Raw genomic sequence first — 144,179 nt, 5'->3', positions numbered from 1 at the left:
GGGCCGGACCAGGGTATGCAAAAGGTCGTGGGTCATCTTCTGAGACTTGGTTCAGTCACCAAAGGTAGAGCTACACCTGGAACAGTAATGGCTGCCCTAAGTTGTCCCACATCACTTGTGCAAATCAGAAGAGGAACTCAGATCACCCACAGAAGGAACCAGACCTACATGTTGGTGCCACTGTGGATGTAGCCTGTGTCCCTAGCCTGTGTCCCTGTGATACAGAGAGATGCAAAGATATATCACCGGAGGGATAAAGAGACAGAAAGAAGAATGGGGAGGCAGGAGGAAGGTTGAGAGGACACCAGCACTGGAATCAAGGCACAGACTAGCCTGCATTTGCCTCTGTCTGGATGAGACTTGTGCCCTAAGGGCTTCTAAGATACAGCTTTCTAGTCTGAGTGCACCCTTCCTCCAAGCCTCAACAGAATCCCTTCATGCCTTGAGACCCATCCAGAATGTCATGAGATGACCACCAGTCAGTCCCAAAGTCATGGGAAAAAGGTGCTCCAAGCCTTTCAAGGCATCCCTGGGGTGGGGAAAAGAATCAGAACAAAATGCAGGAAAGGAACCCAGAACGGGCAAGTCCTTACTCATCCTTTTTTCCTATAAGCTTCCTGTCACCCATTCATTCCTCTCTAAACTGAGACCACATTCAAGGCAAGAGGAGAGTAGAAGACAGGGACCCACTGCTCTCTGTATGCTTGTGTTTGTGTGGAAGGGGCAGGTGAGCCATAGCGATTTACGAGATCCCTTACCTCCAACAAAGTAACAGAGTTCTAAAGGTGCACACCTGCTCCAGGAGTTATGTGTACGGCTTCGTGAATGTGCCTGTGCACTGAGACCCTACTTCTCAGTGCCAGGATATCCAAGGTTTTGCAAAGGTGCCCTTGCAGTATCATGTTTATCCATACATCAACAGTTATGAGGGAGATACATACAGCCTGGCCCATAAAAAGCCCTCACTAAATGGAAAAAATTATGCTCACTCCTCTCAATTCTGCACCAAGTCCAAAATCCCTTGGACTCATAAAACAAAAAGGGGCCAATGATTAATTAGTTAATCAATATCCTCTGATCCTGTATTTGGAGTACAAGTGAGAAGTAGTTACATCTCCTTGAAAATCCAAATCTCAGCATGTTTCTCTCCTGCCTGCTGACTCAGACTAGCATACTTAAGTTGGGTAGCTCACATCCTAATGGATAAGTTATTCTTTAACAGGAGTACATCATAACACTGGGACAAAGAATGAAATTCCAGCTGTAAAAACAGTATAGAAGACCTTCTTCAACCTCCACATACTGAGGAACCCTTCAGGCAGAAGTCACATGTTGCAGCTTTGGGGATCCCTAGAGGCTGATCACAAGATGTGAGTTGCTGACACACGCAGCCTATATGATTTTTATGAAAAATCCCGGGAGACCCGAGCCCACCAGCCAGTGGGCACATCTTCAATCAGGACAGACTGTGACAGACTTTATTTCTTTTCCCCAGGAGGATGATGTCAATGAGCACAAGGTTTTAATGACTGCCCTCCACCCTCCCTGCCTCAGGCCGTCTGTGCGCCCAACCTGCACCACTTCGCTACAAGGCCATGTGAGCCTTGCACATGCACGAGCCTGCCAAGTCTGGTGGCCATGTGGAACAGGGCATGCCTGTGGATGTGCATATGGAAGGAAAGGTCCACGGATTTGCCCAAGGAGGAGTATGGGCAGCCACCAACCCCATGTTGGACCAGGTCAACACGTCTCTGGACCATGTGGAAGAGAGAAACGAGCACCTCCCCGACCGCCTCCAGAGTGCTTGAATCTAACTTGTAGACACACTTTGAGTTCTAGCAGCTGCTCAGGGAGGCCCGAAGCAATTGGCAGTCCCTAGTGGAGCCCTCCAAGGGCCCTGAGCCAGGCCTCAACCCTGGCTCCCTGAGCCAGCTCTAGCCTGAACCCTCACCACCTGACAGATGTTCTGGGTTTGTACCTGCCTAGGCCCTCATTCTGGTACTTCATTTCATGTACCTGGCATATGCCCACCTCCTGGCATCTTCACCTCGTGTCATGTGTGGGTCTGTGACCCACCCAACTTGTCTGCCTGCAAAAGTCCTACATTCATTAGGCAGAGTAAAAAGTTATCTTAAAATTCTCTGAATTACTATTCCTGCACCATGCTGCCACTTGAATAGCTATTTCAGAAAATTTTGTCAGCATGCTCAGCTCTACAAAAGGTTTATAAATTTACTATTAAAAATTTTATGCAATGTATTTAAAGTTTTTATTTTTAAAATTAACTTTTTTATTGAAGAATAAACGCTTTTCAGAATTTTGCTCTTTTCCATCAAACCTCAACATGAATCAGCCATAGGTATAGATATATCCCCTCCCTTTTGAAACTCCTCCCTATCTCCCTCTCCATCCCACCCCTCTAGGTTGATCTAGAGCCCCTGTTTGAGTTTCCAGAGCTATACAGCAAATTCCCCTTGACTATCTATTTTACATATGGTGATGTAAGTTTCCATGTTATTCTTTCCATACATCTAACCCTCTCTTCCCCCTCCCCATATCCATAAGTCTATTCTCTATGTCTGTTTCTCCACTGTTGCCCTGTAAATAGTATCTTCAGTACCATGTTTCAAAATTCCATATGTATGTGTTAGAATATGGCATTTATCTTTCTCTTTCTGACTCAGTTCACTCTGTATAATAAGTTCTAGCTTCATCCACCTCATTAGAACTGACTCAAATGCGTTTCTTTTTATTTCTGAGTAATATTCCATTGTGTATATATACCACAACTTCTTTATCCATTCATCTGTGGATAGACATCTAGGTTCCTTCTATGTTCTAGCTACTGTAAATAGTGCTGCAAATAACAGTGGGATATTTGCAACTCTTTCAATTTTGGTTTCCTCAGTTTTATATGATTAGGAGGCAGATTGCTGGGTCATATGGTGGTTTTATACCTAGTTTATTTAAGGAATCTCCATACCATCTTCCATAATGGCTGTATCAATTTACACTCTGTCCAGCATTTATTGTTTCTTGACTTTTAATGAGTGCCCTTCTGACTGGTGTGGGGTGATAACTCATTGTAGTTTTGATTTGCATTTCTCTAATAATGAGTGATGTTGAGCATCTTTTCATGTGTTTGTTACCCATCTGTATGTCTTCTTAGGAGATATGTCTATTTATGTCTTTGTCCCACTTTTTGATTGGATTGTTTGTTTTCTGGTATTGAGTTGTATGAGTTGCTGGTATATTTTGGAAATTAATCCTTTGTCAGTTGTTTCATTTGCTATTATTTTTCCCACTCTGAGGGTTGTCTTTTCACCTTCCTTATAGTTTCCTTTGCTATGCAAAAGCTTTTAAGTTTAATCAGGTCCCACTTGTTTACTTTTGTTTTTATTTCCATGACTCTATGAGGTGGGTCATGGAGGACCTTGCTTTGATTTATGTCATTTAGTGTTCTGCCTATGTTTTCCTCTAAAAGTTTTATAATTTCTGGTCTTACATTTAGGTCTTTAATCCATTTTGAGTTTATCTTTGTGTATGGTGCTAGGAAGTGTTCTAATTTCATTCTTTTACATGTAGCTGTCCATTTTTCTGAGCACCATTTATTGAAGAAGCTGTCTTCTGGGCTTTCTATCTTGTTCCATTAGTCTATATTTCTGTTTTTGTGCCAGTACCATACTGTCTTGATGACTGTAGCTTTGTAGTATAACCTGAAGTCAGGAAGCTTGATTCCTCCAGCTCCATTCTTCTTTCTCAAGACTGCTTTGGCCATTCGGGGACTTTTGTGTTTCCACATGAACTGTGCAATTTTTCGTTCTAGTTCACTGAAAAATAATTTGGTAATTTGATAGGAGTTGCATTAATCTGCAGCTTGCATTTGGTAGTATAGTTATTTTCACAATATTGATTCTTCCTACCCAGGAACATATAATACTTCTCCATCTGTTTATGTCATCTTTGATTTCTTTTATTAGTGTCCTATAATTTTCTGTGTACAATTCTTTTTTCTCCTTAGGTAAGTTTATTGCTAGATATTTAACTATTTTTGTTGCAGTGGTGAATGGGATTCTTTAATTGCCCTTTCTAATTTTTCATTGTTAGTATAAAGAAATGTATTGATTTTGTATCCTGCAACTTTGCTAAATTCACTGATTAGCTCTAGTAATTTTCTCATACTATCTTTAGGGTTTTCTATGTACAGTATCTTATCATCTGCCAACAATGAAAGCTTTACTTCTTCTTTACTGATCTGGATTCCTTTTCTTTGTTTCTCATCTCTGATTGCTGTATCTAGGACTTCCAGAATGATGTTGAATAATAGTGGTGAAAGTGGACACCCTTGTCTTCTTCATTATCTTAGGGGGAATGCTTTCCATTTTTCACCACTGAAAATAATATTTGCTCCAGGCTTATCATATATGGCCTTTCCTATGTTGCGGTAGGTTACTTCTATGCCCATTTCTTGAAGAGTTTTAATCATAAATAAGTGCTAACTTTTGTCAAAGGCTTTTTCTGCATCTATTGAGATAATCATATTGTTTTTATCTTTCAATTTGTTAATATGGTGGATCACACTGATTGATTTCCATATATTGAAGAATCCTTGCATCCATAGAAGAAACCCAATTTGATCATGGTGTATTAGCTTTTCGATGTGTTGCTGAATTTTGTATCTTAAAATTTTGTTGAGGATTTTTGCATCTATGTTCATCAGTGATATTGAGAATAATTTTCTTTTTTTGTGTGGTCTTTGTCTGGGGTGCTGGATGGCATCACTGACTCGATGGTTGTGAGTATGAGTAAACTCCGGGAGTTGGTGATGGACAGGGAGGCCTGGCATGCTGCAATTCATGCGGTTGTAAAGAGTCGGACACGACTGAGCGACTGAACTGAACTGAACTGAACTGTCTGGTTTCAGTATCAGGGTGATGGTGGCCTCACAGAATGAATTTGGAAGTGTTCCTTCCTCTGCAGTTTTTTTTAGAACTATTGGCATTAGCTCTTCTTTAAATGTTTGATAGAATTCTCCTCTGAAGTCATCTGGTCCTGGGCTTTTGTCTTTGGGGAGATTTTTGATCACAGCTTCAATTTCAGTGCTTGTAATTGGGTTATTCATAATTTTTATTTATTCTTGGTTCAGTCTTGGCAGATTGTACTCTTCTAAAAATCTGTCCATTTCTTCCAGGATATCTATTTTATTGCCATATAGTTGCTCATAATACTCTCTTGTAATCCTTCGTATCTCTGCTTTGTCTGTTGTAATGTCTCCTTTTTCATTTCGAATTTTGTTGCTTTGATTCTTCTCTCTCTTTTTCTTGATGAGACTGGCTAAGTGTTTGTCAGTTTTGTTTATTTTCTCAAAGAGCAAGCTTTTAGTTTTATTAATCTTTACTGCTGTTTCTTTCATTTCTTTTTCATTTATTTCTGCTCAGGTCTTTATAATTTCTTTCCTTCTACTAATTTTTTTTTCTTCTTTTTCCAGTTGCATTAGGTGTAAATTTAGGTTGTCTGTTTGATATTTTTCTTGTTTCTTGAGGTAGGATTTTATTGCTAAAAACTTCCCTCTTAGTACTGTTTTTGCTGTATCCCATTGGCTTTGAGTTATTGTCATTTGTTTCTAGAATTTTTTTTTATTTTTCTTTTGACTTCTTCAGTAACCTGTTATTTAGAAATATGTTGTTTATTCTCCATGTGTTTTGTTTCTTACAGTTTTTTTTTTCTTGTAAATGATATCAGGTCTCATAGCATTGTGGTCAGAGAAGATGATTGATAGTTTCAATTTTCTTAAATTTACTGAGGTTTGATTTGTGACCCAAGGCGTGGTCTATTGTGGAAAGTGTTCCATGTGCACTCAAGAAGAAAATGTATTCTTCTGAATTTGGATGGAATGTGCTGAGGGTATCAATGAGATCCATCTCACATAATATATCATTTATGACTTGTGTTTCCTTATTAATTTTCTGTTTTGATGATCTGTCCATTGGTGTGAGTGGGGTGTTCAAGGCTCCTACTATTATTGTATTATTGTCATTTTCTCCTTTTATCTCCATTATTGTTTGTCTCATGTATTGAGGTGCTCCTATGTTGGGTGCACAAAGATTTACGATTGTTTTGTCTTCCTCTGGATTGATCTCTTGATCATTACATAGTGTCCTTCCTTATCTCTTGCAATCTTCTTTAATGTAAGGACTATTTTGTCTGTTATGAGGATTGATACTCCAGCTTTCTTTTGCTTCCCATTTGCATAGAATATATTATTTTTCCATCCTCTGACTTTCAGTCTATATGTGTCTTTAGATCTGAAGTGGGTTTCTTGTAGACAGCATATATGTGAGTCTTCTCATTGTATCCATTCAGCCAGTCTGTGTCTTTTGGTTGGAGAATAATAATTTTTCAAAATTTATTCCTTCATTTACTTTCCTACTGTTCTTTTTTCCTTTTTCCTTGCAGTTAATCTTTAAAGTATATAAATCTTCTTCATCTACCACTGTCTAACTTTGCATATCTATTCTTTCTTTCTTTTCTTTCCCCTCAACATATTTGTTTTTTTTTTTCATTGCTTTATTACCCACTTGGCATTTTGCTTTTGTTTTGTTTTCCACTGTGTGCTTAAGTTAATTTCGTTCTTAACAGATAAATATAATTTTTTATTTCCTTTGCTCGCTGGATCAATCTACTGTACTTTATTTTTGTTTGACTGTTTTCACTGTGGTCATGGGTGTATATGTATATGTGTATATTCCATTATCTTAATTATTCTTTGCCTGATTTTGTAACTGGCATTTAGCTGGAGTTCATCTTGGATTTCTCATATTTGAATATTTGTTTTACTCTCCTTTAATGCCATAAAAAACCATTTGTGGAATCTTCATGCCTGACCAGAGTTCCAACTCCAACTTTGGGGTGTGAGCACTGACTCCAAGACACTAGGCTACAAGAGAACCAACCATAGGGTGTATCAAATAGTGAGAACTCACACAAGGGAAACCACTTAAATACAAGACCTGACATCAAATAACCACCAGTAGCACCCTGTGCAGGACACCTCATCTAAACAACAAAGAGAACAGAAATACAAACCAAATCATCATCAGATATAAGTACCACCTCACTCAGCCTTGGCCATCAGAGGAAAAGCAAACAAACAAACAAAAACACACAAAAATTCAGCACAAATCTCACACTATACAAAGTTCACATAAACCACTGGACCAACCTTAGGAGGGCAGATACCAAAAGGCAGAAATAATTCATCTTTTGTTAAATAAAGAATTCAACTTTCCTTGAACCCTACAAAAAGAAGACATCAAACACAATAACTTTAAAAAAAGGTGAAAAGGCTGAAAAAAACTGCACAAGTGAAGGAACAAACTAGAAAAACAGAAGTCCAAATAATTAAAGAGGAAACAGGAAAATTACCTGAAAAATAATTCAGAATAATGTTTGTAAAGATGATCAAAAACCTTGAATACAAAATGGAGAAAATGCAAGAATCAGTTAACAAGACCTAGAAGAATTAAAGAATAAGCATTCAGAGACAAACAACACAAATACAGAAATTAAAAATACTCTAGAAGGAATCAATAGCAGATTATCAAAAGGAGAATGGATCAGTAAGCTGCAAGATCAAATTGTAGAAACAACTTGTGAAGAGAAGAATAAAGTAAAAAGCACAAAAAGAGCTGAGGACAGTCTCAGAGATCCCTAGGACCATATCAAATGCACCAACATTCAAATTATAGGGGTCCTAGAAGAAGAGGAGGAGAAGAAAAGATATGAGAAATTTTTTGAAGAGAATATAGTTGAAATGTCCCCAACATGGAAAAGTTAATAGCCAATCAAGTCCAGGAGGCACAAAGAGTCTGGTAGAGGATAAACCAAAGGAGAAACATGCCAAAACACTTATTAATCCAACTAACAAAGGCTAAACACAAAGAAAACATATTGAAAGCAGCAAGGGAGAAGCAATAAGTAACATACAAGGGAAACACCTACTCTTCACAGCTGACCTTTAAGTGGAAACTGCAGGCCAGAAGGGAATGACAGGATATATTTAAAGTACTGAAAGGGAAAAATGTACAACCAAGATTACTGTACCCAGCAAGGATCTAATTCAAAATTGATGGAGAAATAAAAGATTTTCAGACAAGCGAAAGTTAAGAGAATTCAGTACCACCAAACCAGCTTTACAACAAACATTAAAGGAACTTAAATAGTCAATAAATACAACAGAAGAAAAAAGATCTACAAAATCAACCCCAAACAATTAAAATAATGGCAATAGGAACATATATATCAATAATTACCTTAAACGTAAAAGGATTAAAAGCTCCAAAAACATTCTGGAGGGAACCGACAGTAGAATAACAGGGGCAGAAAATAGGATAAGTGAGGTAGAAAATAGAATGGTAGAAATAAATGAAACAGAAAGAAAAAAAAACGAATTAAAAGAAATGAGGAAAACCTCAGAGACCTCTCGGACAATGGTAAACGCCCAAACATTTGAATCATAGGAGTCCCAGAAGAAGAAGACAAAAAAGAAAGACCATGAGAAAATACTTGAGGAGATAATAGTTGAAAACTCCCCTAAAATGGGGAAGGAAATAGTCACCCAAGTCTAAGAAACCTAGAGAGTCCTAAACAGGATAAACCCAAGGTGAAACACCCCAAGACACATATTAGTCAAATGAACAAAGATCAAACACAAAGAACACATATTAAAAGCAGCAAAGGAAAAACAACAAATAACACACAAGGGGATTCCCATAAGGATACCAGCTGATCTTTCAATAGAAACTCTTCAGGCCAGGAGGGAATGGCAGGATATACTTAAAGTGATGAAAGAAAATAACCTACAGTCCAGATTACTGTACCCAGCAAGGATCTCATTCAAATATGAAGGAGAAATCAACAGCTTTACAGACAAGCAAAAGCTGAGAGAATTCAGCACCACCAAACCAGCTCTCTAACAAATGCTAAAGGATTTCTCTAGACAGGAAACACATTCTTACTTTTTGACTTGGTCTATAAAAGCAACAGTTAGAACTGGACGTGGAACAACAGACTAGTTCCAAATAGGAAAAGTAGTACGTCAAGGCTGTATATTGTCACCCTGCTTATTTAACTTATATGCAGAGCACATCATGAGAAATGCTGGGCTGGAAGAAGCACAAGCTGGAATCAAGATTGCTGGGAGAAATATCAATAACCTCAGATATGCAGATGACACCACCCTTACGGCAGAAAGTGAACAGGAACTAAAAAGCCTCTTGTTGAAAGTGAAAGAGGAGAGTGAAAATGTTGGCTTAAAGCTCAACATTCAGAAAACGAAGATCATGGCATCTGGTCCCATCACTTCATGGGAAATAGATGGGGAAACAGTAGAAACAGTATCAGACTTTATTTTTTTGGGCTCCCAAATCACTGCAGATGGTGATTGCAGCCATGAAATTAAAAGACGCTTACTCCTTGGAAAAACAGTTATGACCACCCTAGATAGTATACTCAAAAGCAGAGACATTACTTTGCCAACAAAGGTCCGTCTAGTGAAGGCTATGGTTTTTCTAGTGGTCATGTATGGATGTGAGAGTTGGACTGTGAAGAAAGCTGAGCACCGAGGAATTGGTGCTTTTGAATTGTGGTGTTGGAGAAGACTCTTGAGAGTCCCTTGGACTGCAAGGAGATCCAACCAGTCCATTCTAAAGGAGATCAGTCCTGGGTGTTCACTGGAAGGACTGATGTTGAAGCTGAAACTCCAGTACTTTGGCCACCTCATGCAAAGAGTTGACTCATTGGAAAAGACCCTGATGCTGGGAGGGACTGGGGGCAGGAGGAGAAGGGGACAACCGAGGATGAGATGGCTGGATGGCATCACGGACTCGATGGACGTTAGTCTGAGTGAACTCCGGAAGTTGGTGATGGACAGGGAGGCCTGGCGTGCTGCGATTCATGGGCTGGCAAAGAGTCGGACACGACTGAGCGACTGAACTGAACTGAACTGAACTGATAGATTCTTTTGGATTTTTTATCGTTTTATTTTCTGTTTTCCCCTCTTCTGTTGTAGTTGTCGATTTTATTGGTACTAAGAAATCCTACTAAGCTTCTGAGCTTTTTTTTGTTTTCCTTTTTCCTCAGTCACATTATTTATTGTTGTCATAAATCTCTGCCCTTACTTTGGGTTTTAACTGTTCTGTGGACTTTTCCTCTTTTTTTAAATTTTAATTTACTTAAATATGGTCATATTACCCTGGATGGATTGAAGGTAAGACATACCAAAAACCCTTGGTAAGGTTGAAGGGTAAGAGAAACCAGAGTGTACCACTGAATACGGTGGTTCTGGGGAAATGTTTGGAGGAGACACTCTCTCCCTGCCATGTAATCCACCAGACTTGACATGGGGAGATGAGGAGGATGATAGGTCAGTTCCAAGGGCCATTTGAGAGTGTTAAAAATGACCCCTTTCTCCCACCAGAGCAATTTGGCCTTACCCCCCTCCTCCATGAATGTGTCAGGATGGTGCATTGTGATGTCTAAGCCCTCCAGGGCTACCATTGGCTGGAAGAGAGCCTTGCTGACCAAACAAAGCCTAAGGGTGTGGGCCTTCCTTGTTCCGGGAGGGGCATATATGGACAGATCAGGAAGACTGGTGGAGCACTGGGAGCACCAATATGGAGAGGGAGACCTGGAAATCACAAACACCTACCACTTCTGTAGAACAGCAGACCCCAAACAACAAAGCAGGGAAGAAGAGGATGCCCTCTGAGTACAGGCCTGGAGGTAGTGTGAAGGTGAGATGACCCCACACAGAATCCTCATCCTCTTCCCCATTAGCACGCCCACCAGAGTCCTATCCTGGCCTTACCTGGCACTCCCCTCCTGAGTCTGCAGTCCTTTTCTCAAAGCCCCTGTTCTCGTCTATCCCCCACCCTCTCCCCACAAACCATGGCCCCTCTGTGCTGACTGTATTGTCTTTCCAGAAGGCCAAGAGAATTATGCAAGTGAAAAGATGCCGTCAAGGGAATGTGAGCAGGAGACGCTTTCTGAAAGGTCTCATTCCTTCAATTATGGCTAAGAAAGCGAGAGAGCCAGCACTAACCACCTGTCATCTGAATGAGGCACAGACTGAAAACCAAACCGAACCAAAGAAAAATCAAGAGACTGTGAAGAAACCCAGCATTTCCGGTGATGACGAGGGCGGGCAGAATTTGGGAGTGGTGGCGGAGACCACAGAAATCCCTGCAGAATCTTTAAAGTCTAGCTCATGAGAGATGGCTAGTTACTTAGAGACCAAACTAGGCATCAATGTGGTACACTCATGGTTATGAGAAAAATAAAAACCTATTGTTGAAGATTTGTGTCTGTCTTGGTAAGCTCTCTGATGGTCGGGAGGGAAGAAGGGGAGAGGCAGGGGTGTGAGACAGACAAAGGTGGGGTTCTGTGAGGTTGAGGATTGGACCAGAAGGTCTACAGTTAGCCAGGAATTGAGGTGAGGTCTGAGCACTAAAGACAAATTTCTTCACACGATCTCCCAGGCAAGGGGATATGTCCTGGGGTGTCTGCATGGGCTTGCAGGGGGTTGGACAGTAGTCCTATCACATCATGGTATAGATTACAGTAACCTATATTAGGTGAAATGTGTCACTGGCCCCTATCCGCAAAGGCAGAAAAATACATCAAATAATCACCTCTAGGCCACGATACGGTGGTGTTTGGTGCATCCTACCCTGTGTGGCTTCCCTGGTAGCGCAGACAGTAAAGAATCCGCCTGCAATGTGGGAGACTTGGGTTCAATCGCTGGGTTGGGAAGATCCCCTGGAGAAGGGAATGGCTACCCACTCCAGTATTCTTGCCTGGGAAATAACACGGACAGAGGAGCCTGGCAGGCTGCAGTCCGTGGGATCACAAAGAGTCGGACACAACTGAGCGACTAAGCATAACACCCTGTGCTATAAGCAGCTAAAGGCCTCCAAATGGACAGAAAGACTCACCCCACTAAAAGTCATGGACAACACCTCCAAGAAAAGAATAGTGTTTGGAGGCTACGACCCCACACTGATTAGGTCACTTGTTAAGAATATTTGGGATGGAACAGTTGGCTACCGAGGGTGGGGCAGGGAATAGGAATTGCCTCCTTGGTGCAGGCAGTAAAGGGGAGCCTAGTCTCCAAACACATTTGTAATTAAACGTTTTATTTTTAGATAACTGTAGATTCACGTGTAGTTGCAGGAAATAATATAGCTAGATCTCATGAACCCTTTAGCCAGTTTTCCACAATGGTAACATCTTCCTTCTTGAACTATAGTACAGTGTCACAACCATGATTTTGTCATTGATACAGTTAAGATACAGAACATTTCCATCATCAAGTGAAGCCTCATATTGCCATTTTAGAGACATTCACTTCCTTCCTGTTATGAATTGAATGTTTGTGTCCCCCTAAAATTCACATATTGAAACCTTAAATCCCCAGGGTGATGGTATTTGGAGGAAGGGCCTTTGGGAGGTAATTGAGTTTGGATCAGGTCATGGGGTAAAGACATCATAATGGAACTGTGCCTTTATAAGAAGATGAGGGTAACAAGCTTGTTCAGTCTGCTATGTAAGAATACAGTAAGAAGGCATTTGTCTTCTAACCGAAAAGGGGGCCCTCACCATGAACCAAATCTGCTGATACCATGAGTTTGAACTTTCCAGCTTTCAGAACTATGAGAAATAAATTTCTGTTAAACCATCCATAAATCAGGGCTTCCTTGGTGGTCCAATGGCTAAGACTCCATGCTCCCAACGCAGAGGACTTTGATTCAATCCCTGGTCAGGGAACTAGAACCCACATGCTGCAATTAAGTGTTCACATGCCACAGTTAAAGAACCCTCATGCTACAACGAAGTTTGGAGGTCCCACATGCTGCAACTAAGACCTGGCTCAGCTGAATAGATAAATAAATATTCACAACAACAAAAAGAGATAAAGGTAGAAATCAAAAATTGAAAATAGAAACTCAATGAAAACAAAACCTTGTTGCTTATAAAAATCAAGAAAATTGCTAAAGCTTTAGCCAGATGGACTGAGCAAAAGAGAGAAAACATTAAATTACCAAAATTTGTAATGAAAGAGAGGATATCATTATGGGTACTATGGACATTAAAAGGATGATTAAGTAATAATATGGATAAGTCTATGCCCATAAATTTGACAGCTTAGATAAAGTGGACAAATTCCCTGAAAGACACAAACTAACAAGAAGTCACAAGAAACAGGTAGCCTGAAAAATCATATTCCTTTTTTTTTTAAAGATGACAAAATGACCTTTAGTTTCTTTTTGGGATTCTATGATTTCTGATTCTGGGTATATTGGACACGATATCAGGAAAATAGCTGCAACCTTTGTATTCACAATGCCTCCTTTCAAATCAGCCCTTGTCAGTAGCCCTGAGATGTATTGTCCCAATGAGGCTTCACAATCCCATCTACAGGTTCCTGTGGAGAGGATCCTTTTATATGTTCCACGTAAGTTGCTGCAGAATATTGAGTCGAGTTCCCTGCACTATATAGTAGGTCCTTGTTGTTTACCTATCTTATATACAGTAGTGTGTACATTAATCCCCAAATCCTAATTTATCTCCCTGCTACCCTGCTATCCCCTTTGGTAACATAAGTCTGTTTTCTATGTCTGTCAGTCTATTTTCATTTTGTAAATAAGTTCACAGACTCACAGGCATAGGAAACAAACTTAAGGTTGTTTGATTTTTTTTCTATTGAGTTGTATGAACCATTTGTATATTTTGGAAATTAATCCCTTGTCATTTGCATCACTTATAAATGTTTTCTCCCATTCTATAGGTTTTCTTTTCATTTTGTTTATGGTTTCCTTTACTGTGCAAAAGCTTTTAAGTTTGATTATGTTCCATTCATTTATTTTTGCTTGTATTTATTTTGCCTTGGGAGACTGATCTAAGAAAAGATTGTTATAATTTATGTCTGAGAATGTTTTGCCTACATTTTCTTCTATGAGGTTTATGGTGTCATGACATATTTAGATCTTTAAGCCGTTTTGAGTTTATTTTGATATATGCTGTGAGTGTATGTTCTAACTTAATTGATTTACATGAGACTGCCCACCTTTCCCAGCTCCACTTATTGAAGAGACTATCTTTTCTCCATGGTATATTCTTACCTCCTTTGTTATAGATTAATTGACTGTAGGTGTGTGGGTTTATTCTTGGACTCCTTATTCTGTTCCACTGGTCTACATGTCTCATTTTGCTTGCATATGTCTAACATGTACCATTTGATGAATTTGGGCATATGTATACACACATGTAGGGCCAGGTGGCTTAGTGATAAAGAATCTGCATGCTAATGCAGGAGACGCAGAAGACATAGGTTTGATCCTTGGGTCAGGAAGATCCCTTGGGGGAGGGCATGGCACCCCACTCCAGTATTCTTGCCTACAGAAACCCATGGAGAGAGGAGCCTGGCAGGCTACTGTCCATGGGGTCACAAAAAGTCAGAGACAACTGAGGGACTGAGCATGCACACACAGTCACACCCATGACACCATCACCATAATCAAAATAATAGATACATCCAAAACCTCCCAAAGTTTCCTTGTGTTCCTTCATTATTGTTTTTTTTTTTTATGTGTGTGGTAAGAACACTTAACATGATATCTACCCTCTTACAATTTTTTGAGTGTAACACACAGTATTATTAACTCTAGACACAAGACTGTATAACAAAACTATAAGATATTTATCTTGAGTAATTGCAGCTTTATACTCATCAAATAAAATTCCCCATCTCCTATTCTCCTAGCTCCTGACAGCCACCATTCTACTCACTGCTTATTTGAGCTTGACTGTTGTAAATACTTCACATAAATGGAATCATGCAGTATTTTACTTCTGTGACTGGCTTATATCACTTAGCATAACATAAGAAAGAGCCATCATTTGCAGTAGCCCCAGATAAAGGGACGTTTAGACATAAATCTAAAAAATTATGTGCTGGACATGTAAGCTAAAAACTACAAAACACTTGTGAAAAAATTAAATAAGATTTAAATAAATAGAAAGTTTTCCAATTCATGAATTGGAAAACTCAATACTGTTAAAATGTTAGCTCTTTACAAATTGATATATGGATGCTGTCCCCATAAAAATCACAGGATTTTTGCAGATATCCACAAACGTATTCTAAAATTTATATGGAAAGCTTTTTGGAATAGAATAGAAAAAAATTTGTGAAAAGAGCAAAGTTGGAGGATTCACAATACCTGATATTAAGACAATACACATTTATAGTAAACAAACCAGTGTGATATTGTTCAGCAGATAGATACATAGAGCAATGACAAAAGATTGTAAAAGGTAAAAACTGACCTGCATGAATATAGCCAATTGATTTTTGACAAAACAGCAATGGAAGTTCAGTGGAGAAAGAATAGCTTTTTCAACAAATGGTGCTTGTACAATTGCACCCCTATGTGCAAAAATGTTGATTTACCTCAAATCTATACATAACAGCTCAAAGGACTTTCCTAGTGGTCCGGCGGTTGCCTTCCAGTGAAGGGAGTGCATGTTTGATCCCTGGTAGCTCAAATGGATCATAGTCCTAAATGAAAACTTTTAAGCTATAGAAGTTCTAGATAAAAACATGAGAAAAAAATCTGCGTCACATTAGGCTAAACAAAAGTTTTTCATATCTAGTATCAAAAGCATAATCCATAAAAGAAAAAATAATCAATTGGACTTTATATACATTAAAATCATTTCCTCCTCAAAAGACAATATAAAAAAGAATGAAAATGTAAGCCACAGACTGGGAGAAAATATTTGTTAATCACATGTCTGACAAAGGACTTGTACCCAGAATTTAGCAAGAACTCTCATAGCTCAAAAATAATAGCAAACTATCCAATAAAAATATGGAAAAAAGATTTACACAGACACACCATCAAAGAAGATATATGGATGTATCAAATAAGATATGTGGAAGATATATATACACAAATATGTACATGAAATGATGTTCAGCATCATTAGTTTGGAAATGCGAATTAAAGCAACAGTGAGAACCACTACACATCTATTAGAATGAATGTCATTCAAAAACATAAAACTCCTAGAGGAGAACATAGGCAAAACACTCTCAGACATAAATCACAGCAGGATCCTCTATGATCCACCTCCCAGAATTCTGGAAATAAAAGCAAAAATAAACAAATGGGATCTAATTAAAATTAAAAGCTTCTGCACAAAAAAGGGAAATATAAGCAAGGTGAAAAGACAGCCTTCTGAATGGGAGAAAATAATAGCAAATAAAGCAACTGACAAACAACTAATCTCAAAAATATACAAGCAACTTATGCAGCTCAATCCCAGAAAAATAAACGACCCAATCAAAAAATGGGCCAAAGAACTAAATAGACATTTCTCCAAAGAAGACATACGGATGGCTAACAAACACATGAAAAGATGCTCAACATCACTCATTATCAGAGAAATGCAAATCAAAACCACAATGAGGTACCATTTCACACCAGTCAGAATGGCTGCGATCCAAAAATCTGCAAGCAATAAATGCTGGAGAGGGTGTGGAGAAAAGGGAACCCTCCTACACTGTTGGTGGGAATGCAAACTAGTACAGCCACTATGGAGAACAGTGTGGAGATTCCTTAAAAAATTGCAAATAGAACTACCTTATGACCCAGCAATCCCACTGCTGGGCATACACACCAAGGAAACCAGAATTGAAAGAGACACATGTACCCCAATGTTCATCGCAGCACTGTTTATAATAGCCAGGACATGGAAACAACCTAGATGTCCATCAGCAGATGAATGGATCAGAAAGCTGTGGTACATATACACAATGGAGTATTACTCAGCCGTTAAAAAGAATTCATTTGAATCAGTTCTGATGAGATGGATGAAACTGGAGCCGATTATACAGAGTGAAGTAAGCCAGAAAGAAAAACACCAATACAGTATACTAACACATATATATGGAATTTAGAAAGATGGCAATGACGACCCTGTATGCAAGACAGGAAAAAAGACACAGCTGTGTATAACGGACTTTTGGACTCAGAGGGAGAGGGAGAGGGTGGGATGATTTGGGAGAATGGCATTCTATCATGTATACTATCATGTAAGAATTGAATTGCCAGTCTATGTCTGACGCAGGATACAGCATGCTTGGGGCTGGTGCATGGGGATAACCCACAGAGATGTTATGGGAAGGGAGGTGGGAGGGGGGTTCATGTTTGGGAGCACATGTAAGAATTAAAGATTTTAAAATTAAAAAAATAAAAAAATAAAAAATAAAAAAAAAACATAGAAAAAGGAAAAAAAATTATATGTATATATATAATATATATAAGCAAGTATTGGTGAGGCTGTAAAACTACTAGAACCTGATACAGTGCTAATTTGCAGAATGGTACTGCCACTTTGTAAGACACTTCAGCAGTTTTTAAAGTTAAACATACACTTCTTCTTTTTTTTTTTTTTTTACTTTACAATACTGTATTGGTTTTGCCATACATTGACATGAATCCGCCACAGGTGTACATGAGTTCCCAACCTTGAACCCCCCTCCCACCACCTTCCCCATATCATCTCTCTGGGTCATCCCAGTGCACCAGCCCCAAGCATCCTGTATCCTGTATTGAATCTAGACTAGCGATTTGTTTCTTACATGATAGTATACATGTTTCAAGGCCATTCTTCCAAATCATCCCACCCTCTCCCTCTCCCACAGAGTCCAAAAGTCTGTTCTTTACATCTGTGTCTCTTTTGCTGTCTCGCATACAGGGTTATCATTACCACCTTTCTAAATTCCATATATATGTGTTAGTATACTGTAGCAAATGAAGCAACTGACAAACAACTAATCTCAAAAATATATAAGCAACTTATGCAGCTCAATTCCAGAAAAATAAATGACCCAATCAAAAAATGGGCCAAAGAAATAAAGAGACATTTCTCCAAAGAAGACATACAGATGGCTAACAAACACATGAAAAGATGCTCAACATCACTCATTATCAGAGAAATGCAAATCAAGACCACAATGAGGTACCATTACGCACCAGTCAGAATGGCTGCAATCCAAAAGTCTACAAGCAATGAATGCTGGAGAGGGTGTGGAGAAAAGGGAACCCTCCTACACTGTTGGTGGGAACGCAAACTAGTACAGCCACTATGGAGAACAGTGTGGAGATTCCTTAAAAAACTGGAAATAGAACTGCCTTATGACCCAGCAATCCCACTGCTGGGCATACACAGCGAGGAAACCAGAACTGAAAGAGACACATGTACCCCAATGTTCATCACAGCACTGTTTATAATAGCCAGGACATGGAAGCAATCTAGATGTCCATCAGCAGACGAATGGATAAGAAAGCTGTGGTACATATACACGATGGAGTATTACTCAGTCATTAAAAAGAATACATTTGAATCAGTTCTAATGAGGTGGATGAAACTGGAGCCAATCATACAGACTGAAGTAAGCCAGAAAGAAAAACATACACTTCTCATATGGCCCAGCAGTCCTACCCCTAGGTATTTACCCAAGTGAAATGAAACCACACGTTCATACAAAAACCTGTACATCAATGTTTACAGTAGCTTTATTCATAATTGTCACACAAAACCTGGAAACACTCAGATACTTCTCATCTAGGGAATGGGCAAATAAACTGTGACACATCCATTAAATGGAATACTCAGTTCAGTTTAGTTCAGTCGCTCAGTCGTGTTTGACTCTTTGCGACCCCATGGACTGCAGCACACCAGGCCTCCCTGTCCATCACCAACTCCCGGAGTTTACCCAAATTCATGTCCATTGAGCTGGTGATGCCATCCAACCATCTCATCCTCTGTCGTCCCCTTCTCCTCCTGCCCTCAATCTTTCCCAGCATCAGGGTCTTTTCAAATGAGTCAGCTCTTTGCATGAGGTGGCCAAAGTACTGGAGTTTCAGCTTCAACATCAGTCCTTCCAAAGAACGCCCAGGACTGATCATCTTTAGGATGGACTGGTTGGATCTCCTTGCAGTCCAAGGACTCTCAAGAGCCTCCTCCCATCAATTCTTCAGTGCTCAGCTTCCTTTACAGTCCAACTCTTACATCCATACATGACTACTGGAAAAACCATAGCCTTGACTGGATGAATCTTTGTTGGCAAAGTAATGTCTCTGCTTTTTAATGTGCTGTCTAGGTTGGTCATAACTTTCCTTCCAAGGAGTAAGTGTCTCTTAATTTCATGGCTGCAGTCACCATCTGCAGTGATTTTGAGGCCATAATGCCTTGTTTTTAGTTAACAGGTGATCATTTGAATCAAATATACATTTCTATTTCAAACAAATCAGTGATAAGTATTTGAAAAGACATTTTCCTTTGAGTTAATATTAAGTCTATAGTAACAGGGAAGCTTTCTTGTTTTTTTAAATAAATCTTATTTATGCCAAGAAAAAAAAAAAGTCAGCCACTGTTTCCACAGTTTCCCCATCGATTTGCCATGAAGTGATGGGACCAGATGCCATGATCTTCGTCTTCTGAATGTTGAGCTTTAAGCCAAATTTTTCACTCTCCTCTTTCACTTTCATCAAGAGGCTTTTGAGTTCCTCTTCACTTTCTGCCATAAGGGTAGTGTCATCTGCATATCTGAGGTTATTGATATTTCTCCCAGCTATCTTGATTCCAGCTTGTGCTTCATCCAGCCCAGCACTTCTCATGATGTACTCTGCATATAAGTTAAATAAGCAGGATGACAATATACAGCCTTGACGTACCCCTTTCCTTGTTTGGAACCAGTCTATTGTTCCATGTCCAGTTCTAAATGGAATATGACTTAGTCATAAAAAGAACAAATGATTGATATGTGCAAAAACATGAGTGAACTTCAAACACATTATGCTGGGTTAAAGAAGCCTCTTTGAAAAGGCTACATACTCTGTGACTTCATTCCTGACATCGTGGAAATGGCAAAATTATGGGGTGGAGAACTGGTCAGTGGTTGCCAGGGGTTATGTGTGTGAGACAGGAACTTTGATTACAAAGCGGTAGCATAGAGAGCTTTGGGGGGGGTAGTTATGGAACTCTTCTCTGGCTTGGTTATGGTAGTGTGGCATGACTCTGTGTAAACTAGAAAACGTTTAATAATAAACATTATAAACTGAAAAAAATATCCCTCCAGGTGGTTTCTGGGTAAAAGCTTGTGAAGGAGCAAGGGCAGTTGTGAATAGGCCAGTTTCTCTAAGAAGTTCTTCCAATTCTTCAGTGAGAGGCACAGGTAGACTGGGCCAGGTTAGGGACAGAGGAATTGAATCAAGATTTGAGAGCTCTAAGAGACAGAGTAAACACCATTGTATAGTGATTGATTAATCATGTCTCAGTGGGAGTACACCAAGTCTCGAATGGCTCCTAGGTTTCTAGTTTGGTAACCAGTCAGTATTGCCATTTATAAAATAGAGAGCAGAGGAGGAAGGCCAAGGATTGGAAGGAGGATACTATACTTATCTGGAGACATAGCACACGGCAGAACAAGTTCCATCTGTGGATGGATGTCAAGGTAGAGATGATCAGCAGTGAACTAGAGATCATGATTTGGGAGCCCAGCAGCCTGGAAGTCGTTGTCACATGCAACATGTTCCTGTTTTCATCTGACCTTCTGTTGCATTTGACAGTTTGCCTCTGCCTCCTTCTTGCAGCCCTCTGCTCTCTTAACTACTGAGATACTGCATCATCCTGATTCTCTTCACATTTCTGTGCCTTTTTTTCTAGTCTTCTTTGTGGATTCCTCTTTGTCCATCAATAACTCTTGAGAACCTACTGTGTGTAAGGTGTCATACTATGTGTTAAAGATGCAATAGTAAGAGTAAGCCGGTTTGTGCCCTGAAGGACGGTAGGGTCTAGGGAACTCTTCCTTGGCCTGCTCTTTAAATTATAGCATGCCCAGGCTCCTGCCCACCACTCTTCCTGGTGTTCAGATACTGTCCTGTTTGAGTCCAGCTAAATAATTTGCCATGTGTACCCCCGGACCTCTTGGTAGTCTTTGGCTAAGTGAGCCCTATTTATCCTGAGCATACATGAACCTATCCTCAAGTGGTGGCCCTGGCTCTGCCATTGAGTGCTTGTGAGACTTCAGTATGCTCCTTGCCCCTCCCTCGGCTTCCAGGCTCTGAAAGTAAAAGCCCCTCAGTCATGTTGGACTCTTTGTGACCCCATGGACTTCTCAGGGCAGAATTCTGATTCCACGGCATTCTCAGGGCAGAATACTGGAGTCGGTAGCCTTTCCCTTCTCCAGGGGATCATCCCAACCCAGGGATAGAACCCAGGCCTCCCACATTGCAGGTGGATTCTTTACCAGCTGAGCCACAAGGGAAGCCCAAGAGTACTGGAGTGGGTAGCCCATCCCTTCTCCAGGGGATCTTCCCAACCCAGGGATCGAACCCAGGTTTCCTGCATTGCAGGCGGATTCTTTACCGTCTGAGCCACAAGGGAAGCCCAGGCCCTATCTGTCCAAAAAGAGGGCAGGATATTTTTAGGACAGGCTGTAATTCTGTTTGCTCAGACTCTTCTCCAGACCTTTATTTGGCTTCCTTTCATTCTCAAATTCTTTAAACCTTATACCATCTATTATATCTCAGAGCCTGAAGGCGCTTACAATTCCAAGATGCTAGATTCTCTCCCAGATCCTGGGTCTCTGGCCCAGTATGCAGTCATCTCTTGGCCAAAGGCAGCTCATTCTTTGAGGAAGATATTGGAGTTCCTTCCTTATTATTGTATCAGTAAGCACCCCTTGAGCCTCTGATGACTTGAGCCAACCTGAAACATGTCCGCCTTGCTCTGCCCACCTCCTGCCTGCTTTCTACCTGTCTCCACCTTTCCAGGAATACAGGTATGCCATTGGGAAGGAGCCCTAGTCACCACTGAGCCTGATATGTGTGCTCTCAGCCCCCAGTCCTTGCCAGAAACACACATCCTGCCTAAGCTGGAACTCTCAGCCACTTAGGCATGGCACCTTGGGCCACTTGCTGCTCTGTCCATATGACACTCAGCATATAGGGATGAAAATATTGAACTTATCTATTCACCAAGTGGTTTGGGCTCTCAACAATGGACTGCATTATCAGCAGTTCTCAGGGGCCTCTATTAGAAAGTACCCGCAATATAGAAGCAGCCCTCGTCTATATGTTTTTACATCATCCAGTGGAAAGAAGCAAGCTAATGGAAACATGAATTCCCCCATCATCAAATTGTGCTTATTTATTTTCCTCCATTAAGCACGGACCTCAGAGAAGAGGATTTCTGAACCTGCAATCCTCCCAGCTTGCAGAAATGTCTCCATCCCCCTGTTCCTGCAGGGTGCAGCCCCTTGTTTGCAGGCTTGATAGAGCCACAGGCACGAGCAGAGTTGCTAGTCATTTGGGCAACTTGCTGAAGACATAGTATACTCTTATTCCAGTCCCAAGTGAAGACCTCTCTGTGTAACTGCGGTTTAAGCCTCACTGGCCTAGGAAACTGCTCAGCTGTCTTTCACTTTGATTTTCTGGTGCCAGAGAACACACACCATAAAACCCAACAAGTTTCCTTTTCTATCTTCACTGCCAGGCAGCTTCCAGTGAACACTGGTGTTCCCTGCAAACTCTGACCTTCTCTCTTCATAGTAGGCAACACTCTCTGCCTTTCTTATTCTTTTTTTTTCCCTAATTTTATTTTATTTTATTTTTTTTACTTTACAATACTGTATTGGTTTTGCCATACATCAACATGAATCCACCACGGGTGTACATAAGTTCCCACTCCTGAACCCCCCTCCCACCCATACCATCCCTCTGGGTTATCCCAGTGCACCAGCCCCAAGCATCCTGTATCCTGCATCGAACCTAGACTGGCGACTCGTTTTTTATATGATATTATACATGTTTCAATGCCATTCTCCCAAATCATCCCGCCCTCGCCCTCTCCCACAGAGTCAAAAAGTCTGTTCCGTACATCTGTGTCTCTTTGCTGTCTCGCATACAGGGTTATTGCTACCATCTTTCTAAATTCCATATATATGTGTTAGTATACTGTATTGGTGTTTTTCTTTCTGGCTTACTTCACTCTGTATAATTGGCTCCAGTTTCATCCAGCTCATTAGAACTGATTCAAATGTATTCTTTTTGATGGCTGAGTAACACTCCATTGTGTATATGTACCACATCTTTCTTATTCATTCATCTGCTGATGGACATATAGGTTGCTTCCATGTCCTGGCTATTATAAACAGTGCTGCGATGAACATTGGGGTACACGTGTCTCTTTCAATTTTAGTTTCCTTGGTGTGTATGCCCAGCAGTGGGATTGCTGGGTCATATGCCTTTCTTATTCTTAATGGCCCCACTGGGCACTGTTTTGCCTCTAGGTGGCCCCAGAGGATGTAAGATGAATGGGACAAGGCCTGAATAATGAATCTTGAAGCATTCACAGAGCCCTCAGGAATCTAAGTCTCAGTCAAGTACATTCAAAGCTGGCTCAAAAGGAGGTTGTCCCTAGCCTTCATGATCTGGCCACCATTCACCTTCCAGGCTCATCTTTCTCCAACTGCTCTTCACTCATTTCATGTTGGCCACATTTGTCTTTTCTTACTTCCTCTATTGCACCAAGCTCAGTCCTGTCTTAGGGCCTTCATTCCTGTTGTTCCATTTGCTCAGTTCACCTCTCACCCTTACTACCTGGCCATTCGGAACCAAATCTTGAGATGACTCCTACTCCACTCTTTAGATTTTAACTTGTTAAATATGCTTTCATCAGGGAGGCCTTCTCTGACCTTCCTAAACTAGATCAGGTTCCCTCTTTATTACAAAACAGCCTAAACTCTTCCTTCATAGTGCATATCACAATTTGTCATTATTTTGATAATTTTCTGTTCAGTGGATCTCTCTTCTACTAGGCTATAAGCTCTAGGACATCAGCAACTGTGTTTGCTTTTTATTTTCTGCTGTATTTACAATTCATGAAAAATATCAGTCCTAGAGGTGGATACCCAAGAGCAACTCTTTGGGGTTACCCGCCATTATCTAGGCATTTGCGGTATTCAGGGCTCTTGCAGTTTCACCTCAGCCAAGACAGATCACTATGTAGCTCTTTGTAGGAAATGGCCCTCAGCAGGAAATCCCTTTTCTTGTTAAGCAAAGCTATACTGTAACTAACTTTTAAACCAGGCGCCCTCATGCTCTATTCATCTTTGGCCCTAGCACACCTTTCAAACCTTTTGATCACACAATACCTTGCATAACCTGTTGGTTCTTTCTTTAAAGAAGTAGAAAGGAAGAATGAGTGATTAACAGATGAGCAGATCTCTTTCCCAGCTTTCCCTTCAGTAACCTCAAGAACAAGCTCTGTGAACAAATTGTGTGAACATGACAACATCTAAAGAAAGATCATGAGGAATTGACAAGTCTTCATGCTGTGGAGTGTGGCACTGACTCTGACCCCCTATCCCAGTGATTAGCTGAGATTACTTCCCCTTTTCCCTTTAAAAAAATGTCATGGCTGAGCAGAATCTTTGGAGTTGGTTTTGGAGGGACACGGGTCTGCCTTCTCCCCAGACTGCTGGACATCCTGAGTAAAAGCAACTTTCCTCTCTACAAATGGCTGCCTATGGGGTATTGATTTTCGAGTTGTGAACAGCTGGACCTGAGATCCATAACACCAGGAAGTCTTTCTCCCTCTGAGCTCTGGCGTGGAGGTCAAACATCTTAGATTCTTCTTCCAGCTCTTCTACTTACTATTTTGGGGATCTTAAATAAGGCTTTTGCCTCCCTGGACCTCAGTTTCCTCCTATGATAAATGGGAAGAGTAATTCCTGTCCTGCTTACCTCACAGTACTGGGATGACTATTAAGTGATATGAGATATCCTATGGCTCTTTATAAATAATGAAACAGTTGTACATAAAGTTGGCTATTGCTATTAAGTTTTCACCCCAATTGTTACTGTTATTGCCATCAAAGATTTCCTCAGAGCTCAACATCAAGCCTTGTGCAATGCTTTTGGACCCTGGAGAGAGTTGGTTGCTTCCTGTGCAGCCAAAGGAGGTGCTTATTAGAGAAAGCACATGGACCAATCTGACTCAGCCTTCTGGAGTAGGTCATGCTGTTTTTCTTTCCTGAAATACTAGATTATAGCAGTTTAACAGAAGGGACATTTTGAAGCCACAGCTCACTGTTTCTATGGCAGTGTGTTTATGATGAACCCAGAGATGGCCCAGATGGACTAACAGCTCATCCTTGATGGCTGAAAGTGGGCAGTGGTCAAATTCCAAGGATGTGTCATGCCACGAGGGTGTTCATTTGTTACACATGACACAGACTCCAGGAAACATCCAATCCTAGAAGAGCTAGACTCGACCATCCCACCCGGTAAAGGGGGATTGGCAGCCCAGGTTTAAGGAGACAAAGGTCAGAGAATAACTAGTAGTTCCCAAGGATCAAAGCCCCTTTGCCCAGATGCAATCCATCCCTTAGGTCTGAGGAATTTTTACATGGAATAACAAACATGCAATTTGTAACAGCAGCACCTGTTTAGCTTATGATGGTCATTTAAATATTTGTTGAACAGAAAACAAATTTCTTTGCAGAGTCATAAAGAAGGAGACTTGAAAGAAACAAAAGTTACTCTGATTTTTCCATAAACAAAACAAGGCAAATTCCAGAAACTAAAGACCAGGTAATTTTGAAGGCTGGTTGGCATCTGTTCCCAAACGGAGCTGATCAAAAACTTACTTTCTGTCATTGTTCTAAATCACGACTTGTGTTAACACCATAGGTGAACGAACCAGTTCATGGCATTGGAAGGTTCTCTGCCTGCCCTTGTGGAAATAGGCCTGCTCTGTTCTGAGGAGACATCCACTTCTGTGAAAAGGTCTTGGCAGGCTCAAGAGTGGTCATCAGTAGAGGAGGAAGACCATCCAAGAAGCAGAGCTGTGGGCAAGATGAGATGATGTAGGATATTTCTGAAGATGAGAGAACAGACTGGTTGGGCTGGAATGGAGTCCACGTTGGGAAGGAGAGTTTACAGTGATAAGATCAGTAGGACATGGTGCAGCGGCCAAATCAGGATGGCCCTGATACCAGCCAAGAAGTTGATTTTATGATTCTGACAACGGGCAATAATTCATTCACTTATCCTTCACTTATCCATTCACTCATTCACCAAACATTTGTGGAGACTCTACTTTCTGCCAGTCCCAGCACCTGCTCCTGGTTGGGCACACAGAGATGAGGAAGATGGGATCCTTGCTTTTAAGATGGTCACTGTCTTGAAAGGCAGTCCAACTCATCATCAATAAATGTCTAATTATAAGAATGTGCCAGAGAGCACAGGGGAGGGGGCGTTAGGAGAGTTGTGGTGCAGTTATTGCAGCAAGATGGGGGGGAAGGTGGAGTTTGAGGGTTCAGCCAGATGTGTTCTTTAGCTAAGTACTTCCAGAATGACCTCACATGGTCCAGTGCTTGCTGTGTGACCATCCATGAACCACAGGACAATGTGAAGTGTTTTATTAGTAAAATGTTTTCAAAATGTTTTAATGTAATATTTTGAATTTCCCTACTCTCCTGAGAAGAAATCCCTATGCTTTCTGAGACAGTGGTGACTACATAGATGTTAAGTGAACTGCTTTTATATGTTCTTAGTTGGCAAGAAGTTGGACCTTACATCACTCCCTCCTCAACTGGCTTATCATGCCCAGGGGGTTGCCTCCTGAAGCATGGAAGATTCCACTTTAGAAACTACATGGGCAGCAGCAAGAAGAATGGAAGGGAAAGGGCTTAGTAAAGACTCAAGTAAAGAGAGCCAAATTGTCACCAAATTCACACTGACAGGAACAAACCAGGGACTCTGCTGGCTCATGCCTCCACAACACACTGAGGTAAAGAGAATACAGAGAGCTGGACAAGTTCAGGGAGGACTCAGCACAAGAAAGGGGGCTCATTTAAAATGGAAGAGATTCATTTGGGTATCAAAAAGAATGCCAGGTTGGGACAGAAATGTATAAAATGGCGACATGAAGAGCTCTGTTCCTTCTTCCCAGTGAAACAACCATAAAGGTGAATGTTTCTGAAGGACACAACCATTTCAAGTCTCTGAAACTTCAGAGAGTATTTGGCAAATAGGGAAACCTTTATTTAAAAAAAAATCTACTAAATCTCAGTAAGAACAGCTCCCTTATCCAACTCCCACTTCGGCATGTTGGAAGCTCAAATCCTCTGGGCTGCAGTTCAGGACCAAGGGCTAAGATTTCTCCCCAGGGGAATCAGGCTGTCACCAATTCTTACCTGGCTCCATGTTTAGAGATTTAGAGCTCAGAGAAGTGAGGGGAGGGGAAAAACAAAAGACACTAGTTCTCTGAAAAGATCAATAAAATCAACAAACCTTTAGATAAGTAGACCATGGAAAATCTGAGAAGACTCATATTACTATAATCAAGAATGAAAGACGGAACATCACTACTGATATGATAGGAATAAAAAGCATTATACAGTGGGTGTTTAGAAAAGGCAGAGGAACCAGAGATCAAATTGCCAACATTCGTTGAATCACAGAGAAAGCAAAGGAATTCCAGAAAAACATCTACTTCTGCTTCATTGACTATGCTGAAGCCTTTGACTGTGTGGATCACAACAAACTGTGGAAAATTCTTAGAGATGGGAATACCAGACCACATTACCTGTCTCCTGAGAAACCTGTATGTGGGTCAAGAAGCAACAGTTAGAACTGGACATGGAACAATGGACTGGTTCAAAATTGGGAAAGGAGAACATCAAGGCTGTATATTGTCATCCTGCTTATTTAACTGATATGCAGAGTACATCATGTGAAATGCCAGGCTGGGTAAAGCACAAGCTGGAATCATGATTGCTGGGAGAAATATCAATCACCTCAGATATACAGATGACGCCACCCTTATGGCAGCAAGTGAAGAGGAGCTAAAGAGCTTCTTGATGAAAGTGAAAGAGGAGAGCGAAAAAGCTGGCTTGAAACTCAACATTCAAAAAAACAAAGATCATCGCACCAAGTCCCATCACTTCATGGCAAATAGAAGGGGGAAAAGTGGAAACCGTGGCAGATTTTATTTCCTTGGGCTCTGCAGATGGTGACTGCAGCCATGAAATTAAAAGATGCTTGCTCCTTGGAAGAAAAGCTATGACAAACCTAGACAGTGTATTACAAAGCAGAGGCATGACTTTGCCGACTAAGGTCTGTATAGTCAAAACTATGGTTTTTCCAGTAGTCATGTATGGATATCAGAGGTAGACCATAAAGAAGGCTGAGTGCTGAAGAATTGATGCTTTTGAACTGTGGTGTTGGAGAAGACTCAAGAGTCCCTTGCACTGCAAGGAGATTAAAAAAGTCAATCCTAAAGGAAATCAGTCCTGAATATTCGTTGAAAAGACTGATGCTGAAGCTGAAGCTCCAATATTTTGGCCACCTTATGTGAACAGCCTATTCACTGGAAAAGACCCTGATGCTAGGAAAGACTGAAGGCAGGAGAAGGGGACGACAGTGGATGAGATGGTTGGATGGCATCACTGACTCAATGGACATGAGTTTGAGCAAGCTCTGGGAGATGGTGAAGGACAGAGAAGCCTGGCGTGCTGCAGTCCATGATGTCACAAAGAATCAGACAGTACTTAGGGACTGAGCAGCAACAACACTAAAGTGGATGACTTCCCTGGTGGTCCAGTGCTTAAGACTCTGCACTCCCAATGCAGGGGCTTGGGTTCAATCCCTGGTCAGAGAACTAAGATCTCACATGGCATGCAGTCAAAAAGAAAATTATAAAGGAGTACTAAGAACTTGTTCTATGCCAACAAATTAGATAACCAAGATGAGATGGAAATATTCCTAGAAAGACACAAAATATCAAAACTGATTCAAAAAGAAGAAATCTAACTAGACTTTAAAAAGTTAATAGATTGAATTTCATAACTCAAATAATTTACCACAGTGAATAAACCAGGCTCATATGGCTTCACGGGGCTTAATTGTACCAAACATTTAAAGAAGAATTAACACCAATCCTTCTTAAACTTCCAGAAAATAGAAGATGAGGGAACATTTTCCAACACATTTTATGAGGCCAGTATTACCCTGATATCAAAACCAGATGAATGCATAATAAGAAAACTACAGACCAATATTCTTTATGAATATTAATGCTATAAATATCAACTAAATGATAGCAAGCTGAATCCAGTAACATACATAGAAGATTATATTCCATGACTAAATGGGATTTAGAGTGGGAATACACTGATATGTTTATATATGTATATATATAGGATATATACACATATGGCTCAGCAGTAAAGAATCTGCCTGCAATGCAGGAGACATAGGTTTGATCCCTGGGTCAGGAAGATCCCCTGGGAGAAGGAAATGGCAACCCACTCCAGTATTCTTGTCTGGAAATTCCCATGGACAAAGGAGCCTGGCAGGCTACAGTTCATGGGGGTCACAAGAGTCGGTCATGACTTAGCAACTAAACCACCACCACCATATATACATATACACTTGGGCTTCCCAGGTGGCTCAGTGGTAAAGGATCTGCCTGCCAGTGCAGGAGATACAGGGGATGCAGGAGATTTGAGTTTGATCCATGAACCGGGAAGAACCCCTGGAGGAGAAAATGGCAACCCATTTCAGTATTCTTGCCTGGAATATCCCATGGACAGAGGAGCCTAGCAAAGAAAGCTACAGTGCATGGGGTCACAAAGAGCTGGACACGACTTAGTGACTGAGCACACATGCACACACACACATATATATATACACATACACACACACGTAAAATATATATACATATGAACATATATATCTGTGAAATATATATGTGAAGTGAAGTGAGAGTTGCTCAGTTGTGTCCGACTCTTTGCGACCCCATGGACTACACAGTCCATGGAATTCTCCAGGCCAGAATATTGGAGTGGGTAGCCTTTCCCTTCGCCAGGGAATCTTCCCAACCTAGGGAATGAACCCAGGTCTCCCACAATGCAGGTGGATTCTTTACCAGCTGAGCCACAAGGGAACCCAAGAATACTGGTGTGGGTAGCCTATCCCTTCTCCAGTGGATCTTCCTGACCTAGGAATTAAACAGGGATCTCCTGCATTGCAGGCGGATTCTTTACCAACTGAGCTATCAGGGAAGACCTATAAGCATGTATATCTGTGTATTTTCTACACTACCCTTATTTTCTCAGTAGAGTACTTCACATATTTTATTATATATTTAATTAAATTATCATCAAAACACTGTGATTTGGAGGTCATGAAATCATGGTCCACAAGGGACAAAATCTGGCCTCTAGTTGCCTGTTTTTGTAAGGAACGTTTTTTTTTAAATAAATTTATTTATTTTAATTGGAGGTTAATTACTTTACAATATTGTATTGGTTTTGCCATACATCAACATGAATCCGCCACAGATATACATGTGTTTTAATGAAACGTGGGCAACACGGCTACACTCATTAATACATACCCTGCTTTTTGTGCAACAATGGCAGAGTGGAGTGTTTGAGACTCAGACTGTATGTAGGCCACAAAGCCTAAAATATTTACTGTCTTGTCCTTTACAGAAAATATTCACTAATCTGGTATTTTTTTCAGAGCAGAATATTAAATTTCTGAGACCTGAAACAGCCTGCTCAACTCCTAGTGCTGTGAATGTGATAGCACTGAGATTTGGATGCAGCCACCTGATTCTACGGCCCAGGTTTACAACATATATCATACTGCCTCATTTTCTTTCTTATTTAGTTAGTTTTTCAGTTTTTTAGCTGTGGCCCTCAGTATCTTAGTGCTCTGACCAGGGACCAAACACACCCCCACTGCACTGGAAGCACAGAGTCTTAATCACTCAGGGAAGTTGCTTAATTTTATTTTTTAAAATTTTATTTCATTTTTCTATTTGACTGCACCACGTAGCTTAAGGGATCTCAGTTCCCTAACCAGGGACTGAACCCAGGTCATAGCAATGAAAGCCCAAAATCCTAGCAATTAGGCCACCAGGGAAAGCCCCTATTTTTTTTTTTTAATTTAAAATCAATTTTTGTTTCCTTTTCACTTTTTAAATGATAACAGAGTCACTTTGCTGTACAGGAGAAATTAAACACAATTTTGTAAATCAACTATACTTCAATAAAATTTTAAAAATTATTAAAAAGCATCCATTTACCTCGGAAAACTTCTTTGGATATATTTCATAGATTTAGTATTAAGTGTATTGGTTTCCATTCTTGTGAAATCTATAATTTTTAATTTACTACCTCTAATTGTGAGTTCTTCAATTGCTCAGTTGTGTCCGACTCTTTGTGATCCCATGGACTGCAGCACGCCAGGCCTCCCTGTACATCACTAACTCCCAGAGTTTACTCAAACTCATGCCCATTGAGTTGCTGATGCCATCCAACCATCTCATCTTCTGTCGTCCCCTTCTCCTCCCGCCTTCACTCTTTCCCAGCATCAGGGTCTTTCAAATGAGTCAGTTCTTTGCATCAGGTGGCCAAGGCATTCGAGTTTCAGCTTCAGCATCAGTCCTTTCAATGAATATTCAGGACTGATTTCCTTTAGGATGGACTGGTTGGATCTCCTTGCAGTGCAAGGGACTCTCTCCTCCAATACCACAGTTCAAAAGCATCAATTCTTCAGTGCTGAGCTTTCTTTATAGTCCAACTCTCACATCTATATGTGACTACTGGAAAAACCATAGCTTTGACAAGATGGACCTTTGTTGGCAAAGTAATGTCTCTGCTTTTGAATATGCTGTCTGGGTTGGTCATAACTTTTCTTCAGAGGAGTAAGCGTCTTTTAATTTCATGGCTGCAGTCACCATCTGCAGTGATTTTGGAGCCCCCAAAGTAAAGTCAGCCACAGTTTCCAGTTTCCCTGTCTATTGACCATGAAGTGATGGTATCAGATGCTATGATCTTAGCTTTCTGAATGTTGAGTTTGAAGCCAACTTTTTCACTCTCCTCTTTCACTTTCATCAAGAGGCTCTTGTTCACTTTCTGCCATAAGAGTGGTGTCATCTGCATATCTGAGGTTGTTGATATTTCTCCCAGCAATCTTGATTTCAGATTGTGCTTTATTCAGCTTGGCGTTTTGCATGGTGTACTTTGCATATAAGTTAAATAAGTAAGGTGACAATTTACAGCCTTGACATACTCTTTTCCCTATTTGGAACCAGTCTGTTGTTCCATGTCCAGTTCTAACTGTTGCTACCTGACCTGCATACAGATTTCTCAAAAGACAGGTCAGTTGGTCTGGGATTCCCATCTTTTTCAGAATTTTCCACAGTTTATTGTGATCCACACAGTCAAAGGCTTTGGCATAATCAACAAAGCATAAATAGATGTTTTCTTGGAACTCTCTTGCTTTTTCGATGATCCAGCGGATGTTGGCAATTTGATCTCTGGTTCCTCTGCCTTTTCTAAAACCAGCTTGAACATCCGGAAGTTCACAGTTCACATCTGCTGAAGCCTGGCTTGGAGAATTTTGAGCATTACTTTACTAGTGTGTGAGATGAGTGCAATTGTGCAGTAGTTTGAGCATTCTTTGACATTGCCTTTCTTTGGGATTGGAATGAAAACTGACATTTTCTAGTCCTGTGGCCACTGCTGAGTTTTCCAAATTTGCTGGTATACTGAGTGCAGCACTTTAACAACATCATCTTTCAGTATTTGAAATAGCTCAACTGGAATTCCATCACCTCCACTAGCTTTATTTGTAGTGATGCTTCCTAAGGCCCACTTGACTGCACATTCCAGGATGTCTGGCTCTAGGTGAGTGATCATATCATTGTGATTATCTGGATCATGAAGATCTTTTTTGTACAGTTCTTCTGTGTATTCTTTCCACCTCTTCTTAATATCCTCTATTTCTGTTAGGTGCATACCATTTCTGTCCTTTATTGAGCCCATCTTTGCGTGAAATGCTCCCTTGGTATCCCTAATTTTCTTGAAGAGATATCTAGTCTTTCTCATTCTATTGTTTTCCTCTATTTCTTTTCATTGGTCACTGAGAAAGCCTTTCTTATCTCTCCTTGCTATAAGGAGAAGGAATTCTTCTTCCTCCTTCAATTTTCAGGTGACTGCAATTATTTCTTAATTAAAATATAAAACTTGTAATATTTTATCTTCCAGTGAATGTATAGACAGTTTTCTTGCTTGCATATGAGAGAATACTTTTGGTCCCATACCTGACTTATTGAGTTGGAGATTTCTTGCCTCTATATAATATATGATTTTTAAATGTGTTCAGTGTAACATACTTAGAGAAAAGTGTACAGTATGGTTCAACAAAGAGTTATAGAAAGTGATCACTCATGCTACATATATCCCATTCCAGAGCCCCTGCTCTGTTAAATCTTTGATTAATTGTGATAAAAAAAAATCTCTAGCTTTTGTTATTGAAATAGAGAGATGCTAATAGACTGGTTGGTCAATGTTTAAAATTGTAGAGATTTTTAATATTAAAATAAAACCCTGGTTTACAGTACAGTACAATGAAAAGGACACTGGACTGGGATTAGGGAGACTTGCAGTTTAGTCTCAGCTGTGTCAAGATTCCCTGTGTACTTGGGGCATGTCCCATGCTCTCTTTGCTCATCAAATCCCCTATTTTAAAAGGGATTGAAATGAGATGCTCACCAAGATGCCTCCAAGGTCTGACTATCCAGAAATCTAGCAATACTCTCATTGACTTTTTGATAGCAGAAAGTTCAGGACTAAACAAGAAAAACAAAGCTTAACTGTAAGTAAATATACTTCCTTTTAAAGTTATTCAAGTTCTATTCTACTGAAGAACTGGCCAGAGAAAAATCTAAGTGAAGAATTTAATCATGAAAAATAGTTTTTAGTCATTTTCAGTTCAGTTCATTGTTTAGTTCATTGTTAATTTGACAATGTGTGTCGAGAGCCATAAGTCTTTTCTTGACCTTACAATTAATTTCATTTCTTTGATTCTATTTTAAGGAAGTAGTTTCATGCAAATCACTTCTTTGACATTATTCTAAAGCAATCATCTCACGCACAAAGGAAAGCATCACATTATAATAAAAAAAAAAGGAGAAACAACGTAAATGTCCAATAATAGGTGTATTTTTAAATAAACGATGATATCTTCATATAATATGTTATTATGCAGCTATTAAAATTAGGTTTGGGAATGTTATTCAATTGCATGAAGAAGAAATGTATTGTAATATTAATATCTAAAAGCAGAATGTAAAATTGTTATGCACAATGTGGTTTCAATTATGTAAAGGAAATATAAATGAAAGAAAATGTACCAAGATAGGATCATGATTGCTTCTGCCTGATGAGATTGGTTTTCTAAACATGTTCTTCAAACTTTTCATTTTTCTACAAAGATATGCAATGCTTTTATAATCATAAAAAGAGACAAAGATGATGTATGTTCAATTGTTTCAAAATGATTGGAATAAGGTACTTGACAATGATAGTGAAAAGGGCCATGTTTTCTTTCTGATGTATTATTTATAGGGAAAGCAATTCCTATTAGTCCCTGTTTTCAAAAAGCACAATGTAAACTCTCCACACAGTTGCCAATACAATGTTGGCATAATATTGGTAAAAACCACATATGATAAACCCAGAGATCTCTCTGCTGATTAAGTGACCCTTTGAAATTACTATGTGAAGAGTTCACTTGCTAACAAAAATAACATTTTGTTCATGCCCGCTAATTTCACACAATAAGAGTGTAATTTTAATATATGTATTTTTGAAATTTCCAATTTCGTTTGAAGAGGTATTATGTAAATATTTTCAATATTCAATTTAAAGTTCAACACAATGGAATGGCACCTATTTAACAATCAGGCTATTCCACAGGGGGACAAAGACAACTTTCACAAGTTTTAATTGGCAGGGACCCTTTGCGGCAGAAAGGTTACCTTCATTTGAATACTCTTTGTATTTCTGTGGTCCTAGCTGCCTTAATAGCTCATGAATTAGCTGGTGAATCATCTGGCCCCATTTGATAGATGCATCTCTCAGATGCAGATCAATCTATTTTAAAGCAAACAAACGGGCAAGGGTCCTTTCTGAGCTGATGCAGAGGAGATGAGTCTGGAAATGAATGCTCTAAGGGCCCTTCATCACTTCATGGCAAATAGATGGGAAAACAGTGGAAACAGTCACAGACTTTATTTTTGTGGGCTCCAAAATCACTGCAGATGGTGACTGCAGCCATGAAATTAAAAGACGCTTACTCCTTGGAAGAAGTTATGACCAACCTAGACAGCATATTAAAAAGCAGAGACATTACTTTGCCAACAAAGGTCCGTCTATTCAAGGCTATGGTTTTTCCAGTAGTCATGTATGGATGTGAGAGTTGGACTATAAAGAAAGCTGAGCACCGAAGAATTGATGCTTTTGAACTGTGGTGTTGGAGAAGACTCTTGAGAGTCCCTTGGACTGCAAGGAGATCCAACCAGTCCATCCTAAAGGAGATCAGTCCTGAATGTTCATTGGAAGGACTGATGTTGAGGCTGAAACTCCAATACTTTGGCCACCTGATGTGAAGAGCTGACTCATTTGAAAAGACCATGATGCTGGGAAAAAAGGATTCTACAAATAAAAAATTTCTCTTGTGGCCAAATGGGCCATTTTTGCTGGCAATGTACTGCTAAACGGAGACAATAAGCCATCCCAATCAACCTCAGGTAGCTCAGGACTGGACCTCAGTTCCACCATCACAACAATATTAACCCCTGACATGCCGGTTACTCCAATTCCAACAGGAGTGGCTGGCCCCCTGCCTGAGGGCATTGTAAGACTTGTGCTAGGGCGTAGCTCACTTTCTTTTCAAGGAATTTCGGTGGTGCCTGGTGTAGTAGATTCTGATTATACTGGGGAAATTAAAGCTTTGATCTCGCCACCTTCTAAAACTGCAAATTAATAAAGGTCAAAATATAGCACAGCTTTTGCTTTTACCTTATTATCAGACAGGAAAAACCTTGACTTCTCAAGCTAGGGGCCCCAGAAGATTTGGATCTAGTGATCTAGCTTTTTGGGTGCAGGAAATTACCACTTCTAGGCCTTTAAAAGATCTTTTAATTCACGGAAATAAAATATCATGGCTGTTAGACACTAGAACAGATGTCTCTTGCATTGCTGGGAAAGACTGGCCCAGCTCCTGGCCAACACATACTACTGAAAATGAGTTGGTGGGATTAGAGAAAGTGGTATGCAGGGTGGGGGTGCTGCAGAGGAAAAGGTGAGGGAGAGTTTAGAACCTTGGGGAGTAGTGAGTTCCCAATTGCTGGAGGTATTCAAGCAAAGATTAGATGGCTCCTTGTCATCTAAAAAGCTATAGACCAGATTTAGGTTATGGAAAGATAACTGGAGAAGCTTATAAAGATGTTGTGCAACACCTCTTTACTTGCTTCTCATATTTAGGTCTGCCAAAAGTTTTGAAAACTGATAATGCCCCTCTGAAGCTGCAGAGAGATTGTTTACTAATTTTAAATGATTTCCAGAAATTATTAGGACATATTAATTGGATACGCCCACATTTAAAACTGACTACTGCAGATTTAAAGCCTTTGTTTGATTGCTTAAAAAGCAATCCTAATCCCAGTTCTAAGAGAAAGTTGACTAGTGAGACAGAGTTGGCTCTCGTTAAAGTGGATGAGGCTTTAAATGATCAGTTAATTAGGATTAATATTACCAAAAGATGAGATTAAATTATTCTTGCCACAAAACATACACCTACAGGATGCTTGTGACAAGAAGGCCCATTGGTTCCATCTACCAGTGACCCCAAGAAAAATAGTTTTATCTTATCCCAGCTTGGTGGCTCAATTAATTATTAAAAAAGTGTGAAACTTTTTGGAAAAGAAGTAACAAATATAGTAATTCCATTCAATAAGGATCAACTGCAAGTCTTTTACAAATGGTGATGATTGGCAAGTTGCCCTGATAGATTTCAGGGGTCAAATTTTGTTTCATTTGCCCTCAAGCCCCCTATTGCATTTTTTGAAAACACATCCAGTAATTTTTCTGAAAAATTTTTCTATTCAGCCTTTGAAAGGGGCTATGACTCGGCCTCTGGTTAAGTGAAAAGATCTTGCAGGAGAGTGGAAAGGGCCAGCTATACTGCTAACTTGTGGGAGAGGGTGTGCTTGTATTTTTCCCCAGGATGCTGCGTCGCCAATTTGGATCCCGGACAGACTGATTCGCCATGTCGCAGTCCCCCAGGCACCTGGTTCCTCAACTGGCACGACCACAAAAAAAAAACAAAGGGCACTACTCTGCCCCTGCCTCCACCGCCCACCTGAAAAGTCCAGCAGACTCTAAGACAACCAGCAGCGGAGATCCCAGAAGAACCACCCACTGAACAGATGTCACGACTTTACATAAAAGACTGTGATCCTCCCTAATCTTAGGGAATTCAGCTTGAATAACAACAATTACTACTGTTTCTGTTACTACTACTGTTCCTGTTACTACTACTGTTACCGTTACTGTGGCAACAATATAATTGACTCAACAAGTACATACTGCCCAATATGTTGATACTATGTCTAAAAATGTTTCTTTAATGCCAACAGCACAGGAAGTTATAGACAGGAAACTAAAAATGAGGGTAGACGCCCTAGAAGAAGCAATAATACATATTGGGACTGAATTGCAGGCTTTAAAGGTAAAGATGGCATTGTCCTGTCATGCCAACTACTGGTGGATATGTGTAACACCCCCTGAAAGTAAACGAGACATATTATAATTGGGAGAAAATTAAAAATCATATTTCGGGTGTTTGGAACAGTTCCGACATCGGCTTAGATTTAGGGAAACTTCATAATCAGATAACGACCACAGAACACTCCCAATTAGATTTTACTGCCACAGGAGTAGCGAATGACTTTTTTCATAAATTCTCTAACTTTATTTCAGGAAAAAACATTCTGTCTACTGTCTTTAGCTATGCTGCTGTGGGAGCTCTAATTTTACTTCTCATAATTATACTTCCTTGCATTGTCAGAATTCTTCGGCAGAGCACTCAGAAGCTCGCAACTGAACTATATCTGGCTGTCTTAAATAAAAAAGCGGGAGATGCCAGGAGCCAGCACAAGAGATCCCACCCATGACAAGGTCATGCGGAGAGACCTGGCGGGCAAGGCGGATCAGGTCTCAAGGGATCCTCTGCCCAAGCATCTACCCCGAAACCAGAATCTGTCTGTTTTATTATTTCATGTCTCTCACCAACACCTCTGACATTAACGGGGGGGCTATCCCCAACCACCTATCTCTGAAGAAAATTAACTTAGAGCTCTAGTCAATAAGTCTCCTGGGCATAATTGGAGTGTTTCATTTCAAACCCCTCTGACAGCTTTCTAACTTCCCTGACAGCTTTATCCGGACTTTAACAACTATGCATATGATTGTTTTCAGCCTCCCAACCATGAGAGGCACAGGAAGCTTAAAACATTCTAGGACTGTAGAGCCTTTTGAGGAGTTAAAAATCATTAGAATAGAACTGGTTAAGGGTTTCATTGTTGAGCCAATACTTGCTGCCAAGTTTTCATATCCTTTATTTTGTACCTAGGAGTGCATTAATTAATATAGTTGGTATATAGAAAAAACAAGTAGCAACATAGATCTTTGAGTTAAGTACTTTCTTTGTTGTAACCCACTGCACCTTTGTTCTATAAGGACGTAACTTTATTTAGTACTTTGAGGGTGATGCAGATTAAAGAAAAACACTTCAAGGGAAAATGGGTTTTTTGGTTGATTACATTCATCAAGGAAAAGAGCCATAAAATGTTAACAGGCCTCTTGGCCAGAAGATAATGTAAATCACCTGAGACCTTTTGCATACGGAAAAGTATGCAGAAAGAAAGCCTGATATCGATAAAGGTCAGGACTGCTGCCCCTGCATGACTCTGCATCTTCCATTATGTAAAACTTAGGGTATATAAGCACCTTTTGAAAATAAAGTTATGGGGTTTTTTGCACAAGCTTGGCCTCTCTCATGCCAATTCTTTCTCTCTCTCTTTCTCCCTCTCCCTCCCTCTCTTTTTCAGGCTGATCCCTTGGAACACAGAGGCTCTCTGCGTTCACTTTTCTGCCCGGGCTTCTAAGACCCACGCGACAGGGAGCCCAAGGCGGGGCACCCTCCGCTATTCAAGCGGGCACCTGTGGCCTACATGAACAGAGCAAATCTCTTGTCTTGAGACTTTATTGGCTTTCTGTGTAAACCAAGGAATATCAGCCTCTTTCTCTCCTCTATTTTTTTAACTGTTTTCTTATCTCTATATATATCTCTAAGTCTATAAATCTATATCTGTATACCTCTCTCACCTCACCGTCCATGCTTCAGATACCCTGAATCCAACCGGGGCTGGACCCCAGTAGAAGGTGGGAAGAGAAGGGGACAACAGGGGATGAGATGGTTGGATGGCATCAGCAACTCAATGGGCATGAGTTTGAGTAAACTTTGGGAGTTGGTGATGGACAGGGAGGCCTGGCGTGCTGCAGTCCATGGGCTTGTAAAGAGTCAGACACAACTTAGCGACTGAACTGGACTGAACTGAACTGAAGGGCCCTTCATGTGCAAGGTGCTGCTGACTCATATGCAGTATGTTCTGTTTGTCCAGCAATAGACAAACAGATAGACGTGTGGGTAGACGGAGGCACATGCAACCTGTCCATTCTCTAATCGACTTGTTTTTGGTTCAAGGAAGTGCATTTCCAAAATGGTAGGTTGACAGTATCTGTGTAGTGATCACTCCCAGGGAAACTGCACACATCCTTGTTAGGGACCAAACGACGGTCTCTAGGACCTGAGTCATGTTTACCAGAAAGAGACAGGATATGCGCTCATCCTGCCTGGCCAATCATGTAACGCCAGCTACTCCTGTAACTGAGACAAAGAACTGCTTGTATATAAGCCGCCATACTCCTTTGTTCGGGGCTCTTGTCAGATTCCCTTGTGTGGGATGAGACTTGGGCCCTAGCGCGCTAGGAATAAACAAACTCCCTTCTTGCATTTGCAATACTGTGGTGGACTTGCTCTCTCGGTTGGTTCGGAGATACGGGCTCAGAGCATAACATCTGGGGGCTCGTCTGGGATCTCCGTCCCGCCGGGGAGGACAACTCTCCTGGTAGAAGGGAGTAACCTCGTTAGGAGATAAGAGCTCTGAGCACCAGTGCTAACGTTGCAGAAGCCCAGATTAAGTCCGAGGCCCGGTATTGTACTGGGGAGGCATCTGGCTGTAAAGTGCAGAGGCAAGTCAGCGTAAGGCTGGGGCCTGGTTTCGTGCTGGGGAGGCAGCTGGCTCTGGTTACTGGATTAAGTCAGCGTAAGGTCGGGGCCTGGTTTCGTGCTGGGGAGGCAGCTGGCTCTGGTTACTGGATTAAGTCAGCGTAAGGCCGGGGCCTGGTTTCGTGCTGGGGAGGCAGCTGGCTCTGGTTACTGGATTAAGTCAGCGTAAGGCCGGGGCCCAGTTTCATGCTGGGGAGGCGGCTGGCTCTGTGAACATCCTGCAGGTAAGATTGAGTGCATTGTCGGTGGCCACCTTGCGTTTGTTATCTGTTTGTCTGTTTGTGGTGTCTGCGTTGCTCTTTGTGTGCTCTGTTGGCTCCCAGTGTACTTTTCTGTGATCATGGGACAAACAACTTCTACTCCTTTATCTCTTATGACTAACCACTTCTCTGATTTCAAGTCTAGAGCACAGAATCTATCATTGCTGGTAAAAAAAAAAAGCAAGTTAGTAACTTTTTGTTCTGCCGAGTGGCCTGCTTTTGATGTCAGCTGGCCACAAGAAGGCACCTTCAGCCTGCCTACTATTCAAGCGGTCAGAGAGAAGGTGCTCACCCCCTACCCTTCAGGACACCCAGCCAGACCAAACTCCATACATTTTGGTCTGACAGGACCTGGTGGAAAACCCCCTGGCCTGGCTAAAACCTTTTGTTTTTCAGCCCCTCACTTCCCTTCCCTCTTCCCCACCCTTGCTTCCATAGGTTCCACAGGTTTCATCGGGAGAAGCCAAAAAGAGAACCAAGCCTTCAGCTCCTCCCAGAAAAAGGGGCCCTGCCTAGGGAACTCGGAGAAAGGCAAAAAAAAAAAAAAAAAAGGCCGGCGTAGCAGAAGAAGACCCAGAGGTTCCCTCCTCCACCATTCATGTGTTTCTGGTCCGGGCGGGGCTAGCCAGAGAGGGTGGAGAATGGACATAACCCTTCTCCACTAGTGATCTGTACAATTAAAAAACCCAGACTCCCTCCTTCTCTGAAAAACCGCAGGGTCTTATTGATCTTTTAGAGTCTATCCTGTTTACTCACAATCCCACTTGGGATGATTGTCAGCAACTGTTACAGGTACTTTTTACTGCAGAAGAGCACGAACGGATCCTGTCAGAAGTCCGGAAAAATGTGCTGGGGTAGATGGGAGGCCCACAATACAGCCTAACCTCATTGAGGAGGGGTTCCCCTTGGTGCGACCCAACTGGGACTTCAAACGCGCTGAAGGTAAGGAGCATCTCCGAGTGTACAGTCAGACTCTCATGGCTGGCCTTAGAGGGGCCGCCAAAAAGCCAACTAATTTGGCCAAAATAAATCCAGTGAGACAACAGCCAAATGAGAGCCCAGCAGCCTTCCTGGAAAGGATAATGAAAGCTTTTAGACAGTATACCCCTATGGACCCACAGGCAGATGAGTCACAAGCGGCAGTTATGTTAGCATTTGTAAATCAAGCAGCCCCTGATATTAGAAAAAAGTTACAAAAGATAGAGAGGTTAAATGAACAATCCTTGCAAGATCTAGTGAGGGCAGCCGAGAGAGTTTTTAATCATAGAGAGACCCCAGAAGAGAGAGAGGACCACATTAGAAAAAAAGAAAGAGAATTTAGAGCTGAAGAAAACCGTAAAAATCAAAAAGAGCTGGCCCAGATATTTTTTGCTGGGGTTGAAAACAAAAACAGGTTCCAGAAAGGGAAAAAAATTGGACTCAAAAACTGAAGAAAAAATGACAAGGCGTAAGCTTGAAAAAAACCAATGTGCGTTTTGTAAAGAGTTTGGACATTGAAAAGATAAATGCCCCAAAAAAATCTAAAAAAGGAGCCCAAGAACCCCACGAACGAGACTCCTTCTCCAGACAGTCATATCCTCTACGCGGGTGAGGATAGCGACTAGGGGGGTCAGGGCTCGAAGCCCCTCCCCGAGTCCTGGGTAACTATAAATGTGGAGGGGAAACCGGTTAGCTTCATGGTGGACACGGGAGCCCAATACTCAGTCTTACATCAAAAAGATGGACCCATGTCTAAAAAAAGTAGCTGGGTGCAGGGAGCAACCAGGACTAAACGATATAGATGGACTACAAAACGGCATGTGAACTTGGGGGCCCACCAGGTGACCCATTCTTTTCTGGTGATACCTGAGTGTCCAGCGCCCTTGTTGAGAAGAGATTTACTGTCTAAAGTAAATGCCCAAATTCATCTCGACCACGGACAAGTGTTGGTTTTAGATGGGACCGGGCATCCTCTTCAGGTCCTGTGTCTGGCATTAAAAGATGAATACAGACTCTACTTGCCAGAGGCCCCAGCGACAATAAGCCCCGAAGTACAACCATGGGTTCAAAGATACCCTCAGACCTGGGCTAAAACAGCAGAAATGGGACTGGCCAAACAGAGGCCCCCTATCATTGTGAAACTGAAAGCCAGTGCTTCCCCGGTGAGGGTACGACAGTATCCCATGAGTCAAGAGGCTCGACAAGGAATTACTCCTCATATACAACGCCTCATAGACGCTGGGGTCCTGAAAAGGTGCCGGTCCCCATGGAACACTCCCCTGTTGCCTGTGAAAAAGCCTGGGGGAACTGATTTTAGACCGGTTCAAGATCTACGAAAAGTCAACAAACGGGTGAATGATATTCATCCTATGGTTCCTAACCCTTATACATTGCTAAGCAACTTGCCTCCAAACTACATTTGGTACACTGTTTTAGATTTAAAAGATGCCTTTTTCAGTTTGCCTCTTGCCCCCACAAGCCAAGAGATCTTTGCCTTCGAATGGCAGGAAGATGGTAGTCAGACCCCTGTGCAGCTGACATGGACTCGCTTACCACAGGGTTTCAAAAACTCGCCCACGTTATTTAATGAGGCCCTGGACAAAGACCTCCATGAGTATCAGGTTGAACACCCTACCATTGTTTTATTACAATATGTTGATGACCTTATGCTGGCAGCGGCTACAGAAAAAGAGTGCCAAGAGGCAACAGGTGACCTTCTCCAAACCTTGGGGACTTTAGGTTACAGGGCCAGTGCCAAAAAGGCCCAGATTGCCAAGCAAGAGGTTACATACCTCGGTTATAAGATAAAACAGGGCCAGAGGTGGCTAACACAGGCTATAAAAAAAACCATCCTCCAGATCCCTGAGCCGGCTAACCCTAGACAAGTGAGAGAATTTCTGGGAACTGTGGGATATTGCCGGTTATGGATCTTGGGGTTTGCAGAAAAGGCCAGGCCCCTATATGAAGGGACCAAAAAAAACAAAGACTGGAAATGGACTGAGCCAATAAAAGAGGCCTTCCAAGAGCTCAGGCGAGCCTTGCTAGAAGCTCCTGCCCTTGCCCTCCCTGATCCATCTAAGCCTTTCCAATTATTTGTAGATAAAAAGCGGGAGATAAAAAAAGGGGTACTAACACAGAGATGGGGACCATGGAAGCGACCTGTAGCTTACCTTTCCAAGAGACTGGACCCAGTGGCAGCCGGATGGCCACCTTGCCTCCGTATCATCGCGGCCACCGTGCTCTTAGCCCACAATGCTGATAAACTGACTTATGGACAGAGACTCTTGGTCTACACTCCTCATGCCATAGAGAGAGTTTTAAAGCAACCCCCAGGTAAATGGATTTCTAATGCCCGCTTGACGCACTACCAGGCCTTGCTACTTGACACCCCACGAATTCATTTCCAAATGCCCTGCACTCTAAATCTGGCCACTCTTTTGCCCAATCTGGAGAAAAATAGCCCCCTCCATGATTGTGATGAGATACTGGCCGGGGTAACAGCAATGCGAAAAGACTTAACCGATACTCCACTGGATAACAGTGAGCTAAAATGGTTCACAGATGGCAGCAGTTATATAAAAGATGGACAGAGACGGGCGGGAGCCACAGTAGTAGATGACTCTGGACAGAAGATATGGGCAGAGGCCCTTCCCCCGGATAGCTCAGCACAAAAGGCAGAGTTAATTGCCCTGATTCAAGCATTAGAGAGAGCCAAAGGAAAAAAAATAACTATTTTCACTGACAGTCGCTATGCTTTTGGCATGGTACACATCCAGGGCCCAATATATCGGGAACGGGGGTTTTTGACAGCTAAAAAAAAAAAAAAAATTAAAAACTTGTCTAAAATCCGTAGACTTTTAGAGGCTGTACAGATGCCTCAGGCTGTGTCAATAGTACACGTACCTGGACATCAGAAGGGTGACAGCCCCACGGCACGAGGGAATCATGCCGCAGACCTGGCAGCTCAAAAAATAGCTGATGAAGATTTCATCACCCCTGTGTTGGCGATCGGACTTCCACCTCCAGGTATGGGAACTCTGCCCCCAACCCCTGAGTATTCATCCACAGACTTTGCTTAGATCCAAAAACACACCAACCTTCAGAAAGATAAAGATAGATGGTACTGAGACTCAGACGGCTACTTGATACTCCCTGCTCAGTTGGGACAGCAACTATGTGAGCATTTGCACTTGTCTACTCATCTGAAAAAAAAAAAGACTCTGATGCTCTTTCAAACTGCGCGCCTGTGATTTCCCCAGCACCAGACAACTGTAAAGAACATAGTGCATGCTTGTAAGGCGTGTCAACAGATGAGGCCAGGAAAAGGACAACATGCAGGACTGAGGTATCGGGGAGAAGGACCAGGGCAACACTGGGAAACAGATTTCACCGAGGTAAGGCCAGGCAAGTATGGTTACCGGTACTTGTTAGTGTTGGTGGATACCTTCTCAGGATGGGTAGAAGCTTTTCCTACAAAGAGAAAAACCGCGATGATAGTGGCAAAAAAGATTAAAAAAAAAAATAGTTCCCAGGTTTGGCCTGCCAGTGACCATCGGCTCTGATAATAGACCTGCTTTTGTGAGTCAAATAGTTCAGAGCCTTGCCCTAGTCCTGGGGACTAAATAGAAGTTACATTGTAAATACAGTCCACAGAGCTCAGGGCAAGTAAAAAAATAAATCGGACTCTAAAAAACTTTAACTAAATTGGCTATAGAGACTGGCGGGGACTGGGTGACCCTCCTTCCCTTCGCCCTCTTCCATGCGCGTAATACTCCTTATCAACTTAATCTGACCCCATTTAAAATTCTGAATGGGAGACCTCCCCCTGTATGTCCAATATTTAAAGAAAAGAAACTACCGCCTCCCACCTTGGGGCAATTCCAAGAGGCCTTGATGGCCTCAAGCAAGGTGCACTCTCGTGTCTGGAAACTGCTCCGGAAAATACATGTGGGTCAAAATAAGGGAACTATTCCCTCACATGACATTGGCCCAGGAGACTGGGTATGGGTCAAAAGGCACCAAACCAAGGCACTAAAACCCAAATAGAAGGGTCCTTATGTTGTTCTTCTTACCACCCCAACTGCCCTAAAGGTCGACGATATCGGGCCTTGGGTGCATTGCAACCACGTACACCCAGCTGCTTCAGCAGAGCAGAAAGACGCTAAAAAAAAATGAAAAGCATCTGTGCACCCGTCCAACCCCCTGAGGCTAAAGCTTCGAAGGCGCCAACAGGACCAGGACAACTCGGCTGGGCCATCTTGTGGATGACCCAGTTACTCTGCTCCAGAGTTGCCAGCGTGAACCCGCATCAACCCATCAAAATCACCTGAAAGCTGCAAAATGGACTAACACGAGAGGTGCTAAACTCCACTACCACAATACATCCACCAAACACATGGTGGCCAGACTTGTACTTTGACCTTAAGCCAATGGTAAATGTGCCTTGGGCTAGGGGTTATCTCCGAAAACAAGGGTTCTGGGCATGCCCAGGCGCACCCAGACATGACTGGAAGACCTGTGGGGGGGCACAAGACTCATTGTAAAACTTGGGATTGTCTTACTTCTAATGATGGACCTTGGCGCTGGAAGTAAGAAATCGAGATTTACTTAATTTTTCATTTGCCAAGCCCCTCCCTAGGGTCCTCGGAGATCCAACTTTTAGCTGTAAAAGTTGCAAATTATGCACAAGTCAAAATAAGGTTCAATCCAAAAAAAAGCAAACAGGAGGAGATTAGATCTGCTCTTTCTGCAACAAGGGGGACTCTGTGCTACCCTAGGAGAAGAGTGCTGTTTCTATGCAGATCATACAAAAATAGTTAGAGAATCTATGGCCAAAATGAGAGAAGAACTAGCCCAACGTAAACGAGAACATGAGGCTCAACAGGGATGGTTTAAATCTTGGTTTCAACAATCCCCTTGGCTGACTACCTTAATCTCCACCTTGCTAGGACCCCTGCTAGTACTTTTACTAATGCTTACCTTCGGCCCATGTATTATTAATAGACTTGTAGCCTTTGTAAAGGAACGCATAAATACAGTACAGCTGTTTGTGCTTCGACAACAATATCAAACTGTGTCTCAAGACCGAGAGAAAGATTCCTCTAAATGATCTAAGGACAGGGGGGAATGTTAGGGACCAAACGACAGTCTCTAGGACCTGAGTCATGTTTACCAGAAAGAGACAGGATATGCGTTCATCCTGCCTGGCCAATCATGTAACGCCAGCTACTCCTGTAACTGAGACAAAAAACTGCCTGTATATAAGCCGCCATACTCCTTTGTTCGGGGCTCTTGTCAGATTCCCTTGTGTGGGATGAGACTTGGGCCCTAGCGCGCTAGGAATAAACAAACTCCCTTCTTGCGTTTGCAATACTGTGGTGGACTTGCTCTCTCTGTCGGTTCGGAGATACGGGCTCAGAGCATAACAATCCTATATCCCGTACCTCATTGTCATATACCATATCAACCCACTAACAGTCCAGCTTGATCTGGGCCTGTTCTCAGCCAATCTGTACACTTAGTTGTTGTTTCAATGTCTTTTTGCTCTCACCTCCTTCATCACTTCCTCCGTCTGTGTTCTATTCCAACATTCTAACTCTCTGGGTGACACCTTTCTCAATCCAGGACCAGACCCTGGCTTGATTCTGCTTTCACTCTTTTGGAAGCTGGTGCCCATTTACCTATGACCCTGACCCCCAACTCCTTCCCCCTCTTCCTCCACAGGGGTCTGTCTAGAGACTCCATGCAGAGCTCTCAGCCTCGATGCCCTCAGACATCTGCTGAAACTAGCTCTTTGCTTTTCACCAACAACCATAGCTAAGACTAGTTCAAATAAACAAAGAATTAGAATTGAAAAGAGATACATGAATGTTCAACAACAAACCAACAGGCAACATTATCCAGAAGCGCCATCTAAATTAGAGCTTATTTGACCATAGAAGTAAGGAAGTACACAATTTGAAAACAGTCAAAAGGAATCATTTTCCAGTCTTTGGCCTGACACAGAACATTATCCAGTCACCTGGTCCAATGCTGCACACGAAGCCATTTTCAAGTAACAAGTGTGAATGAAGAGGGGATTCATGTAACAAAAGGATAAAGCTGAGAGTCTTGTAAGGGGAAGTTGATTGGATCCTAAGGAATGTAAAGTCGTGAAGTGTAAGGGGATCCTGCCCCAAGGGAGACTTGACATTTTGTTTCAGGCCCTGTTTTGAAGGGCCCTATTGTTTGGATGCACTGGACAACTTCTGGCTTTTGAGATGCTTGTTGGTATTGAATGTTCTTCCCTGACAGACCATGAAGTGTTTTGTTTTTTTTTTTTTTTAATAGTGGGATCCAGGGTGCTGAAACAATCTGAGGGCAGCTTCCACTGCTCCTGGGGCATCTGCAGGTCCCAGGGATCAGCTCGTTCATCAACAGGCCATGAATATGAGCAAGTTCATTAACTAGCTGCATAAATCCAAGAAGAAGCTAACTGCTTGTTTGCCACGCAGGGTGGGGTCTTGTTCTCTGGTTCTTAGTGATGGAGATAATGGAAACTTTGTATTTCTCCAGCCAGAGGCTATTCTGCTTAATGCTTTCAATAAGGAAACACTCCAGTTAATGCATTGAGCAGAATTTAAAGGCATTGTAGAATGTTCAAAATTAAAGTATAAACAGAGGGCAATTTTAAGAATTTTTAAAATTCTTCCTGGTTCTGAAGTCTTTCCCTGGGGCTGATATTAGGCAGGACTTGGTCATTTTCCTTTAGGGGAAAGACACTGAAGTTAAGCTCCCTGTAGACATTTTTGACTGGGCGTGAGTTTTTTCTACACTCAAATGTTACAAATTCTTAATTTAGACATTCTGAATTTGTGATGGGGGACAGTAGGGAAGGGACATAGGTGAACACAACTATGGAGTACCTAGTCTTAAAGTAAATTTAAAGCATCTAGTTCTAAGGGAGTAGCATCTTGTTGGCAAGGCATTCCTGTCTCTACTTGGTGCAGACTCCTGGTAATTGCTTTGTCATCTCCATTTGTGTTGCTGGTGAACATAGAAATAAGGAAAGTATCTATCTTTTAAAATATACTTTGAATTATTTATATAAATGTATATAATTTTATATATATAAATGGCTTCCCTGGTGGCTCAATGGTAAAGAATCCATCTGCCAACGCAGGACATGGGTTCGATCCCTGGCCTGGGTCAGGAGGATCCCCTGGAGAAGGGAAAGGCAACATATTCCAGTATTTTTGCCTGGAGAATTCCATGAACAGAGGAGCCTGGCCAGCTACAGTTCATGGGGTCACAGAGTCAGACACAACCTATCAACCAACACTTTGACTTTTTTCATATATTATTTAAGCTCAACTTTTGAATGTTTTAGGGCAACTCCCAGCCTCTGCTAGGATTTCTGAGACTTGACTGCAGGTTTAAATGACTTTTTATAGCTTTTCCAGATTTTTAAAGAGTTAACAGGTATATCACTTGCTTGAAGTACTTTATTTGCAGATTATACTGCAGGGTTATCAAGCAATCAATACCCATTTACTTTTTGTGTTACATCCCAAACAGTAAAAAAAAAAAAAAAAGTTGAATTAACAGGCCTGGTCCCCATTTCTTGCAAAATTACCATCTAGCTGGAAAAGTAAGTCTAAGAGGATGTTTATGATCACAAATCAACATATGTATGACAGAAGACTGATATTAAAAGTCAGAGAAGAAGAAACCTATATTAAATATCCTGTGATAAACCATAATGAAAAAGACTATAATGAAGAATTTATGTGCATGCTCAGTCGCTTTTGGCATGTCTGACTCTTTGCAACCCTATGGACTGTAGCCCACCAGGCTCCTCTGTCCATGTGATTCTCCAGGCAAGAATACTGGAGTGGGTTGCCCTGCCCTCCTCCAGGGGATCTTCTTGACCAAGGGATCAAATGCATTGCAGGCAGATGCTGAGCCCCAAGGAAGCCCAATAAAAAATGTATATATAGTGAAAGTGAAAGTGTTAGTCATTCAGTCATGTCTGACTGTTTGCAACTCTAAGGACTGTAGCCCACCAGGCTTCTCTGTCTATGGGATTTTCCAGGCAAGAATACTAGAGTGGGTTACCATTCCCTTCTCCATGGATCTTCCCAATCCAGGAATTGACCTGGGTCTCCTGCACTGCAGGCAGATTCTTTACCGAATGAGCTATCAGGGAAGTCCTATATATAGCTCAATCACTTTGCTGCACATAAGGAATTAACACAAAATTGTAAATCAACTATGCTCATGCTCAGTCGCTTCAGCTGTGTCTGACTGTTTGTGACCCCATGGACCATAGCTTGCCAGGCTCCTCTGGCAATGGAATTTCTCAGGCAAGAATACTGGAGTGGGTTCCCATTTCCTCCTCCAGGGGATCTTCATGACCAAGGGATGGAACCTATGTCTCCTCCATCTCCTGCATTGCAGGCAGATTCTTTACCACTGAGCCATAGTGGAAGCACATAAATCAACTACACTTCAATTTTTAAAGGTAGATAAAATTGATCAGGGTTTTAATTAAGGATGTGAAAAAAATGGATTTAAAGGAAGTTGAGAATGTGGACCCAAAATAAATAGTTATATCAAATATCTAGAAAAAAATGATGTTCCTTCCAATTTTAAAATAGATTCTTTTCACTAGAAATTGGAAAGTGGGATGGGGAATCACAGAGAGGTTGAAGAATGGAGAGTTTCATTTGACTGATAGGTCAATAACTCCAGCAATCTAAAGATCATTGTATGCCACTTTATATGGCAATTGTGATCTTGGCAAGCTATGTATTTCCCTGAGGAAATAACTCTGAAATACTGTTGCTGAAGTATTTCTGATGAAATGTTCCTAATAAAATATGCAGCTTTGTGTATATTAGAGAGACAATATGTGTTTGCAGAATTTAACTGAATTGAGAATTAAACCCACTAGCTCAATTTGTACAGTTATGAACAAATTAGTGAAGAAAGGAACTCAGTTTCACAAATATTCAGTAAATAATACTAGGCATTAATTTATGAATTGGGGTATAGTTTTTGCTTTTCAGTTAGTAAAAGATATATATAAAGATTATATATAATTTTAATTCATATATTTGGGGGGGAAGGTAAACTGTGCCTCAAATATATGGTTTGTCTAAAACACACCAGGATTTAAAACAATAATATGCATGCTAATCCTAAAAATCAAACATTTTCAAATATATTTGGTTTGATTTCATTCAAAACATTTAAAACTGTATAGCTGAATTAAGAAATAATGCTGATTAGTATGTCTGAACAAAAAAATTGCCAAAAATTTGCCTTGCCTCTAACCAAGATGTACATAAACTCTTGTTCCTCTTATGTCAAAGTAGAAGATTCAGTATGGGAAATGACATGAACTTTTAAATTGGCTTTAGCTGCTTTCTGAAAATACCTCAAACATGATACTAAGACAGGCTTTTAATTTTTCTTATTTATTAAAATCTTCACTCCAGAGCAAGACATACCACGCAAATTCTCCAACAACACAGGAACATAACCCTGAGCCTCAATATACAGGCTGACCAAAGACACACCAAACCCACTGACATCTCAAAACTTATTACTGGACACTTCACTGAACTCCAGAAAGAAGAAATCCAGCTCCACTCACCAGAACACCGACACAAGCTTCCCTAACCAGAAAACCTTGACAAGCCACCCGTCCAACCCCAATAAAGAGGAACCACCACTGCCAGAATACAGAAAGGCCACCCCTAACACAGCAATATAAACAAGACGAAAAGGTAGAGAAATACCCAGGAGGCAATGGAACAGGATAAATGCCCACCAAACCAAACAAAAGAGGAAGAGATAGGGAATCTACCTGATAAAGAATTCCAAATAATAATAGTGAAAATGATCCAAAATCTTGAAAACAAAATGGAGTTACAGATAAATAACCTGGAGACAAGGATCGAGAAGATGCAAGAAAAGTTTAAAAAGGACCTAGAAGAAATAAAAGAGTCAATATATAATGAATAATGCAATAAATGAGATCTTAACCTTATAGCCATGTTGTTAAGTAAAACACAAAACACCAAGGAAGCCAAGGGCTGTCAGCTGACATAACACGGCACACTCTCCCTCAGAGACTTACTTTCTCGTTTCACATGGAAAATAACAAAAACACCCTCAATGGTTAAGAAAGGTCACAAAAATGGCCAAGATTAACATTTGAACCAACCCGGCAACGATACATCCACCCCAAACGTGCAAGGCAAAATACAAGGCAGAATCAGTTCCCTGGCGACCAAAGGTCATCCGACTGTCTGGTATCCCCACACCACCCAGCCGACCGCATTCATCCTTTCCTCACAGTAAGGGACAAACACTACAAAACATTAAGACCATGAATGGGAAGGGGGTCTCCGAGACCCACAATTAAACAAACAAAATCGTCTCCAAGTTTCAGCAGGCTGTTACAACAACGCCAAACACCAAACCCTGAAGTGCCTGAGAGACGTTCTCTGCCATCAACCTGGAGCTGATGGACACATCTGATAAAATGTCCATTAGGACACACCATCTACCCGACTCTCCAAGTAACACCCCAGACAGCAAAATATGAAGAAAGTAAGTAAAACTTACGCTTTTGAGATCTCGGGAAAGGAACCCGCCACGTCAAATCCTAACCGAGGAGAATGGTGGACGGAAGACCCACAGGACAATCCAGACAGTCGGGAGCTTAATCATCGGGCTTACTCACGCGCTATGGCATCTTCCGCAACGTTTCCACGGCCCCGCCTCCGAACGTCGTCATTGGTGGGCCTGCGATGATTGATGGGGAGATTGGCCATTCGTCTCAGGTAGGTCTACTGGTGGGAAATAGTCCCTTTTCCAAGGCCCAGCTAAAATAATGAAATCTCTGGTCGTATTTCTATCACTTTCTATATCTGTGTCTATCCTTCAATGCCTAGCTCTACTTCTTGGGTCTTTGCCCAGATCTTTTGCTTTGTTTCTTGTCATCTTAGATTTTGGAAAGCATGCACATTCAGTAAACCCAGGCATGGTTCAATTACCTCCCCATCCAGGAAGCCATCCAAGCTTTACTCCTTCCAGGCGTATTGTGAGTTCTTCATGTTAGATATGGACATGGAGATATACCAGAACAGAATTGCAGGGGAACTGTTTATGAGCTCTGGGATCAGATAGTACTGGGCTGGGCACAGTGTGAAGGAACCAAGGTTTGCACTTGGAAATTTGGCAAGTCAGTTCAGGTTGCACACATTTTTGGAAGACCAGGAACACTGACAACAAGCTAACTCATAGATGCCTCCTAGGATTGGTACCACACTTCTCACGATTTTCATATCCTTCCCTGCTTTTTATCTTACCCACCCTACAAGGCCCAGGCATAAATCCCTTCCCTACCTCTGTTCCTGAATTCATGTTCCCACCTCAACCACAAGAAGCGTTATTTATCCTGTTACTATAGGAAGAAACATATGAGGACTTCATATCTCTGCTGCAAAGGTTGTGGAACTTCACAGATATTCAGAGTGAGTCTAGAAGCCCACTTTGTTCCCTGGATGCCTCCTGCTGAGAGATTTCAGCACCTGTCCTCCATTTGTGAGTTGTACAAACAAGGTGCAACTCCCCTAGGCTTGACTACCTTGAGTGTTTATGTCATCTGCACACTACAGGGTGTGTGGACCACATAACCCCTGGGTCCCTTAGCTGGATTGCATGGTCTTAAGTTTCACAGTGCTTCTAGGAAAGATGATCTAATGGTAGCACTGTCCTTCCCATGGGAAAGATCATTATGGAGAGTGTTTCAGACTTCATGGTGTGAACAGTGTTATGCAGAAGTCCATGACGTTGCCCTACCCACTGGGATGGCTAATTTTATGTGCCAACTTGACTGGGCATGGAACATCCATATTAAACATTATTTCTGATTTTATCTATGAGGGTGTTTCTGGATGAGATGAGCATTTGAATTGGTGACTTAGTAAAATAGAAGACCTTTCCCAATGTGGGTGGGCATCATCCAATCCTGTTGAGGGCCCAAAAGGAACAAAAAGAAGAAAAAGGATGAATTCTTCCCGTTTTTCCTAACTCATTCCTTGAGATAGAACATTTCTCCCCATTTTCTCCTCTACAACTAAGATTCACACCCCCAGACCCCCTGGTTCACATGCCTACACACTGGGACAGAATTATATCATTGGCTTTCCTGGCATTACACCTTTAGACAGGAGATTGTGGAATTTCTAAGCCTCCATAAAGAGGGAACTAAATTCTTCAAGGTAAACCTTCTTCATATATGTATATATACATATATATTGTAGAAAACTTCTCTCTCTCTCTTTCTATATATATATACATACATACATATACACACAGAAATATAGATATAAAATATTTCTTATTGGTTCTGTTTCTTTGGAAACTCTGAATGATCAACCTGGAATATGGCAGACAGTTGCTATTGTTGGAATTGGCTTCATAGTCCTCAAATAGAACTTGGAAGAAACAGCAAAAACAAATATATGAAAATTAGTTCCAAACTATGGGTGAGGATCACAGTGTGGATCACAATAAACTGTGAGAAATTCTGAAAGAGATGGGAATACCAGACCACCTGACCTGCCTCTTGAGAAACCTATATGCAGGTCAGGAAGCAACAGTTAGAACTGGACATGGAACAACAGACTGGTTCCAAATAGGAAAAAGAGTACGTCAAGGCTGTATATTGTCACCCTGCTCATTTAACTTATATGCAGAGTACATCACAAGAAACCACTAGGCTGGAAGAAGCACAAGCTGGAATCAAGATTGCTGGGAGAAATATCAATAACCTCAGATATGCAGATGACACCACCCTTATGGCAGAAAGTGAAGAGGAACTAAAAAGCCTCTTGATGAAAGTGAAATAGGAGAGTGAAAAAGTTGGCTTAAAGCTCAACATTCAGAAAACGAAGATCATGGCATCTGGTCCCATCACTTCATGGGAAATAGATGGGGAAACAGTGGAAACAGTGTCAGACTTTATTTTTGGGGGTTCCAAAATCACTGCAGATGGTGATTGCAGCCATGAAATTAAAAGACACTTACTCCTTGGAAGAAAAGTTATGACCAACCTAGATAGCATATTCAAAAGCAGAGACATTACTTTGCCAACAAAGGTCTGTCTAGTGAAGGCTATGGTTTTTCCAGTGGTCATGTAATGGATGTGAGAGTTGGACTGTGAAGAAAGCTGAGCACCGAAGAATTGATGCTTTTGAACTATGGTGTTGGAGAAGACTCTTGAGAGTCCCTTGGACTGCAAGGAGATCCAACCAGTCCATCCTAAAGGAAATCAGTCCTGAATATTCATTGGAAGGACTGATGCTGAAGCTGAAACTCCAATATTTTGGCCACCTGATGCTAAGAGCAGACTCACTAGAAAAGACCATGATGCTGGGAAAGATTGAAAGCGGGAGGAGAAGGGGCCGACAGAGGATTAGATGGTTGGATGGCATCACTGACTCGGTGGACATGAGTTTGGGTAAGCTTTGGAGTTGGTGATGGACAGGGAAGCCTGGCATTCTGCAGTCTCTGGGGTCGCAAAAAGTCAGACACAACTTAGCCATGAACTGAACTGAACTAACACACGCTAAGTTTTCATGTACAGTTATCTAGGACTATTAGTTTATCACCATACATGTCTTTGGTCAAATAAACCCTCCTTCCTGGAGATTTTATCATGCTAGCTCCACCAACAAGATTCTCATTTCTCAGACTCTTTTCCTATTTACAATTCATGTAACATAATCCACATCTTAGCAACATATTGGTCAGTTCGCCAGTTGTTTTTTTCCACAATTATTCCTTTCATCTATGTTGATGCCTCTGTTGACTTATTAACTCTTGCATATGTCTTCATGTATATGTCTTGTTCTTAAAATTTTTACCACAAGCTTCCAATTCATCAGCTTACTAGCTCATTTTATCCTGACATAATATAGCTATATACAACACAATTCATATGAAGATTGAATAGCACATAAGGAGACACTGAAATCATACCTTTCATTAAAAGACCCCCAGTGATATACCCCACTGAGAATATCATAAACCCTATTGTTTACTCATTGTTTTGTTAGGGGACAAAATGTGGGTGGTATCTGATAGAGGAACTGGCAACATGTGCTTAAGATCTGGTTGACCATATCAGGCCCGTCTGTCAAGAAACGATGCACCAGGCTGAAATGTGTGTTGCATGAGAGTTGATGGAGAATGTGAGAGAGAGAGGAGTTGGTTTGAAGGGTTTAGGATGAGCAAGTTCACAGGAGTAGGAATGTGAAAAACATGGCCTTCTCAGGGAACAGTGCATATTCTGGCCTCATGGGAGAAGAAGAGAGTTAATGATATAACCTGCAAAAGATGAAGGAAAAAAGGTAAGTGGCTCAAGGCAAAGAATCATGGGTTGGATGTGGTAAACTCCATTGAGATCCAATTTCTTTTCAAATCTACCCTCTGGGTGTCAGTGCACAGAAAAGATCAAAAGAGCTCTTTGATTAAAAAGATCTGACCCTCTCAAAAGGGTCAGAAGATAATGGAGATGGAGCAACCATGGCCGCTTTACTCCAATATCAGGTGAGCCTTGTGCATGCAAGAGCACACCATATCTCCTGCCACGTGAAACAGAGCGTGGCTGTGGATGCAGGCATTGAAGGCAAGGACCACGGTATCGCCCAAGAAGCAGTATAGGCAACCATCAACCCCATGTTAATCCAGGTCAACCTGTCGGGACCATCTTGAGGAGAGGAATGACCACCTCCCTAGCTGCCTACAACACTTCTTGAAACCAAGTATCAGATGCATCTTGAGTTCCAGCAGCCATGCATAGTGGCCCTGATCAATTGGCAGCACCTAGTGGAGCCCTCCAAGAGCCCCTGAGGCAGGCCTGTACCGTGCCTCCCTGAGCCAGGCTGTAACCTTAGCCCTAACCACCTGGCTGAGGGCTGGCCTCCAGATGTCCTAGGGAATCTGCCTGCCTACGCCATGCTTCTGGTACTTCCCTTTAGAGGGCCTGGAACCCCGCACCTCCTGGTATATCTTCCCCAGGTCAGCTGTGGGCCTGAGACCCACACAACTTGCCTGCCAGCCCAAATCTTGCATGCTCCTTCTTGTGCCAAGGCATTGAGTGCCCTCACTGAATTAGTCTGTATCAGGGCTTCCACATGTGCAGGCACACACACACACACACACAAACACACGCACATGAACACACACACACATACTGACAAAAGGTCTTTCATATTCTCAACTTTATATGTGCAGACTTCCTATAAAGATGTCTCCCAAACTTGATCCACTCATGAATGGAATGAAAGTTCCTGTTTCCCTGAATTCTGAATGTTAGACTTTCTAACCATTATTGTACATCTTATAAAGAAAAGACAAGTCTTAATTTCTTTGGTTTGAATGTGTTTCAATAATATCTGGGGGAAGACTGAAAAACATTTGAGTGAAAATTATACTGGATATGCACTTCTGTAACTATCCTCTGTGGATTGCCTGATCAAGAACTTGGCCCATCAATCAATTGGTCAGTGTGAGGGTGTCCCTGGTAAACCCAGACTTGGGTCTGGTTTTTGCAGTGACGGCATTCTGGCTTAGGTGTGACCTAAACCTGTGATGTTCAGAATAACTGTGGATGGTTAGTGTCAGAGTGGCCACCCTCCTCCTTCCCCTCATGACATGGGCTCCATGCTGCCACAATATAGGGCTGGTCCAGGGTATGCAAATTGCCATGGGTCATCTTCTGGGACTTGGTTCAGTCTTCGAGAGTAGATCTACATCTGGAAGAGTAATGGCTGCCCCAAGTTGACCCATATCACTTGTCCAAATCAGCAGAGAAACTCAGACCACACATAGCAGGAAACAGACCTTCATTTCTGTACCACTGTGGCTGGAGACCAGGATGAAATCGCACCCTGTGTCCCTAATTTTGTGTCCCTGGGATATAGAGAGATGGAAAGATAGATCGCTGGAGGGATATAGAGACAGAAACAGGAATGGGGAGGTGGGAGGAAGGTTGAGAGGACACCAGCACTGGAAGCAAGGCACAGAATAATAGCCTGCATTTGCCTCTTTCTGAGGGAGACTTGTACCCTAGGGGCTTCCAAGATATTCACAGCCTTTCCAGTCTGAGTCCACCCTTCATCCAAGCCTCACCAGAATACCTCTGTGCCTGGAGATCCATCCCGAATGTCACAAGATGACCACCAATCAGTCACAAATTCTTGGCAGAAAGGTGCACCAAGCGTTTCTAGTCTTGGCATTGCTGGGGTGGAGAAATGAATCAACAAAAAGCAGAAAAGGAACCCAGAATGGGCAGGTTCTTACTCATCCTTTTTTCCTATAAGCTTCCTGTCAACCACTAATTTATCTTCAATGTGAGACCACATTCAAGGAGAAAGGAGAAGAGAAGCAGGCAGGGACCCAGTGCTCTCTGAGTGTGTGTGTTTGTGTGGAAGGGGCAGGTGAGCCATAGCAATTTAAGAGATCCTTGACCTCCACAAAAATAAGAGTTCTAAAGGTGCACACCTGGTGCAGGAGTTATGTGTACTGCTTTGTGAATGTGCCCGTGCACTGAGACCCTACTTCTCAGTGCCAGGATATCCAGGGTTTGGCAAAATTGCCCTTGCACCATCATGTTAACCCATACATCAATAGTTATGAGAGAGATACATACAGCCTGACTCATAAAAAGCCCTCACTAAATGGAAAAAAAAATTATGCTCACTCCTCTCAATTCTTCCCAAGGTCCAAAATACCTTGGTCCTATAAAACACAAAACGGGTCCATTGATTATTTAATTAATATCCTCTGATCCTGTATTCTGAGTGCAGGAGACAAGTAGATCCACTGCCTCCAAAATCCAAATCTAAGCATGTTTTTCTCCTGCTTGCTGACTTGTACTTGCATAGCTAAGTCAGGTAGCTTACACCTTAATGGATAAGCTATTTTTTTTAACAGGAGAATATCATAACACTGGGACAAAGAAAGAAATTCCAGCTGTAATAACAGTATAGAAGACCTCCTTTGACCTCCACATACTGAGGATCCCCTCAGGCAGGAGGTCAGACATTGCAGCTTTGAGGACCCCTAGATGCTGATCACAAGATGTGAGTTGCTGACACATGCAGCCTATACGATCTTTATGAAAAATCGTACAGAGACCCGAGCCCACCACCCAGTGGGCACATCTTCAATCAGGACAGACTGTGACAGTCTTGCTTTCTTTTCCCCAGGAGAATGATGTCAATGAGCACAAGGTGTTTTTTTTGTTTTGTTTTTTAAATTTTTATTTTTACTTTATTTTACTTTACAATACTGTATTGGTTTTGCCATACATTGACATGAATCCACCACGGGTGTACATGCGTTCCCAAACATGAACCCCCCTGACCGCCCTCCACCTTCCCTGCCTCAGGCCATCTGTGTGCCCAACTTGTGCTGCTTCATTACAAGGCCACATGAGCCTTGCACACGCACAAGCCTGCCAAGTCTGGTGGCCATGTGGAACAGGGCATGCCTGTGGATGTGCACATGGAAGGAAAGGTTCACGATTTGCCCAGGGAGGAGTATGGACAGCCACCAACCCCATGTTGGACCAGGTCAGCACCTCTCTGGACCACGTGGAGGAGAGGAACAAGCACCTCCCTGACCACCTCCAGAGTGCTTGCCTCTAACTTGTAAACACACTTTGAGTTCCAGCAGCTGCTCAGGGAGGCCCAAAGCAATTGGCAGTCCCTAGTGGAGCCCTCCAAGGGCCCTGAGCCAGGCCTCAATCCTACCTCCCTGAGCCAGGCTCCAGCCTAAGCCCTCACCACCTGACTTGGGGCTGGACTGCAGAGGTCCTGGGGTTTCTACCTGCCTAGGCCCTCATTCTGGTACTTTCCTTCACATGCCAGGCATACCCCCACCTCCTGGCCTCTGGACCTCGTGTCAGGTGTGAGTCTGTGACCCACCCAACTTGCCTGCCTGCAAAAGTCTTACATTCATTAGTCAGAGTAAAGAGTTATTTTAAAATTCTCTGAATTACTATTCCTGCACCATGTTGCCACTTGAATGGCTATTTCACAAAATTTTCTCAGCATGCTCAGCGCTACAAAGGGCTTATAAATTTGCTATTAGAAATTTTATGCAATGTGTTTAAAGTTTTCATTTTTTTAATTTATTTTTTTAATTGAAGGATAATTGCTTTACAGAATTTTCCTGTTTTCTGTCAAACCTCAACATGAATCAGCCATAAGAATACATATATCCCCTCACTCTTGAAACTCCATCCTATCTCCCTCCCCATTCCACCCCTCTAGGTTGATACAGAGCCCCTGTTTGTGTTTCCTGAGCCATACAGCAAATTCCCATTGGCTATCTATTTGACATATGGTAATGTAAGTTTCCATGTCACTCTTTCCATACATCTCACCCTCACCTCCCCTTCCCCATGTCCATTAGTCTATCCTCTATGTCTGTTTCTCCACTGCTGCCCTGTAAATAATTTCTTCAGTACTGTTTTTTCTAGATTTCATATATATGTGTTTGAATATGGTATTTATCTTTCTCTTTCTGACTCACTTCACTGTATATAATAGGTTCTAGCTTTATCCACTTCATTAGAACTGACTCAAATGTGTTCCTTTTTATTTCTGAGTAATATTCCATTGTGTATAAATACCACAACTTCTTTATCCATTCATTTGTGGATGAACATCTAGATTGCTTCTATGTTCTAGCTACTGTAAATAGTGCTGCAAATAACAATGGGATACTTGTGTCTCTTTCAATTTTCATTTCCTCAGTGTATATGCCTAGGAGTTGGATTACTGTGTCATATGCTGGATTTATTCCTAGGTTTTTAAGGAATCTCCATACCATCTTCCATATTGGCTGTATCAATTTACATTCCCACCAACAGTGTAAGAGTGTTCCTTTTTCTCCACACCCTTTCCAGCATTTATTGTTTGTAGACTTTTAGTGAGTGCCCTTCTGACTGGTGTGGGTGATATCTCATTGTAGTTTTGATTTGCATTTCTCTAATAATGAGTGACATTGAGCATCTTTTCATGTGTTTGTTACCCATCTGTATGCCTTCTTAGGAGAAATGTCTGTTTAGGTCTTTTTCCCACTTTTTGATTGGGTTGTTTGTTTTTCTGGTATTGAGTTGTATGAGCTGCTTGTATATTTTTTAAATTAATCCTTTGTCAGTTGTTTCCTTTGCTATTATTTTTTTCCCATTCTGAGGGTTGTCTTTTCACCTTGCTTATAGTTTCCTCTGCTGTTCAAAACCTTTCATGTTTAATCAGGTCCTACTTATTTACTTTTGTTTTTATTTCTGTTGCTCTAGGAGGTGGGTCATAGAGGATCTTGCTTTAATTTATGTCATTAAGTGTTCTGTGTATGTTTTCCTCTACGAGTTTTATAGTTTCTGGTCTGACATTTAGGTCTTTAATCCATTTTTAATTTATCTTTGTGTATGGAATTAGAAAGTGTTATAATTTCATTCTTTTACATGTAGCTGTCCAGTTGTCTGCAGAGAAGGCAATGGCACCCCACTCCAGTACTCTTGCCTGGAAAATCCCATGGACGGAGGAGCCTGGTAGGCTGCAGTCCATGGGGTCGCTAATAGTCGGACATGACTGAGAGACTCACTTTTCTCTTTCATGCATTGGAGAAGGAAATGGCAGCCCACTCCAGTGTTCTTGCCTGGAGAATCCCAGGGATGGCAGAGCCTGGTGGACTGCCGTCTATGGGGTCGCACAGAGTCAGACACGACTGAAGCGACTTAGCAGCAGCAGTAGCAGTCCAGTTGTCTGAGCACCATTTATTGAAGAGGCTGTCTTTGCCCCATTGCATATTCTTGCCTCCTTTCTCAAAACTAAGGTATCCATAGGTGTATGGGTTTATTCCTGGGTTTTCTACCTTGTTCAATTGGTCTATATTTCTGTTTCTGTGCCAGTGCCATACTGCCTTGATAACTGTGGCTTTGTAGTATAACCTGAAGTCAGGAAACTTAATTTCTCCAGCTCCACTGTTCTTTCTCCAGACTGGTTTGGCTATTCAGGGTCTTTTGTGTTTCCATATGAATTGTGAATTTTTTTGTTCTAGTTCTGTGAAAAATGCCATTGGTAGTTTGATCCGGATTGCATTAAATCTGTAGATTGCATTTGGTTGTATAGTCATTTTCACAATATTGAGTCTTCCTACCAAGGAGCATGGAATATCTCTCCATCTGTTTATGTCATCTTTGACTTCTTTTATTAGTGTCTTTTCTTTCCTTAAATAAGTTTATTCCTAGATACTTAATTCTTTTTGTTGCAGTGGTGAATGGGATTGATTCCTTAATTGCTCTTTCTGATACTTCATTGTTAGTATAGAAATGCAAGTGATTACTGGGTACTGATTTTGTATCCTGCAACTTTGCTAAATTCACTGATTAGCTCTAGTAATTTTCTCATACCATCTTTAGGGTTTTCTATGTACAGTATCACATCCTCTGCAAACAGTGAGAGCTTTAGTTCTTCTTTTCCAATCTGGATTCCATTTATTTCCTTTTCTTCTCTGATTGCTATAGCTAGGACTTCCAGAACTATGTTGAATAATAGTGGTGAAAGTGGACACCCTTGTCTTCTTCCTTATCTTAGGGGGAATGCTTTCCATTTTTCACCATTGAGAATAATGTTTGCTGTAGGCTAATCATATATGGCCTTTCCTATGTTGAGCTTCGTTCCTTCTAGGCACCTACCTTGAAGAATTTTAATCATAAATAGGTGCTGAATTTTGTCAAAGGCTTTTTCTGCATCTGTTGAGATGATCATATGGTTTTGATCTTTCAATTTATTAACATGGTGTATCACATTGATTGATTTCTGTATAATGAAGAATCCTTGCATCCCTGAAATAAATACAACTTGATCATGGTGTATGAGCTTTCTGATCTGTTGCTGAATTCTGTTTGCTAAAATTTTTGTTGACGATTTTAGCATCTATGCTCATCAGTGTTATTGGCCTGTAGTTTTCTTTTTTTGTGTTGCCTTTGTCTGGTTTCAGTATCTGGGTGGTGGTGGCCTCGTAGAATGAATTTGGAAGTGTTCCTTCCTCTGCAATTGTTTGAAAGACTTTTAGAAGGATAGGCGTTAGCTCTTCTTTAAATGTTTGATAGAATTCTCCTGTGAAGCCATCTGGTCCTGGGCTTTTGATTTTGGGGAGGTTTTTGGTCACAGATTTAATTTTAGTGTTTGTCACTGGGTAGTTCATAATTTCTATTTCTTCCTGCTTCAGTCTTGGCAGATTGAACTTTTCTAAGAATCTGTCCATTTCTTCCAGGTTATCTATTTTATTGCCTTATAGTTGTACATAATAGTCCCTTATAATTCTTTATATTTCTGCATTCTGTTGTAACCACCCTTTTTCATTTCTAATTATGTTGCTTCGATTCTTCTCTCTTTTTTTCTTGATGAGACTGGCTAAGGGTTTGTCAATTTTGTTTATCTTCTCAAAAAAAGCTTTTAATTTTATTATTCTTTATTATTGTTTCTTTCATTTCTTTTTCATTTATTTCTGCTTGGATCTTTATGATTTCTTTCCTTCTACTAATTTTTTTTTCCTTCATTTTCCAGTCGCTTTAGGTGTAAAGTTAGCTTATCTATTTGATGTTTTTCTAGTTTCTTGAGGTAGGCTTGTACTGCTACAAACTTCCCTCTTAGTACTGTTTTTGCTGCATTACATAGGGTTTGAGTTGTCGTGTTTTCATTGTCATTTGTTTCCAGAAATTGTTTTATTTTACTTTTGATTTCTTCAGTAAAATCAATAATCTGTTAGTTATTTAGAAATGTGCTGTTTAGTCTCCATGTGTTTGTGTTTCTTACAGTTTTTTTCTTGTAAATGATATATGGTCTCATAGCGTTGGGTCAGAGAAGATGCTTGATACAATTTCAATTTTCCTAAATTTACTGAGGTTTCATTTGTGGCTCAAGGTGTGGTCTATCATGGAAAATGTTCCACGTGCACTGGAGAAGAAGGTGTACTCTTCTGAATGTGGACGGAATGTCCTGAGGATATCAGTGAGATCCATCTCATCTAATGTAGCATTTATGACTTGTGTTTCCTTATTTATTTTCTGTTTTGATCATCTGTCCATTGGTGTGAGTATTAAAGTCTCCTACTATTATTGTGTTACTGTCAATTTCTTGTTTTAAGTCTATTATTGTTTGTCTCATGTATTGAGGTGTTCCTATGTTGGGTGCATTGATATTTACAATTGTTATGTCTTCCTCTAGATTGATCCCTTGATCATTATGTAGTGTCCTTCCTCACCTCTTGTAATCTTTAATTTAAGGTCTATATGGTCTGATATGAGTGAGGATTGCTACTCCAGCTTTCTTTTGCTTCCCACTTGCATGGAATATATATTTCCATTCTCTCACTTTCAGTCTATATGTGTTTTTAGATCTGTAGGGGGTTTCTTGTAGACAGCTTCTTATAGACAGGTTTTCTCTGTTTCCATTCAGCCAGTCTGTGTCTTTTGGTTGGAGCATTTAATTCATTTAAAGTAATTATTGATATATATATATATATATATATATATATATATATTGCCATTTTTTAAAGTATTTGGGGTTATTTTGTAGATCATTTTTCTTCTTTTGTATTTCTTTTTTTTTAATTAATTAATTTATTTTTAACTTTACAATATTGTATTGGTCTTGCCATACATTGACATGAATCCGCCACGGGTGTACATGAGTTCCCAATCCTGAACCCCCCTCCCACCACCCTCTCCATATCATCTCTCTGGGTCATCCCAGTGCACCGGCCCCAAGCATCCTGTATCCTGTACCGAACCTAGACTGGCTATTCATTTCTTACATGATAGTATACATGTTTCTGAGTTTCTTTAACATTTGTTATAAAGCTGGTTTGGTGGTACTGAATTCTCTTAAGTTTTGCTTGTCTGAAGAGCTTTTTATTTCTCCATCAGTTTTGAATGAGATCCTTGCTCAGTACAGTAATCTTGGTTGTAGATTTTTCCCTTTCAGTACTTTAAATATATCCTGCCATTCCCTTCTGGCCTGCAGAGTTTCTGCTGAAAGATCAGCTGTGAAGCGTATGGGGTTTCCCTTGTATGTTACTTGCTGCTTCTCCCTTGCTGCTTTCAGTTTTCTTTCTTTGTGTTTAGTCTTTGTTAGCTGGATTAGTATGTGTCTTGCTGTGTTTCTCCTTGTGTTGATCATGTATGGGACTCTGCCTCTTGGACTTCATTGGCTATTTCCTTTCCCATGTTGGGGAAATTTTAAACTATTTTCTCTTCAAAAATCTTCTCATACCCTTTCTTTTCCTCTTCTTCTTAGTTCAGTTCAGTTCAGTCGCTCAGCCGTGTCCAAGTCTTTGCGACCCCATGAATCGCAGCACGCCAGGCCTCCCTGTCCATCACCATCTCCCGGAGTTCACTCAGACTCATGTCCATCGAGTCAGTGATGCCATCCACCCATCTCATCCTCGGTCGTCCCCTTCTCCTCCTGCCCCAAATCCCTCCCAGCATCAGAGTCTCTTCCAATGAGTCAACTCTTCTCAGGAGGTGTCCAAAGTACTGGAGCTTCAGCTTTAGCATCATTCCTTCCAAAGAAATCCCAGGGCTGATCTCCTTCAGAATGGACTGGTTGGATCTCCTTGCAGTCCAAGGGACTCTCAAGAGTCTTCTCCAACACCACACTTCAAAAGCATCAATTCTTCGGCGCTCAGCCTTCTTCACAGTCCAACTCTCACATCCATACATGACCACAGGAAAAACCATAGCCTTGACTACATGGACCTTAGTCGGCAAAGTAATGTCTGTGCTTTTATCTAGGTTGGTCATAACTTTTCTTCCAAGGAGTAAGCGTCTTTTAATTTCATGGCTGCAATCACCATCTGCAGTGATTCTGGAGCCCAAAATAATAAAGTCTGACACGGTTTCCACTGTTTCCCCATCTATTTCCCATGAAGTGATGGGACCAGATGCCATGATCTTCGTTTTCTGAATGTTGAGCTTTAAGCCAACTTTTTCACTCTCCTCTTGCACTTTCATCAAGAGGCTTTTGAGTTCCTCTTCACTTTCTGCCATAAGGGTGGTGTCATCTGCATATCTGAGGTTATTGATATTTCTCCCAGCAATCTTGATTCCAGCTTGTGTTTCTTCCAGTCCAGCATTTCTCATGATGTACTCCGCATATAAGTGAAATAAGCAGGGTGACGATATACAGCCTTGACATACTTCTTTTCCTATTTGGAACCAGTCTGTTGTTCCATGTCCAGTTCTAACTGTTGCTTCCTGACCTGCATACAGATTTCTCAAGAGGCAGGTTAGGTGGTCTGGTATTCCCATCTCTTTCAGAATTTTCCACAGTTTATTGTGATCCACACAGTCAAAGGCTTTGGCATAGTCAATAAAGAAGAAATAGATGTTTTTCTGGAACTCTCTTGCTTTTTCCATGATCCAGCGGATGTTGGCAATTTGATCTCTGGTTCCTCTGCCTTTTCTAAAACCAGCTTGGATATCAGGGAGTTCATGGTTCACGTATTGCTGAAGCCTGGCTTGGAGAATTTTGAGCATTACTTTACTAGCATGTGAGATGAGTGCAATTGTGCGGTAGTTTGAGCATTCTTTGGCATTGCCTTTCTTTGGGATTGGAATGAAAACTGAGCTTTTCCAGTCCTGTGGCCACTGCTGAGTTTTCCACATTTGCTGACATATTGAGTGCAGCACTTACAGCGTCATATTTCAGGATTTGAAATAGCTCAACTGGAATTCCATCACCTCCACTAGCTTTATTCATAGTGATGCTTTTTAAGGCCCACTTGACTTCACTTTCCACGATGTCTAGCTCTAGATGAGTGATCACATCATCGTGATTATCTGGGTCATGAAGATCTTTTTTGTACAGTTCTTCCGTGTATTCTTGCCACCTCTTCTTAATATCTTCTGCTTCTGTTAGGTCCATACCATTTCTGTCCTTTATCGAGCCCATCTTTGCATGAAATGTTCCCTTTGTATCTCTAATTTTCGTGAAGAGATCTCTAGTCTTTCCCATTCTGTTGTTTTCCTCTATTTCTTTGCATTGATCGGTGAAGAAGGCTTTCTTATCTCTTCTTGCTATTCTTTGGAACTCTGCATTCAGATGCTTCTTCTTCTGGGACACCTATAATTCGAATGTTGGTGTGTTTTGATATGGTTGCAGAGGTCTCTGAAACCGTCCTCAGATCTTTTTACTTTATTCTTCTCTTCAGAAGTTATCTCCACAATTTGATATTCCAGCTCACTGACTTGTTCTTCTGCCTCAGATAGTCTGCTATTGATTCCGTCTAGAGTATTTTTAATCTCAGTAATTGTGTTGTTTGTCTCTGTGTGCTTATTCTTTAATTCTTTTAGGTCTTTGTTAATTGATTCTTGCATTTTCTCTATTTTGTTTTCATGGTTTTTGATCTTTACTATCATTATTTTGAATTTTCAGGTAATTTTCCTATTTCCTCTTCAATTATTTGGACTTCTGTTTCTAGTTTGTTCCTTCATTTGTGCCATATTTTTCTGCCTTTTCACTTTTTTTAAGTTATTGTGTTTGCAGTCTCCTTTTCACAGGCTTCAAGGAAAGTTCCTTGAAGGTTTTTCTTCCTTTTGGTCTCTGCCCCCCTAAGGTTGGTCCAGTGGTTGTGTGAGCTTTGTATAGGGTGACATTTGTGCTGAATTTTTGTTTGTTTGCTTGTTTTTCCTCTGATGGGAAAGGCTGAGCAAGGTGGTCCTCCTGTCTGATGACGATTGGGATAGTATTTTTGTTTTCTTTGTTGTTTAGATGAGGCATCCTGCACAGGGTGCTATTGGTGGTTGGGTGATGCTGGGTCTGGTATTCAAGTGGTTTTCTTTGTGTGAGTTCTCACTATTTGATACACCCTAGGGTTAGTTCTCTCGTAGCCTAGGGTCTTGGAATCAGTGCTCCAAATCCAAAGGTTCAGGGTTTGAACTCTGGTCAAGAACGAGGATTCCACAAGTGGTTTGTTATGGCATTAAGGGAGAGGAAAACAAATATCCAGATCGAAAAACCAAAGATGAACCCCAGAGAAATTGCAGTTACAAAATCAAGCAAATAATAATTAAAATAATGGAATATACATATATACATATAAACCCATGAGCAAAGTGAAAACAGTTCAACAAAAAATAAAGTACAGTAGATTGATCTGGCGAACAAAAGATATCAAAAATTATATTTATCTGTTAAGAACAAAACTTACTTAAGCACACACTGGAAAACAAAACAAAAGCAAGGTTGCAAGTGGGGAATAAAGCAATGAAAACAAAACCAACAAATATGTTGACAGGAGAGGAAAGAAAGAAAAGAAAGAAAGAATAGATATGCAAACTTAAATACAGTTAGATGAAGAAGATTTATATACATTAAAACTTAACTGCAAGGGGAAAAGATCAGTAGGAAAGGCAACCGAAGGGATAAATGTTGAAAATAATAGGCTTAAAAATTAAAATAAAAAATAGAGAAAAGAAAAAAAAGAGGAAAATTCTACAGAACAGCAAATGCCCAACATAGAGGTAGAGATTTATGACAACAATAAAAAATGTGACTGGGTAAACAGGAAAAAAAAGGTTAAAATTTAATTGGATTTCTTAGTGCCAATAAATTTGACAACTAAAACAGAAGGGGGAAAAAAGAAGGAAAAAATCCAAAAGAATATATAGAACAAATAATAAAAAAAAAGAAGAATAAATGTTTTTCTTGAGTCACTGTTGTCAGAGTCCTTTCCTGAGCTGGAATCACAGTCCACCTTACCTCCCTAGGATGCCCTCCAACACTGTACTGATCTCTGGACCTGCTGTGGGGGCTTCTCAGGTTCTAATCTGGTCATATGCCTGTGTGTGCTTGCCTCTAATGACCACAGCTATGAGGGCTAGTGCATTTTCTTTTGAGGGAGCTCTCAATGTCCTTTTATATATTCCATAGACACAGAGTCAGCTTAGTTGATCATCTGAATATAATCGGAAACTTGTACAGCTGGTGGGAAGGTGTTGGTTCTTCTTCCTTAGCCACACTGCCCCTGGCTTTCAATTGTGGTTTTATTTCCACCTCTACATGTGGGTCATCCACTAGGGTTTAGCCCCTGAGGCTGCCCTGGAGGGCTTAGATTTGCCCCTGTTAAGATCAGGTGTGGAAGTGATGCAGCTGCTTGGGTCACAGGGGTTCTGGCAGCACCAGATACTCAGGGGATTGGCAGCTAGGGCAGCAGGAAATATATTTCTCTAGAAAGGTATGGAAACCAGTACTGGCCAATACACTCCAGCATTCTTGCCTGGGGAACTCCCTCTCTGACAGAGAAGCCTGGCAGGCCACATTCTACACGGTGACAAAGAGTAGGACAGAACAGACATGATCGTGCATACATAAACACAAGATTTTTTTGTTTTTGTTTTTTGTCTGTGGCAGCTCTCCCTTGGTGAGAGTTGAGAGTGAAGGTGGTGCAGCTGCTTGGCTTTCAGGGACTCTGGTACCACCAAGTGTTCAGGGAAATGACTGCCTCCACGGCAGGAATTATGGCCCTATCAGAGTCTTTTTTCGAGCCTCTTGTAGGTGGTGATCAGAATGCCTCTTTGGCCAGTCTTTCTCCAGAATTCGCCCGTTCAGGTACTTAGAGAGGTCTCTTCATTTTGAGTTGTTGCTGTTTTGTTGTTTGTTTTTTTTTTTTTAAGTGCCAGTCAAAGGCAAAAACTACAGCCATTCACTTACCTGTTCGATTGAGTTCATGTATACTCTGGTATACATAGTGAATAATTCGTAATACTCAAAGGACTGAATTCTAACACAAATTGCACCAGGAGCTTATTGTGTGCTTCCAGGTTTTTGTTCCCATGACTTCTGATGTTTTCCAGAACCATGCTGGGCAACTGCTCATTTCCTCACCCTCAGCCGGAATAGGAGATACACCCGCCCCTCACACACACACACATATGATATCCAGATAAGAATCTGTCATCTTCATGACATGGCCAGAAGGGTCACTTCTCCCAGGAAGATGTCAGATTACCTATCATCTTTCTTATCTTAATGAAGCGAGAACTTCAGTTCCAGCCTGAGACTCCTCCCCCTGCCACACAAAACCTCTCATCAATGCCCAGAATACTGAGCCCAGAGTCCCACTCGGTACTTGGTGTGATGCACATACCGAGCCACATCATCATCAGTCGTGCCTGGAGTCATCACAATGAAAAAACATGTATAACAGGACCTTTTCCATCATACACATTTTATTGAAAATCAAGGTTTTACAAATTTCAAACATTTTACATAATTGACTGTTCCTGTCTGATATGAATGGAAGAGTACATCTGTCACTTGCCAAGACTGGTAAGATCAACATAGCAACTGAAATTGTCTATAAAAAAGGCCTCTGGTTATTTTCCCTACTGCAAAAGACCACAGAGCACTCGCCACAAGGACAGAGGTATTGGTAAAATATGACCGAGCTGTAGGGTGAACAGTGGCTCCTACTTATTCCTTTTCCTTGAGGAATCAATGGAACAAGTTCCACTAAAGGAAGTTCCCTGTTGCCTGAGTTTGGCCCAGGGTGTGGCAGTCACAATTTGTGGGGGACAGACACCTGCGGGGAACTGGTATCTCATGCAAGGGTGTTGCAGGAGAAATACAAAGTAACATAAGGTGAGGGAAGGCAGCAACTCCGGAGGATTACAGCATCCACAGAAGCAAGAGGTTTCCTTCTCAGAACTCTCTCAGATTATGTTATTATGCAACAGTATGAAACATTATAAACAACATTAAACAGTGCACAGAAAGAGTAGCAGTAGGAAAATCATCTCCTGGCAGAGAGGCCCACAGTTCACTAGAAAAATGAAATGTGATGACCTGATCCCAATATTAATGCCTCACAGCCAATATAGGTCCACATTCACTCACTTCAACCTATTTCAATCTGATGTGTATGTCAGAAGCTTACATTATTTCATACTTTAATAAAACCTTATTACACAAAAGCCTCTGAGTGATCAGGCCTCATCATTGGCCACGAATTGAATTCCTCTCCCCCGGAAGCCAAGAACCTCCCATTATATCATGGCTCAACAACAACTTTTCTCCTTGGGCCACACAAGTCTGACACAAGCCAGTGCTACCTTACCACCTGGACCCAATATTTCCCATGACACATACTTTAGGAAAGTCTGATTTGGGCCAGAATCAGAATCAGAAACCCCACATTTCCTATGCTATTTGCAACACAATGTATGACTCAGGCCAGAGCTAATTTACCACCCAGACTCAACATTTTCCCAATGTTGCTTGTGGCACAGAACTTTGATTCAGGCCAGAAGTAACTTATACCCCTGACCCAACATTTCTCATGCTTCTTGGAGTAGGGAAGCCTGGCTCGGGCAAGAGCCTATTTAACACCTAGACCCAACATTTCCCATGACCCTCACTTTAGTGAAGTCTGACTAAGGCCAGAGCTGACTTACTACCCCAACCAAACATTTCTGATGCCCTTTATGGCACAGAAATTTGACCCAGGTCAGAGAAGACTTAACAACCGAACCTAACATTTCCCATGACCCTTGCTTTAGAGAAGTCTGACTCAGGCCAGAGCTACCATAGGCCTGGAACTCCCATTTCCTAGGCCATTTGCAACACGGAAGTCTGATTCAGACCAGAGCTAACTTACCACCCAACCTCTTTCCACAAGCCCATGGTACACAGAATCCTGACAACAAGGCCACAGCCAATTTTTGCCCTGGACCCAACATTCACCATGCCCACATGCTGCCACTGCCACTTTGGGCATTCTTTAGGACTTTTGCAAGGCACCTGTGATGTCTGAGCTTTGAAGGAAGTAGTGTCTGGCTGGTATATCAGTAAAACATACCAAGCATAGCTGTTGATTTTCAGGTGTCTCTTTAGGATCCACAGGGACATCTCAACAGGAGAGCTGAGCACAGCCAAGTACAATCAACTTCAATGGGCACCTCCCCAGAGACTCCCTCAGATTACTCTTCTAGGCCACAGTATAGGACCAGCAGTGTCCTCCTTTCCTCCGCTGCTATTCACAGCCTAAGGCAGTGATCATAGTAAGGCAGGAACGCAAGAACTTTTCTAACATTGATATCCAAAAGTCTGAGGAATGCTGTAAAGTAGAGTAAAGCCCCCATTATGAAAGTCTCACCTGTACCAGAAGGCAATCTATTCTCATGTCTCACTCAAGGATGTGCATTTCTATCATCGGTCCCCATGCTCTTCCCATCCCAGGCAGGGACAGGGATGTAGAAAGGGAAGAAAACACTTCTTTTAATACAAGAAGCTTCTCATATCTTTCAAACCACAGTCCCTTGTCCTTAATCATTATCAGCAGCTGCATCCAGTGCTGCTCTTCTCCATCGTCTGGCCACCTGTAACCAGTAGGCCTCTGAAGAAGGAAAAGTGAAGTCACTCAGTCATGTCTGACTCTGCAACCCCATGGACTGTAGCCTACCATGCTCCTCCGTCCATGGGCTTTTCCAGGCAAGAGTACTGGAGTGGGTTGCCATTTCCTTCTCCATCTGAAGGAGGGACCATGGTCTATATGCCATTCCATCTTTCCTGATCAGAGAGGCTCCTGCCCTGGTGTGATGCTGTAACTTCTATAAGCTTCTCTGTAAAAGAAGAAACAATCAAACTGGCTAACCAATCAGCCATGAAATCCGTTTAGTTCAACATTTATTCTCCCCAATTTGGGGAGCATTTTCCTTACCAGTAGTTTCTACTACTGTAAAAACACTCCAGGTATTTCTTGAATTCCTACTATTGCATTCCAGTCTGCTACACTGAAAAGAATATTTTTCAGGGGTGTTAGTTCTAGAAGTTGGTGTAGGTCTTCATAGAACCATTCAACTTCAGCTTATTCAGCATTATTGGTTGGGGCATAGACTTGGATTACTGTGATATTGAACGGTTTGCCTTGGAAATGAACAGAGATCATTCTGTTGTTTTTGAGACTGCATCCAAGTATGCATTTCAGACTCTTCCGTTGACCCTGATGGCTACTCCATTTCATCTAAGGGAGTCTTGCCCACAGTAGTCGATATAAAGGTCATCTGATTAAATTTCAATCCATTCACCCATTCCACACCATTTTAGTTCACTGATTCCTAAAATGTCGATGTTCATACACACCATCTCCTGTTTGACCCTTTCCAATTTGCCTAGATTCAAGGATCTAACATTCCAGGTTCCTTTGCAATACTGCTCTTCACAGCATCAGATTTTACTTCCATCACCAGTTACGTACACAACTGGGTGTTGTTTTTGCTTTTTCTCTGTCTCTTCATTCTGGAGTTAGTTCTCCACTGATCTCCAGTAGCATATTGGGCACCTACTGACCTGGAGAGTTCATCTTTCAGTGTCCTATATTTTTGCCTTTTTATACTGTTCATGGCGATCTCAAGACAAGAATACTGAAGTGATTTGCCATTCCCTTCTCCAGTGTACCACCTTTTGCCAGAACTCTCCACCATGACCCGTCTATCTTGGGTGGCCCAACACAGCATGGCTCATAGTTTCATTGAGTTAAAAAAGCCTATGGTTCATGTGATCACATTGGTTGGTTTTCTTTGACTGTGTTTTTCAGTCTGTCTGCCCTCTGATGGAGAATAATAAGAGGCTTATGGAAGCTTCCCGATGGGACTGACTGAGGGGGAAACTGGGTCTTTTTCTGATGGGCAAGGCCATAATCAGTAAATCTTTAATCCAATTTTCTGTTGAAGGGTGGGGCTGTGTTCCCTCCCTGCATGGGACCTTTTGGAGGAGGTCACATTATCTTCATTGCCTCCACCATAGTTTGGCCTCAGGTCAAATAACAGGAAGGGAACATAGCCCTGGCCTTCAACATTTTTTACAAGTAGTACTCAAATCACAGGATTTGAGAAGATTAGGAAATAAACTAATGAAAAGAGCAGAGGATAGTTCTTACTTCCATTACTCTTCATATCGGTGGTGGTTGTAGTGGTTTTCTTATTAGTATCATCACCACCAAAGCCATCATCATTTCCAGTAGGCTAACATGCATCTCAAACTGACTGCTGCTATCCTGCTGAAACTAGTGTCTGCATAGAACAGGAAACCAGTATAAAAAAGAAAGATACCCTGTTTCAAAGGCTGTGCATTCAAGTGCCCAATATATCCCATTTCTCTGTCACCCACATAAATCAGAGGCAAGCATGAGGTTGAAAAATAAATATTTGGAAGACCTTGTAGTACATTACAGAGAAGGCAATGGCACCCCACTCCAGTAATCTTGCCTGGAAAATCCCATGGATGGAGGAGCCTGGTAGGCTGCAGTCCATGGAGTCGCTAAGAGTCGGACACGACTGAGCGACTTCACTTTCACTTTTCACTTTCATGAATTGGAGAAGGAAATGGCAACCCACTCTAGTGTTTTTGCCTGGAGAACCCCAGGGATGGGGGAGCCTGGTGGGCTGCCGTCTATGGGGTCGCACAGAGTCGGACACGACTGAAGCGACTTAGCAGCAGCAGTAGTACATTACAATTCCCAATCAAAAGAAAACATTCATCGAATACAAGGCTCAGGATGCTAAGTGACAAGGCAGGCCTAGGGATCAACACCTGGAATAGCACAGAGGAGCCAGGTCACATCTTGCCTGTACTGAGTAGTGTCCCCTTGTCTTTTTAAAGAGTGTGCCAGTTCTTGAGTGAGATAAGTTCTTGCTGTCAATCGGCCAATACGCTTTTTGAATGCTCTGCCTTGTGGCTGCTTCCTACAATGAAAATAGTCAGCAGAAGTAACCATGAAAAAAATTCACTAAGAACTTTCCCACAGACCCTCCAATGAAGAGACTCAGGACGACTGTGATGTGATGTGCAGCCGGCACAAACCTGTGGGGAAAGGAGAGAAGGGGCCACCGTCATTGATAAGTTTCACAACTCTTTTGACTAGCAGATCAGCCAGGCTTGGTGTCTCTTGGCGAAGGAACACTGGTTAGGAGAAAGCTTTTTCTCCGTATTATACGTTTCAGTTTGTTACTGCATGAGGAATCCACAAAGACACCCATCATCCAAGGATTAGAAGTATTTTAACCCATTACAGGTATAAACCAAAACAGTTTGAATGTCAGTGTGCTGGGCAAAGGCCACACACTCTGTATTCCCAACAAGGAAATGTGCAATTTGAATGTGGGTGGGTGAAATTCAGGTTCTCTGATGCCAGCTTCTGACTGAAACTTGTAGCACTAACAAAGCAGGGGAACCAAAGTTATCTATAGAGACTAAATGTTAGAAGGCTCTCTGAGGATATTTTAAATAATGCACACTTCTATTGAACATTTTCCCCTCTGCTTTCAGATGAGCTAATGACCTCACCTGAATGTTGATAAATAAATCAACACTCAGAAAAGAAGTGACATTATGTAGAAAAAGAAAGAGCAGAGACCTTTCTGGCACTGCCAGGTAACAGGCACCCTTTGGCCTGCACAGGGTTCACACCGTGGAAAGTCCTCCCAGTTGCAAATGTGAAGCCATGTCAGCCTCCACGTGAGGTGTCCGAGTTGACCAGAGCAGAACATCGCTCCCAGCAAGGATAAGCCTGGTGTCCCGGGCTGCCTCTTGCATCACAGCAGGACTAAAGATATGTAGTTTGCAAGAAGATGCTTCAGTAACTCCTGAGGTAACTCAGTGGCCCTGTGAAAGGAAACAAGCATGGAAATGAAATGATGGCAAAGTTAAAGAGCTGGGGCAGGAAAAGGAAACAGTGGCCATAAAAGGAGTTGAGCGAAATATCATCCCTTTCTGCTCCAATAGGTGGATTCATGAAATGGGGGACTACATTTCTTGAGCACCATCTGTATCTTAGGTCTTTAACAAAGGTCATGACACTTGACTCTCACAGCATCCAAAACAGCATGCTAGATATCCCATTGTGCAAAGGAGGAGAGATTGGAGCTGAAAGATGATTGTAAGAGAGCCTAGAGACTTTCAGACTCAGATACTGGAGGCTGTTTGTGGATGAAACACTATGTACGGTCCCAGCAATATCTGCAAGCAAACAAACGGCCTAGAATTACTAGAAGGGTGAAAATTTGAAGGAGTATTGACTCCTGACTTGACAATTACTTCCACTATATTCCCAGGATCCTTATCACATGTGGAAGGGGTCTGGGAAACCATTGACCACTACGCGCTTGGTCCACAAGTCCCATTTTACCCTTTTTTATAAACAGAAATGTTTTCAATTACCTTCAGATCCATATTCTCATACTAGGAAAAAAGGTACCCAAGCAGAACAAATTCTGCATTCATGAGGTTTATTTTCAACAGGACAGTCCAGTCCATCTCGCTGCTGCCAGCTAGTGTGAGAGTTACCAACCAGAATAAAAACAAAGATCAACCCTCTGATGGTACACTGTCGAAATCATTTGATTTTGGTAACTGACATTATAAAAGTCAATGTGTCTGCAACAGAGGCACCAATAATGAACAGAGGAACATGATTAAGGACTGAAAAAAGATACCACTGTCTTCTTTAATGCACTGGTTCCATTAACAGTTTCTACCACACAATTACCAAGCCATGTCCAGGGAGACACCTTGACATTGTTTTCTTAGAGGCCCAGGAAATACATTTTGATGCCATCTTCAATTATGTTACAGGTGACAGGGAAGGAGTCCTACCCTCTGCCCAGCAAATTTGGCCCACATAACATAGCTTGCTCTTATTTGTCTAGTTGACCAGGTAGGTTGGTTCCAGATCCACTCTTTACTTGACAGTCCCCTAGGCTGACTAGTACAGGACTTTTCCATCACAGGTCCTGAAAGAGATCTGCAAGTAGATTGCCTGTGGGTAGACTGAGTAGCACAGCTGCAGGAAATTTAAGTAACACGGAAATGCATTTAGGTGGGTATCTGGGGCAAACACCCCATTTCCCTTATGTAGAGAAGCTTCCAAAACCATTGAATTCAGGAACCCAGTCATGTTACCTCTGCCCATTAGACTAGGCCAAATGTTATGAAATGTAACATAAGACAGAGACTGATCTTCAGAAGTATGGCTGCCCCTTCAAAATGAACTACTGGTTCATCCTGCTTAAACCAAACATCACACAGTAATTATGGAACATTACAGTGAAACACTATAACACTTGTTTGAAGAAGGACAGTCTCAGAGAACACCTTTTTCTTTTTCTTTTCTCAGAGCTTGGGCCAGTGGACAGTTTGATGCCAGTTACTGTTGTTAAACAAGGGGTAAAAATCCAATCGGAACAAATTTTTCATTTATATGCAAAGAAGATAATGAAAACATTTACAGAAATCTTATGAAACAGTTCAGGACCCATATTTAACTAGGTTAAATGATAACAAAATTCCAATTTTTCAGCAAAACAAAATCCTAAATTCTGTAAATGGGAGACATAGTAAGATGAAATGAATCCAGTGTCATAACACATCAAAGACTATCACATGATCACATTCTGCATTTATAAATCAAGACTGCTCCCCAGTGTTTATTCTCAAGGAGGTTTATGAAGAGGGAATAATACCAGAATATAAACAAAATAACTCTATCAAACAAGAAATTATAATACAAAATAAAACATAATCAGAAGTGAAGTTCATTTCCTCTAAATTGAAATTTGCACAAAACCATTTAAAGAAAATTCTGGGGAGCCCCAGGAGCAAACATAATTGAATTCAGTGGGATGAACATGTAAAATGAAGATGTTAAGAGCGTGGAAAAGGCAATGGCACCCCACTCCAGTACTCTTGCCTGGAAAACCCCATGGACGGAGGAGCCTGGTGGGCTGCAGTCCATGGGGTCGCTGGGAGTCAGACACGACTGAGTGACTTCATTTTCACTTTTCACTTTCATGCATTGTAGAAGGAAATGGCAACCCACTCCAGTGTTCTTGCCTGGAAACCCCAGGGACGGGGGAGCCTAGTGGGCTGCCGTCTATGAGGTCGCACAGAGTCGGACATGACTGAAGCGACTTAGCAGCAGCAGCAGCCACACCAGCAAGAGCGTGGAGTGTTGACTGACAAGAGGAGCTCATGCACATCCACCATGACTGTGTAAACTCAAGCACCCAGCCAGTCCATTCAACTCAGAATATACCCATTGAAAATATATTTATTTGAAGAGTAGTTGTGAAACACGACCAAGATCACACTTAAGCAAAGTCAAACGATTGCAATGCCCTGAAAAGGCCTACACCATTATAATGTATAATAAAAGGAAAAGGACAACACTGGGTGCTTGATTCCCTCCTGGGTTTGAGAGAAAACAACAGGCAAAGAGACTGCTATTTTCTTATTTGCAACCAGCAAACATCACCAAATTTTTTAAGAGCATTTTGTGCTTGATAGAACGATCTTAAACACAAAATGCAAAACAGCCTTCAAAGGTGACTGAAGACCATATCCAGGGTCCCTGAACGAGCCCTGAGACAATCAAGCCATCTGTTTATTCAGTTTTCATGTTAAAATTCTCAGAATCTGTGTTCCGTTTTAAGGCAACACGTGAAGAAGACCATTCCAAAAGTTAACAAAGAAATGATATTAAACTTAGAGCCATGTTGTTAAATAAAACACAAAACACCAAGGCAGCCAAGGGTCGTCAGCTGTCATAACACGGCATGCACTCCCTCAGAGACTTTGTTGTTTCATGTGGAAAATAACAGAAACACGCTCAATGGTTAAAAAAGGTCACAAAAATAGCCCAGATCAACATTTGAACCAATACCCGGCAACGATATATCCAGCCCAAACTCCCTACAACACAAGGCAGTATCAGTCCAATTGTGACCAATGGTCATCTGATTGTCCACCACCCTCTCACCACTCAGCCTCACTTCCCTCGCTTCAGCCACAAACACTACAAAACAGTAACACCATTAATGGGAAAGGTATCTTCAAGACACACGGTTAAACCAAGAAAATCTTCAAGGTTCATCAGGCTGTTATAATACGGCCCAACACCAAACCCGGAAGTGCCTGAGAGACCTTCTGTGCCATCCACCCAAGAGCCTCCAGACATGTCTGTCAAGGGGTCCTTTAGGACACTCCATCTACCCGACTCTTCAAATCCTATCACAGCAAAATTCGAATAAAGTAACGAAAATGTATGCTTTTGAGATCTCAGGAAAGGAAGCCACCGTGTTAAATCCTAACCAAAGAGAACGGTCGATGGAAAACCCCACAGGACAATCCAGACAGTAGGGAGCTTAGTCTCGCCCTTACTCACATGCTAGGGCTTCTTCTGCAATGATTCCACGGCCCCACCTCCCAACGTCGTCATTGGTGGGCCTGCAATGATTGACGGGGAGATTGGGCATTCCTCTCAGGTAGGTCTACTAGTGGGAAACTGTCCATTGTCCAAGGCCCAGATGTAGTAATAAAATCTCTGCTCGTATTCCTATCTCTTCCTGTATCTGTGTCCATCCCTCAATGCCTAGCTCTACTGTTAGGTCTTTGCCCAGATCTTTTGCTTTGTTTCTTGTCATCTTAGATTTTGGAGATTTGCATGTTCAGTTTAACCAGGTGTAGGTCAACTACATCCCCCTGCAGGAAGCCATCCAAACTTTACTCCTTTCAGGCATAATGTGACTTGTTCATATTAGATATGGACTTGGAGATATACCAGAGCAGAGATGCAGGGGAATTGTTTATGAGCTCTGGGATCAGACAGTACTGGGCTGGGCACTGTGTGAAGGAGCCAGTGTTTGCACTTGGAAATTTGGCAAGTCAGTTCAGGTTGCAGACATTTTGGGAAGACCAGGGAACACTGACAACAAGCTAATTCATAGAAGCTTCCTAGGATTCAGTTCAGTTCAGTTCAGTCGCTCAGTCGTGTCCGACTCTCTGCGACCCCATGAATTGCAGCACGCCAGGCCTCCCTGTCCATCACCAACTCCCGGAGTCCACTCAGACTCACGTCCATCGAGTCAGTGATGCCATCCAGCCATCTCATCCTCGGTCGTCCCCTTCTCCTCCTGCCCCCATTTCCTCCCAGCATCAGAGTCTTTTCCAATGAGTCAACTCTTCGCATGAGGTGGCCAAAGTACTGGAGTTTCAGCTTCAGCATCATTCCTTCCAAAGAAATCCCAGGGCTGATCTCCTTCAGAATGGACTGGTTGGATCTCCTTGCAGTCCAAGGGACTCTCAAGAGTCTTCTCCAACACCACAGTTCAAAAGCGTCAATTCTTCGGCGCTCAGCCTTCTTCATAGTCCAACTCTCACATCCATACATGACCACTGGAAAAACCATAGCCTTGACTAGACGGACCTTAGTCAGCAAAGTAATGTCTCTGCTTTTGAATATGCTATCTAGGTTGGTCATAACTTTTCTTCCAAGGAGTAAGCATCTTTTAATTTCATGGCTGCAGTCACCATCTTGGTACCACCCTTCTCAGGATTTTCATATCCTTTCCTGCTTTTCTATCTGTGAAAATCTTGTCCTCCCTACAAGGCCCAGTCATAAATCACTTCTCTACCTCTTTTCCTGAATTCATGTTCCCACCTCAATGACAACAGTTATTTCTCCTGTTGCTATAGGAGGAAACATACGAGGATGTCAATATCTCTGCTCCAAAGGTCGCTAAACCTCACAGTTATTTAGAGTGAGACTGGAAACCCACTTCTTTCCTCCTGCTGAGAGACCTCTGCTGCTGCTGCTACGGCTACTAAATCGCTTCAGTCGTGTCCGACTCTGTGTGACCCCATAGATAGCAGCCTACCAGGCTCCCCGTCCCTGGGATTCTCCAGGCAAGAACACTGGAGTGGATTGCCATTTCCTTCTCCAATGCATGAAAGTGAAAAGTGAAAGTGAAGTCGCTCAGTCATGTCCAACTCAGTGACCCCATGGACTGCAGCTCACCAGGCTCCTCCGCTCATTTGATTTTCCAGGCAAGAGTACTGGAGTGGGGTGCCATTGAGAGACCTCTGCCGTTGTACCAACAAGAAGGTGCAGCTCCCCTAGGCTTGACTACCTTGAGTGTTTAACTCATCTGCACTCTACAGATTGTGCAGACCACATAGACCCTGGCTTCCTTAGCTGGACTGCATGGTCGCAATTTGCACAGTGCTCCTAGAAAAGATGATCTAATGCTATCACTGTCCTTCCCATGGAAAAGGTCATCTAGAAGGGTCTTTGAGGCTTCATGGTGTGAACAGTGTTATGCAGCACTCCATGATGTTGCGTTAACCACTGTGATGGCTAATTTTAGGTGACAACTCAACTGGTAATATAACATCCAAATTGATCATTATTTCTGGTTGTAACTGTTAGGGTGTTTCTGGATGAGATGAGCATTTGAATCAGTGACTTAGTAGAACAGAAGGCTTTCCCCAGTGTGGGTGGGCATCATCCTATCCGTTGAAGGCCCAAATGGAACAAAAAGCAGAAAAAAGAAGAATATTTCCCCCTTTTCCTATCTCATTGCTTGAGATAGAACATTTCTATTCATTTTTTACTTCTTTTAAAAGAGGATGCACACCACCAGAACCCCTGATTCACAGGCCTTCAGACTGGGACAGAATTATATCACTGGCTTTCCTGGCTTTACAACTTGTAGAAAGGAGATTGTATAATTTCTCATTCCTCTAAATAGGAATACATTCCTCCAAATAAACCTTCTTCATATATATACACATGTAGGAATACCTATATATGTATATATACATACATACACATACATACATATAAATATAGAAATAAAATGTCTCTTATTGGTTCTGTTTGTTTGAATAACTCTGACTGATAAACCTGAATATCGCAGACAGCTGCTCTTGTTAGATTCGGCTGCATAGACTTCAAATAGAACTTGGAAGAAACAGCAAAATCAAATACATGAAAGTTCATTGCAAACTATGCATGAGGAATATTAAGATACCAGAAACAGCCAGATATTGCCCCAGAGGAGTTTCTCTTCCACTAGAGATTAGATGCTTCTTAGCAAGCCCAGAGAAAGCTTACAGGTGAGCTCTTCCAAATCTTGGGTTGTTGGGTGAGACTTTGATACGATCCTGAGGGCAGGAGAGTTGTTGCAGGCCATGTCCAGTAATCCGAAAGAATGATTAATCCACATGGGGAGGCACAACAAGGAAGATTGGGGCCTTTGATGTGAATCCTGTCTTAGGATCTGCCAAGTCTTTCTGATGTGTTACTAGGCTTGTCTCTCTGACTGTCATCATCAGATGCATATATATGCTGGACCCTCTCAATCCCTGGCATCCGTTGACCACTACCACACAGGTCCTATCTGTCAGATCACCATTGTCTCCTCAATCTGTGGTCACCATTCATTCCTTTTTTTGTGTGTGTATGTGTGTGTGCACCATGCAGCTTGTGGGCTCTTATTTCCCCAACCAGGGATCAAACCTGGGCCCACAGCAGTAAAAGCACCGAGTTTTAGCCACTAGATCACCAGGAAAGTCTTGCCATTCATTGCTGTCTCATTTATACTTCATTCCACATTTATAGTCTGTCTGCAGAAATAATGACCTCTCATCTATTGTGCACAGTACATGGGTTTTAGGTATGCTATTTGGATTCATACCACAATTACTAATCCTACCAGGTGAATATCCTTCATTGTTTTTTTGCCTCAGTTTCCTAATCAGTAGAGTGAGGACACTAATAACAACTATATCACCAGGCTACCATGACCCTTAGTTAGTTCATGCAAAGCATTCAGACCAGTGCCTTACAGTCCTGAATATTCACTGGAAGGACTGATGGTGAAGCTGAAACTGCAATTCTTTGGCCACCAGATGCGAAGAATGAACTCACTAGAAAAGACCCTGATGCTGGGAAAGATTGAAGGTGGGAAGAGAAGAGGCCAACAGAGGATGAGATGGCTGGATGGCATCACTGACTCGACGGATATGAGTCTGAGTGAACTCCGGGAGTTGGTGATGGACAGGGAAGCCTGGCATGCTGCAGTCCATGGGGTCAAAAAGAGTTGGACATGACTGAACGACTGAACTGAACTGAACTAACACACACTAAGCTTTCATGTAAAGTTAACTAGTACTGTTACTTTAACACCATGCATGTCTCTGGTCAAATACACCCTCCTTTCTGGAGACTTTATTATGCTAGCTTCACCAACAAGAGTCTAATTTCTCTGATTCTTTTTCTACTTACCATTCATGTAACATAATCCACATCTTAGCAACATTGGCCAGTTTGCCAGTTGTTTTGTTCCACAATTATTACTTTCATCTATGTTAATGTCTTTGTTGACTTATTAACTCTTGAACATGTCTTCATGTATATGTCTTGTTCTTACAATTTTTACCACCAGTTTCCAATTCATCAGCTAAATAGCTCATTTTGTTCCCTGATAAAATATAGCTGTATATCAGCATAATACATATGAAGATTGAATAGCACATAAGGAGACACTGAAATAGTACCTTTCATTAGGAGATCCCCAGTGATATTCCCCACTGAGAATGTCATAAACCCATTGTCTACTAATTGCTTTGGCAGAAGGCACAGTGTGGGTGGTATCTGACTGAGGAATTGGCAAAAATGTACAGAACATTTAGTTGACCATATAAGGCCTCTCTGTTGAAACACGTATATTATCATATGTGAAACAGATCATCAGTCCAGGTTCGATGCATGAGACAAGTTTCTCAGGGCTGGTGCACTGGGATGACCCTGTGGGACGGGATGGGGAGGCAGGTGGGAGGGGGGTTCAGGATGGGGAACACATGTATACCCATGGCTGATTCATGTCAATGTATGGAAAAACCCACAACAATATTGTAAAGTAATTAGCCTCAAATTAAAATAAATAATTTTTTTAATGAAAAAAATGAAAAGATGCAACAAGCTGAAATGTGTATTTAATGAGAGTGGACATAGAATATGGGAGAGAGAGGAAGTGGTTTAAAGGATTAAGTTGGAGCAAGTGCACAGGAAAAGGAATGTGAAAGAACATGGTCTTCTCAGGGAAGAACACATATTTGGTCCTCATGGGAGAAGACAGTCAATGATATAACCTGCAAAAGATGAAGGGCAAAAAGATAAGTGGTCCAAGGCAAAGAACCATGTGTTGGATGTGGTAAACTCCATGGAGATCCAATTTGCTTTTCAAATCTACCATTTGCGTATCAATGTGCAGAACAGATCAAAAGAGAAGGTCAGCAGAAAAGGGAGATTGAGTATCCATGGCCGCCTCCCTCCAACATCCCGTCAGACTTACACGTGGACGAGCACACCATGTCTGCTGCCGTGTGGAACAGGGCCTGGCTGTGGAAGTGAGCATGGAAGGCAAGGTCCATGGTATCACTGGAGAAGCAGTATAAGCAACCATGAACCACATGATAAACAGGTCAAGCCTGTCGGGACCATCTTGAAGAGCCAAATGACCACCTCCCTGGCCGCCTGCAGCAATGCTTGAATCCAAGTGTCAGATGCATTTTGAGTTTCAGCAGCCATGCACGGGGGCCGCAAGCTATTGGAAACCCCTAGTGGAGCCCTCCAAGAGCCCCTGAGCCAGGCTTCTGCCCTACTTCTCTAAGCCAGGCTCTAGCCTAAGCGTTCACCACCTGGCTGAGGGCTGGCCTCCAGATATCCTAGGGGATCTGCCTGCCTAGACCATGTATCTCGTACTTTCTTTTGTGGGCCTGGCACAGCCCCACCTCCTGGCATCTCTTCCTGGGGCCAGGTGTGGGCCTGTGACCCAGACAACTTGCCTCCCTGCCCAAATTTTGGATGCTCCTCCTTCTGCCAAGGTGGTGAGTGTCCACACTGAAGGAGTCTGCATCAGGGCTTCTGCATGCACAGACACACACACACAAATGCACACACACACTGACAAAACGTCACTCACATTATAAACTTTATGTGTTGAAACCTCCTGCAAAGATGTCTCCCAAACTCAATCTACCCATGAACAAAATGAAAGCGCCTGTTTCACTGCATTCTGAATGTTATTTTCTAACCATCATTGTACATCTTATAGGGAAAAGGTGCGTCTTAAATTCTTTGGTTTGACTATTTTGAACAATACCTGGGGGCAGACTGAAAAGCATTTGAATGAAAATTATACCGGATATTCACTGCATTTATGGAACAATTCTCTGTGGATTGCCTGATCAAGAATGTGGCCCATCTATCAGTTGGTCAGGGTGAGGGTGTCGTTGGTAAACCCAGACTTGTGTCTGGTTTCTGTAGTGATGGCATTCCGGCTTAGCAGTGTAACCTTAACCTGTGAAGTTTAGTGTAACTGTGGATTGTGAGTGTTAGTGTTGCCTCCCTCGCCCTTCCCCTCATGAGATGGGCTCCATGCTGCCACAACATAGGGCTGGACCAGGGTACACAAACTGCTGTGGGTTGTCTTCTGGCACGTGGTTCAGTCACTGAGAATACATCTATATCTGGAAGAGTAATGGCTTCCCCAAATTGATCCATATCACTTGTCCCAATCAGAAGAGAAACTCAGACCACACATAGCAGGAAACAGACCTTCATGTCGGTGCCACTGCGGCTGGAGACTAAGAGGAAACCGAAGCCTGTATCCCTAGCCTGTGTCCCTGGGATACAGAGAGATGGAAAGATAGATCGCTGGAGGGATATAGAGACAGGGAGAAGAATGGGGAGGCAGGAAGAAGGCTGAGAGGACACCAGCGCTAGAAGCAAAACACAGACTAGCCTGCATTTGCCTCTGTCTGGAGGAGAATTGTGCCCTAGGGGCTTCCAAGGTAGTTACAACCTTTGCAGTCTGAGTCCACCCTTCCTCCAAGCCCGAGCAGAATCACACTGTGCCAGGGGATCCATCCTGAATGTCATGAGATGACCACCAGTCGGTCCAACAGTACTGGCACTAAGGTGCTCCAAGCCTTTCTAGTCTTGGCATTCCTGCGGTGGTGAAAGAACAAAAAGCAAAAAAGGAACCCAGAATGGGCAGCTCCCTACTCATCCTTTATTCCTATAATCTTCCTGTCAGCCACTCATTTCTCTCCAAGGTGAGACTACATTTAAAGAAAAAGGAGAGTAGGAGGCAGTGACCCCTGCTCTCTGAATGTGTGTGTGTGTGTGTGTGTGTAAGAGGCAAGTGAGCCTTAGCGATTTCTGAGATCCCTGACATCCAGCAAAATAACAGAGTTCTAAAGGTACACACCTGTTCCACAAGCTATGTGTACTGCTACATGAATGTGCCTGTGCACTGAGACCATACTTCTGAGTGTCAGGATATCCAGTGTTTCCCTTAAGATTCCATGGCATCATCACATATTTCCTCATATCAGTATTTATGAGGGAGACACATACAGCTTGGCCCAGAAAAAGCCCTCAATAAATGGAAAAAATTATGCACACTCAAGTCTTCCCCAAGTTCAAAATTCTTTGGTCTCCTATAAAACAGAAAACATGTCCACTGATTAATTCTGTAATTCATACCTGCTTATCCTGTATTCGGAGTACAGGGGAGAAGTAGACCCACCCCCTCCAACATCCAAATCTCAGCATGTTTCACTCTTACCTGCTGACTTGCACTTGCATAGTTAAGTCAGGTAGCTCACATCTTAATGGATAAGTCATTCTTTAACACGAGTAGATCATAATACTGAGACAAAGAAAGAAATTTCAGCTGAAATGACTGTATAGAAGATCTTCTTCGATCTCCACATACTGAGGAACCCCTAGGACAGGAGGTCACACGTTGCAGCTTTGGGGTCCCCTAGACACTGATCACAAGATGTGAGTAGCTGACACCTGCAGCCTATAAGATCTATATGAAAAATTGGGGAGAGACCCGAACCCACCACCCAGCAAGCAGATCTTCAATCAGGACAGCCTGGGACAGTCTTGCTTTCTTTTCCCCAGGAGCACGATTTCAATGAGCACAAGGTTTTAATGACCTCCCTAGCCCTCAATGTCTCTGGCCGTTCCCGCACCCAAATTGCACCACCTCACTCCAAGGCCACGTGAGCCTTGTGCGTGCACAAATATGCCATGTCGGACGCCATGTGGAACAGGGTGTACCTGTAGATGTGCGCATGGAAGGCAAGGACAATGGCTTCACCCGAGGAGCAGTATGGCAACCACCCACCCCATTCGGATAAGGCCAACACCTGTCTGGACCACCTGGAGGAGAGAAATGAGTACCTCACTGGCCACCTCTCAGAGTGCTTGAATCTAACTAGTAGACTCACCTTGAGTTCCAGGAGCTGCTCAGGGAGGCCCAAAGGAACTAGCAGTCCATACTAGACCCCTCCAAGGTCCTAGAGCCAGGCCTCAACCTTGCTTCCCTGAGCCAGGCTCTAGCCTGAGCCCCCACGACCTGACTTGGGGCTGGACTGCAGATGTCCTGGGGGATCTACCTGCCTAGGCCCTCTTTCTGGTACTTCCCTTCACCTGCCTGGCATACCCCACCTCATGGCATTCCCATCTTCTGCCAGGTGTGTACATGTGATTCACCCAACTTGCTTGCCTGCCCAACTCCTCGATGCTCCCCCCTCTGCCTACGTTCTTTAGGCAGATTGAAGCGTTATTTTAAAATTGTCTGGAATTACTATTCCCGCACCATGTTGCCATTTGAATGGCTATTTCATAAAATGTCGGCATGCTCAGCTCCACAAAGAGTTTTTAAATTTACTATTAGAAATTTTACACGATGTGTGTACAGTTTTAATTTTTTTAAAGCACTAGTAAAGACAAAAGCTTTAGCCACTCAGTTACCTTTTCGAATCTGTTCATCCATACTCTGGTAATGAGTGAGATGTAGTGAATAATTCCTAATACTCAAAGGACTGGATTCTAATACAAATTGGACCAGGAGCTTATTGTGTGCTTCCAGGTTTTTGTTCCCATGACTTCTGATGTTCTCCAGAACCATGCTGGGCCATGCCTCATATCCTCAACCTTAGCAGGAATAGGACATACACCCCCCACATACACACAATATCCAGGTATGCACGGGGAGATCTTCAGTTCTGGTCTCAAGAACCCTCCACCTGCCACCCACCACCTCTCATCAATGCCCAGATTACTGAGCCCGGAGTCCCACTCAGCACCTGTTGTGACGCACAGGCAGAGCCACATCTTCATCAATGCTGCCTGGAGTCATCACAAACAATAACATCTACAGCAAGAGCATTTCCATCATACAAATTTTATTGAAACACAACATTGTACAAATTAAAAATATTTTACACAATCGTCTATTGCTCTCTGACATGAGTGGTAAAGTACATCTTCCATTTGCCAAGACTGGTGAGATCAGCATAGCAACTGAAACTGTCTATAAACAACGCCTGTGGTTGTATTCCCTACTGCAAAGGCCCACAGAGAACTCACCACAAGAACACAGGATTTGGTAAAATATAATTGAACTGGAGGGTGAACAATGACTCCTACATAATCCTTTTCCTTGAGGTACCTTGGGACAAGTTCTACTGAAGGTAGTTCCCTGTGGCCTGAGTTTGGCCCTGAGTGCGGCAATCACAATTTGTGGGTGACAGACACCTGCATGGACCTGGTATCTCACATTAGGGTATGGCAGGGCAAATATAAAGTTATATAAGAAAAATGGTTTAATTTTCCCCACTGAAAACTGACAGTAGTCCTTCACCCCTCCTTTCATTTTAGAGGCTTAACTCTGGAAAACGTGTCAGTTCTTTCTCTGCCTCTTTATGTGTGTGGAAATCTTTTAAAAAGCTCAGTAAGCCTCTTGCCATCTTGACAACCGAGGAATGCTCCTTTAAGGACCCAACAGGAAAATCCATGCAAAGAGGGGTGCTAGGTAGGAGAGAGTCAGACATGATTGAGAGACTGAACTGAACTGAACTGAGGTAGGAGAGAACAACTTAAGCAGTTGAAACAGAGACTTCTGGACACTCAGGGTAAGAAATGACCATCAAAGCAGTGCACAAGAGTAAATAAAGCTAAACAAAAGTAAATAAAGCTCCAGGAGAAAACCATGAAAAAGTGATGAAAGGCAGCATCTCAGTAGGATTACAGCATCTGCAGAAACAAGAGGTGTTTCTTCTCAGAACTCCCTCAGGCTACGTTATTATGCAACAGTATAAAACATTATTAATGACATTAAACAGTGCACAGAACAAGCAGCGGTAGCAAAATCATCTCCTGGCAGAGGCCCACAATCCACTAGGAAAATGAAATGTGAAGACCTGATCCCAATATTAATGCCTCACCTTCAGTACAGGTCCACATTCACTCACTTCACAGTTATCCATGTGCTTTACTATCTTCTATATCACAGTTATGGCCACCCAATGGTAGTGAGAGGGAACTGGGCTAGGAGACAGGAGACAGAGCCCTGAACCCACAATGTCTGCCACATATTTCACACCAAAGATCCTTGCCCTTCCACTGTCAGTCTTTCCTTATACTCTCAGAGCATCCTCCTCATACCCTTGCTGGGCCCAAATTTCCCTAATCAAGAGGAAGCAGAAGCCTGAAATAGGGGAACCATTGGACCATTTTCCTCCCCATACTGAGCTCCCTTTTGCTCTCACCCACTCCTATATCGCAACACAACAAACAATGCATAACTGCCCCACCACTGTGGTACTAACAACATCTTCTTCCTTGAGATTTCAGAGAAGGTCCCCTTGAGGCAATGTCACCCCCACAACAGGAAGACCCAAATGGAAGAGAAGCCACCACCAAGCACAAAGGCTTTCCAGCAGATACACAGGGGGAGAGACAGCTAAAGCCTGGGGGTGTAACCCTCTCCAACAAGAAGAAAACAAGGTCTTCATCCTCCAGTCGTCACACCTGACTCTGGAGTTTCCTGGTCATCCAGGCTCATCAGCACATGACCGGAAGGAAACAAACGGCCGATTCCAGGACTGCTCATTGACAAGACCCACCTGACCTCATTTTTTCAACCAATGTGCTGAATGTGCTACCCTCTCCCAGCACTGGTGGCCCCATATAAGTTTATTATAAGTTTATTATATTATAATGAACTTAATATAAGTTTCCTATATTATATAAGTTTATTATATCTTACTTGTCTAGTTGGTCAGGCCAGTTGCTTCCAGATCCACTCTTCACTTGACAGTCCTAGGGGCTGACCAGTACTGGACTTTTCCATCACAGGTCCTGAAGGAGACCTGCAAGAAGATTGCCTGTGGGTTCACAGACTAGTACAACTGTAGGAAATTTAAGTAACTTGGAAACTCATATAGGTGGGTGCCTGCGGCAAACACCCCATTTCCCTTATGTAGAGAAGCTTCTGAAAACAAAGGAAGCCCAGGAACCCAGTTGAGCACAGGAACCCAATCATGCTACCTCTGCCCATTATAGACTAGGTCAAATGTTATGTCAGGTATCATAAGACAGAGACTGATCTCCAGAGATATGGCTGTCCCTTCAAAATGAACAAGTAGTTGATCCTGCTTTAAACAAACATCACACAGTAATTATGGAACATTACAGTGAAAGGCTATGACACTTATTTGAAGAAGGACAGTCTCAGAGAACACCTTTTATTTTTTCTTTACTCAGAGCTTGGGCCAGTGGACAGCTTGCCGCCAGTCACTGTGGTTAAACAAGGGTTAAAAAGCCAATTAGAAAAATGTTTTTTATATTTAGGCAAAGAAGATAATGAAAAACTTTTACAGAAATATTATGATACAGCCCAGGACCCACATTTAACTGGGTAAAATGACACCAAATGCGTAATTGTTCGGCAGAAGAAGATCCCAAACTCTGTTAATGGCAGACATAGTCAGATGAAATGCATTCACTGTGATAACACATCAAAGACAAAGTCACATGATAACGTCTGCATTTAAAAATCAAGGCTATCGCCCAATGTTTATTCTCAAGGAGGTTTTTGAAGAGGGAACAATACCAGAATATGAACAAAATAACTCTATCAAACAAGAAATTATAATGGAAAATAAAGCATAATCAGAGGTGAAGCTCATTTCCTGTAATTGATATTTACACAAAACCATTTAAAGAAAGTTCTGGGTAGCCCCAGGAACAAACTTAATTGAATACAGTGGGTAGAACATGTAAAATTAAAAATGGTAAGAGAGTCCATTCTGGCTGACAAGAGAAGCCCATTCACATCCACCATGACTGTGCAAACTCAAGCACCCAGCTAGACCATTCAATTCAGAATATGCCCATTGAAAATACGTTTATTTGAAGAATACTGGTGAAACACGACCAAGAACACAATTAAGCAAAGTCAAACAATTGCAATGCCTTGAAAAGGCCCAACCATTATAATGTATAATAAAAGGAAAAGGAAAACATTGGTTGCTTGAATTCCTTCTGGGTTTGAAAGAAAGCAACAGCCCAGGAGACAGCTTTTTTCTTATTTGTAACCTGCACACATCACCAGATCTATTAAGTGACATTTGTGCTTGAATACAACGATCTTAAACAGACACAATAGGCAAAACAGCCTTCTAAGGTTACAGAAGGTCATGTCTAGAGTCCATGAACGATCCCCGAGCCAAACAAGCCATCTTTTTACTCTCAGGATTTGTGTTCCGTTTTAAGGAAACACATGAAGAAGACCATTCCAAAAGTTAATGGAAAAAATTATATTAAACTTAAAGCCATGCAGTTAAATAAAACACAAAACACCAAGGAAGCCAAGGGCTGTCAGCTGATAACACTGCACACACTCGCTCAGAGACTTACTTTCTTGTTTCACGTGGAAAACAACAAAAACATCCTCAATGGTTAAGAAAGGTCACAAAAATGGCCAAGATCAACATGTGAACCAACCCAGCAATGATATATCCACCCCAAACGTGCAAGGCAAAATACAAGGCAGAATCAGCTCCATGGCAACCAAAGGTCACCCAACTTTCCAAGACCCCCACACCACCCAGCCAACCCCACCCACCCTGTCCTCACAATAGGACACAAACACTACAAAACATTAAGACCGTGAATGGGAAGGGCATCTCCAAGATCCACAATTAAACAAAGAAAATCTCCATTTTCATCAGGCTGTTACAATAACGCCCAACAGCAAACCAGGAAGTTCCTGAGAGACCTTCTCTGCCTTCCAATCTGGAGCTGACAGACATGTCTGTCAAAGTATCCTTTAGGACATACCATCTACCCGCCTCCCCAAATCACACTGCAGATAGCAAAACATAAAGTAAGTAAAACTTAGCTTTTGAGATCTTGGGAAAAAGAGCTGCTGCTGCTGCTGCTGCAGTGTTATGCAGCAGTCCACGATGTTGCCCTACCCAGTGAGACAGCTAATTTTATGTGCCAAGTTGACTGGGTATGGAATGTCCATATTAAACATTATTTCTGGTTGTATGTGTGAGGGTGTTTCTGGATGAGATGAACATTGTAATTGTTGACTTAGTAAAATAGAAGACCTTTCCCAATGTGGGTGGGAATCATTCAATCCTGTTGAAGGCCCACATGGAACAAAAAGCAGAGAAAGGAAGAATTCTTCCCATTTTTCATAACTCGGTGCTTTTGATAGAATATTTCTCCTCATTTTCTCCTTCTCTTCAAATAAGATTCACACCACCAAAGCCCCTGGTTCACAGGCCTACAAACTGGGACTAAATTATATCACTGGCTTTCCTGGCTTTACACCTTGTAGATAGGACATTGTGGAATTTCTAAGCCTGCATAAATAGGGAATTAAATTCCTCAAGATAAACTTTCTTCACACACATAAATATAGATAGAAAATGTCTCTTATTAATTCTGTTTCTTTGAATAACTGACTAATAAACCTGAAACAATGCAGACAGCTTCTATTGTTAGACTTGGCTTCATAGTCCTCAAATAGAACTTGGAAGAAACAGCAAAATTAAATACATGAAAATTAGTTCCAAACTATGGGTGAAGAAACTAAGATACCAGAGACAGACAGCCAGATATTGGCCCAGAGGGGTTTCTTTTCCACTAGAGATTTGATGTTCCTTGGAAAGCCCAGAGGAAGATTACAGGTGAGTTCTTCCAAACCTGGGGTTGTTGGGTGAGCCTTTGACAAATATCCAGAGGGCAGGAGAGTAGTTGCAGGCCTTCTCCAGTCATCCATAAGAAACGACTGGTTCACACGGAGAGGACAATAATGAAGACTGGGGCCGTTGCTGTGAATCATGTCTAAGGATCCGCCAAGTCTTCCCCATGTGTTACTAGGCTTGTCCCTCTGACAGGCATCAGTAGATGCATGTGTTGGACCCTCTCAAGCCCTGGCGTGCAATGACCACTACCACACAGGTCCTTTCAGATCACCAATGTCTCCTCGACTGGTGGTCACCATTCATTCTGTTTTTGTTTTGTTTTTTTTTTTTTTTTGGTGTGTGTCACTGTGCAGTTTGTGGGCTATTAGTTCCCCAACCAGGGATCGAACCTGGACCCATAGCAATAAAAGCACTGAGTTTTAGCCACTGGACCACCAGGAAAGTCCTGTCTTTCAGTCTTATCTCATTTATACTTCATTCCATGTTCATGGTCTGTCTGCAGAAAATAATGTCTTCTTTTCTACTGTGTACAGTGCATGGGCTTGAGGTACGCTGTTTGGATTCAAACCACAATTACTAGCCCTACCAGCTGAATACCCTTCACTGTTTTGTGCCTCAGTTTCCTCATCAGTAGAGTGAGGATACTAATAAGAACTATGTCATCAGGCTGCCATGACCCTTAAGGAGTTCATGCAAAGCATTTACAGTAGTGCCTAATAGTTCAGAATATTCATTGGAAGGGCTGAAGCTGAAACTCCAATACTTTGGCCACCTGATGTGAAAAGCAGACTCACTAGACAAGACCTGATGCTGGGAAAGATTGAAGGTGGGAGAAGGGACCTACAGAGGATGAGATGGTTGGATGGCATCACTGACTCGATGGACATGAGTTTCGGTAAACTTCAGATGTTGGTGATGGACAGGGAAGCCTGGCGTGCTTCATTCCCTGGGGTCACAAAGAGTTGGACATGACTGAGACACTGAATTGAACTGAAATAACATACAAGAAGCATTCATGTAAAGTTATCTTCGACTGTTACTTTATCACCACGAATGTCTCTGGTCAAATAAACCCTCCTTCCTGGAGACTTTATCATGCTGCTTCCACAAACAAGAGTCTAATTTCTCTGACTCTTTTCCTACTTACCATTCATGAAACATAATCCACATCTTAGTAACATATTGGCCAGTTCGCCTATTGTTTTGTTCCGTAATTATTACTTTCATCTATGTTAATGTTTCTGTTGACTTATTAACTCTTGTACATGTCTTCATGTATATGTTTTGTTCTTTAAATTTTTATCCACGATTTTCCAAATCATCAACTAAGTTGATCATTTTTTCCTGATATAATATAGCTATATAGAGCACAATACATAGCACATAGACAGTCAATAGCACATAGACACTGAAATCAGTTCAGTTCAGTTCAGTCACTCAGTTGTGTCCGACTCTTTGAGACCCCATGAACCGCAGCATGCCAGGGCTCCCTGTCTATCACCAACTCCCGGGGTATACCAAAACTGATGTCCATTGAGTTGGTGATGCCATCCAACCATCTCATCCTCTGTTGTCCGCTTCTCCTCCTGTCCTCAATCTTTCCCAGTATCATGGTCTTTTCAAATGAGTCAGTTCTTCACATCAGGTGGCCAAAGTACTGGGGTTTCAGCTTCAACATCAGTCCTCCCAATGAACACCCAGGACTGACCTCCTTTAGGATGGACTGGTTGGATCTCCTTGCAGTCCAAGGGACTCTCAAGAGTCTTCTCCAACACCACAGTTCAAAAGCATCAATTCTTTGGTGCTCAGCTTTCTTTATTAAGAGATCCCCAGTGATATTCCCCAATGAGAATGTCATAAACCCCACTGTCTACTCATTGCTTTGCCAGAAGGCACAATGTGGGTGGTTCTGATAGAAGAACTGGCAAAAATGTACCGAAGGTTTGGTTGACCATATCAGGCCGGTCTGTCAAGAAAAGACGCAGCAGGCTGTAATGTGTGTTGCATAAGAGTTGATGGAGAATGTGGGAGAGAGAGGAGTTGGTTTAAAGGATTTAGGATGAACTAGTGCAGAAGAGCAGGAATGTGAAAGAACATGGCCTTCTCAGGGAAGAACACATATTTTGGCCTCATGGGAGAAGACAGTTAACAATATAACCTGCAAAACATGAAGGGAAAGGAGATAAGTGGCCCAGGCAAAGAACCATGGGTTGGATGTGGTAAACTCCACTGAGATCCAATTTCTTTTCAAATCTATAATTTGGGTGTCAGTGTGCAGAACAGATCCAAAGAAAGGGTCAGAAGAATAAGAAGACTGAGCACACATGGCCATCTTGGTCCAAATTCACATGAGTCTCATGCATGCACGAGCACACCATGTCTGCTGCCCCGTGGAACAGGGCGTGTCTGTGGGTGCGGGCATGTAAGGCAAGGATCTCAGAATTGCCAGAGAAGTAGGATAGGCAACTGTCAAATGCATGTTAAACCTGTCAAGCCTGTCAGGACCACCCTGAGGAGAGGAATGACCACCTCAATTACCTCCTGCAGCAGTGCTTGAATCCAAGTGTCAGATGCATCTTGAGTTTCAGCAGCTGGGCACAGAGGTGCCCCAAGTGACTGGCAGCCCCTAGTAGAGCCCTCCAAGAACCCACAAGCCAGGCCTCTACTCTGCCTCCCTGAGCCAGGCTCTAGCCTTAGCCCTCATCACCTGAGGGCTGGCCTCCAGATGTCCTTGGGGATTTGCCTCCCTAGGGCATGCTTCTGGTACTTCCCTTTAGAGGGCGTGACATACCTACACCACCTGGTATCCCTTCCTGGGGTCAAGTGTGGGCCTGTGACCAAAACAACTAGCCTTCCTGCCCAAATTTTGGATGCTTGTCCTTCTGCCAAGGCATTGAGTGTCCACACCGAAGTAGCAAGCATCAGGGCTTCCACACACACAGACACACACATGCACACGCACACACACACACTGACAAAAGGTCATTCACATTCTCAACGTTATATAATATGTGCAAATCTCCTATGACGATGTCTCTGAAGCTCAATCCACTCATGAATGGAAAGAAAGTTCCTGTTTCCCTGAATTCTGAATGTTAGACTTTCTAACCATCATTGTACATCTTATAGGGAAAAGGCAAGTCTTAATTTCTTTGGCTTGAATGTGTGTGAATAATATCTGGGGGCAGACTGAATAACATTTGAATGAAAATTATACCAGATATTCACTGCATTTCGGTAACTATCCTCTGTGGATTGCCTGATCAAGAACGTGGCCCATCTATCAGTTGGTCAGTGTGAAGGCGTCCATGGTAAGCCCAGAGATGTGTCTGGTTTATGTAGTGATGGCATTCTGGCTTAGGACTATGACCGTAACCTGTGAAGGTCAGCATAACTGTGGATCCTTATTGTCAGAATTGCCGTCCTCGTCCTTCCCTTCATGAGATGGGCTCCATGCTACCACATCATAGGGCTCGACCAGGGTATGCAAATAGTCATGGGTCATCTTCTGGGAGTTGGTTCAGTCACCGTGGGTCGATCTACACCTGGAACAGTAATGGCTGCCCTATGTTGACCCATATCTCTGCAAATCAGAAGAGGAACTGAGACCACCCATAGCAGGAACCAGACCTACATGTCTGTGCCACTGTGGGTGGAGATCAGGAAGAAATTGTAGCCTGTGTCCCTAACCTGTGTCCCTGGGATATACAGAGATGGAAAGATAGATTACTGGAGGGATACAGAGACAGAAAGAAGAACAGGGAGGCAGCAGGAAGGTTGAGAGGACACCAGCACTGGAAGCAAGACACACACTAGCCTGCATTTGCCTCTGTCTGGAGGAGAATTGTGCCCTAGGGGCTTCCAAGATACTCACAGCCTTTCCAGTCTGACTACATCCTTCCTCCAAGCCTCACCAGAATCCCTTCATGCCTTGAGATCCTTCCAGAATGTCATGAGATGACCACCAGTTGGTCCCAAAGTCTTTAGAGAAAGTTTCTCCAAGCTTTTCAAGTCTTGGTATCCCTGGGGTAGGGAAAAGAATCAGAACAAAAAGCAGAAATGGAAGCCAGAATGGGCAAATCCTTACTCATCCTTTTTTCCTATAAGCTTCCAGTCACCCATTCATTTCTCTCCAAAGTGAGACCACATTCAAGGAAAAGAGGAGAGTAAAAGAAGGCAGGGACCCACTGCTCTCTGTATGCTTGTGTTTGTGTGGAAGGGGCAGGTGAGCCATAGCCATTTAAGCGATCCCTTACCTCCAACAAAATGACAGAGTTCTAAAGGTGCACACCTGCTCCAGGAGTTATGTGTACTGCTTCGTGAATGGGCCTGTGCACTGAGACCCTACTTCTCAGTGCCAGAATATCCAGGGTTTTGCAAAGGTGCCCTTGCAGCATCATGTTTATCCATACATCAAGTTATGAGGGAGATACATACAGCCTGGCCCATAAAAAGCCCTCACTAAATGGAAAAAATTATGCTCACTCCTCTCAATTCTGCACCAAGTCCAAAATCCCTTGGACTCCTATAAAACAAAAAGGGGCCAATGATTAATTAGTTAATCAATACCCTCTGATCTTGTATTTGCAGCACAAGTGAGAAATAGTTCCATCTCCTCAAAAATCCAAATCTCAGCATGTTTCTCTCCTGCCTGTTGACTCGGACTTGCATACTTAAGTTGGGTAGCTCACATCTTAATGGATGTTATTCTTCAACAGGAGTACATCATAACACTGGGACAAAGAATGAAATTCCAGCTGTAAAAACAGTATGAAAGAAAGTGAAAGTGAAAGTGAACTCGCTCAGTCGTGTCCGACTCTTTGCGACCCGTGGACTGTAGCCCACCAAGCTCCTCCGTCGCCATTTCCTTCTCCAGGGGATCCAGGTCTCCCACATTGCAGGCAGACGCTTTAACCTCTGCGCCACCAGGGAAGCCCCAAAAAAACAAAACATAAGGCGGACGGGCGACCCCCCCAGGGGTCTTTAAACCTCCGCACCGGGACGTGCTAGGTACCTGGAAAGGGGGAGGCGGGCGAGGGGCACGGTGTGCCCCACGGGCCGCCGCCCCGATGCCGACCACCAACCACCGCGTCCCCGCCCGCGGCCGCGCGCGGGCCTCGGCGCTGCCGGCCTGTGACACGCGGGGAGCCCCCGCCGTGCGCCGGTCGACCGCCGCCCGGAAGCCCCCGCCGGCACCAGACGACTAGCCCTACCCATCCCGCCGAAACGGGGCAGAGCCCTCCCCACCGCCCCGCCCTCACACGCCCGTACGGGCCCGGCCCCGCCGGCCCCCGTCCTCTCCCCCAACCACCGGGGGGGCCCCTACCCGCGCTCGCGTTCCCGGGCACCCGTCCCCCGCCACCACCACCGAGGGCAGAGGGAAGGGGCTCCGACGGGAAGCTTGGCGCCAAGCGGGCAGGGGGTCGAGAGAACGGGAAAAACCGGACAGACACAAGCGGCGGGAGGCGTGGGGGGCGGGGGGCGGCGGGGGGCGGCGGGGGCGGGAGAAAGCCCCGAGGCTCGGAGGGCGTGGGGAGGCGCCTGCTGACCGCGCGGCAGGCCCAGAGCAGCGAACGACCGACGACCAGCCGAGGCAGACCGGTCCAGGGCCGGCGGCGGGAGGCGACGGGGAAAGGCAAGCGGCCCCGCGACGGGGAAGCCGCCGCCCGTCACGCCGCACAGCCCGCGAGACGCGACCGGAGGATCAGCGCCGCGCGGTCTGCGGCCGGGGGGGAAAGGCAGTCGTGGCCGGCGCCACGGGAGAAAGGCGCGTGGGGGGGGGGGGCGGGTGGGCGCGCGCGGAGCAAACCCCTCACCCCCCCGAACCCTCGGGCCAACCTCGAGGGACGTGGCGGGGAGGGCCGGGCGGGAAGAGGGACACACACCGGAAGCGACGCCATCGGGCGCGGGGCGCCACCCCCCCCCCGGCCGGAGACGGAGGCGCGGAGGGGGCCGGCGGCGGGGCGGGGCCGGCGGCGGGGCGGGGCCGGCGGCGGGGCGGGCGGGAAGGCGGAGGAGAGCCCGCCTCTTCCCACCCGATCCCCAAACTCTTGCAACGCCGCCCCCCAACCTTCTCGCGCGGCCCCTCGTCCCCCAGAACACCAGGGAGACCACCGGACCCGACCGCCCGGGGCGGGGCGCCCTCCGGACGCGTCTCCCTCCCCATCCCGCGCCGCACGGGTGGAGGAGAGGCTTGCGAGCCGGGCGGGGCGAGGCCACCGCGCCGCTCTCGGAACCGACCGCACATACTCAGGAACCCCCTGGGCAGGAGGTCACACGTTGCAGCTTTGGGGATCCCTAGAGGCTGATCACAAGATGTGAGTTGCTGACACATGCAGCCTATTCGATCTTTATGAAAAATCGTAGAGAGACCCGAGCCTGAACCCTCACCACCTGACTTGGGGCTGGACTGCAGATGTGCTGGGGTTTCTACCTGCTTAGGCCCTCATTCTGGTATTTCCCTTCGCCTGCCTGTCATACCCCCACCTCCTGGCATCTGCACCTCATGTCAGCTGTGGGTCCACTCAACTTGCCTGCCTGCAAAAGTCCTACATTCATTAGTCAGAGTAAAGAGTTATCTTAAAATTCTCTGAATTACTATCCCTGCACCGTGTTGCCACATGAATGGCTATTTCACAAAATTTTGTCAGCATGCTCAGCTCTACAAAGGGCTTATACTATTAGAAATTTTATACCATGTGTTTAAAGTTTTGATTTTTAATGAATTTTTATTGAAGGAAGATTGCTTTACAGTATTTTCTCTTTTCTGTCAAACCTCAACATGATCACCCGTAGGTATACATATACGCCCTCCCTTTTGAAACTACCCCCCATCTCCCTCCCCACCCCACCCCTCTAGGTTGATACAGAGCCCCTGTTTGATTTTCCTAAGCCATACAGCAAGTTCCCCCTTGGCTATCTATTTTAAGTATGGTAAGGTAAGTTTCCATGTTACTCTTTCCATACATCTCACCCTCTCCTCCCCTCTGCCCATGTCCATTACTCTATTCTCTATGTCTGTGTCTCCATTGTTGCCCTGTAAATAATATCTTCAGTACCATTTTTCTAGATTCCACATATATGTGTTAGAATATGATATTTGTCTTTCTCTTTCTGACTCACTTCACTCTGTATAATAGGTTCTAGCTTCATCCACCTCATTAGAACTGACTCAAATGCGTTTCATTTCTGAGTAATATTCCATTGTGTATATATATACCACAACTTCTTTATCCATTCATCTGTGGGTGAACATCTAGGTTGCTTCTATGTTCTAGCTACTGTATAGTGCTGCAAATAACAATGGGATACTTGCGTCTCTTTCAGTTTTGGTTTCCTCAGGGTATATGCCTAAGTGTCGGATTACTGGGTCATATGGTGGTTTTATTCCTAGTTTTTAAAGGAATCTCCATATTGTCTTCTGTTGTGGCTATATGAATTTAGATTCCCACCAACAGTGCAAGAACCTTTTCTCCACACCCTATGGAGCTTTTCTTGTTTGTTAACATTTTAATGAGTGCCCTTCTGACTGGTGTGGGGTGATATCTCATTGTAGTGTTGATTTGCATTTCTTTAATAATGAGGGACGTTGAGCATCTTTTCAGGTGTTTGGTACCCATCTCTATGTCTTCTTAGGAGATATGTCTGTTTAGCTCTCTTTCCCACTTTTTGATTGGGTTGATTGGTTTTCTTATATTGAGTTGTATGAGCTGCTTTTATATTTTGGAAATTAATCCTTTGTCAGTTGTTTCATTTGCGATTATTTTTTCCCATTCTGAGGGTTGTCTGTTCACCTTGCTTATAGTTTCCTTTGCTGTTCAAAAGCTTTTCAGTTTAATCAGGTTCCACTTTTTACTTTTGTTTTTATTTCCATGACTCTAGGAGGTGGGTCATAGAGGATCTTGCTTTGATTTATGTCACTGAGTGTTCTGCCTAAGTTTTCCTCTATGAGTTTTATTGCTTCTGGCCTTACATTTAGGTCTTTAATCCATTTTGAGTTTATCTTTGTGTATGGTGTTAGGAAGTCTGCTAATTTCATTTTTTCACATATAGCTGTCCAGTTTTCTGAGCACCATTTATTGAAGAGGCTGTCTTTGCCCTGTTGTATATTCTTGCCTCCTGTCTCAAAAATGAGGTATCCATAGGTGTATGGGTTTATTTCTGGATTTTCTATCTTGTTCCATTGGTCTATATTTCTGTTTTTGTGCCAGTACCATACTGTCTTGATGACTGCAGCTTTGTAGTATAGCCTAAAGTCAGGAAGCTTGATTCCTCCAGCTCCATTCTTCTTTCTCCAGACTGCTTTGGCTATTCAGGGTCGTTTGTGTTTCCATATGAATTGGGAAAATTTTGTTTTAGTTTTGTGAAAAATGCCATTGGTGGTTTGATAGGGATTTCATTAAATTTGTAGACTTCATTTGGTTGGTTGTGTAGACATTTTCCCAATATTGATTCTTCCTACCCAGGAACATGGAATATCTCTCCATCTGTTTATGTCATCTTTGATTTCTTTTATTAGTGTCTTATCATTTTCTGTGTACAGTTCTTTTTGCTAGTTAGGTAAGTTTATTGCTAGATATTTAATTTTTTGTTGTTGCAATGGTGAATGGAACTGATTCCTTAATTGCTCTTTCTGATTTTTCATTGTTAGTATAAAGAAATGCAAGTAATTTCTATGTATTGATTTTGTATCCTGCAACTTTGCTAAAGTCACTGATTAGCTCTAGTAATTTTCTCATACTATCTTTAGGGTTTTCTATGTACAGTATCTTATCATCTGCCAACAGTGAGAGATTTACTTCTTCTTTTGTGATATGGATTTCTTTTGTTTCTTTTTCTTCTCTGATTGCTGTAGCTAAGACTTCCAGACTATGTTGAATAATAGTGGTAAAAGTGGACACCCTTGTCTTCTTCCTTATCTTAGGGGGAATGCTTTCCATTTTTCACCATTGAGAATAATGTTTGCTGAAAGCTTATCATATATGGCCTTTCCTATGTTGAGGTAGATTCCTTCTATGCCCATTTCATGAAGAGTTTTAATCATAATTAGGGGCTGAATTTTGTGAAAGGCTTTTTCTGTGTCTATTGGGATGATCATATTGTTTTTATTTTTCAATTAGTTAAATGGTGTATCACATTGATTGATTTCCATATATTGAAGAATCCTTGCATCCCTAAAGAAACCCAACCTGGTGATCATGTGTATGATCATGGTCATCATGGTATATGATCTTTTTGATGTGTTGCTGAATTCTGTTTGCTATAAGCTTGTTGAGGATTTTTGCATCTATGTTCATCAGTGATATTGGCCTGTAATTGTCCTTTTCTTGTGTGTTGTCTTTGTCTGGTTTCAGTGTCAGGGTGATGGTGGCCTTGTAGAATGAATTTGGAAGTGTTCCTTCCTCTGCAACTTTTTGAAAGAGTTTTAGAAGGATAGACATCAGCTCTTCTGTAAATGTTTGATATATCTCTCCTCTGAACCCAACTGCTCCTGGCCTTTTGTCTTTTGGGAGATTTTTGATCACAGCTTCAACTTCAGTGCTTGCAGTTGGGTTGTTCATAATTTCTATTTCTTCCTGGTTCAATCTTGGCAGATTGAAGTTTTCAAAGAATCTGTCCATCTCTTCCAGGATATATATTTTATTGCCATATAGTTGTTCATAATAGTCTCTTATAATCTTTGTATTTTTGCATTGTCTGTTGTAACCTCTCCTTTTTCATTTCAAATTTTGTAGCTTAGGTTTTTCTGTTTTTTTTTCTTGATGAGACTGGCTAAGGGTTTGTCAATTTTGTTTATCTTCTCAAAGAACAAGCTTTTAGTTTTAGTAATCTTTACTATTGTTTCTTTCATTTCTTTTTCATTTATTTCTTCTTGAAGCTTTATGATTTCTTTCCTTCTATTAATTTTGTTTTTTTTTTTTTTCCTTCTTTTCCAGTTGCTTAGGTGTAAAGTTAGGTTATCTATATCAGATGCTTTTATTGTTTCTGGAGGTAGTACTGTATTGCTAAAAGCTTCCCTCTTAGTACAGTTTTTGCTGAATCCCATACGGTTTGAGTTGTCGTGATTTCATTGTCATTTGTATCCAGAAATTTTTTTAATTTTCCTTTTGATTTCTTTAGTCACCTGTTGGTTATTTAGAAATGTGTTGTTTAATCTCCATGTGTTTGTGTTTCTTGCAGTTTTTTTCTTGTAAATGATATCTGGTCTCACAGTGTTGTGGTCAGAGAAGATGCCTGATACAATTTCAATTTTCTTAAATTTACTGAGGTTTGATTTGCGACCCAAGGTGTGGTCTATTGTGGAAAATGTTCCATGTGCACTCGAGAAGAAGGTGTATTCTTCTGAATTTGGATGGAATGTGCTGAGGATATCAATGAGATCCATCTCATCTAATGTATCATATGACTTGTGTTTCCTTATTAATTTTCTGTTTTGATGATCTGCCCATTGGTGTGAGTGGGGTGTTAAAGGCTCCTACTATTATTGGGTTACTTTCAGTTTCTCATTTTATGTCTGCTATTGTTTGTCTCATGTATTGAGGTGCTCCTATGTTGGGTACATAGATATTTACAACTGCCCTGTCTTCCTCTGGATTGATCCCTTGATCATTATGTATTGTCCTTCTTTATCTCTTATAATTTAATTTAAGGACTATTTTGTCTGATATGATGACTGCTACTTCAGCTTTCTTTTGCTTCCCATTTGCATGGACTATATTTTTCCATCCTCTGACTTTCAGTCTATATGTGTCTTTAGATCTGAAGTGGGTTGCTTGTAGACAGCATATAGATGGGTCTTCTCTTTGTATCCATTCAGCCAGTCTGTGTCTTTTGGTTGGAGCTTTTATTCCTTTTACATTTAAAGTAATTGTTGTTATATATGTACCTATTGCCATTATTTTAATTATTTGGGGTTGATTTTCTAGATCTTTTTCCTTCTGTTGTATTTCTTGACTATATAAGTCCCTTAAACGTTTGTTGTAAACTGGTTTGGTGGTACTGAATTCTCTTAACTTTCGTTTGTCTGAAAAACTTTTTATTTTGCCATCAATTTTGAGTGAGATGCTTGCTGGGTACCACAATCTTGGTTGTAGATTTTTCCCTTTCAGTACTTTAAATATATCCTCTTATTCCCTTCTGGCCTACAGAGTTTCTGCTGAAAGATCAGCTGTGAACATAGGGGCTTCCCTTGTATGTTACTTGTTGCTTCTCCCTTGCTGCTTTCAATATTCTTTCTTTGTGTTTCGTCTGTGTTAGTTGGATTAGTATGTGTCTTGGCGTGTTTCTCCTTGGGTTTATCCTCTATGGGACTCTTTGTGCCTCTTGGACTTGACTGACTATTTCCCTTTCCATGTTGGGGACATTTTCGACTATATTCTCTTCAAAAATATTCTCATACCCTTTGTTTTCCTCTTCTTCTGGGACCCCTATAATTCAAATATTGGTGCATTTGATATGGTCCCAGAGGTCTCCAAGACTGTCCTCAGCTCTTTTTATTCTTTTTACTTTATTCTTCTCTTCAGAAGTTATTTCCACAATTTGATCTTCCAGATCACTGATCTGTTCTTCTGCTTCAGATAGTCTGCTATTGACTCTTCTAGAGTATTTTTAATTTCAGTAATTGTGTTGTCTCTGTATGCTTATTCTTTAATTCTTCCAGGTCTTTGTTATTTGATTCTTGAATTTACTCCATTTTGTTTTCAAGGGTTTTGATCATCTTACTATCATTCTGAATTCTTTTTCAGGTAATTTTCCTGTTTCCTCTTTAATTATTTGGACGTCTGTGTTTCTAGTTTGTCCCTTCACTTGTGCAGTATTTCTCTGCCTTTTCACATTTTTTTTCAGTTATTGGGTTTGAAGTCTCCTTTTTGCAGGCTTCAAGGAAAGTCAAATCCTTTCTTTAAAGAAGGTTGAATTCTTTCTACCTTTTGGTTTCTGCCCTCCAAAGGTTGGTCCAGTCGTTTGTGTGAGCTTCGTATAAGGTGAGATTTGAGGTGAGTTTTTCGGTTTTTGTTTGCTTTTCCTCTGATGGGCAAGGCTGAGTGAGGTGGTACTCCTGTCTGATAATGATTGGGTTTATATTTTTCTTTTCTTTGTTGTTTAGATGAGGCATGCTCCACAGGGTCCTATTGGTGGTTGGGTGATGCCAGGTCTTGTATTCAAGTGGTTTCCTTTGTGTGAGTTCTCACTATTTGATATACCCTAGGGTTAGTTTTCTCGTAGCTTAAGGTCTTTGAGTCAGTGCTCCCACTCCAAAGGCTCAGGGCTGTTAACTCTTGTTAGGAATGAAGATTCCACAAATGCTTTAATTTGGCATTAAGGGAGAGTAAAACAAATATCCAAAAAAGGAAAAACCAAAGATGATCTTTTGACAAATGGCAGTTACAAAATCAGGCAGACAATAATTAAGATAATGGAATATACACATATGCATATACACCCACGAGCAAAGTGAAAACAGTCCAACAAAAATGAAGTACAGTAGATTGATCTGGTGAACCAAGGAAATCAAAAATTATATTTATCTGTTAAGAACAAAACTAACTTAAGCAGAGACTAGAAAACAAAACAAAAGCAAGGTGCCAAGTGTGGAATAAAGCAATGAAAACAAAACCAACAAATATGTTGAGAGGAAAGATAAGAAAGAAAAGAAAGAAAGACTAGATATACAAAGTGAAATAGAGGTAGATGAAGTAGATATATACACATTAAAGATTAACTGCAAGGCAAAAAGAACATTAGGAAAGGAAGCAAAGAGAAATAAATGTTGAAAAATTATAATAGGTGTAAACATTAAAATTTAAAAAATCGGAAAAAAAGAAAACTCCACAGAACAGTTAAAGCCCAACATAAAGGCAGAGGTTTATGACAACAATAAAAAATGTGACTGAAGGAAAAAAAAGAACCTCAAAAGCTTAACTGGATTTCTTAGTATCAATAAAATTGACAACTACAAGAGAAGGGGAGAAAAAGAAAATAAAACATAAAAAATCCAGAAGAATCTATAGAACAATTTAAAAAATATGAATGATAAATGTTTTTCTTGAGTCACTGCTGTCAGATTCCTTTCCCGCGCTGGGAATCACAGTTCACCTTACTTCCCTAGGATGCCTCCAACACTGTACTGATCTCTGGACCTACTATGGGGGCAGCTCAGATTCTAATCTGGTCCTACTCCTGTGGGTTCTCGCCTCCAATGTCCACAGCTATCAGAGCTAGTGCGTTTTCTTTTGTGGGAGCTCTCAATATCCTTTGATATATTCCATAGACACAGAGTCAGCTTAGTTGACCGTGTAGATTTAATCTGCAGATTGTACAACTGGTAGGGAGGTTTTGGTTCTTCTTCCTTAGCCACACTGTCCCTGGGTTTCAATTGTGGTTTTATTTCCACATCTACATGTGGGTCATCCACTGGGGTTTAGCACCTGAGGCTTCCCTGAAGGATTTGGGTTTGCCCCTGTTAGGATCAGGTGTGGAAGTGGTGGAGCTGCATGGATCGCAAAGGTTCTGGCAGCACCAGGTACTCAGGTGGGTTGGCAGCCAGGGCAGCAGGAAATATAGTGCTCTAGAAAGGTATGGCAACCAGTGCTGGCCAACGCACTCCAGTATTCTTGCCTGGAGAATACTGCCTCCCTCTCTGACAGAGAATCCCGGCAGGCCAGAGTCTACAGGGTCACAAAGAGTCGGACAGAACCGAAGTGACCCTGCGTGCATAAACACAAGATTTTGTTTTCTTTTGAATGTGGCAGCTCTGCCCCAGTGAGAGTAGAGCGTGAAAGTGGTGCAGCTGCTTGGCTTGCAGGGACCCTGGCAATGCCAAGTTTTCAGGGACACGACTGCCTCCGCGGCAGGAGTTATGGCATTATCAGAGTCTTTTATCGCACCTCTTTTAGCTGGTTTCAGAAGGCCTCTTAGGCCAGTTTTTCTCCGTCGATTCTCCCGTTCATGCACTTAGAGGGTTCCCTTTGTTTTGACTTTTTTTAAGCACCAGTAAAAGGCAAGAACATCAGCCATTCTGTTACCTGTTCGATTGTGTTCATTCATACTCTGGCAATGAGTAATATGTGGTGAATAATTTCTAAAAATAAAAGGACTGGATTCTAATACAAATTGGACCAGAAGCTTATTGTGTGCTTCCAGGTTTTTGTTCCCATGACTCGGATCTTCTCCAGAACCATGCTGGGCCACTGCACGTATCCTCACTCTTAGCAGGAATAGCAGATACACCCCCACCCCCCACACACACACACACGTGATATCCAGGTATGCATGTCTTCCTCATGATGTGGCCAGAAGTTTCACTTCTCCTAGGAAGCTATCAGGTTACTGATCATCCTTCTTACCTTAATGTGAGGAGAATGTCAGTTCTGGCCTGGAGACCCCTCCCCCTGCCTCCCAGCACCTCTCATCAATGCCCAGATTACTGAGCCCAGAGTCCCACTCGGTATCTGGTATAATGCACACATGGAGCCACATCATCTTCAATTGTGCTGGGAGTCATCACAAAGAATAACATGTACAAAGGGACCTTTTCCATCATATGTATCTTAATGAAAATCAAAATTTTACAAATTTAAAACATTTTACACAGTCAACTGCTCCTATCTGACATGAGTGGAATACTACATCTTTCACTTGCCAAGACTAGTGAGATCAGCATAGAAACTGAAACCATCTGTAAACAAGGCCTCTGGATATACTCCCTACTGCAAATGACCGCAGAGAATTCACCACAAGAACACAGGTATTGGTAAAATTCCAGTCCACTAACCCATACCAAATCATTTTAGTTAGCTGATTCCTAAAATGGCGATGTTCATACAAGCCATCTCCTGTTTGATCACTTCCAATTTGCCTTGATTCATGAACCTGAACTTACAGGTTCATATGCAATACTTCTTTTCACAGCATCAGATTTTACTTCCATCACCAGTCATGTATACAACTGGATATTGTTTTTGCTTTTTCTCTGTCTCTTCAACCTTTCTGGAGTGAGTTCTCCACTGATCTCCAGTAGCATATTGGGCACCTACCGATCTGGGGAGTTCATCTTTCAGTATCCTATCTTTTTGCCTTTTCATATTGTTCATGGGGATCTCAAGGCAAGAATACTGAAGTGGTTTGCCATTCCCTTCTACAGCGGACTATGTTTTGTCAGAATTCTTCACCATGACCCATCCATCTTTGGTGGCCCTACAAGGGATAGCTCATAGTTTCACTGAGTTAGACAAGGCAGTTTTCCATGTGAACAGATTGGTTGGGTGTTTTTTTCTTAATTGTTGTACATTTATTCATAGATATATGGATAGATTCTTAATGTTTTAAGGTCTGTTTGGCATTCTTTTTTTTTGCTTTTATTTTTTTTAGTTTAAATTTTATTTTTTTACTTTACAATACTGTATTCATTTTGCCATACATTGACATGAATCCACCACAGGTGTACATGAGTTCCCAACCATGAACCCCCCTCCCACCACCCTCCCCATATCATCCCTCTGGGTCATCCCAGTGCAGCAGGTTGTGTTTATGGTTTTCACACTGTCTGCCCTCTGATGGAGAAGCATAAGAGGCTTATGGAAGCTTCCTGATGGGAGAGACTGCCTGAGAGGGAATCTTTGTCTTGTTCAGAAGGACCCAGCCCTGGTCAGTAAATCTTTACCAATTTTCTGTTGAAGGGCAGGGCTGTGTTCCCTCCCTGCATGGGACCTTTTGAAGGAAGTTGCCACTATCTTTATTACCTCCACCATATTTGGCCTCAGGTCAAATAACAGGGAGGGAACACAGACCTATCCTTCAATATTTCTTAGCAGTAGTAAACAAATAACAGGATTTGAGAAGATTAGGAAATCAACCAATGAAAAGAACTGAGGATAGTTCTTGCTTCTATTAATCTTCCTAGTGGTGGTTGTGGTGGTTTTCTCATTAGCATCATCACCAACAAGACCACTATCATGGCCAGCACCATCATCATTTCCAGGAGGCAAACACACCTCTCAAAATGACAGCTGCTATCCTGATGAAACTAGTGTCTGCACAGAACAGGAAAACAGTATAAAAAAGAAAGATACGCCATTTAAAAGGCCTTGCCTTCAAGTGCCCAATAGTACCCATTTCTCTGTCACCAACATAAATCAAGGAAAAGCGTGCGCTTGATACAAATAACTTAGTTTGAAGACTTTGTAGTATACTACCATTCCCACGCAAGAGAAAACATTCATCAAATACATGGCTCAGGAGGCTAAGTGACAGGGCAGGCCAAAGGATCAACACCTGGAACAGCACTGAAGAGCCAGGTCACATCTGACCTGTATTGAGTAGTGTCACCTTATCTTGCTCAAGAGTGCCTGTTCTTGAGATTGCTACCAATCGGCAAAACACCATTTTTGACTGTTTCGCCTTGTGACTGCTTCCCAAAATGTCAATAGTCAGCAGAAGTACCCATGAAACAATTCAGTGAGGCCTTCCCCACAGCCCCCTCCAATGTAGAGAGGACGACTGTGATGCAACAGGCAGCAGGCACAAGCCTGTGGGGAAAGGAGAGAAGGGGCCACCATTATTGTTAAGTTTCATAATTGTTTTCATTAGCAGATAAGCCAGGCTTGCACACCATCATGTCTTTTGGTGAAGGAATAAAGGTTAGGAGAAACCTTTCTTTCTGTATTATACGTTTCAGCTTGTCACCACGTGAAAGTGAAAGTGAAGTCACTCAGTTGTGTCCGACTCTTTGCAACCCCGTGGACTGTAGCCCACCAGGCTCTTCCGTCCATGGGATTCTCCGGGCAAGAGTACTGGAGTGGGTTGCCATTTCCTTCTCCAGGGGATCTTCCCAACCCAGGGATCGAACCCAGGTCTCCTGCATTGCAGGCAGAAATCCACAAAGACACCGATAGTCCAAGGATTTAAAGTAATTAAACCCATTACATATATAAACCAAAACAGTACGAATGTCAATGTGCTGGGAAAAGGCCACACACTCTGGTTTCCCATTAACAAGGAAATGTGCAGTTTGAACATGGGTGGGTGAAATTCAGGTTCTGTGATGCCAGCTTCTGACTCAAACTTGTACCACTAATGAAGCAGGGGAACCAGAGTTATCTATTGCGACTAAAGTTTAGAAGGCTTTTTGAATACATTTTAAATAGCGCACATTTCTATTGAACATTTTCTCCACCCCTTCAGATGAGCAATAGATCTCACCTGATTTCCAGTGGTCATGTATGGATGTGAGAGTTGGATTATAAAGAAAGCTGAGCAGCAAAGAATTGATGCTTTCGAACTGTGGTGTTGGAGAAGACTCTTGAGAGTCCCTTGGACTGCAACGAGATCCAACCAGTCCATCCTAAAGGAGATCAGTCCTGGGTGTTCATTGGAAGGACTGATGTTGAAGCTGAAACTCCAATACTTTGGCCACCTGATGTGAAGAACTGACTCATTTGAAAAGACCCTGATGCTGGGAAAATTGAGGGCTGGAGGAGAAGGGGACGACAGAGGATGAGATGGTTGGATGGCATCACCGACTCAATGGACATGGGTTTGGGTGGACTCCAGGAGTTGGTGATGGACAGGGAGGCCTGGCGTGCTGCAGTTCATGGGGTAGCAAGAGTTGGACATGACTGAGTGACTGAACTGAACTGAACTGAACTGAATGGTGACAAATTAATCACCACACAGAAAAGTAGTAACATAATGTAGAAAGATAAAGAGTAGAGACCTTTCTGACATTCCCAGGTAACAGGCACCCTCTGGCCTGCACAGGGTCCACACCATGGAAATTCCTCACAGGTACAGATGGGAAGCCATGTCAGCCTCCACGGGAGAGGTCCGAGTTGACCAGAGCAGAACATCACTCCCAGCAAGGAAAAGCCTGGAGTTCCGGGCTGCCACTTGCTTCAAGCAGGACTAAAGACATGTGGTTTGCAATGAGATGCTTGAGTAACTACTGAGGTAACTCGCTTGCCCTGAGAAAGGAAACAAGGGTGTAAATGAAAAGATGCCAAAGTCTAAAGAGCTGAGGTTGCAAAAGGAAACAGTGGCAAGAAAAGGAGTTGAACCAAATAACATCCCATTCTGCTTCAAAAGGTGGATTCACAAAATAGGGGACTACATTCCTTGAGCACCACGTGTGTCATAAGTCCTTAACAAAGGGTATCACACTTGATTCTCACAGCATCTAAGACAGCATGCTAGAAATCCCATTGTGCAAAGGGGGAGGAAGTGAAGCTCAAAGATGATAGTAAGAGAGAGCCGAGAGACTTTCAGACTCAGATACTGGAGGCGGTTTGTGGATGAAACACGAGGTATGGTCCCAGCAATGTCTACAAGCAAACACATGGCCAAGAATTACTGGAAGGGTGAAAATTTGAAGGAGCATTGACTCCTAACTTGACAGTTACTTCTACTATATTCCCAGGATCCTTACCATGTGTGGAAGGTGTCTGTGAAACCACCATTAACCACCACTCACTTGGTCCACAGGTCCCATTTTACACTTTTTCATAAACAGAAATGTTTTCAATTACTTTCAGATCCATGTTGTCATACTGAGGAAAAGAGGCATTCAAGCAGCACATATTCCACATTCATGAGGTTGATTTTCAACAGGCCAATCCAATCCATCTTGCTTCTGCCAGCTACTGCAAGCATGTCCAATGAGAATAAAAAGAGACATAAACCTTTGATGGGACATCAAGGTTTTGATGAGACATCAAACCATTTCTGGGGCAAACACACCCTTCCTCTTCTGTAGAGAAGTCAAAATCAGTTGATTTTGAAAAGTGACATTCTTAATGTCAACGTGTCTGTAAAACAGGCACCCACAATGAACAGAGGAACATGATTAAGGACTGGAAAAAGATACCACTGTTTTGTTTAACAAACTGATTCCATTAACAGTCTCTACCACAGAATTAGCAAGCCATGTCCAGGGAGAGACCTTGACATTGTTTTCTTAGAGACCCAGGAAAGGTATTTTGTTGCCATCTTCAATTATGCTACAGGTGACAGGGAAGGAGTCCTACCCTCTGCCCAGCACCTGTGGCCCCACATAACATAAGTTGGCTCTTAACTGTCTAGTGGGTCAGGACAATTGGTATCAGATCCACTCTTTACTTGACAGTCCTCTAGGCTGACCAGTACTGGACTTTTCCATCATAGGTCCTGAAGGAGATCAGCAAGAAGATTGCCTGTGGGTACACTGACTATCACAACTGCAGGACAATTAAGTAACTTGGAAACGTATATAGGTTGGTGTCTGGGGCAAACACGCCCTTCCCCTTCTGTAGAGAAGTTTCCCAAAACATCGAACTCAGAAACCCAATCGTGCTATCTCTGCCCATTAGACTAGGCCAAATGTTATGAAAGGTAACATAAGAGAGAGACTGATCTTCAGAGATATTGCTGCCCCTTCCAAATGAACCACTTCATACTGCTTGAAGCAAACAACACACAGTAATTATGGAACTTTACAGTGAAATGCTATGACCCTTACTTCAAGAAGGACAGTCTCAGAGAACACCTTTTTTTTCTTTCTCTTTTCAGAGCTTGGGCCAGTGGACAGCTTGACGCTAGTCACTGTTGTTATCCAAGGGTTAAAAAGGCTATTGGAACAATTTTTTTTCCTTATTTATGCAAAGAAGATACTGAAAAATGTTTATAGAAATCTTATGAAACAGCCCTGGACCCATATACAACTGGGTTAAATGATACCAAAATGTGTAATTTTTTTAGCAAAAGAATATCCCAAACTCTGTCAATGCCAGTCATAGTCAGATGAAATGCAATCAATCTGATAACACATCAAAGACAAAGTCATGTGATTACATTCTGCATTTTAAAATCAAGACTATCGCCCAATGTATATTCTCAAGAAGGTTTATGAAGAGGGAACAATACCAGAATATAAACAAAATAACTCTATCAAACAAGAAATTATAATGCAAAATAAAGCATAATGAGAAGTGAAGTTCATTTCCTGTAAATTGATATTTACACAAAAGCCTTTAAAGAAAGTTCTGGGGAGCCCCAGGAACAAATTTAATTGAATAGAGTCGGTGGAACATGTAAAATTAAAATGATAAGAGGGTCCATTAGTGGCTGCCAAGAGAAGTTCATTCACATGCACTATGACTGTGCAAACTCAAGCACCCAGGCAGACCATTCAATTCAGAATATGCCCATTGAAAACAAGTTTATTTGAAGAATAGTTGTGAAACACGACCAAGATCACAATTAAGCAAAGTCAAATGATTGCAATGCCCTGAAAAGGCCCACACCATTATAATGTATAATAAAAGGAAAAGGAAAACACTGGGTGCTTGAATTTCTTCTGGGTTTGAAAGAAAGCAACAGCCCAGGAGATGTTTTTTTTCGATTTGTAACCTGCAAACATAACGAAAATTTTAAGGGCCATTTGTGCTTGAATACAACAATCTTAAACACACACAAAGTGCAAAACAGTCTTCCAAGGTGACTGAAGACCATGTCCAGTGTCCATGAACGACCCCCGAGCCAATCAAGCCATCTGTTTACTCAATTTTCATAAAATTCTCTAGATTTGTGTTCTAAGGAAACACGTGAAGAAGACCATTTCAAAAGTTAACAAACAAATGATATTAAACATAAAGCCATTTTGTTAAATAAAACACAAAACACCAAGGCAGCCAAGGGCTGTCAGCTAACATAACATGGCACACCCTCGCTCAGAGACTTACTTTCTCGTTTCACGTGGAAAATAACAAAAACACCCTCAGTGGTTAAGAAAGGTCACAAAAATGGCCAACATCAACATTTGAATCAACCCGGCAGTGATATATCCACCCCAAATGTGTAACAATAACAGGCTCAATCAGCTCCATGGCGACCAAAGGTCACTTGACTGTCTGGCATCCCCACACCACTCAGCCAACCACAACCACCCTTTCCAGTCAGTAAGCTACAAACACTACAAAACACTTACACCATGAATGGGAAAGAGGTCTCCAACTTTCTAGCAGCTTAGACTGAAGCTGCTAAGTCGCTTCAGTCGTGTCCGACTCTGCGACCCCATAGACGGCAGCCCACAATTAAACAAAGAAAATTTTCTCCAAGTTTCATCAGGCTGTTACAATACTGCCTAACGCCTAACACCAAACCCGCAAGTGCCTGAGAGACCTTCTCTGCTATCCACCCGGAAGCCGACAGACACGTCTGAAAAAGTGTCCATTAGGACACACCACCTACCCGACTCTCCAAATAACACCGCAAACCACATAGGAAGAAAGTAAAACATACGCTTTTGAGATCTCAGGAAAGGGAGCCACCATGTCAAATCTTAACCAAGGAGAACAGTGGACGGAAACCCCAGAGGATAATCCAGCCCGTTGGGAGCTTAGTCTGGTGCTTACTCACACCCTAGGGCTTCTTCCACATTTCCACTGCCCTGCCTCCCAACGTCGTCACTGGTGGGCCTGCAATGATTGACAGGGTGATTGGCCATTCCAAGCACGTAGGTCTACTGATGGGAAACTGTCCATTTCCCAAGGCCCAGCTGAAGTCATGAAATCTCTGCTCCTGTTTCTATGTGTTTCTATATGTTTCTCCCTCAATGCCTAGCTCTACTTCTTGAAGCTTTACCCAGATCTTTCACTTTGTTTCTTGTCATCTTAGACTTTGGAAACCATGCACATTCAGTTTACCCATGCCTAGGGCAATTACCTTTCCCTCAAGGAAGCCATCCAAGCTTTACTCCTTCCAGGCATAATGTGAGTTCTTCATATTAGATATGGACTTGGAGATATACCAGAGCAGAGATGCAGGGGAATTGTTTATGAGCTCTGGGATCAGATAGTAGGGGGCTGGGCACAGTGTGAAGGAACCAAGGTTTGCACTTGGAAATTTGGCAAGTAGTTCAGGTTGCAGACATTTTGGGAAGACCAGGAAACACTGAAAACAGCTAACACATAGAAGCCTGCTAGGATTGGTAACACACTTCTCAAGATTTTCATATACTTTCCTGCTTTTCTATCTGTGAAAATATTTTCCTCCCTGCAAGGCCCAGGCATAAATCACTTCTCTACCAATTTTCCTGAATTCATGTTCCCACCCCAACCACAAGAATCATTGTTTCTCCTGTTGCTATAGGGAGAAATATAGAGGACTTCATATCTCTGCTGCAAACCTTGGGAAACTTCACAGATATTCAGAGTGAGACTGGAAGCCCACTGCTTTCCCTGGAGGCCTCCTGAGAGATTTCAGAACCTGCCCTCCACTTGTGAGTTGTACAAACAAGAAGGTGCAGCTCCCCTAGGCTTAACTACCTTAACTGTTTAACTCATCTAACGTCTACAGGGTGTGTGGACCACATAAACCCTGTGTCCCTTAGCTGGATTGCATTGTCATAAGTTGCACAGTGCCACTAGGAAAGATGATCTAATGGTAGCACTTTCCTTCCCATGGGAAAGATCATTTAGGAGGGTGTTTGAGATCTCATGAAGTGAAGAGTATTATGCAGCAGTCCATGATGTTGCCCTGCCAACTATGATGGCTAATTTTATGTGAAAACTTCGCTGGTCATGGAACGTCCAAATTAAACATTATTTCTGGTTCTATCTGTGAGGGTGTTTCTGGATGAGATGAGCATTTGAACCGGTGACCGGGTAAAATAGAAGACCTTCCCCAATGTGTGTGGGCATTGTCCAATCCTGCTGGTGCTGCTGCTAAGTCGCTCAGTCGTGTCCGACTCTGTGCAACCCCATAGACGGCAGCCCACCAGGCTCCCCCTGTCCCTGGGATTCTCCAGGCAAGAACACTGGAATGGGTTGCCATTTCCTTCTCCAATGCATGAAAGTGAAAAGTGAAAGTGAAGTCACTTAGTAGTGTCCGACCCTCAGCGACCCCATGGACTGCAGCCTTCCAGGCTCCCCGCCCATGAGATTTTCCAGGCAAGAGTACTGGAGTAGGGTGCCATTTTGTCAATCCTGTTGAGGGCCCAAATGGAAGAAAAGGCAGAGAATGGCAGAATTCTTTCCCCTTTTCCTATGTCATTGCTTGAGATAGAACATTTCTCCTCACTTTCTCCTTCTCTCCAACTAAGATTCACACCACCAGACCCCCTTGTTCACAGGCCTACAGACTGGGCCTAAATTATATTATTGCCTTTCCTGTCTTTACAGGAGATTGTGGAATGTCTAAGACTCTAAGAACAAGGAACTAAATTCTTCAAGATAAAATTTCTTCATATATGTGTATATATGTAGAAATACCTATAAACATATATATGTATAAATACCTATAAATATATATGTATGTAGAAATACCTACCTACCTACATATATATATATATATACACACACACACATAAATGTAGATATAAAATTTTTCTGATTGGTTCTGTTTCTTTGAATAACTCTGACTGATAAACCTGGAAAATCACAGACAGATTCTGTGTTAGACTTGGCTTCATAGTCCTCAAATAGAACTTGGAAGAAACAACAAAATTAAATACATGAAAATTAATTCCAAGCTATCTGTTAGGATACTAAGATACCAGAAACAGACAGCCAGATATTGGCCCAGAGGGATTTCTTTTCCACTAGAGATTTGATGGAGAAGGCAATGACACCCCACTCCAGTACTCTCGCCTGGAAAATCCCATGGATGGAGGAACCTGGTAGGCTGCAGTCCATGGGGTCGCAAACAGTCAGACACAACTGAGTGACTTCACTTTCACTTTTCACTTTCATGCATTGGAGAAGGAAATGGCAACCCACTCCAATGTTCTTGCCTGGAGAATCCCAGGGACGACGGAGCCTGGTGGGCTGCCGTCTGTGGGGTCGCACAGAGTTGGACACTACTGAAGTGACTTAGCAGCAGCAGCAGCAGAGATTTGATGCTCCTTGGAAAGCCCAGAGAAAGACTACAGTGAGCTCTTCAAAATTCATTCCGTCTGGTTTAACTGTGCAGCTTGTGGGCTCTAAGTTCCCCAACCAGGGATCAAACCTGGGCCCACAGCAATAAAAGCACTGAGTTTTAGCCACTGGACCACCAGAAAAGTCCTGCTGTTCATTCTTCTCTCATTTATATTTCTTTCCACATTCATGATCTGTCTGCAGAAAATAATGTCTTATCTACTGTGTACAGTACAAGGGCTTGAGGTATGCAGATTGGATTCAAACCACAATTACTAATCCTATGAGCTGAATATCCTTCATTGTTTTTGTGCCTCAGTTTCCTCATAAGTAGAGTGAGGATACTAATAAGCACTATGTCATCAAGCTGCCATGACCCTTACTGAGTTCATGCAAAACATTTACAGTAGTGCCTAACAGTCCTGAATATTCATTGAAAGGACTGATGCTGAAGCTGTAACACCAATAATTTGACTACCTGATGTGAAGAACTGACTCACTAGAAAAGATCCTGATGCTGGGAAAGATTGAAGGCGAGAGGAGAAGGGGCTGACAGAGGATGAGATAGTTGGATGGCATCACTGACTCGAAGGACATGAGTTTGGGTAAGCTTCTGGAGTTGGTGATGGACAAGTCTGGCTTGCTGCAGTCCCTGGGGTTGCGAAGAGTAGGACACGACTGAGCCACTGAACTAAACTGAATTAACACACACTAAGCTTTCATGTAAAGTTAACTAGGACTGTGTCTTTATCACCATGCATGTCTCTTGTCAAATAAACCCTCCTTTCTGGAGACTTTATCATGCTAGCTCCACCAACAAGAGTCTACTTTCTCTGATTCTTTCCCTACTTACAATTTGTGTAACATGATCAACATCTTAGAAACATATTGGCCAGTTTGCCAGCTGTATTGTTACCCAAGTATTATTTCCACCTATGTGAATGTCTCCGTTGACTTATTAACTCTTGCAGATGTCTTCATGTATATGTTTTGTTCTTTAAAATTTTACCACGAGTTTCCAATTCATCAGCTTAGTAGCTCATTTTTTCCTGATATAATATAGCTATATAGAGCACAATACATATGAAGATTCAATAGCACATAAGGAGACACTGAACTCATACTTTTCCTGAAGAGATCCCCAGTGAAATTCCACACTGAGAATGTCACAAACCCTATTGTCTACTCACTGCTTTGCCCGAAAGCACAATGTGGGTGGTATCTGATAGAAGAATTGGCAAAAATGTACTGAAGATTTGGTTGACCATATCAGGCTCGTCTGTCAAGAAAAGATGCAGCAGGCTGAAATGTGTGTTGCATGAGAGTTGATGGAGAATGTGGGAGTGAGAGGAGTTGGTTTAAAGGATTTAAGTGCAAAGAAGAGAAGTGAAAAGCAAAGGAGTAAAGGAAATATATAAGCATCTGAATGCAGAGTTCCAAAGAAGAGCAGGGAGAAATAAGAAAGTCTTCCTCAGCAATCAATGCCAACAAATAGAGGAAACAACAGAATGGGAAAGACTAGAGATCTCTTCAAGAAAATTAGAGATACCAAGGGAACATTTCATGCAAAGATAGGCTCAATAAAGGACAGAAATGGTATGGACCTAACAGAGGCAGAAGATATTAAGAAGAGGTGGCAAGAATACACAGAAGAACTGTACAAAAAAGATCTTTACAACCCAGATAATCACGATGATGTGATCACTCACCTAGAGCCAGACATCCTGGAATGTGAAGTCAAGTGGGCTTTAGAAAGCATCACTACTACAACTGATGGAATTCCAGTTGAGCTATTTCAAATACTGAAAGATGATGCTGTGAAAGTGCTGCACTCAATATGTCAGCAAATTTGGAAAACTCAGCAGTGGCCACAGGACTGGAAAAGGTCGGTTTTCATTCCAGTTCCAAAGAAAGGCAATGCAAAAGCATGCTCAAACTACTGCACAATTGCACTCATCTCACACGCTAGTAGAGTAATGCTCAAAATTCTCCAAGCCAGGCTTCAGCAATATGTGAACTGTGAACTTCCAGATGTTCAAGCTGGTTTTAGAAAAGGCAGAGGAACCAGAGATCAAATTGCCAACATCTGCTGGATCATTGAAAAAGCAAGAGAATTCCAGAAAAACATCTATTTCTGCTTTATTTACTATGCCAAAGTCTTTGACTGTGTGGATCACAATAAACTGTGGAACATTCTGGAAGAGATGGGAATACCAGACCACCTGATCTGCCTCCTGAGAAACCTATATGCAGGTCAGGAAGCAACAGTTAGAACTGGACATGGAACAATAGACTGGTTCCAAATAGGAAAAGGAGTATGTATATTGTCACAAGGCTGTATATTGTCACCCTGCTTATTTCACTTATATGTGGAGTACATCATGAGAAACCCTGGGCTGGAAGAAGCACAAGCTGGAATCAAGATTGCTGGGAGAAATATCAATAACCTCAGATATGCAGATGACACCACCCTTATGGCAGAAAGTGAACAGGAACTAAAAAGCCTCTTGATGAAAGTGAAAGACAAGAGTGAAAAGCTTGGCTTAAAGCTCAACATTCAGAAAACGAAGATCATGGCATCCGGTCCCATCACTTCATGGGAAATAGATGGGGAAACAGTGGAAACAGTGTCAGACTTTATTTTGGGGGGCTCCAAAATCACTGCAGATGGTGACTGCAGCCATGAAATTAAAAGACGCTTACTCCTGGGAAGGAAAGTTATGACCAACCTAGACAGTATATTAAAAATCAGAGACATTACCAAAAAAGGTCCATCTAGTCAAGGCTATGGGTTTTGCAGTAGTCATGTATGGATGTGAGAGTTGGACTGTGAAGAAAGCTGAGCGCCAAAGAATTGATGGTTTTGAACTGTGGTGTTAGAGAAGACTCTTGAGAGTCCCTTGGACTGCAAGGAGATCCAACCAGTCCATCCTAAAGGAAATCAGTCCTGGGTGTTCATTGGAAGGACTGATGCTGAAGCTGAAACTCCAATACTTTGGCCACCTGATGCGAAGAGTTGACTCATTGGAAAAGACACTGATGCTGGGAGGGATTGTGGGCAGGGGGAGAAGGGGACGACAGAGGATGAGATGGCTGGATGGCATCACTGATTTGATGGACATGAGTTTGGGTAAACTCCGGTAGTTGGTGATGGACAGGGAGGCCTGGCGTGCTGCGATTCATGGGATCACAGAGTCGGACACAACTGAGTGACTGAAGTGAACTGAGTGCAGAGGAGCATGAATGTGAAAGAACATGGCCTTCTCAGGGAAGAACACATCTTCTGGCCTCATGGAAGAAGAGAGTTAATGATATAACCTGCAAATGATGTAGGGAAAAAAGATAAGTGGCCCAAGGCAAAGAAACATGAGTTGGCTGTGGTAAACTCCATTGAGGTCCAATTTCTTTTCAGATCTACGATTTGGGTGTCAGTGCACAGAACAGATCAAAAGAGAGTGTCAGAAGAAGAGGGAGATTGAGCACCCATGGTCACCTTACTCCAACATCACTTGAGCCTTTCACATGCATGAGCACATGTCTGCTGCCCTATGGAATGGGGTGTGGCTGTGGACGCAAGCGTGGAAGGCAAGGACCATGGTATCACCAGAGAAGCCATAAAGGCAACCATTAACACATGTTAAACCAGGTCAAGCCTGTCAGGACCATCTTGAGAAGAGGAAGGACCACCTCCATGGCCACCTGCAGTAGTGCTTGAATGCAAGTGTCAGATGCATTTTGAGTTTCAGCAGCCATGCATGGAGACCCCAAGGATTGGCAGCCCTTAGTGGATCCCTCCAAGAGCCCGTGAGCCAGATCTCTACCCTGCCTCCCTGAGGCACACTCTAGACTTAGCCCTCACCACCTGGCTGAAAGCTGGCCTCCAGATGTCCTAGAGGATCTGCCTGCCTAAGCCATGCTTCTGATACCTCCCTTTGGGGGCCTGGCATGACCACATCTCCTGGCATCCCTTCCTGGGATCAGGTGTGGGCCTGTTACTGACACTACTTGCCTGCCTGTCCAAATCTTTGATGCCCCTCCTTCTGTCAAAGCATTGCGTGTCCACTGAAGTAGTGTTCACCAGGGCTTCCACACGTGTAGGTAAATGCACACACACACTGACAAAAGGTCATTCATATTATCAACTTTATATTATATGTGCAAACCTCCTACAAAAGATGTCTCCCAAATTCAATCCACTCATGAATGGAGTGAAAGTACCTGTTTCCCTGCTTTCTTAATGTTAGATTTTCCAACCAACATTGTACATCTTATAGGGAAAAGGCGAGTCTTAGGTTCTTTGGTTTGCATGTGTTTGAATAATACTTGGGGACAGATAAAAAGCATTTGAATGAAAATTATACCAGATATTCACTGGACTTCTGGAACTATTCTCTGTGGATTGCCTGATAAGAACTTGGCCCATCGATCAGTTGGTCAGTGTGAGGGTGTCCCTGGTAAACCCAGACTGTGTCTGGTTTCTGTAGTGATGGCATTCTGGCTTAGGACAGTGACATTAACCAGTAAAGTTCAGTGGAACTGGGGATCCTTAGTGTCAGAGTTGCCACCCTCGCCTTTCCCCTCATGAGATGGGCTCCATGCTGCCACAACATAGGGCTGGACCAGGGTGTACAAATTTTCATCCATCGTCTTCTGGGACTTGGTTCAGTCACCCAGAGTAGATCTATATCTGGAAGAGTAATGGCTGCCTCCTAGACCCACATCACTTGTCACAATCAGCAGAGAAACTCAGACCACACATAGCAGGACCTGGACCTTCATGTCTGTGCCACTGTGGCTGGAGACCAGGAGGAAATTGTAGCATGTGTCTCTGGGATACAGTGAGATGCAAAGATCACTAGAGGGATATAGAGACAGAAACAACAATGTGGAAGTGGGAGGAAGGCTGAGAAGACACCAGTGCTGGAAGCAAGGTACAGACTAGCCTGCATTTGCCTCTGTCTGGAGAAGACTTGTGCCCTAGGGGCTTCCAAGATACTCACAGCCTTTCCAGTCTGACTACACCCTTCCTACAAGCCTTACCAGAATACCTCCATGCCTGGAGATCCATCCCAAATATCATCAGATGTCCACCAGTCAGTCCCAAAATCTTGGCAGAAAGGTGCTTCAAGCCTTTCACTTCTTGGCATTCCTGGGGTGGGAAAATGAATCAGAACAAAAAGCAGAAAAGGAACCCAGAATGGTCAGGTCCCTACTGATCCTCTTTGCCTATAAGCTTCCTGTCACCCATTCATTTATCTCCAAGGTGATACCACATTCAAGGAAAAAGAAGAGTAGAAGGAGGCAGGGATCCCCTGCTTTCTGAATGTGTGTGTGTGTGGAATGGGCAGGTGAGCCTTAGCAATTTACAAGATCCTTGACCTCCACCAGAATAACAGAGTTCTATAAGTGCACACCACGTCCAAGAGTTATGTGTATTGCTTCATGAATGTGCCTGTGCACTCAGACCCTCCTTCTGAGTGCCAGGATATCCTGTGTTTCACATAGATGCCCTTGCATCATCACGTTTTTCTGTATATCAATATTTATGACAGAGACACATACGCCTGGCCCATAGAAAGCCCTCAATAAATGGGAAAAATTATGCACACTCCTCTCAAGTCTTCTCCAGGTTCAAAATGCCTAAGTCTCCTATAAAAACAGGAAACACATCCATTGATTAATTATGTAATTGATACCCTCAGATCTTGTATTTGGAGTACAGATGAGAAGTAATCCCATTCTATCCATCATCCAAATCTCAGCATGTTTCTCTCCTGCCTGCTGACTTGGACTTGCATAGCTAAGTCTGGTAGCTCATATCCTAACGCATAAGTCATTCTTTAACACCAGTAGGTCATAATACTGAGATAAAGAAAGTAATTTCAGCTGTAATGACTGTATAGATGACCTTGTTCGACCTCCACATACTGAGGAACCCCTCAGGCAGGAGGTCACACGTTGCAGCTTTGGGAACCCTAGACCTTGATGGCAAGATGTGACTTGCTGACACCCACAGTCTTAAGAACTTTTTGAGTAATCGGGGAGAGACCTGAGCCCACCACCCAGTGGGCACATCTTCAATCAGGACAGACTGTGAAAGTCTTGCTTTCTTTTCCCCAGGAGGACGATTTCAGTGAGCACAAGGTTTTAATGACTTCCCTAGCGCTCCCTGCCTTAGGCCATCCATGCCCCCAAGTTGCGCCCCCTCACTCCAAAGCCACATGAGCCTGTGCAAGCATGAGCCTGTCATGTCTGGCTGCTGTGTGGAAGAAGGCGTGCCTGTGGATGTGCACACAGAAGGCAAGGACCATTGCTTCGCCTGAGGAGCAGTATGGCAGCCACTCACCCCATGTTGGATAAGGTCAACACCTGTCTGGACCACCCAGAGGAGAGAAATGAACACCTCCCTGGCCGCCTCCCAGAGTGTTTGAATCAAATAGTAGACACACCTTGAGTTCCATTACCTGCTCAGGGAAGCCCGAAGAAATTGGAAGTCCATAGTAGAGCCATCCAAGGTCCTGGAGCCAGGCCTCAACACTGCGTCCCTGAGTCAGGCTCTAGCTTGAGCCCTCACGACCTGATTTGGGGCTGGACTGCAGATGTCCTGGGGGATCTGTCTGCCTAAGCCCTCTTTCTGGTACTTCTCTTCACGTGCCTGGAATAATCCCACCACCTGGCATTCCCATCTGGGACCAGGTGTGCACCTGTGACCCACCTAACTTGCCTGCCTGCCCAACTCCTGAATACTCCACACTCTACCTACGTTTAGTAGGCAGATTAGAGAGTTATCTTAAAATTCCCTAGAATTATTATTCCTGCATTACGTTGCCACTTGAATGACTGTTTCAGAAAAAGTTGTCAGCATTCTCAGCTCTACAAAGGGTTTATAAATTTACTATTAGATGTTTTAGGTAATGAATGTAGAGTTTGATTTTTCTTTAATGACTGCTGCTGCTGCTGCTGCTGCTGCTGCTAAGTCACTTCAGTCGTGTCCAACTCTGTGCGACCCCATAGACGGCAGCCCACCAGGCTCCCCTGTCCCTGGGATTCTCCAGGCAAGAACACTGGAGTGGGTTGCCATTGCCTTCTCTGTCTTTAATGACTAGTCAGAGGCAAAAACTTCAGCCAGTCAGCTACCTTTTCAATTCTGTTCATTCATATTCTGATAATGAGTGACATGTAGTGAATAATTTCCTAATATTCAAAGGACTGGATTCTAATTCAAATTGGACCAGCAGTTTATTGTGTGCTTCCAGGTTTTTGTTCCCATCAGAACAAAACATCAGAAGATGTTCTCCAGAACCATGCTGGACCACTCCTTCTATCCTCACCCTTAGCAGGAATAGGTGATAAACCTCCCCCACAAACACAATATCCAGGTATGTTTCTATCATCCTCATGAATAGGTGAGAAGGATCACTTCTCCTAGGATGATGTAAGATTACCTACCATCCTTCTTACCTTAAAAAGGGCAGAACTTCAGTTCTGGCCTGGAGACCCCTCCCCCCTGCCACCCACCACCTCTCATCAATGCCCAGAATACTGAGCCCAGAGTCCCACTCGGTACCTGCTGTGATGCACATGCAAAGTCACCTCTTCATTGATGGTGCCTGGATTCATCACAAAGAATAACTTCTACAAGGGGAGCTTTTCCATCATATATATTTTATTGAAAAACAACATTTTACAAATTGAAAATATTTCATACAGTCATCTGTTCCTCTCTGACATGACTGGTACAGTACATCTTCCATTTGCCAAGACTGGTGAGATCAGCATAGCAAATAGAACCATCTCTAAACAAGGCCTGTGATTATATTCCCTACTGCAAAGGACCACAAAAAACTCTCCTTAAGGACACAGGTTTTGGTAAAATATCAGCAAAGTGGAGGGTGAACAATGGTTCTTACATATTCCCCTCGCTTGAAGTACCACTGGCACAAGTTCCACTGAAGGATGCTCCCTGTGGCCTGAGTTTGGCCCAAGGTGAGGCAATCAGAATTCGTGGGGGACACACACTGTGGGGACCTGGTTTCTCATGTTAGGGTATTGCAGGGCAAATACAAAGTTACATAAGAAACAAAAGTTTAATTTTCCCCATTAAAAACTGACAGCAGGCCTTCACTCCTCCCTTTGCTTTAGAGGGTTAACTTTGGAAAACATGTCAGTTCTTCCTCTGCCACTTTATATGTGTGAAAATAATTTAAAAAGCTCAATAAGCCTGTTGCCAATTTCACAATCCAGGAATGGTCCTTTAAGGACCTGGCAGGAAAATCCTTGCAAAGCAGGGTGCTAGGTAAGGAGAGAACAACTTAAGCAGTTGAAATCAGAAACTGCTAGAGCTTCTGGACACTCAGAGAAAGAAATGGCCCTCAAAGCAGTTCACAAGAGTCAGTAAAGCTGCAGGAGAAGTTCATGAAAAGGTGAGGGCAGGTAGCATCTCAGGAGGATTACAGCATCGTCAGAAGCAAGAGGTATTCCTTCTCAGAACTTCCTTAGGTTATGTTATTATGCAAGAGGAGAAAACATTGTAAACCACATTAAACAGTGCACAGAAAAGAACAGCGGTAGGAAAATCATCTCCCGGCAGAGAGGCCCACAATTCACTAGGAAAATGAAAAGTGAAGACCTGATCCCAGTATTAATGGCTAACCTTCAATAGAGGACCAAATTAACTCACTTCACACCTATCCATGTACTTTACTATCTTCTATATCAGAGATATGGCCACCCAATGGTAATGTGAGGGAACAGGGCCAGGAAACAGGAGAAAGAGCCCTGAACCAAAATGTCTCCCATATGTTTCACACCAAAGATCCTTGTCCCCTCCAATGTCTGTCTTTCCTTATAATCTCAGAGCCTCTTCCTCATACCCCTGCTGGGCCCAAATTACCCTCATCAAGAGGAAGCAAAACCTTAAATGGGGAAACCACCGGATCCTTTACCTACCCAAAATGAGCTCCCCTTTCGTCTCACCCACTCCTGTAGCGCAATACTACAAACAATGCAGAACTGCCCCTCCACTGTGGGACTAACAACACTTTCTTCCTTGAGGGTGCAGAGAAGATCCCCTTGAGGCAATGATAACCCCACCAACAGGAAGACCCATATGGAAGTGAAGCAGCCAGCTAGCAGAAAAGGCTATCTAGCAGACACACAAAGGGAGAAACAGATACAGCCTGGAGTCGTAGCCCTCTCCATAAAGAGGAAAACAAGATTTTCATCCTCCAGTCCTTACACCTCACTTGGTAGTTTCGTGGACATCTAGGCTCATTGGCGCATGTATAAGAAAGGCCTGTATTAAGTAAGGCTCGTTGACAATACCCACCTGACCTCATTTTTCCAACTGAAGTGCTGAGTGTGCTCAGCAGAAGAGTGCTGAAAGGAAATGTGGAAAGTTCTAAACATATACCTAAACACGGACATGAGACACCTCACGGTTGACAATATCCCCTTGCTCTGCACAATGGCACGAAATTCTGACAAAAGATGACTCACAACTTCTGCCCCAGAGCCTACAACCATGGCCCATGTGGCACAGATGCCCGATTAAGGCCAGAGGCACTTTACCATCCAGACCCAATGTTTCTCATAATCCTTGCTTTAGAGCAGTCTGACTCACGCCAGAGACAACTTACACCCGGAACCCCTCCTTTGGAACCCCCTTTGCATCATTTAAGTCTGACTCACCAGAGCTACCTTACCGTGGATACACTTCCCATCACCCTTACTTTAGAGAAGTCAGACTCAGGCCACAGCCAACTGATGACCTGAGCCCCACTTTTCCTATGTCTTCTGTATCACAAAAATCGGACACAGGCCAAAGGATGCTTAACACCTGGAGCCAATATTACCCACGATGCTTGCTTGAGAGAATTCTGACTCAGGCCAGTGCCAACTTACAACCTGAACCCCATATTTCCTATGTCCCTTTTAGAGGGTAACAAGCAGGAAGGCAGGGGTCTCCAAATGGAAGAGATAGGCTGCAAGCGTCAGACATATTTTTTCTCTCTCCCTTAATCGGTAGGAGGAAGCAAACTACAAAGTCTCAGATATCTTTCTCGTTTCTAAACAATATCAAAAGGGTGTTTCTTTTAAAATTCTCTGTTGCCCTGACAAGAGCTGGTTCCACCTAAACTTAACTTTTGTCAAACCCTGAGCTAAGCAATGTGTTTGTTTGTTTGTTTTTTATGGCAAGGTTTTCTTAAGCTATTTTAATGAATTATGTGTTTACCCTAGACTCTCTTTCTTCATCTTGGTTCTGCCCAAGACTCAGAAGGACCGTGAAAGCTAGGATGTTTTACTCATGCACATGTTCTATTAAGCTATGTTCCAAGGAGATGCTGTCTTTCTTGGAAACCTGCCTTTCTTCAAGATTCATGTCAGTGGATTTATGACAGAGGACAACTCACCTTGTGCCAGTGCTCTCTCAGAATGCATGGTGTGGGTGAGGAGCCTGGTGCCAGTCTCTGAGTTTGAGACATTTCCTTTCTCTAGTTAGCAGCATGCTGGTAGCGATATAACTTCCCGCTAAAGACTAGCATGGGGACACTCTTTCTGCCCCCTTTTTATGTCTACATCCCAAGCCTGCGCTATCTCTCTCATACGTTAATAACACCTTATTACATAAACGCTCTGAGTGACCAGGCCTCATCACTGGCCGCAAATTGAATTCCTCCCCTCCGGAGGCCAAGAACCCTGCCATCTTTCACGGTCAACAACCTTTCACCTTGGGGCTCACAACTCTGACACAGGCCAGTGCTAACTGACTGCTTCGACCCAATAGTTCCCATGACCCATGCTTTAGAAAACTCTGATTTGGGGCAGAATTAGTAGAGGCCCTGAACCCCACATTTCCTATGCTATTTGCGACACAAATTATGAATCAGGCCAGAGCTAATTTACCATCCAGACCCAACATTTTCCAATTTTCTTGGGGCACAGAAGTTTGACTCAGGCCAGACGTAACTTACACCCTGACCAAATACTTCTCTTGATCCTTGTTTGAGAGAATTCTGATTCAGGCCAATGCCAGCTTACACCCTGAACCCAACATGTGTTATGTCCCTTTGAAAGGGTAACAAGGAGAAAGGCAAGGAGTCTCCAAATGGAGGAGATAGGCTGCAAGCATCAGACATTGTATTCTCTCTCACTTAAGCGGTAGGAGGGAACAAACTACAAGCCTCAGACATTTTTCCCATTTCTAAACAAATTCAAAAGGGGGTTTCTTTTAAAATTTTGTTTTGCCCTGACAAGAGCTGGTTCCACCTGAACTTAACATTTCTCAAACCCTGAGCTAAGGGATGTGTTTTTCTTATGGAATAATTTTCTTAAGCTATTTTAATGAACTATGTGTTCACCCTAGACTCTCTTCCTTCATCTTGGTTCTGCCCAAGACTCAGAAGGATCGTGAAAGCCAGGATGTTTTACTCATGCACATGTTCTATTAAGCTATGTTCCAAGGAGATGCTGTCTTTCTTGGAAACCTGCCTTTCTTCAAGATTCATGTCAGTGGATTTATGACTGAGGACAACTCACCTTGTGCCAATGCTCTCTCAGAATGCATGGTGTGAGTGAGGAGCCTGGTGCCAGTCTCTAAGTTTTGAGACATTTCCTTTCTCTAGTTAGCAGCATGCTGGTAGCGATATAACTGCCTGCTAAAGACTAGCATGGGGACACTCTTTCTGCCCCTTTCTGATGTCTACATTGGAAGCTTACACTATCTACTTCATACTTTTATAAAACTGTATTACACAAATGCTCTGAGTGATCAGGCCTCATCACTGGCGCAGAATTGAATTCCTCTCCACTGGAGGCCAAGAATCCCCGATTCTTTCCATGCTCAACAACATTTCTCCTTGCGGTACACAGGTCTGACACAGGCAAGTGCTACCTAATGACCTGGACCCAATATTTCCCATGAACCATGCTTTAGAAAACTCTGACTTGGGCCAGAATCAATTTATTCCCTGAAACACACATTTCCTATGTCATTTGAGACAGAAAGTATGACTCAGGCCAGAGCTAATTTAACACCCAGACTCAACATTTTCCATGGTCCTTGTAGCACAGAATTTTGATTCAGGACAGAAGTAACTTATGCTCCTGACCCAGCATTTTGCATGCTCCTTGCAGAGAAGTCTGACTTGGGAAAGAGCCTATTTAACACCTGGACCCAACATTTCCCATGATCCTTGCTTTAGTGAAGTATGACTCAGGCCAGAGCTGACTTACTACCCAACCTAACATTTGCGATCTGCTATGTGGCACAGATGTTTGAATCAGGCCAGAGAATCCTTACTACCCAGACCCAACATTTCCCATGACCCTTGCTTTAGAGAAGTCTGACTCAGGCCAGAGCTACCTTAGGCCTGGAACCCCACATTTCCTACGCAATTCATGATACAGAAGTCTGACACATGCCAGAGCAAACTTACTACCCAGACCCAACATTTCCCATTCCGGTGGGAAAAGGGAAGTCTGACTCAAATTAGAGCCATTTGACATTCAGGATCCAACATTTCCCATGGCCCTGTGTGACACAAATGTCTGACTCAGGCTAGAGCAAACTTTTTCCCCAGACCCAATATTTACCATGACCTTCCTGCGACACAGAAGTCTGACGCAGGCCAGAACCATCTTATCACCCACACCTCCCAGCACCATAGTACACAGAATCCTGACAACATGCCACAGCCAATTTCTCCTCTGGAGCCAACAATCACCATGTCCACAAGCTACTAATGCCACCCTGGGCCTTCTTTAGGACTTTCACAAGGCACTTGGGTTGTGTGAGCTTTGAAGGAAGTAGAGTCTGGCAGGTATCTCAGTAGAACATACCAAGAATAGCTGCTGACTTTCAGCTGTCTCTTTATGGCAAACAGGAACATCTCAACAGGAGAGCTGAGCTCAACCAAGTACAGTCAACCTCAATGGTCACCTCCCAGGAGACCCTCAGATTACTCTTCTAGGCCACAGTATAGGAGGGGCAGGGGCCATGTTTCCTGAGCTGTTTTTAACAGCCTAAGGCAGTGCCCACACTGAAGCAGGAACACAAGAACTTCTCTAACAGTGACATCCAATAGTCTGAGGAATGCTGTAAAGTAGGGTAAAGCCCCCGTTATAAAAGTCTCACCTGTGCCTGAAGTCAATCCATTCTCATGTCTCACTCAAAGACGTGCATTTCTATCATCAGTCCTCATGCTTTGCTGATCCCAGGCAGGGGCGAGGATGTGGAAGGGGAAGAAAACACTTTTTGAATAAGGAAGCTTCTCGTATTTTTCCCACCACAGTCCTTTGTCCTTAATCATTATGAGCAGCTGCATATAGTGCTGCTCTTCCCTACCCTCTGCCCACCTGCAACCCGCAGGCCTCAGAAGGAGGGACCATGGTCTGTATGCCATTCCATCTTTCCTGATCAGAGAGACTCCTGCCCTCGTGTGACCCTGTAACCTCTATAAGCCTCTCTGTAAAAGAAGAGACAATCAAACTGGCTGGCCAATCAGCCATGAAATCCATTTATTTCAACATGTATTCTCCCCAATTTGGGGAGCATTTACCTTACCAGTTATTTCTACTACTGTAAAAACACACTGTGTCACCCCCCAGATAACCATATTGACTGGAAATGAAGTGGAGATGGAGGTGTGGGTAACCACTGACTTTTGAAGCAAGAAAATGTTACTTATGAAGGCTTCTCACAGCTTCATAAATAACATCACAAGATATGGGGCCAGCTCAACCCAGCTCTAACACCCATCTACACCATACGTGGGGGGCCAGGAGCTCTGTTACCACGGCAATGTAATGATCCATTCTGTACAATGAATGCCCCCTGCAAAATAGAGCTTTATCTATTACAAAGAGTACTCAAATCACAGGATCTGAGAAGATTAAGAAATAAACCAATGAAAGGAACTGAGGCTAGTTCTTCCTTCTATTAGCCTTCGTATCAGTGGTGGTTGTGGTGGATTTCTTATTAGCATCAGCACCAGCAAAAGCACTATCATGGCCACCAACATCATCATCATTTCCAGTAGGCTAACATGCCACTCCAAATGACTGCTGGTATCCTGATGAACCTAGTTTCTGCACATAACAGGAAAGCAGTATAAAAAAGAAAGATACCCCATTGCAAAATAATCACCTTCAAGTGCCAAATATTTCCCATTTCTCTGTCACCCACAGAAATCAGGGGCAAGCATGAGCTTGACACAGATAACTTAGATTGAAGACCTTAGACTGAAGACATTACCATTCCCACCCGAGAGAAAACATTCATTATTTGAACTTGATACAGGTAACTTGATAGATTCATTCAGGTTGATACAGATAACTTGACACAGATAACTTGATAACATTCATCGATTGAGCTTGATAAATATAACTTAGATTGAAGACATTACCATTCCCACCTGAGAGAAAACATTCATCAAATATATGCCTCAGGAGGCTAAGTGACTATGCAGGGCTAGGGAACAACACCCGGAACAGCACCAGGGACAGCACAGAGGAGCCAGGTCACATCTGACCTCTACTGAGTAGTGTCCACTTCTCTTGCTCAAGACTGTCAGTTCTTGAGACTGCTGCCAATGGGCAAAACACTCTTTGTGAATGCTCTGCCTTGTGATTGCTTCCTAAGAAGACAATAGTCAGCAGAAGTACGCATGAAAAAATTCACCGAAGCCCTGCCCACAGCCCTCTCCAAAGAAGAAATTCAGGATGACTGGGATGCAATGGACAGCCAGTACAAGCCTGTGTGGAAAGGAAAGAAGGGGCCGTGGTTAGTGTTAAGTTTCACAACTCTTTTGTCTAGCAGATGAGCCAGGCTTGGTCACCATCATGTCTCATGGTGACTGAACACAGGTTAGGAAAAACCTTTCTCTCAGTATTATACATTTCATTCTGTCACCTCATGAGGAATCCACAATGACACCCATCATCCAAGGATTTAAAGTAATTTAACCCATTAGAAGTGTAAAACAGAAGAAGATGAGTGTCAATGTGCTGGGAAAAAGACACACACTCTAGTTTCCCATCAAAAAGGAAATGTGTAATTGGAACATCAGTGGGTGAAATTCAGGACCTGTGATGCCAGCTTCTGACTCAAACTTGTACCACTAATAAACCAGAGGAACCAGAGCTGTCTGTTGAGACTGAAGGTTAGAAGGCTCTTTGAGTGCATTTCTACTGAACATTTTCTCCTCCCACTTCAGTTGAGCAAATGACCTCACCTGAACGTTGATAAATTAATCAACACAGAGAAAAGAAATAACTTAAAATACAAAGAGGAAAAGTAGAGACCTTTCTGTCACTGCCAGGTAACAGTCACCCTCTGGCCAGCAGAGGGTTCACACCCTGGAAACTCTTCACAGGTGCAGGTGCGAAGCCATGTCAGCTGCCACATGAGGTGTCTAAGTTGACCAGCGCAGAATGTCACTCCCAGTAAGGAAAAGCCCAGAGTCCAGGGCTGCCCCTTGCTTCACAGCAGGACTAAAGACTTGTGGTTTCCAATAAGATGCTTCAGTAACTCCTGAGGTAACTCGATGGACTGGAGAAAGGAAACAAGTGTGCAAATGAAATGATGCCAAAGTGTAAAGAGCTGGAGCAGGAAAAGGAAACAGTGGCAAGAAAAGGAGTTGAACCAAATATCATCCCTTTCTGCTCCAATAGGTGGATTCACAAAGTGGGGGACAATATTCCTTGAGCACCAACTGTACCCTAAGTACTTAATAAAGGTTATCACACTTGATTCTCACAACATCCAAGACAGCATGCTGGAAATCCCATTGTGCAAAAGAGGGGGGAGTCAAGCTCAAATATGATAGCAAGAGAGAGTCGAGAGACTTTCAGATTCAGATACTGGAGGCTTTTTGTGTATGAAACACTAAGTATAATCCCAGCAATGTCTGCAAGCAAACACACAGCCAAGAATTACTTGAAGGGTGAAAATTTGAAGAAGTATTGATTCCTGACTTGACAATTACTTCTATTATATTCCCAGGAACCTTATCACATGTAAAAGGGGTCTGGGAAACCACCACTGACCACCACCTCCTTGGTCCACAGGTTCCATTTTAGACTTTTTCATAGACAGAAATATTTTTAATTACCTTCAGATCCATACTGTCATATTTGGAAAAATGGCACCCAGGCAGCACAAATTCCACATTCATGTGGTTTATTTTCAACAGGCCAAGTCAGTCTATCTCTCTGCTGCCAGCTAGTACACGTATTTCCAAGCAGAATAAAAAGAGAGATCAACCCTTTGATGGTAAACCATCAAAATCATGTGATTTTTAGAACTGACATTCTAAAAGTCAATGTGTCTGCAACACAGGCAACAATGAACAGAGGATCATGATTAAGGACTAGAAAAGGATACCACTGTCTTATTTAAGGAACTGATTCAATTAACAGCTTCTACCACAGAATTAGCAAACCATGTCCAGGGAGAGACCTTGACACTGTTTTCTTAGGGACCCAGAAAAAGCATTTCAGTACCGTCTTCAATTATGCTACAGGTAACAGGAAACAAATCTTACCCTCTGCCCAGCGCATTTGGCCCACATAACGTAAGTTTGATCTTACTTGTCTAGTGGATCAGGCCAGTTGGTTCCAAATCCACTCTTCACTTGACAGTCCCCTAGGCTGACCAGCACTGGACTTTTCCATCACAGGTCCTAGAGGAGACCTGCAAGAAGATTGCCTGAGGGTAGACAGACTAGCACAACTGCAGGAAAATTAAGTAACTTGGAAATTCATATAGGTGGGTGCCTGGGGCAAACACCCCGTTTCCCTTATGTAGAGAAGCTTCCAAAAACATTGAGCTCTGGAACCCAATCATGCTACATCTTCCCATCATCGAGTAGGCCAAATGTTACGAAAGGTAACATAAGACAGAGACTGATCTGCAGAGATGTGGCTGCCTCTTGAAAATGAACCACTGGTTCATCCTGATTTAACCAAATATCACAGAGCAATTATGGAACATTACAATGAAAGGCTATGACACTTGAAGAAGGACAGTCTCAGAGAACACCTTTTACTTTTTCTTTTCTCAGAGCTTGGGCCAGTGGACAGCTTGACATCAGTAGCTGCTATTAAACAAGGGTTAAAAAACCAATCAGAAAATTTTTTTCTTTATTTGTACAAAGAAGATAATGGAAAACTTTTACAGAAAACTTATGAAACAGCCCTGGATCTACATTTAACTGGGTTAAATGACACCAAACACGTACATTTTCGGCAGAAGATCCCAAACTCTATTAATCGCAGACATAGTCAGGTGAAATGCATTCAGTGTCATAACACATCAAAGACAAAGTCATATGATTACATTCTGCATTTAAAAATCAACACTATGCCTAAATGTTTATTCTCAAGGATGTTTATGAAGAAGGAACAATACCAGAATATAAACAAAATAACTATCAAACAAGAAATTATAACACAAAATAAAGCATAATCAGAAGTGAAGTTCATTTCCTCTAAACTGAAATTTGCACAAAACTATTTAAAGAAAATACTAGGGAGCCCCAGGGACACAATTTACTGAATACAGTGGGATGAACATGTAAAATAAAAATCTTGAGCGTCCAGTCTTGGCTGACAAGAGGAGCTCATGCACATCCACAGTGACTGTGAACATTCAAGCACCCAGCCAGTCCATTCAATTCTGAATATGCCCCCTGAAAATACGTTTATTTGAAGACTATTTGTGAAACACTACGATCACAGTTAAGCAAAGTCAAATGATTTCAATGCCCTAAAAAGGCTCACTCCATTATAATGTATAAGGAAAACACTGGGTGCATGATATCCTTCTCAATTTGAAAGAAAGCAACAGCCCAAGAGAAGGCTCTTTTCTTATTTGTACCCTTCAAACATCACCAAGTATTTTAAGGGCCATTTGTGCTTGAATAGAACAATCTTAAACACACACAAAATGCAAAACTGCCTTCCAAGGTGACTGAAGACCATGTCCAGGGTCTGTGAACAAGCCCCAAGCCAATCAAGCCGTCTGTTTGCTCAATTTTCTCTTTAAAATTCTCAGGATTTGTGTTCCATTTTAAGGCAAAACCTCGAAGGAGACTAATCCGAAAGTTAGCAAACAAATGATATTAAATTTAAAGCCATATTGTTAAATAAAACACAAAACACCAAGGCAGCCAAGGTCTGTCAGCTTTCATAATAGTACACGAATTCCCTCAGAGACTTACTTTCTCCTTTCACGTGGAAAATAACAGGAACACACTCAATGGTTAAGAAATGGTTAAGAAAGTTAACTAGGACTGTTACTTTATCACCATGCATGTCTCTGGTCAAACACACCCTCCTTTCTAGAGACTTTATCATGCTAGCTGCACCAACAAGAGTCTACTTTCTCTGATTATTTTTCTACTTACCATTCATGTACATAATCCATATCTTTGGCTATTTGGGGATGTTTGTGTTTCCATATGAATTGTGAAATTTTTTGTTCTAGTTCTGTGTGTGTGTGTGTGTGTGTGTGTGTGTGTGTGTGTGTGTGTGTGCGCGCGCCTGCACGTGTGGAAGCCCTGATGGCGACATTCTCAACTTTACATAATATGTGCAAACCTCCTAAAAAGATGTCTCCCATATTCAATCCACTCATGAATGGAATGAAAGTACCTGTTTCCCTGCATTTTTAATGTTAGATTTTTCAATCATCATTGTACATTTTATAGGGAAAGGCACATCTTAATTTCTTTGGTTTGAATGTGTTCGAATAATATCTGGGGACAGACTGAATAACATTTGAATGAAAATTATACCGGATATTCACTGCACTTCTGTAACTATCCATTCTGTGGGTTGTCTTTTCACCTTGTTTATACTTTCCTTTGCTGTTCAAAAGCTTTTCAGTTTAATCAGATCCCACTTGTTTACTTTTGTTTTTATCTCCATGACTCTAGGAGGTGTGTCATAGAGGATCTTGCTTTGATTTATGTCATCAAGTGTTCTGCTTATGTTTTCCTCTAAGAGTTTTATTGCTTTTGGCCTTACATTTAGGTCTTAAATCTATGTTGAGTTTATCTTTGTGTATGGTATTAGGAAGTGTGCTAATTTCATTCTTTTACATTCAGCTGTCCAGTTTTCTGAGCACCATTTATTGAAGAAGCTGTCTTTGCCCCATTGTATATTCTTGCCTCCTCAAAAATAAGTTACCCATAGGTGCATGGGTTTATTTCTGGGCTTTCTACCTTGTTCCATTGGTCTATGTTTCTGTTTTTGTGCCAGTACCGTACTGTCTTGATGACTGTAGCTTTGTAGTATAACCTGAAATCAGGAAGCTTGATTCCTCCAGCTCCATTCTTCCTTCTCAAGACTGCTTTGGCTATTTGGGGACGTTTGCATTTCTATATGAATTGTGAAATTTTTTGTTCTAGTTCTGTGAAAAATGCCACTGGTAATTTGATAGGGATTGCATTAATCTGCAGATTGCATTTGGTAGCATTTTCCCAATACTGAGTCTTCCTACCCAGGAACATGGAATATCTCTCCATCTGTTCATCTTATCTTCAATTTCTTTCACTAGTGTCTTATAGTTTTTATGTACAGTTCTTTCGTCTCCTTAGATAAGTTTATTCCTAGATATTTAATTTTTTTGTTGCAATGTTGAATGGGATTTATTCCTTAATTGCACTTTCTGATTTTTCATTGTTAGAATATAGAAATGTAGGTGATTTCTGTGTATTGATTTTGTATCCTGCAACATTGCTAAATTCACTGATTTGTAATTTTCTCATACTATCTTTAGGGTTTTCTATGTACAGTATAATATCATCTGCAAACAGTGAGAGCTTTACATCTTCTTTTCTTATCTGGATTCCTTTGATTTCTTTTTCTTCTCTGATTGCTGTAGCTAGGACTTCCAGAATTATGTTAAATAATAGTGGTGAAAGTGGACACCCATGTCTACTTCCTGATCTTAGGGGGAATGCTTTCCATTTTTCACCATTGAGAAGAATGTTTGCTGTAGGCTTATCATATATGGCCTTTCCTATGTTGAGCTTGGTTCCTTCTATGTCCTTCTTGTTCCTTCTATGTCTTCCTCTCTTGAAGAGTTTTAACCATAAATAGGTGCTGTGATCTTTCAATTTGTTAATATGGTATATCAATTGATTGATTTCCGTATAATGAAGAATCCTTGCATCCATGGAATAAATGCAACTTGATCATGGTGTGTGAGCTTTTTGATATGTTGCTGAATTCTTTTTGCTAAAAGTTTGTTGAGGATTTTTGCATCTATGTTCATCAGTGATATTGGCCGGTAATTTTCTTTTTTGTGTGTTATCTTTGTCTGGTTTTGGTATCAGGGTGTGGAATGAATTTAGAAGTGTTCCTTCCTCTGCAATTGTTTGAAAGACTTTTAGAAGGATAGGCATTAGCTCTTCTTTAAATGTTTGATAGAATTCTCCTGTAAAACCATCTGGTCCTGGGATTTTGTTTTTTGGAAAGGTTTTATTTTTTTAATCACAGCTTCAATTTTAGTGCTTGTAATTGGGTTGTTCATAATTTCCATTTCTTCCTGGTTTTGTCTTGGCAGATTGAACTTTTCTAACAATCTGTCCATTTCTTCCAGGTTATCTATTTTATTGCCATATAGTTGTTCATAATAGTCTCTTTTAATCCTTTGTATTTCTGCATTGTCTGTTGTAACCTCTCCTTTTTCATTTCTAACTTTGTTGCTTTGATTCTTTTTTTCTTGATGAGACTGGCTAAGAGTTTTCTTCCAAAAGGCAGAAAGAATTCAACCTTCTTCAAGGTAAGATTTCAACTTTCCTTGAAGCCTGAAAAAAGGAGACCTCAAACACAATAACTTAAAAAGAAGTGAAAAGTCAGAGAAATACTGCACAAGTGATGGAACAAACTAGAAACAGAGAAGTCCAAATAATTGAAGAGGAAATAGGAAAATTACCTGAAAAAGAATTCAAAATAATGGTAGTAAAAATAATCAAAAACCTTGAAAACAAAATGGAGCAAATGCAAGAATCAATTAACAAAGACCTAGAAGAATTGAAGAATAAGCATACAGAGACCAAAAAAACGCAATTACTGAAATTAAAAATACTCTAGAAAGAATCAATAGCAGAATACCTGAGGCAGAAGAATGGATCAGTGAGCTGGAAGATCAAATTGTGGAAATAACTTCAGAAGAGAAGAATAAAGTAAAACGATTAAAAAGAAATGAGGACAGTGTCAGAGACCTCTGGGACCATATCAAATTCGAATTATAGGCGTCCCAGAAGAAGAACAGGAAAACAAACGGTACGAGAAAATTTTTGAAGAGTTTATAGTTGAAAACTTCCCCAACATGAAAAAGGAAATAGCCAATTAAGTCCAAGAGGCAGAAAGAGTCCCATACAGGATAAACTTTCATGACTATCCTTGTGACTGAAAGTTTTGGCAATAAAACATTTATAGGGTTTCTGGTGTAGTTCCTAGAATTCACCAGCTGAAGGCGCTGTTCCACTACATTTTCGAGTTAATGACACTGTACACCCTCCCATTGACAGCTACTATCCCCACTCCCTTCCTATACACCAAGTCCTCTCTTATCTACCCTCTCTTGTCCATATCACAATTAGTTGTGGACAGGTAATTGTCCCTTCCTCTGAGTGCCTTGGAAATACATCTTTCCCTGGAATTTCTGTTGTCTTTCAAGAAATTCGCCAATAGATGCCATTGCTCCACTAATTTCTCCAGTTACACAAGATTTTATACATTCCATTGACATCTACTACCCACTCCATTCCTGTGTCCCAGGATCTCTTTTCTTTCTTTTCTTTCCCTTAACAAAATGGCAGTTTTTGAGTGTTTTCCCGTGTCATGAAGGCCTTGGCAACACTTCTTTCTCATGGCTCTCTGTTGTAGTTCAAGGCATCCATCAGCAGACTGTGCTACCCTAGCAGGTATCAAGTTAAGTCTTTACATGTTCCCATTGACATCTACTTCCACCACTCCTTTCCTGTGCCACAAACTCTCTTCTCCTTCTTTCCTTGCCCTTAACACTATGGGGTGTGCTTGGGTGATTGTCAATGTCAATGAGTAAGTGAAAGTCACTCAGTTATGTCTGACTCTGCAACCCCATGGACTTTACAGTCCATGCAATTCTCCAGGCCAGAATACTTGAGTGGGTAGCCTTTTCCTTCTCCAGTGGATCTTTCCCAACCCAGGGATCGAACCCAGGTCTCCCTCATTGCGGGCAGATTCTTTACCAGCTGAGCCACAAGGGAAGCCCCCGTGGCAATGAAGGTCTTGGCAACACATCCTTCCAATGGCTTTCTGTTGTAGTTCAAGGAACCTACCACCAGGTGGCGCTGCTCCACTTGGTTTCCAAGTTATGTGAAACCCTATAGGTTTTCATGAGATTTACCCGGTGGCTCCAGACGGTAAAGTGTCTACCTGCAATGCGGGAGACGTGGGTTTGATGCCTGGGTTGGGAAGATCTCCTGGAGGAGGTAAATGGCACCCACTTCAGTATTCTTGCCTGGAAAATCCCATGGACGTAAGAACCTGGTAGGCTACAGTCCATGGGGTCGCAAAGAGTTGGACATGACTGAGCGACATTTACTTTACTATAGGTTCTCATTGACATCTATTTCCCCCACTTCCTTCTTCTTCCCTAATACCTCTTTTCTTTTTCTTTCCTTGCTCTTAACAAAACAGGCTGTGCCTGAGTGACTGTCCACATCAATGAAGGTCTTGGCTATACATCTTCCCAAACGTTCTCTGCTGCAGGTGGATGAGTCCAACAGCAGGTGGAGGAGTCCAACATGCTCTACTAGGCTGTCCAGTGATACCAGGCTCTACACCCTCACATTGACATCTATTCTACCCACTCCCTTCCTGTGCCCCAAGACCTTTTTCCCTTTTTTATCTTGCCCTTAAAAAATTGGCTGTGCATGGATTTGTTTCCCTGTCTCTGAAAGACCTGGCAACACACCTCTACGGCTTTATTATGTACTAGAAGCATTCCACCAGCAGATAATGCTGTTCCACTAGGTTCTCAAGTTATACTATGCTCTACACTCTCCCATTGACATGTACTACCCCACACCTTTTCTGTGCTCCAAGACCTCTCCTATCTTTCTTTTCTTGTCCATATCAAATCTGGCTGTGGGCGGGTGATTGTTCTTGTTGCTGAAGGCCTTAGAAACACATCTCCCCCCCCCCCCACCCCACCCCCCCAGGCTTTTGCTGTCTTTCAAGGAATTCACCAAATTTTCGAGTTATAGGAAGTTCTACACACTCCCATTGGCATCTACTACCACACTCCCTTCTTGTGAGACAACATGTCTCTTCTCTTTCTTTTCTTTCCCTGAACAAAACTGGCTGTGCTTGGGTGACTGCCCATGTCTTTGAAGGACTTGGCAACACATCTTTCCAATGGCTTTCTGCTGTAGTTCAAGGAACTCACCAGCAGATGGCGATACTTTAATAGGTTTTCATGAAGGCTTCCCTGGTGGCTCAGAGGTTAAAGCGTCTGCCTCCAATGCGGGAGACCTGGATTCGATCCCTGGGTCGGGAAGATCCCCTGGAGAAGGAAATTGCAACCCACTCCAGTATTCTTGCCTGGAGAATCCCATGGACGGAGGAGCCTGGTAGGCTACAGTCCACAGGGTCGCAAAGAGTCGGACATGACTGAGCGACTTCGTTTTCACTTTCACTTTCAAGTTATGCAAGACTCTACACGTTCCCAGTGACATATACTTCTGCCACTCCCACCCTGTGCCCTGATACTGTTCTCCTTTTTCTTTCCTTTCCTTTAATACAACTGGCTGTGCTTGGGTGACTGCCCTTGTCAAGAAAGGCCTTGGCAACACATCTTCCAAAATGCTTTCTGCTGCAATTCAAGGAATCCACCAATGGATGAGGCTGCTCCATTAGGTTTTCTCTACAGCCTCACATTGACATCTTGTCTACCCACTCCCTTAATTTGCCCCAAGACCTCTTTTCTCTTTCTTTTCTTGTCCTTATCAAAGCTGGCTGTGCACGGGTGATTATCCTTATCATTGAATATCTTGGCAAGACATCTTCCACAGGGGTTTCTGCAGTAGTTCAAGAAATCCACTGATAGATAGAGCTGCTCCACTAAATTTAAGAGCTATACAAGTTTCTACACTCTCCTCTTGACATTTACTACTGACTCCCTTCCTGTGCCCCAAGGTCTCCATTCTCTTTCTTTTCTTTCTCTTAACAAAACTGGCTTTGCTTGGGTGACTGTCATCATCGCTGAAGATTTTAACAACTCAAAACACACCCTTGGCTCTCTGATATGTACTAAGAAATCCAACAGCATATGGCTCTGGTCCACAGGTTTTCCAGTTATACGATGCCCTACATCCTCACATTGACATCTAGTCTACACACTCCCTTCCTGTACCCAAAGACCTCTTTTCTCTTGCTCTTAAGATAAGGTGTTTAAAGGTGACTGTTCCTGTCAGTGAAGTACTTAGCAAAACAGTATACCCATGTCCTTCTGATGTACTTCAAGGAGTCCACCAGCGCATGGTGCTGCTCCCCTAGAGTTTTGAGTTATACAAGGCTCTACAGACTCACATCGACATCTACTCCCCCTCACTCACTTCCTGTGTGCCAAGACCTCTCTTCTCTTTCCTCTCTTCCCTTTAACAAAACTGGCTGTGCTTTGATGACTGTCTATGTGGATGAAGGCCTTGGCGACACATCTCACTTGGAGCTTGCTACTGTAGTTCGAAGAATCCACCCATAGATGGCGCTGCTCTACTAGGTTTTCCACTGAGGATCAAACCCGGGTCGGGAAGATACCCTGGAGAAGGAAATGGCAACCCACTCCAGTAGTCTTGCCTGGAAAACTCCATGGATGGATGAGCCTGGTAGGCTATAGTCCATGGGGTCGCAAAGAGTCAGACACGACTGAGCAACTTAAGTTTCTTTTCTTTTCTCCCACTTCTTTCCTGTGCCCAACATGTATCTTCCCTTTCTTCTCTTGTGCTTATCAAAACTGTCCATGCTGGATGGCTGTCCCAGCGGCTGAAGGTCTTGGTAACACAGCAACCACAAGATTTTCTGCTGTAGTTTGAGAAATCCACCAGCAGATTGCACTGGTCAACTAGGCTTTGGAGTCATAGGAGGCTCAACCACCTCGCACTGACATCTACCCCACCCACTCCCTTCTGTGCACCAAGACCTCTGTTCTCTTTCTTCCCTTGCTTCTGTCAAAACTGGCTGTGCACAGATGACTGTCCTTGTTACTGAATGCCTTAGCAGCACAATACTCTTGTCTTTGTGGTGTAGTTCAAGGTACCAGCAGATGATGTACCAGCAGATGATGCTGCTACTCTAGGTTTTCGAGTTATATGCAGCTCTACGGCCTCACATTGACATCTACTCCCCTCAATCTCTTTCTGTGACCCAAGACTACCCTTCTCTTTCTTCCTTGCACATAACAAATCTAGCTATGCTTGGGTGACTGTCCATGTCGCTGGAGGCCTAGGCAAAACATCTCTCCCTGGACTTTCTGATAGAGTTCAAGGAATCCACCCATACATAGTATTGTTCCATCAGGTTTTCTAATAATACGAGGCTGAACAGCCTCACATTGACATCTTCTACCCACTCCCCTCCCGTGCCCAAGATCTCTCTTCTGTTTCTTCTCTAGCCCTTATCAAAACTGATTGTGCAAGGGAGTCAGACCCGGTCACTGAAGGCTTTGGAAACACAACACCCACCAGGCATACAGCTCAAGGCGTCCACCAGCAAATGGCACAGCTCCACTAAGTTCTCGAGTTATATGAGGCTCTAAAGCATCACACTGACATATATCCCTACCACTCCCTTCCTGTGCCCCAAGATCTCTCTTCTTTTTCTTTTCTTGTCCGTATCAAAACTGACTGTGCATAGATGATTGTCCCTGCCGCTGAATGCCTTGAAAGCACATCTTCCCAAGGACTTCTGCTGTCTTTCAAGGAATCCACCAATAGATGGCGGGCTTCAGCAATACGTGAACCATGAACTCCCTGACGTTCAAGCTGGTTTTAGAAAAGGCAGAGGAACCAGAGATCAAATTGCCAACATCCGCTGGATCATGGAAAAAGCAAGAGAGTTCCAGAAAAAACATCTATTTCTGCTTTATTGACTATGCCAAAGCCTTTGACTGTGTGGATCACAATAAAACTGTGGAAAATTCTGAAAGAGATGGGAGTACCAGATCACCTAACCTGCCTCTTGAGAAATCTGTATGCAGGTCAGGAAGCAACAGTTAGAACTGGACATGAAACAATAGACTGGTTCCAAATAGGAAAAGGAGTACGTCAAGGCTGTATATTGTCACCCTGCTTACTTAACTTCTATGCAGAGTACATCATGAGAAACGCTGGACTTGAAGAAACACAAGCTGGAATCAAGATTGCTGGAAGAAATATCAATAACTTCAGATATGCAGATGACACCACCCTTATGGCAGAAAGTGAAGAGGAGCCAAAAAGCCTCTTGATGAAAGTGAAAGAGGAGAGTGAAAAAGTTGGCTTAAAGCTCAACATTCAGAAAACGAAGATCATGGCATCCGGTCCCATCACTTCATGGGAAATAGATGGGGAAACAGTGGAAACAGTGTCAGAGTTTATTTTTGGGGGCTCCAAAATCACCACAGATGGTGACTGCAGCCATGAAATTAAAAGACACTTACTCCTTGGAAGAAAAGTTATAACCAACCTAGATAGCATATTCAAAAGCAGAGACAGTACTTTGCTGACTAAGGTCCATCTAGTCAAGGCTATGGTTTTTCCAGTAGTCATGTATGGATGTCAGAGTTGGACTGTGAAGAAGCTGAGCACCGAAGAATTGATGCTTTTGAAGTGTGGTGTTGGAGAAGACTCTCGAGAGTCCCTTGGACTGCAAGGAGATCCAACCAGTCCATTCTGAAGGAGATCAACCCTGGGATTTCTTTGGAGGGAATGATGCTGAAGCTGAAACTCCAGTACTTTGGCCACCTCATGTGAAGAGTTGACTCATTAGAAAAGACTCGGATGCTGGGAAGGATTGGGGGCAGGAGGAGAAGGGGACGACCGAGGATGAGATGGCTGGATGGCATCACGGACTCGATGGACATGAGTCTGAGTGAACTCCGGGAGATGGTGATGGACAAGGAGGCTTGATGTGCTGCAATTCATGGGGTCGCAAAGAGTTGGACACGACTGAGCAACTGAACTGAACTGAACTGATGCTCTATAACCTCACACTGACATCTCATCTACCCACAACCTTCCTCTACACAAAGAACTCTCTTATCGGTTCTCTTGCCCTTGTCAAAACTGGCTGTGTACATAGCAGTTTATGTCACTGAAGGCCTTGACAACAAAACACCCCCATGGCTCTCTGATGTATACCAAGAAACCCAACAGCATCTGGGGCTGCTCCACCAGGTTTGCAAGTTATACGAGGCTCTACAAATTCTCATTGACATCTACTCCCCCTCACTGGCTTCCTGTGCCCCAAGACAAGTCTTTGTTTTCCTCTCTTGTCTTTATCAAAACTGGCTGTGCAGAGGTGACATTTCATGCCACTGCAGGCCATAGCACCAAAATAACCCATGTCTTTGTGATGTACTTCAAAGCATCCACAAGCAGATGGGGAAATATCACTAGGTTTTTTAGTTACATGAGGCTCTACAAGCAACTATTGACATCTACTTCCCCCAGT

Source organism: Capricornis sumatraensis, chromosome X (assembly GCF_032405125.1).
Source record: "Capricornis sumatraensis isolate serow.1 chromosome X, serow.2, whole genome shotgun sequence".
NCBI classification, from domain to species: Eukaryota; Metazoa; Chordata; class Mammalia; order Artiodactyla; family Bovidae; genus Capricornis; species Capricornis sumatraensis.
This window is presented reverse-complemented; position numbering follows the sequence as displayed.